The sequence below is a fragment of the Tiliqua scincoides genome, chromosome 4 (assembly GCF_035046505.1).
Source record: "Tiliqua scincoides isolate rTilSci1 chromosome 4, rTilSci1.hap2, whole genome shotgun sequence".
Classification (NCBI taxonomy): Eukaryota; Metazoa; Chordata; class Lepidosauria; order Squamata; family Scincidae; genus Tiliqua; species Tiliqua scincoides.
In genome coordinates, this window is record NC_089824.1 from 72,262,545 (window position 1) to 72,390,106 (window position 127,562).

Consider the following 127,562-nt stretch of genomic DNA (forward strand, 5'->3'; position numbering starts at 1 on the left):
CATAGTAACATAACCAGATAGAGAGAGAAAATCACAACCAAAAGGCAAAAGGGGATTTTCATGTAACACAATGACTCTCAGAAGGGTTAAGATTGGATTTTGCTCTTTTTCTATCATAGGGCTGCCTGTTAAGAGTATATCAGATGTGCCAAAATTATATTTGAGTCTTGGCTTGCTGTTTCTGGTGTTCTGCTCTTAGGTCAACTAATGCTTCTCTTGTGTGATGTATTACTCTTGCAAATATATTTGACATTGAACTGCTCCTATGGTTGTCTTTAGGAGGTCTCTTTTCTGTTTAACCTGTGTCACAGTCTCGAGTAAATCTTTTTAATGATGACATTTTAATTCCTTGCCAGCCAATTATTGTGTTCATTGGCTTTGAGAGTGATTGACTTTTGGTACTGCATAACCTCCCTTGTTTACAACTCTTTCACTATTTATGGCAGCTTCAGCAATTGTTAACACAGACCTGTGTTGATTAGGCAGCTCTTATACCTGCTTAATTATTCTGCTGCCCAGTTCCATGCTCATTGCCTGGAAGATGTGAATTTGAAGCTGAGCTCATGGACAGGTGGTCTTTCATGAACAGCACTCCCTAAAATTTCAGCTGCTGCTACCATATCGCTCATTCTTGCTGTTATGGTGGACTGATCAAATATAGAAAATAATATATGCATTTTATACATAGCTCTAAGAATATTTTATACAGTAGAAAAAAATTTTATGAAATAGTTCAGCATTTCCCAAACTGTGGGTCATGACCTGATGTGCAGTGTGTCATGACCCAATGCTTGCTGTTTGCTCCACAAAGCATAATTGAGCCACTGGAGGCTGCTTCTGGGTAATGCTGGGCCCACAACTGACTCCACTGGCCTTCTTGGACCCCAGAATGCCCTGCAGAAGCAACCCAGAAATTGAGAAGTGAACTGGAAGTTGCTTCCAACCGGTTTCTGCAAGGCATTCTGGGTGCTGGGAAGGCCAATGGAGCATGTCGTGGGTCTGGCGCAACTTGGAAGTGGCCTCCTGTGACTCCCAGTAATGCTTTGTGGCATGACAGTGAGCATTGGGTCATGACCCACTGTAGAGGATGAGGTGGGTTGTGGCAGTACAGAGTTTGGGAACTGCTGAAATAGTTGCATTAATTGCAGCTGTAGGACAGCTTGCTGTCTCTTTTTCTCCCAGCTTTGCACTTAGTGAGAGTTATCCAGCCTGACAGCCACTTCGTCCAGCAAAAGGAAGAAGAGATGTGGTGGTGAGTAAGAAGAGGAAGGTGTGAGTGGGAACCGTACCTAATTCTAGTGCCACTGGGCTTAGTGGGTTGCTCAAAATGAGTTGTTGGTTAGGATGTGGCCCACAAGCCGTGGTTTGGACTCCTGATCCATTATAAGTGTCCTTGTAGCTGAGTGCCTCAAATAGATTTTTTCTCTCTGTAATTTTCAGAACTATTTGTTGTCTATTTTTTCAGTTGGACTGGTTACTGGAACTAAGCCCTGACATGAAAGAAAACCTTAAATGGCTTGGAACCAGGGCCACTGAAGGGCTGCCATCTGTTGTGTGTGATCTTCCTGTGGGCTGAAACCAACGTCTCTCACAGCAGAAGCACTGCCTTCTTACAAAAGAATGGATTCTATTGGATTTAGAGCTCTTTGCTTCCTGTTGGGAGTCTTAACAGGTAAGAGTATACTCCCAATACTTGTGATAAAAAGATAACAAGTCATTATCTCGCTGTCAAGATCAGGTGGGAAAATGAAGATCTCCCAGACCAAGGTTATCCACTTTGCACACAACTTAGAAGACAAATAAAATGACAGCTTTGAAAGATTGATGCTTCTTGACTGACTTGCTCCCAGATGGCTGACAAAATGAAGACAGTGATAGTAATAAGCCACCTCATATCCTAGAATCAACAGGAGAGTCTCTGTGGGTGTGAGCAGTGAACCATCGCTGAAAACATTGCACAGGCATTGCGAGCACCATGTGCTTTCTGAACTGTTATAAAACCTTGTCCAGACAGCTATTTGTTCATTTGTGCAGAATGTGGTTGAATATATTCCCTCACTGAGGATTGTCTTTCAACTCATTATCCCCCCCCCAATTCCATCTTTCCTCACGTTCAAAATTCACATACAGAAAAGACATTCTGCTCTTCCTAAAATAGCTTTATTTTTTAAGTGGCTTGCAAAATTTCATGGAAGAGGGAGGAGGATGGGAGGAGAGAATGCAGATGTATTCATTTTGTATGGAAGCTAAAAAATGAATACAGCTGGACTCTGTGGGCTAATTCTGAATTTTTGATTATTTTGCCATATGGAAGATTTTGGCTATATGGAAGATTTCCATAATCCTAGTGAGGGCTGTCAAGCTTTTGACCATCATTTACTTTATACATCTATTTTATAGATCGGCCTTGCAGAATTGGTTTTCAGTCCCTTGCCAGCAGGGGTACATATGAATGTGACCAGTAGCATCGCTAGGGAGGTGCGGGCCACACCGGGTGATGCGCTGGGGGGGGTGACTTGCTAAAATTGCAGCTTTAGGAGCTACACTGTCATGCCATACACCGTTGGATGCAGAATGTTCAGTGGAATGCAAGGCAAAAAACAGAATTGAAATAGCTCCTTTTCTTCAAAAGTTATGGCCAAAAAACCTGAAAGAAAAAATGAATGGATCCCTATGGAAACTGAAAGTGAGCCGTATTGTGCGTTTACTCGCGAGTAGATGTACTTGCCATAGTCCGTTAGAAAGGGCAGGCTGAGAGGAATCCAACGACACCATAGTGGTCCCAATCCAATGAATGCAGCCCCCAAAAACACCCAAGAAGGAGGTTCCTCCCTCCCAGCTGCAGTCTGTTGAGCCCTATGGAAAGTGAAGCAGCCTCACATCAGGTTTACTTGCAAGTAGGCAGACATGGCCTTGGTTGGTGATTAGGCCAGGCAAAGGGGAATGTGAGGACACCAGAATGGTCCCGATCCAATGGAACTGGAGTGCAACAAATTCTCCAGAAGGCAGCCCCCCCCCCCCCAAAAAAAAAAAAATAAAGGACAAAAAAGAGGCTTGAACTGGTAAGGGGAAAGTTTTCTATTTTGCACCTGTAAAGCCAGGAGGGTCTTTATCTTGATATGCCTGAAATAGAAGAACTTTAAACCGGGCACTGGGGAAGTCTGGAAATCTCCCTGATTCTTTTTGGGGGTTGTTATTGCAGGCAGACTACAGAGTAAGCTCCATTGATCACTATGGGACTTACTTCTGAGTAGATATGCATAGACTTGAGTCCACAGGCTGCAATTCTACCCACACTTTCCTGAGAGTAAGCCCCATTAACCACTATGGGACTTACTTCAGAGAAGACATGCATAGGATTGGGCTCACAGGCTGCAATCCTACCTACACTTTCCTGAGAGTAAGCCCCATTGATCACAATAGGACTTACTTCAGATTCACTTGGTGGAACAGGACTGGCTCCCCCTAATTATTTATTTTATTTTAATTTAATTTATAATTATTTATTAATTTGCTTGATGATGTCACTTCTGGCCATGACATCACTTCCAATGGGTCCTGGACAGATTGTCATTCTAAAAAGTGGGTCTCAGTGCTAAAAGTTTGAGAACTGCTGCAATATGTTGTTAGTAAGTTGACACAGGGTGTGTGTGTGACTCTACAAGTTTTCAAAATCACTAAAATCAGAGTCTGGAGGACTAATACCATCATGTTATATATCAATCAATGTGTAATTTCATGCAGAATGCAATGAAACAAACCACATTGAAATATCTGTGTTCTAACAAAAGGTACAGCCAAAAAACCAGTGGGAGTGGGGCAATGGCACATCACCATGCCCACCACCTGGGGCGTTGCCCCACCCACTGCATGGGGTGACATGCAGGCCTCCTGCACCAGGTGATGCAAATCCTAGTGACGCCACTGATTGTGACCTGAGCTATCCTAGAGGGCTTGATTTTGAGGAAGAAAGCTCTTACACTCACCCCCGACTGTGTAGTTAATTTTTGTGTAGTTTTCCAACCGACATTGGCAGAGATCCAGATGTTCCCTTTTCAGTGGCTCGGTGGGGCATAGTGTCTCATCAGCAAAATTGAGTATTTTATTTGTTCTAGCCAAGAGCTGTGTTGATCTGACTTCTGTTGCAACTGGAAGAATGATATTTTACTTATCGCTTTCCAGCATACGTGAAATGGATGTTGCTTGCAGGGATATTTCCTGTCCCCATACAGGGAAATACAGTCTTCAGACTCTAGTTTGAATGCCAGCTTTTGCTGCCTTTGTCAACAGCTGCATGCTGTCTCTCAAGGCATGATGGTGCTTGTGTAGCTTTCTTGATCAGTCTGCATCTTATATTCCCCAGAGGTGAATGGGACTGTGAAGGAACCAATTAAAAATTTTGTTGGTGAGGAGGAAAGATGTATGAATTGGAGTTTCTCCTGGGGCTGTGTTAACTCTGTGAGCTGCACATTTTTGTATTTTGTGTTGTACAGAGGTTATATTAGATTTATGCCCCTCTGGAGAGAATTGTCTGTGGAAATACTAAATCATAGAACAAATGCATTATCAAAGTATAGCTCTGCTTAATGTGGTAGGAATAGAACATAGGGACATGAGTCCTATCTGGTTCCTTGTGACACAGTTTTCATCTCAAATCAGAAAGGGCAATATCTTGTTCAAAGCAATGGCTCTGTTGGATTTGTTCTAATGGCTCCAAGTCCTTTGTTGGATTTATATGACCATTTTAAGATCATGACCAATGCAGTGAAATGACCATGATCAGTTGTCATATTGTGTTTTTGATGTGTTAGCATCTTGATTGGACAGATTGCACATACATGTCAAGATTGCAGCTTTGCATGTCAAAAAATGTAGCTCCCTTTTTACTCTATCAGAATTATTGTGCACGAATGGGGATTGAAACACAGCTGTCTCAAGTTCAGTATACCACTTTTATAAACTTGAATGCAATTCCATAGACATTCAGATAGAAACCGTTTCTGCTTACACACTGGTCTCAAAAAATAAGTCACGCACACACACAGATTTTTTTCATTGGACCAGTTGTTGTTGCTTACATGGTGTAAGCATGCAAGTTTTCAAATTATTCAGAACTTTTCCCAGGACATAAGGAGGGTGATGTAGACATTCTAGTTCCATGTGAATATATTAACTGAAGGATTGTATGCAGTGACTTGGTAGGACTGGGATGCCTCTTCACCTGTTTGGGCAGGCCAGTGAGGCAGTATTGTCTGAACTGGTCCTATGTTTGTTGTTGAAAGCCATCCTTAATACCGCAAGCCAGTGGCATAGCTAACGATCCTGCTGCTCGGTGCAGAGCTCAAGATGTTGCCCCAGAAGTGATGTCATAGCCGGAAGTGACATCACTTCCGGATTTTGATTTCACACACACTTTTTTAAAAAGTGAAAAATAAAAAAATCTGCCACATCCCCAAAACTGCCTCCCCCCAGCACCAGCTCCCTCCTACTCACCTCCATTTCCTCTGAGGTCTTACACTGGGCTGCTTCTACAGCCCAGTCAGGCTCATGGGGGGGGAGAAGCAGTCACCACCACGCGCCCCACCAGCCAGGCAAATTGGGCCACAGGGGGCAATGGGCTACATTGAGGAGAGCCCTGCTGAGGTGGGGCATGCCCCCCACTGCCTCCATTTTGTTTGGTGGCACAGCTCAGGTCCAGCCACTGTGGGGGGGGGGGGAGAGGAGGCTGTGGAGAAGCTGCTGTTCACATTGATTGTGTGGGAAGGAAAACTCAGGGCAGGCAGGGGCGAGGAAGTTGTACCTGACTGACTGAGGCTCCAATCCTATCTGCGCTTACCTTGGAGTAAGCCCCATTGGGTATAATGGGACTTACCTCTGAGTAGACCTGCCTGGGCTGGGCTCTCAGGCTCCTGTCCCAGCCCCACTTTCCTGGGAGCAAGCCCCATTGACTATAATGGGACTTACTTGTGAGTAGACATGCCTGAGCTGGGCTGGGCTCTTAGGCTCCTATCCCAGCTCCACTTTCCTGGGAGTTCCATTGGCTATAATGGGACTTACTTCTGAGTAGATCAGCACAGGCTTGGGCTCTGAGTTGCAATCCTCTCCACACGTTCCTGAGAGTAAACCCCATTGGCTACACTGGGACTTACCTCTGAGTAGGCATGCCAAGGATTGGCTCTCAGTGGGTGAGTGAAAGGAAGGCTTTCCTGCTGCAGCTGGGACAAGGAGGACCTGGGTCTTGGGGCAGGCGGGAGGAAGTTGTGCCTGACTGAGGCTCCAATCCTGTCCACGCTTTCCTGGGAGTAAGTCCCATTGGACACAATGGGACTTACTTCTAAGTAGACATGCATAGGATTGTGCTCTGAGGCTGTGCAGGAGGAGGCACACCTCATCCTCTCTCCCTCTTGCTGCTGGTTCTGATGGGATAGGGGCAAAGGAAGCCTTCAGCACCTGCAGCTGTAGGCTCTCAGCAGAGGGAGGGAGGAGAAGGAGGCTTGTCATCCTCCTCATCCTCCTCTCTCCGCATTGAAGTGCCCCATGAAAGCCTTCCAAAGTCTCAGGCACAGCAGAGCAGAGCTGCAAACTTTCTCCATTCAGTGCCTGCTGCCGCCACCACCTCAACCCATCCAGGGTCTGCCAGCAACAGACACGCGGCATGTCTCCTCACCTCCTTCTTGCCCAAACACAGAGCGAGGGCACCTGGCGGGGCTGCAGCAGCCCAAGGCAACTCGCATGCGGGTGGAGTCGCCCCGATGTTGCCCCCCCAGCCCCGGATGTTGCCCCTCTCAGCAGCTGTAGCCTGGTGCATTTGCTACCCCCTGCACTTATATAGCAATGCTGCTGCCACAAGCAGGCTTGTTCCTGTTTTAAGAGGGAAAGGTGGGGTAAGAATTGGCCAAATAAGTAAAATGTGGCAGTATCAAAACAGGGTAAGAGCTGAGTTGCACCTTTTATAATGGTGGAAGGAGAAAATGTGCTGGAGGTTGACCTTTCCTGAGAAAGCTAAGCAGGATTTTTTGCTTGGATGGGAGGCCAAAAGGCTGCTGTTATGTGAGCAGGGAGGAGTGGAGTGTGTAGGGTCAGCTGGCAAAAAACCTGGGTAGCATCCTTGAGAAGCTAGTCTGAAGCTTAGTTGCAGCTGTCTGCTTGGAAAGTAGCAGCCAGCATGACATCTGCACTATGGAGGGAAACACTTGGAGAAATGAGATTGTCTCATGGAATGACACTTGTAAAAATCTCCTTGAAAAATGGATTTATGTTCCACCTGCCTATATAAAACACCATGAGTAAATATGAGAATTGATGAGTAAATAATGAGAATAATATGAGCCAATCTTTTGCATGCCCTGATAAGTCAACTTTCACCAGCTTGTATTGGGGAAAAAAAAAAATCTTTCTACCCTGCAGACTTGCTCAAAAAGCCCCAGGTTTCTCCAGACATGAAGCAAGGGGCCAGGACTATGTGTACCTGTTTTGCCAGATTCCCAATCCAAGCTCCACCTGGAGAACTATGCCCACTTTGAGCTAATTAGCTCCCCTTCTTTCCCCAAGAATGACCCTAGTTCTGCCCTGCAGTACTGCTGGACCCCACCACCAGGGTAGCTCACCTGTTCCACCTGCAGAGGTCCTCCTTGCTCCCCTCTCCTGCCAGCAGCTCTTCCCACCACCACAGCATGTTGGTCCTCCACAGTTCTTGGGCATGGCAGCCAAACACCAATCTCAGTGTCTCCAGCAGTCTCCAAAGTTCATTCAGTCCAGCCACAGTTTCATTAGCCATCAGTTCCTCAGTCCATTAATCCAGTCTGTCCTCAAACTTTCCTCCTTCTGCTACTTTCATCAGGTGCTTTTATGCCTGAGGGCCCTATTGCCTTCAAGTGGCTGCAACTGTGCAGCACACTCTTCTGGATGCCCCAGCCTTACCCTTAAAGGGGCCACTGTTGACACCACATCCTACCTCCTCCTCAGATCTTCCACAATTCCAATAGAGTATCTCATTAGTGTGCATGTCTCTTATAAAGTGGAGCCAATTAATGCAATAAGGTATCATCTGAATCAGCCTTTTGTTACACTAAATTAAAATATATATGTATATCAGTAGAGGCAGTTTTCTTTCTTTTTTTTAAATTTTTTGCACTGTGCAATGCTATTGTTATCTTCCTAATATCAATGCCTATTATTTCAGGGTGCTTCTGTGAACAGTGCAGAGAAGGTGCCAAGTACTCCGATGCAATAATATCTCCCAATTTAGAAACAACCAAAATTATGCGGGTTCCCCATGCTGTGTCAATGTCAGACTGTGTGGTGGCCTGCTGCGACCTTTCCGACTGTGATTTGTCCTGGATGTTTGAGCGGCATTGCTTTATTGTCAGTTGTCAGCATAAAGGGAACTGTGAGCCCAAAAAAATGGACAGGGTGAAGTCCTATCTGACTTTTGTGCTGAGACCACTACAGAGACCATCTGCGCTGATTGGGTATGGGCAGATGCCATCAAATGTGATTCGCTCCATGGCGCTGCAGGCTGACACCTCTGAGGAAGTAAACAATCTGGAGGAGCTGTCCTTTCTTAGCAAAGAGCGCAGCCAAGAGGAGGAACCTGACTATCCGGATGGGTATGAGGATATGGAGCAGAAATCTCTTCCACTGAGCATCAAGCATGAAGAGAAGGAGAATGTGAACTATGCTGACTGGGGCTCGATAGGGACCACTGAAAATGGCCTCAATGCTTCAGGGCTCAGTAATGAAGGTAACCATAAAGAGCTGACAGGCAGTGAGGACGAGAAAGGTGATTTGGTAAGCGCTACAAATAAAAAGGAATCGGAGGTAAATTGTGTCACTAAATGTCCTGGAGAGTTGCAAGAGGTTACGCTGAACTCGACGGAGAAGACTACGAGCGAATTTGATTTTCAGCCACCTAAAGAAGTCGATGGCACTTGGCAGGAGGAGGTATGTCTGCTACCAGTATTTTAGAAGCAACATAGTTTTCCTTGGCAGTAACACAAAAACCTGTGTGAATAGTTAATGCATGTGAAAAATGTAAGTGAGCCAGTATTTAAAATGTTTCACTTATAATTTGTGGATTCTAAATCACCGATGTATTGTCTGAGGGTGGAAAGGTGGAGAAAGGGCCTGGGAAGGCTTCTCTCCTCTTGCTACTGCTTTCTAGGAGGGGAATTGTATAAAAGAGGAAGGCTGAAGATGTTTGCTTCAGAACTTTGTGCATGCTGTGTGGATTGCAGTGATGTTTTTAAAAATAGTGTTTTGTTTTGTACAGTAAGAGTAAAACCATGTTGGGCAACTGATGGTTCATGAGCTGTACGTAAGCTCTTCTGCATTCTTGTTGAAGGAGACACCAGTGTTTTTCTTTTTTTTAAAGCAAGTTTTCAGCTTTTATACATAGAGGGAAACATTTGCACATGTGATGGCACAAAAGGGCTGATAATATAGTACTTGGTGCTGAAGATACTGCTATCTGCTATCCTAAAGAAAAGAAGACCCAGTTCTTCAGTGTTGACTGCTCTGGTGAGAAGGGCTTTCTTTGAAAAATCTTAGACCAGGTGGATTAGCTCTGCAATCTGTTGTGCAATCTGCGGGTGCATCACATAAAGACACTCTTATGTCTGCTAGGTATTGCAGGAGACAGTGGTGTCCTTAGGGGGTGACAGTCTATTGCCTAAACTGGTATTTTTGTTATATATCATTTGATGGGTAATTTAATGCAGAATGCAATGAAATAAACAGTGCTGAAATAGCTGTATTCTATCAAAAGTTATAGCCAAATAACCAGAAAAGGAAAACACATGTATATGTAACATAGGGTGCAATCCAAACCTGCGCTGGAACAGGTAGGCCAGGGTGCTTGTGCTGTATCCAGCGCAGGATTGTGGCCAGAAGTGGCTTAGCCAGAGGCAAAGGGGAACTTTTCCCCATACTCCTGGTTAAGGGTTGCTGGCCCCAATGGGTCTCCTCAGACATGCGCCACTTCCTGAAGTGGTCCAAGTACAAGGAGAGCAGAGTGACTTGAAGCTGCTCTGTTCTCCCCGGGGACGGGGGTTATGCTGGATCCTAGCCCTGCCTCCAACTTCCTGCGCGCCCATCCCCGGGGCCACCCATTGGCCTCCATCCCCTGCCCAGGAACGCCTACCGCCCTGCCTCTCCCACGCCTACCTGTCACCCTTGCGTCGGTTGGCACAAGGAGCTGGGAGGAAGCTGGCATGGAGACCTCCCAGCCCCACAGTCTGGCACTTCTGGGAGTGCTGACCTGGTTTCCTCCCGAGGAAGCGCAAATGTGCTTTACGGCACATTTGCGACCCTCCCAGGCCGGCCCAACAAACTCAATGTTTGAATTGCACCCATAAAGTGATTTCTTTAACTCAAAACTGACCAATGAGATTGATTGTTCTGAGAGCCAATGAGGTGTCGTTATGACACAGCAAGGAGCCAGTAAGATATTCGTATGAGTCAGCTCTCATTTCCGTGTATCTGAGCTCTTACACTAGAACGCTTATTCAGTTGTGTGAATGTCCTCAAGTTGGTCACTGGTATTTTGTTGGTTACTGATTTGTTGGGTGACCTGTACTTACTAAAGCTAATGGGGGTTACACCAACCCTAGAGATGCCACTAACCTTGCATTTAGGCTGTATGTATGATATTGTAAATTATTCTATTCCATATATTCTTGTATATGGTCTGGTATGGGAGGGAGTCCATCATGAGGAGACACAATGAACTCTCATACCAGGTAATGCAGACCCTAATGTTTGTCTTGATGCCTTGAGAGGCAAGTGGAGCCTCCATGTTCAGGAGCAGTATACTCTCTTTACCAGATGTTAAGTGGATGACTGTTGCCATAATGCTCTGATTGTGAGCTGCTAGGGTCTAGTGGACCCTGAGGGCGAATCATAGACTGGTTAAATAGTTTTGTCTCCCCATGCAATGCAGAGAGCTACAATTCTGAAGGGGTAGCAGGGGTTTCTAACAGAATTCAGCATCCTCACCAAACAGCAGTTCCCAAATTCTTTTTTGGACACCATGACAGCTAAACTGGAATAAAACTGATAGAAGTTTGTAATGTAGTTCTGCTCAACTGATGAAATTTTGGCCTGGTTTAGCAATGTAATCTCTGCATTCTTGGTAGCTTAATTTATTGTGATGGTTGCCCATGCAACCCGTAACTGATCTCCAAAATCATGTGTGATAATTAGCTATAGTATTTTTTTATCCTTGGTGAAAAGTGGAAACTCTTGATTAGCTCTACATTGAAGGTACTATTGTTTTTTTAAACTTCTGATTTCTACCCAGTCTTTGACAATTCATGAATGAGATTTTGCTGTACTTATAGTGAAGTACTGTAATCTCCTACTGAAGAATGGTAACTTTCTGATGTGAATCAGAGGTACTTTGCAAAACCTATCATATCCCATGTGATTAGTGGTCCCATCATCACAGTGCGTTTACCTAGTGATATAAGCAGCATATATTGCTTTCATGGCTGCAGTCAGAATTCTTTAGTAGCATTTGTACAAAACATGGTGCATGGTTACATATTTCTGTATGATAGCATTTTTGTTTTTCTCTATGGTTCTATCCAGTTCTTGCAACCAGTGCTGGAAAAATTACTGGGTTGCCCGAGTAATTGAATAGTAGTACTTCAGAATCAACCATATTTCCCAATCTCTGGTTGATAATGTCAATAATTCTATAATTTTGCACTTAGTCAGTACATTGCTAATATTGCATATCAGATTGTGAGTTAAAATATTCACAATAATTGTATATTCCTACAATTCATCTTGTAGGTTCTAACACCTTCCCATAATCCTCCTCCTCCAGACAAGCTGGGATTTCTCTCTACTGCCACAGTACAAACATCTGGCCTAGGTAATCTCATCCAGCGTGGAACCACAGCACTTGTCACCAGTACTGGACCTACTAAGCCCTCTGATCAAGTACTGTTTGTCCCTGCTGCTACCAAAGCAGGTAATGTGAATTCCTTGTGGCTCTGGTTTTGTTACTCAATGGGCAACTGTCTATTCTATTCACATTACTAGCACTTAACATAGTGCTAGTGTTAAGCTAGATGCCTAAAGAAACATCAAAGCTAGGAAGCTGTAAGTTTTAAGAATTAGGTCTGTTTTATGTTCCTGCAGATTCTCTCTTGGTGGGGGGGGGGGGTAATCAAAAAGTTAAGGATCTGACACAGCTGTGCAATCAAGAGGGTGTAGAGGGGTGTAGAGTGTAAAGTGTAGAATGTAAAAAATAACATCTTTTAGAAAATCTCACCCCTCATAATAAGTAAGTGTGTGTGTGTTAGTGTGTGTGAGTGTGTAAGTGTAAATAATGCAGGCCTTTTTTAAATGGCTTGTGCAGCAAATTTTGGTGTAGTTTTTTTAAACAAGTGGCCTCCAAGCTTCATATAGTTTAGGGCCTCACCAAGTCTAAATCCAGCATAGCAGGAGATGTAAACTTTACTAGATATGTTGGCAGGTGGTAGCCCTCAAGCATAATGAATAAAAGTTGCTACTGGATTTTAATATTCGTATTATTATTATTTTCTAATTTATATGCAATGAAAGAACTCTTGGTGTCAGCTGGAGATAATCTGCAGTTAACTTTACCAAAAAATGACATTGAGCTGCATGCATCTGTGGTCACACCATTGCTTTCAGGTGAGTTTTCACTGGACAGGAAATAGAGAATCAAGTTTCTAGTTCTCATGGGTGTGAATGAATGTACATTAGAAGGCATATAGGGAGCATTTGCCCAAGTCACCAGCATTCAAGGAGAGTTATTCTGTGCTTTTCATGGCAACAATATCTCTTATGAGCTCCAAACATACTCTTTTACTTACATTCTCCCACTGCCATTATTTGTGTTTCTTCTCCTTCAGTCATTCAGGTGCTTTCACATTGTACATATATTGAATGCAGTGGTGTCATATGGGTTTGTGTCACCTGGGGTGGGAGGCCAGCACATCACCCCTGTGATGGGCCTCCTCCCATGCAGTGAGCAGGGCAACACCCCAGACGGTGGGCGTGGTGCACCATTTCCTTGCCCCACTGGTTTTTTTTTTGCTATAATGTTTGATAGAATAGAGATATTTCAACGCAGTTTATTGCATTGCATTCTGCATGAAATTATGCAGCGATTGATATATAACATAGTCATATTATTAGAAAATACCAAGATTTAAAAAATTTTGGTGAGTAGTGGGGTCACCCCCCATGAGCATCACCTGGTGAAGCCCGCACCCCCCCTTGAGTGACACCACTGATTGAATGTCAAATTATAGCATCCAAAGTCTAGAAGTTTATGCAAAATAGAAAAAATTGCATAAGTGTTGCTGGCTGGCATAACTTATGTTGAGCACAGGGTTTGTTTTTTTGTCACAGAATTTTGAACTATAAAAATACAAATATTAAGACTTCAAATGCAAGCCTGCAGGAATCAAAAGGATTCAGAGGAGACAAACGAGAAAACAGAGATAGAAATTCTTAAGAATTTCAAAACTTCCAACGGATGTGAAAAAAATATAATTTCATAGTTTTCAAGTCAGAAATATAATCAATAATTCATGCAGGCAAGCTGGCATGAGTTGGTTATTTATACAGCAAGCTTATAAAAGCTTCTGCTATGCTTGATGAATTTGGTTAGTGCTATTCTGGAAATAAGCACAGTTCCCAATCCTCCTGGTTTTTTTTTTTTTATTCCTTGCATGATCATGCACATGCCATCATTTTGTATCTGGTTCCCAGTGCAAATGTTCACATGACCTTCATGTAGTGGAGGAGTGATGCATCCTCTGCCCTGTATCACCCACATGATGTAATGCAAGAACTGGATACTCCAAGCTAATATGCAGGGGTCCTGCTCAGATGAATTCACTCCTGGTATATTGAAGATAGAAGAAATTTTGTAGAAGTGCAGATAATGCCTGCTAATGCATCTCATCATTTGCATAGTGATGGTGGGGGAACACCATTCCTTCACTGCAAGAAGGTGAGATAAACATGACTGGGGTCATGTCTCTCATCCACTTAGACCAGGGGTGCCCAAACCCCGGGCCTGGGGTCACTTGCCCTCCAGCACTCTCAATGCGGCCCTCAGGGAGCTCCCAGTCTCCAATGAATCTCTGGCCCTCTGGAGATTTGTTGGAGCCCACACTGGCCAGACGCAACGGCTTTCAGTGTGAGGGCAACTGTTTGACCTCTCGCATGAGCTGTGGGTTGAGGGCTCTCTCTGCTGTTTCACGTCTGTGATGCAGTAGTGGCAGCAAAGGAAAGGCCAACCTTGCTTTGTGCAAGGCCTTTTATAGGTCTTGTGCTATTGCAAGACCTTCTTTCATTCATTTTAATTCATCTTTAATATATTCATTTATGTAAACTTATGTAAATTTATTCAAAATTTAAATGTAAATTTATTCTTTTTTTCCCCTGGCCCCTGACACAGTGTCAGAGAGATGATGTGGCCCTCCTGCCAAAAACTTTGGACACCCCTGACTTAGACAAACATAACCATGCTGGTTCCTTCTTTTCAGAAACAGCCTACAATTATGAGTGGAGCTTGCTCAGTTGTCCTGAGGACTATAATGGTGAAATGGAGGACAGGTATTCACAGACTTTGAAACTTTCTCATGTAAGTGAGCCACTGACTAATTAGACTTGCCTCTTATTCACTGCAGAGCATTTAAAAGTAGTGAGTAATGCACCTTGAATAACTTTAAAGTACTCTTCTGTTAGGTAGTCATGTCTGCTTCAAATGCTGGAGTCAATGTGCTTGGCCCTATCAAAATTCAGGTAATGTCTGCATCAAGGGGGTCTGGTAATGTATGCATCAATGCTGTGGGTTCTCCAGAGTGGACCACGTAACCACTGGTGTAGCTAGAGAGGGGACAGGGTTTTGCAGGGAATTGCAGGGAGCCTCCCTGCAGTGTGCAAGCAGCTTCTCCCCTCCCCTTTGGAGCCATTTGGAGGGGGGCAAAACAGAGACTAATGGCTCCCAAGGGGAGGGGGAGGGGCCGTTTGCATGCTGCAGGTAGGCTCCCTGCAAAACTTAGTGCTCCACCCCCCCCCCACTAGCTACACCAGTGAATGTAACATATGGGCCTCACAATTTGTATCCTGATTGTCTTCTTATGGCTACAATTGCAGTCTAAACCAGTTGCAGAGCTGAACTAATACATTCATCTTTGTCAAGGAAATATGGATATAGAGTTTGAGATGAATATAGAGCTCAAAAAAACAGGCTCAGAAAGAAATACCAATCAGGTCTATAATACAGAATGTATTTCTTTTTGAATACATTCTTATTGAAATACAGGCCTATAATAGTTGTGATGTTGGGAAGAGAAGATGATAATAGCCTATCACAGGGGTGCCCAAACCCCGGCCCTGGGGCCGCATGCGGCCCTCGAGGCCTCTCAATGTGGCCCTCAGGGATACCCCAGTCTCCAATGAGCCTCTGGCCCTCTGGAGATTTGTTGGAGTCCACACTGGCCTGACGCAACTGCTCTCAGTGTGAGGGCGACTGTTTGACCTGTCATGTGAGCTGTGGATGAGGGCTTCCTCCACTGCTTGCTGCTTCACGTCTGTGATGCAGTAGCAGCAGCAAAGGAAAGGCCAGCCTTGCTTTGTGCAAGGCCTTTTATAGGCCTTGAGCTATTGCAAGACCTTCATTCATTCATATAAGTTCATCTTTAATATATTCATTTATGTAAACTTATGTAAATTTATTCAAATTTTAAATGCAAAAAAGATTCTTTTTGTCCCCGGCCCCCGACACAGTGTCAGTGAGATGATGTGGCCCTCCTGCCAAAAACTTTGGACACCCCTGGCCTATCACATTAGATGTTCTTCCAGTTTTACTTCTTGACAAGTTCTACCAGTCTTACTTCCATATTTCTGCCGCATGCATGCTCAGTGCTACCTAAATATGTGACCTCTCTCTCTCTCTCCCCCTCCCAAATAGTCCTTATGAAAGATGCATTTCCCTAAATTACTAATGATGGACAGAATGCTAGGTCATGCGCATACATTTAATTCTGCATTGTGTTGTCTGTAGTGGTATAGTCTTGTGTACCCAAAGACATTCATTTTATGTCCTTGTCAAGTTCTGCATGTAACTGGAGGTATGTATATATAAAATGAAATAAAACTCTGTTCCAGCTACCAGAAGGTACCTATGCCTTCAAAGTGATGGTTTCTACTGATAATGCATATGGAGAAGGTCTTGTAAATGTTACTGTCCAACCAGGTAAATCAATTTTCTGGAGAAACTCATCTCCTTTTCTTCTATATTTGCATGCCTGTTCAACATATACTACTTTATATATCATTGAAATTTATCAGATAGTGAATACCAATAAAGAGTTATAGCTTTTTTGTAACATTCCTTTTCCTTTCATAGAAAAACAGGGTGGTGAATGTTCGAGTGCACCCATCTTTGTGATTTGAGACTCACCTGTACAGGGAAATTTGCCCCAGGTGAGCACCTGAGTTGCAAATTCCATCTGTCACAGGGTTTTTTTATTATCTCACTAGGCATCCAGGCTCCATTGTACTTTGAGGCTAGTGGAGGGAAAGAAAAGCTACCCATGCTGGTGACTTGTTACTGTGGTGTATTTACAGTAGCTTGTCTAGAGACTGTATTAAATATTGGTGTTACTTAACTGTCTGCCTGAGCAGTCTGACTCTCAGAGTAGCTGTGCTGTATTAATGGGTAGAGTGAGAGGGGCAGCAGCACAGGCAAGCAGACTCACAGCCCAATCCTAACTAAATTCCCACGCAGTGGTTCAGTGGCCCCAGCGTGGCTTCTGCTGCATCCCATGAGGGAATTTAGGCTGCAGGAAGTCTCCTTGGGGTAAGGGGACATTTGGTGCAAGTCCAAGTTGATCTGTGCTGGCGAATTAGGCCTGGGAAAGGGGATAGGATTTGATATGGCACATGCTGGAGCCGTGGATCCTGCCCCTCTCAAGCCCAATCCCCTGCTTTCATCACTACCCTCCCCTGCTCCTATGCTGGACTTACCTGCTCTGGAGGGTATCCTTATGGCTGCAGGTGTCAGTGGGAAGGCTCTGGGAGAAGCTCTGTCACAAAGCACTTTCCTGTGCTTTGCCACAATGTGCACTGTTGGAGTGCATGCTCTGCCAGCTCAGAAGATGGTTAGGATTGGGCCATCAGCGATTGCCTTTATATAACTTTAGAAGGTTAGTCCAGAGGGGTGTGCACATCCTTCTCCCTCCCCTACCTCCATGTTGAATTCATTTCTTTTACAGTGAAAGAATACAAGTGTATTTTAATATACTACCTTTATTGTGAGGTACTTTGCATGTTCTGCAAAATGTCTATTTGAAAACCAATTGATTATTCTAACTTCCTTGAGAATTTTAATTTGCAAAGCTGGGTTTTTACTTTTTGGTGATTTTATTTTCCCCTGATCCCTGCATAGTTTTTCTAATTTGGATTATACGAGAAGTGATTTAACAAGAGTAGTTTGCAAGGATCAATTTTTTTCTTCTTTGATTTCACTCAATCTATTTTTTAATCTTTCTGCTTAAGACCTCATTGTTTTATTCAGTGTAGAGAATGACTTTGGTTGCTAATAGGCACAAAGCTATCTTGGTAAGATTGAGCTGCCCCCAGGATGGTTTTATTCAATTAAACATAGTGTTCTGTTTCTCATCTTTACATAGCAATCAAAACAAATCAGCCACCTGTTGCGATTGTGTCTCCCATAGCGCAGGAGATTTTGTTCCCTACCACTTCTGCATTAATTGATGGAAATCGTAAGTACTGTATTGGGCAACTGTTGTTTTGCAGTATAATTAACATTGCTCACAGTTGCTCCTGGCTTCTTAATTTATTATTCCGGCATTTTCCTTAAATGTAGAAAGTATAGATGACACTAAAATAGTGAGTTACCACTGGGAGGAAATTGAAGGTCCCATGAGAGAAGAGAAGGTATCGTCTGATACACCTGTTTTACACCTCTCGAACCTTGTTCCCGGCTATTATACTTTCAGGTGAGTGGAATTACCTCTTTCTTTCTTGCTTTCTGCATTTGCCTCAGCAGGCTACAACCTAAGCTGGGGGTGGCCAATTTCTGCACTCCTAGGGATTGCTCTGTTCTCCAGAGTTTGGATTTCTGACCTCCTCTGGGGCAGTCAGAATCTGTAAAAATGGCACCACCCACCAGGAAGAGCTTCACAGATGCAGAGCACAAATTATATTTACAGCACAACCCTGTGCATGTCTAACCCCCATCAAGTTGAGTGGGACCTTTTCGTTCAGGCTGGCTTTTGATGGCTGGCATGATGGACTGGCATTTTAATCTTAATTGTACAATTTTATGCAATCTGATGGGTGTTTTTGTCTTGCTTTTATTGTTTAAATTGTTTTTTGAAAGATTGGATATAAATTCATTAAAAAACAAAAACAAATAAACAACCCAATTATATTCGGCCACCCCTCTGGTGGAACAGTGTTCCACCCTTGTAAATTGCCTTATGGCAGTTGCAAAACACATTTTGGCAGGGAGGCTGGAGCCTCCTCGCATGTGCCTGTGGACTGGATGCTCACTGGTGCCCCTGCATCCAACACGCTATTGCTGGATAGGATTGGGTCCTTAGTGTTCTTAACCTAATATTGCAGTTGAAGCTGAGAGAGAGTGGCTTGCCTAAGATAACATAATGAATTCATGGTAGAAGCAACATTTGAATTAGGGAAGTCCTGCTCCACTATACTTCACCAGCTCATGCTGCTTGGATGGTGTGAGATGATTAGTAGAAGATGGGAGGGGGGGATTAAGGAATGATTGTTCTTTCGGTAACAACCCCATAAGAAAGAGGCTGACATTTTTTGCTTTTCTAGGATGTGCAGGAGATAGCAATGCAGTTTCCTATGAAATATGTTTGGAGACAGTGTATGTCTTCCCTACAAATGAAACTGTGAGCAAAATATTTTCCCACCCAGCTTGATTCAAATGTGCTAGGGTCCCTAGGATCAGATAAAATTGGTTAATGGGACAGATGTGACCTGCAGGCCGTTCATAACGCATCCCCAGTAAAACATACAATAAATGTGTATTTCTATCCACCTGAGAAGCATGGTTAAGATAAAGAAATCCAGTACAGTTAAGGGTTGAGCGGTTGAATATTGATAAGGCATTCCGCTCATGTCCACATTTGTGAATTCTCCATACGCTTTCCTCTTCTTTAGGCTAACAGTCATTGATTCTGAGGGAGCTGCGAACTCTACAACTGCTTCTTTGAGAGTCAGTAAGCCTGTGGATTACCCACCTGTTGCCTATGCGGGACCCAGCCAGACGATCAACTTGCCTCAAAGCTCCATCATACTGAATGGAAACCAAAGCAATGATGATCATGCGGTTGTCCGCTATGAGTGGTCCTTGAGCCCCCAAAGTCAAAGCAAAGTTGTTGAAATGCAGGTAAGTGGAGGGCACCTTGCTGAATAGAATTTCAAACAATTTATTTTATATATCTCATAGAGACATTTTGGAACAGGAATTTGATGAAGCACATGCTTTGCATGTGGAAGATTTCAGGTTAAATCCCTGGCATCTGCACATAGGGCAAAGAAAAATCAATTCCTAATGCTTGAATTGCCACCACAAGCCTGTGTTGGCAACACTCACCCACATGGACCAGTGATCTTGTTCAGTATAATGCAGTATATTAATTGTGATGATTTACCTGGTAAATTTGTTTTCGTGGCTTAAGAACACTTTGTATTGTTAACATTTTTCTCATCTCCTGACTTTCCTCTCCTCTTACCCTCCCTCTCACATATTACATAGGGAGTAAGAAGTCCATATCTTCAGTTGTCTGCAATGCAAGAAGGAAATTACACATTCCAGCTGACTGTGACTGATTCTGCTGCACAGCAGTCTACAGCTGAGGTCACAGTTATTGTCCAGCCTGGTAGGCAGATTTCAAACATTTTTGACTTTACAGAACATCCATTAGCTGTCTGTTTGTTAAAGATCAGTGTACTCGAGCAAACAAATCTAATTTGGCCTCTTAATACTAGGTGAAAGGGGGAGAGAGCCATCCAACCATGCAGCCAACATGGTTTGGTTGGATGTAAAACATAGGGCTGAATTTGCATATTGAATGCCCCTTCGTAGTGTGCAGCAGTTTGCGATGATCAGAAGATGGAGAGGGAGCTGGATCAGGAGATGGAGGAGAAGCCTCCCTCCTTTCCCTTGTTCTGTGCCAGAGCCAAAATCAGTCAATTCCACTGCCACCACAGAGAGGACATAGCCAGGCAGAAAGAGACAATGCTCGCAAGTCTTCCTCCCACTTAAATGAAGAATTCCCCAATAACTAGACGTGGGAGAAAACGGTGTTATTTGTTCATGGATTTCAGTGTTTTTCAAAAGTTAGAAGTGCAGAAAGCAGTGTTATAAGAACATAAGAACAGCCCCACTGGATCAGGTCATAGGCTCATCTAGTCCAGCTTCCTGTATCTCACAGCGGCCCACCAAATGCCCCAGGGAGCACACCAGATAACAAGAGACCTCATCCTGGTGCCTTCCCGTGCATTTGGCATTCTGACATATGTATTGTATTTGAATTCAAAATTTATGACATAATTATAAAACATAATCGCTTCTAAAGTGTACTAGGTAGATGATACAGGTCATCTACTTAGTACACTTTTAAAGCAATTATATTTTATAATTAAAATGTAAATTTTGAATAAAAACCAAATAAAACAGTTTTCTTTGCAGATTTTTTAAAATAAAAATGAGAAGTGCAAAAAGTGGTGTTTTTATTTCATTATCATTGTTTTCTCCCACCTTCACCAATAACCTATCCAATGGCATGTAGTCAACAGTCCAGGAACAAAACTGAAAGAATTCAAATGACAACAGGCAGGTGAAGAGTTAGAACATTAAGGGCACAATCCTATCTTGTGCTGGAACAGACAAGCCAAGAGGCTTGCGCTGTATCCAGCATGGGATAGGGGGCCAAAGCAGCTCAGCCAGAGGTAAGGGGAAACTTTTCCCCTTATCTCCAGGTAAGGCACATTGGCCCCTATGGGTCTCCTCGGACTTGCGCCACCTCCTGAGCTGGCGCAAGTCCAAGTAAAACAGAGTGGCTTGAAGTGGAGCGGCTTGAACTCCCCGGGAACGGGGGTTGAGATCCAGCATAACGTCTCCTTCCCGCCTCCTTCCTGTCCACCCCAGAGCCTTGACCCAGCTGGGCTGACACAAGGCTTGCTGCCTCCATTGGCACAGAGGCTGAAGTCAGCCTCTGCAGGCCAGTGTGCCTCTTTGTGCCAGCCTTGCCAACTCCCAAGGCGCAAACGTGCCTTATGGCACATTTGCGACCCTCCTGGGCTGGCGCAAGGGACTTGCGCCCTAAAACAATTCATTAAAGCACCAAAAAGGAGAACTGGTGGATAATCCAAGGGAGGAAAGAATAGAACAAGCAGGCTTGGAAAATGACCGGATGTGGATCTTCTCTCTGATCCCGAGTGAGGTGATGGAACTGACTATGCACAGATTCACTTTTAGAGGGCCAGATCATAGCACACACGAGCATCCTTCAGTTGGAATGTAAGTAACCTAGGACCAATGATGTCATAGGTTTATTCCATTGAACAATTTACAACCACCTGGACATCCCTACTTGTCCTCTGATATGGTCAGGTGGGCTTGGATGCCCTGTTGGCTGATGTATGCCATGCATGCTAGCAGTCCACAAACTATTTGTCTGCTTGGCCATGCAGTCTTTCTGCATCGGCACTGATTCAAAGTGTCACCATGAAACAGATGTGGGGGAAGAAGCAGAGAATGAGAAGAGCTCAGGCACCACATCATGTCAGACCAAATAGCTATGTGTGAGAGAGTCCGGCAAACGGGGAGAATCTGACAAAGACATTGTTGCTTGCCTGGCTCCTGCATAACCAGGACTCTATACCAAAGTGGTCATGCAGGACTAACTGGCTTGTATAAGAGAGCCAGAGAAGAGAGCAAAATGGAGGAAGTCTCATGAACCAGCTCAAAACGGTCCCATTTGCTGCTTTCCTCTTTGTGTTCAAAGTAACAAATTGTCCTTTCCAAATAGTTCTTTTGATTGATCAGAGTTTTAAAATTCTGTTTTTCAGGCTTTTTCCTCTCTTCCCCTGTCTTATTTCATTTTATGATTTGTTTTTAAACTATAAGATGTTTAATGGAACTGATGTGATATCCTTTGTAAAAAAAAAAAACTGTCGTAAGTGTGAAGTAACCATAGACTTGCTGGAATCAAGCTCTTAATTATGCACTGATGGCCCATTGATTTTATTGTTGTCTCTTTCTTTAATTATACTACAATTTCCCCATCCTGCACAGGAATTATAGTTTCTCCTGTGCTATAAACACATGTGTGATCGTGACTTGCACTGTGGGGAAAAAAATCAATAGCGGTGCATTGTAGTAAGTTCTAAATCTTATTCTGCTTTGTGATTGATAACTCTCATCAATTCCTGACTAGAAAACATTGAATTTTGAACATTTTTCCCCCAGAAAAGAACAGTTCTTCAGCAGCCGTGGCTGATCCAGACAAAGATATGTTTCCTGTCCAGAGTACTATTCTTCATGGAAGTAAGAACACTGATGACGGTGGAGGCACAGCTTACAATCATTGGGAAAATATCAGGTATTTAGTAGGGGTAAAATAGTTTGCCTAGGAATTCACCAAGTAGCATGTAAACATCCTTGTAGGACTGGATTACTTCTTAGACACAAAGGCACTTGAAAGCTATGGGGAGGGGGGGAAGAGAGTGACTTGTAGAGAATTCAAACAGAGTAAACTGGTGCCACATGATTTTAACAGGAATTATTTCAGCCTAATTAGCTGTTTCTGAATTACCAAACATACTTCAAGTTCATAAGTAACAATACTAATCGTGCCGAACACTGTCCTCTTTGTAAAGCGTTAATAATAGGCAACTGACTGTTCTGCACAGTCGAGAGGAAGGGTGTGATAGTACTCCATGAGTAGTATCCATGTTTCAACTGGGACTGAATGTGCTGTTCTCAAGGATGTCAAAGAATCTCATGGGCAATTTGTTTACTAGGGCTTTGCCCACAAAAGCCACTTGGATTCCAAGTATTGTATGATTCGTGCTAGGAACTGAAGCACTTAAAGCACAGGTAGTAATATCTTCATTGTCTGAGGGCTCAATCCTACCCAACTTTCCAGTGCTGATGTAGCTACAGTGCTAGCCCGAGGTAAGGGAACAAACATCCCGTTACCTTAAGGCCTCCCTGACTGCCCTCCCCACTGCAAGGTCCAGCGCATGCCCCATTGGCACAACTGCATCTCTGCTGGTAAGTTTGATAGGATCGAGCCCTGTGTGTGTGTGTGTGTGTGTGTGTGTGTGTGTGTGTGTGTGTGTGTGTGTTTCTACTGAGCAGGGTTTGAATTAGGTTCTGTGGCCACCTTGGGAGGGGGGGAATGGTGAGGCTTTTGGCTGTTTTTTTTGCAGCAATATGCTGTTAGATCTATTCTTTTTGGAAGATTTGCGAGTATCATTTTAAGGGATTGCTGTTGGGACTACCTGGAGATAAGGGTCAAAAGTGATACTAAAACTGCTGTTGTGCTTCTGCCTTTCATTGTTTTAAAAATATCAGGTACAAGGAGGTCCAATCTCCTTGGAATAAGACAATGGAATGGCAGGGTGGGGATGGGGTTTAATCATTTTCCCTGTGCTGCATTCCTGATGAAATTCATCCCCCCACCAGTTGTGGTTTTGAGGGGAGGTGTCAAGGTGCCATTGGTTCCAATAAGCTAGACTTTTGTTGTTGTTATGAGGCCCTTCCAGTATGAAGCAGCTAAAGAACTTGTGCTGCTGTTCAACTTTAACTGTAAGCATGGAGATGCTTTCGGTGCTCTCATTCCAGCTGAAGCTCTCCTGAAGCTTCAGAAACATCCATAACATCACTATCAGAATGTGTTCTAATAAAACCTTTTGTTTGTGTTGAAATGAACAGCGAGGTTGTATCAGGATTATGGCTTCTTTTGCTTTGTTGTAGCAGGCCAAGCTCTCTGGAGGCAGAAAATGTTGATGGTGCAGTCACCGCCGTAACAGGTCTAGAGTTGGGAATCGATCATTTCAGACCGACAGCGAGAGACAATCAAGAACTAAGCAGCGCTACCATGCTCCCTGTGACTGTTAAAGCGGGTATGCAAGTTGCCCCTTCATGTGAAAGAATTGTGACTAGCAGACTAATCAGATTTGGGGATGAAATACCTAAAATTTACTGTACATCATCTGTTCATGCCCCTGTCCATGTACTGTATTTTGTAGTTCTTTATTTTTCGCTAGTCCATCTTTTCTGTTTATCCACTCATTACTTCCTTGTACATTCTCAAATACTGCGTGTTCCATTTCTATCCAGCTTGCCAGGATGTTGTTTAAACCGTTTTGTTCTCCCATTTACTTGCCTTGATATAATCTGATAACGGCTGCTTAGAGTCCCTTCATGTTCAGGCCTGTTTGGTGGTGGCATCCACTTTTTGGAATTCTGTCTCCTAGGAGGTGTGTCTAATGTGCCTCTTGAGAACTTGCAGGCCCTGGCTAACCTTCCTTGCAGACCTTCCTATTTTGGAAGCCTTTGCTAGATGGTACAGTGGTTTTTGTTAACTATTTAGGGTGCAATCCTATCTTGTGCTGGAACAGGCAAGCCAGGAGGCTTGTGCTGTATCCAGCATGAGATAGGGCACCACAGTGACTCAGGTGAAGGTAAGGGGAAACTCTTCAGCTGAGTCACTGTGGAAAGTCTTCCCCTTGCCCCCAGGTAAACCACTGCAGCTCCTATGGGTCTCCTCAGACTTGCTCCATTTCCTGAGGTGGCGCAAGTCTGAGGAGAGTGGAGTAGCTTAAAGCCGGGTCCCAGCCCCATCTCCCGCTCCTTGTCCATGGGGCCGCCCACCGCCTGCCCTCCCCCTGCCCCAGAACGCCTGCCTCCCGCTTCCTCCCCACCTTGCGTTGGCTGAGCTCGGCTGATGCAAGATTCTGTGTCTCCGTTGGCACGGAGGCTTAAGTCAGCCTCAGCGGGCTGGTGTGCCTCTGCCTAGCCAACTCACAAGGAGGCACAAATGTGCCTAATGGCATGTTTGTGACCCTCCTGGGCCAGTGCCCAGGGACTTGTACTGGCCCAATGGCACCTCAGGATTGCGCCCTTAGTTACTTGTAATGCTGTTTTTGCTATATTGTAGTTTCCAATATTTGTTTAATTGCGTGTTTAAAACTTTGTAAGTGGCTGTGAGAGCCATGCAGTTCAAAATGTCTACATAAATAACATTATTGTACATACCAATTTTCACTGTTGCAATGACACTTTTTGTCATTGTGATGACCAGCACTGTTTCTGTCACATTTGTTTTCCACACATTTGCTTTCAATTCCAAGCATAGTTTTCATTTGGGAAATCATTTAGGGTAAATCTTTAATTTATATCCTGCTTTTTTTGAATGAAACTCTCCCTTTCCAACTGTTTTATTGTTTAGAAAGCAACCATCCACCTCAGGCTAATGCAGGAGGCAAGCACATCCTCGTTCTTCCCAATAACTCTATTGCTTTGGATGGTTCACAATCTTCTGATGACCAAGAGATTGTGTCCTATCTCTGGATTCGGGATGGCCAGAGCCCAGCAGCTGGAGTAAGTAGTTCAGCTAGACTAGATTGACCTTTTCCTGAACATTCCTATCTAGCCCTGGTTAGTAATTCATCTCCACTGGGGCATGAACAGAGTAGCACACATGGGGAGGATCTCTCTATCTTTTCAGCATTTGATCCTGCAGACAAATGCTTGGGAGGTAGGGGCATAGCTGATATGTATGCATCATAAGAAGGTGTGGGGTCAGCAAGTGTTCACGTAAGATGCCTTCATGTGTTTGTCTCTGTGGAGATGGACACCTGACCAGGGCTTCTGTCTACACTTTGTTTGCATTGTTTTCTTGTTGCTGAATTCAATACGATCCACTGGCTAGAGAGCCAGGCTCAGACTTGGGTTGAGTAGCATTGGACAAGTCCATATAAAACTCAGTTCTCCGATCTTAAAATGGGGATGAAAGAAGAAACCAAAGGAGAAGGAATCGGACAAAGAAGGAATTGGTCTGAGAAGGAATTGTACAGCCATCCCCTAAAAATTTATTTGCAAGATTGTTCTAGATCAATTTTGTAAGTGTACTAAGAATTAGCTCAGGTAAACATGAATCTGAAGCAGTGAACTCCAGTGCTGTTTTTTTTTTTTTAAACTTTTGTAGGATGTACTACACGGGTCAGATCACGAAGCAATATTGCAGCTAACTAATCTTGTGGAAGGAATTTATACTTTTCACTTGAAAGTAATTGATGGCAGCGGAGATTCAGACATCAACAGTACTACTGTGGAAGTACGGCCTGGTATGATATTTAAAGGACACCTGTTGCATCTGCTCTGGATTCTTCCCAAATCTTTCCTCCTCTTCTACATGCGGCACACCAGAGATCTTGTCAGACTAAGTCCCAATTATATATACAACCCTGCAGACTTCCCATTGAAGCCAAAGTCATTATGGTTGCACTTCAAAGTTTTGAATCTCCATAGCAGTTCAAGACTGGTGCCTAAAATAGATGTGAAATACTGTCCTAGAAGTCTTGATTCATTTCCTGGATTTTCCAGTCACTAGTGGAATAATGATACTACTTGGAATGCGCTTTGCATGAAGTAGTTTTGTAGGCAGTTTTTAGATCATCCATGCCCTCTAAGTTGCTCCCACTCTTTGGCTGAAACTGTACTGGCTCCTTTCATTGCTGTTGTTTATATACTTTTCAGTGCTTCCTTGGTAGCTGCAGGCACCCTAGTCCTCACCTCACCTGTGTTTTCTTTAATAACTGCATGCATTGCATAAAGGGGTAGTAACAGAAGGAACTATGATGAAAAAAGCATAAAGTGGTACAAATGGGACATTTCTTTCTTTCTTTTTTTGCCCATGTTACATATCTTATAAAAATACCATACAAACATTCTTCATTTGCAAGTGGTACCTTCATCTTTTACCATTTTTATTGTTTGGATGGTATAAACAAGAGAGTCATCTTCTGAGCCACCTACCTACCTGGCGGTTCTGGTGTCTAGAATTAAAACTGCCATTTGTTAGTTGTGTTTAACCAAGGTGCACCATCAGGGTCAGTACTTGGAGTCTTGGGCCTAATGTAAGTAACCCTGCTTGTGGTGGTGATGGGGAAACCCTTAACCGTGTGGGATTGCATGTTATTGGCATGGTCAACATGGCAGTGCAACCCTAGATCCTTGACGTGTCAATGTTGCATGCATGGGAATAGAAAATAAAATTTTAAATGTGATGTGGAACCCTTCAAATGTTCATAGAACTCTTTACATGCAAAATATTTTTGTTTCCTTTTTCTTTTTTTCCATTCTCCATACATAAGTATGGAGTACCCATAAGGTTGCCTACTGGCCTCTTTGACATTTTTCAACCATGTCTGTGCAAGTACACACTGCAGAGCAGAGAATAGATCTTACAGTGCAGGTATAGATTGTACATGGGAATGAGCACAAGACCTTCTAGTGTCCATAGTACAAAAAGTTTTTTTAAAAATGGTTTTGGACAAAAATGTCTACATTTTGGAATAGTCTGGATTTCAGATGTCCGGATAAGGGGTAACCTACCTATCTGTTTTCAAACTAACCTCACTCAGACTTCCAGAAGCAATAAGATGGAGTACATTTCTATTTCTGTGGTCTCTTGTAACATCACAGAATACAGTAGTACTAGAGCACTACACAAAAAGTATACTGATTTGCAGGACTGTTAACCTGCCCCTTGTGTTTTATTATCCACCTCTTATGCTTTCTCTCTTGCTCTGGTTTTGTTTTGTTTCATGTCATATTAAACTATGCTGAATTTTGCCACTACAGGTTAAGACTAATTATTTGCAAGGGTTCTGTTCCAAGCACTCAGAGTGGATGGCAAAAAACACACTATAGCAAATCAATTTAAAAAACTAAGTTTCTTTGCTCCCCTGTTTTAAAAACAGCCTTGCTGACCTTTGTGATGTTAAGATAGAGTCATTAAGATGACAATTTAACAATCAGTCTCTCTCAAAGTGCTTAGAAGGGCTTCACTCCCTTCACCAATGCAAAGTATCTTTCTTTCATGCTCAGGGGGAAGGAAGGGGTCCACTGGAGAAAGAAGGATGAATGGATTGTCAACCAGTTGCCCTCTCTCTCTCTCTCTCTCTCTCTCTCTCTCTCTCTCATTAAGGAGGCTATTGTTAAAGGACTGTTCAGTTTTTTAAACTGATTTTAAAGGGATGCATTTTTCCCCTTCTTCAGGGATCAGCACATTCCTTTTCATTTGCAGGGGCCATTCCTTGTTGAATCAAATTAGTGTATAAAAAATCTGTGTATAACAAGACTGGACCTGTATTAAGCTAATAATTTCCACCGTTCTATATTAATCCATGTGCATTTTCAGTGTGCCGAGGTGGACAAGGAGTCTAGAAAAAAAATTCATAATTTCCTTGGAAAGCCAAGTACTGCATCTGAGAAGAGTATGCTTTCAATATTGAATTTGTGTTTTGAAATATTTATTTTTCTCTCTTAAAAAAAAAAATTGCCAGATATGGGATTTCTAGGAAATAGTAATTTGGGAGCATAACCTCCAAATGTCCTGACATCATTTGGTATGCTTTAAAGAAAAAAAATTTCCTTAAAAAAGTTCTTTAATTTTAATATTCACAGATCCCAAGAAAAATGGCCTGGTGGAATTGATCTTGCAGGTTGGAGTTGGTCATCTGAGTGAACAACAGAAAGATACTCTTGTGCGACAGCTAGCAGTGCTACTGAATGTCTTGGATTCAGACATTAAAGTCCAGAAGATACACGCTTATTCTGATATCAGGTACAGGGAGACACAGGGAGAATAGAAGTGACCCAAATCACTACAAATCAGTATTCTTCATTTTATTTATTTATTTATATCCCACCTTTCCCCTTTCATTTAAAGTGCTCAAGGCAACTGATAACATTAAAACAATACAATCTATTAAAATTACATAAAATACAACGCACAAAATAATTTTGCTAGCAAGTAATGCAGGCCAAGGGACAAGGATTAACACCACCTTTGCCATAATGAATGACATCATTTATAAAGCTCATTAAAAGCTGACTTGGTGAATGAACCACCTTTGACCTGAAGCTTGCTCTCTAACTTATCTTTGTCTGTGGAAAGCCTGGCATGAGCTGCTAAGATAACAAGTTTCCAAGAGCCAACCCACATGTTTGACCTGAAGTCTGTGAATTTGAGATTTCCTAGTAGAGGAAAGACTTGTTAAAGCTGCCAAGTGAAGTGTAGTTTGTTGACCTGTGTGATCAGGATGCCTGATCAATGTAAGAGGATGTCTTCTAACCTCCAGGATGTGTTGTTTTTCACCTGAGTGAAACGTGACAATTTCATCCGCATTGTGAAAGGCATCAGGGCTCAATCCTATCCGACTTTCCAGCACCAGGGCAACCACAATGCAGCCCCAAGGTAATGGAACAAACATTCCCTTACCTTGAGGAAGCCTCCGTGACTGCCTCCCCACCACAGGAAGCAGTGCACGTCCCATTGGCACAGCTGCACCAAAAATTGCACTGGAAAATTGGATAGGATCGGGCCCTTAGGATGATTAATGTGTAATTATGAGCAGCTAAAATCTAAAGCTAATCTCTGCATTTCTCAATGAGAAATGTCTTGCACATTCATGAAGATTTAGATCAAAATTACTTCCCATCCCCCTTTGCAGTAGGACATTTCCAGGTAATTCCCTAGGTTTCTGGAGCTTTGAGTTCTGTGGTTTCTACTCTGCTGTTGGTGGAGCTGGAACTTAGAGGCTAGGGGCTCAATCCTGAACAGTGCGTGCCAGCTTACTGCAGGTGCACACTGTCGCAAACATGCTGTGAGGCATGTTTGTGGGCCCTGGTGCTGGGCGAGCACTGGTAGTAGCCCAGCACTATGGCTGAAGCTCTGCTGCTTGGCAGTCATGCAGACTACCAAGCGGCGGAGAGGTAAGTGGAGGTGTGGGGGGAGATGTTCTGGGTAGGGCGAAAGCGGGTGTAGGGTGGAGAGGAGGCGTTCTGGGGGAGGGAGCGGGAAGGGAGGGAGGCGGAACGATCCAGAGCCTCCGTGTCAGGCTCACTGCCTGACACGGAGGTTCTTGATTCACCACTGACCTTTGGGTTGGTGGTGACTCAAGTAGCCCCATTGCGGGACTACTTGCTTTACCTGGGGGAAGGGAAAGAAAGCCCCCTTCTCCCAAGGAGTTACTGGCGGCTGCCTGGAGCGTGCAGGATGTGGCGGTAGGCATTTTCAGTGCCGCTGCAGTTCCGCAGCCCAGGAAGCTCAGGTTTGGGCTGCCTGTCAGCAGCAACCCATAGCATTAGAATGATGCTAGCTATGGTGATTCAGTATCGTTTCAAGAAGAAATATCTTTGATATGGGACAGGCGAATGAAAAGCCTGTGTCAGACATTCTAACTGCAAGAACTTTCTTACAGTGAAACTGAAATGCTGATACATATTTGAATGTGTTGAATGTAATATATACATGTTTTTCTTAATCTGTGGCTCTTTTCAGCACAGCTGTTGTGTTCTATGTACAGAGCGGGCATCCCTTCACCGTTTTAAAAGCTTCAGATGTTGCGCAGGTGCTACGTTCGCAGCTTTTGAAAGAGAAGCCTGATTTCTTGCTTTTTAAAGTGCTTCGTGTTGACACAGCTGGTATGTGTTCATGTTACTTCCAGATACCTACTGAGTTTTATGAGAGACACTAGTCATAATAATACAGCAAGTATATTTCTGATATTTTCTTTGTTGTAGTGCATGGCTTGTTGGGATGACATACCCAGCTTTTACCGTTTAATGGGATGGATTCATTTAATTGAATGATTTTGGGTAATATAAGAAAGGAATATAGAGTAAAATATTCATTAAGTTCTAGAGATAAAGAATTGCTTATGGTAGGCCATTGCTGGTAGACTGTTAACTGTATGTTCTATCTTATGCATGTAGTTTATACAATTTCTGGTACACCTGTAGTTCTAAAAGGTGCAGATTGTGAATGATCAAAAACAAGTCTAGTTTATTCAGAATACAAAATAGTTCTGCAATTCAGGAAAATGTTGCTAAGGGATTGACTGTTCAGAGTCGGAAATTGTTTACCTCTGCTATATTTTTTATCTATATAAAATAAGAAAAATGTTAGAGATATGTTGTTAAATTGGAAGAGGATGGTAGCTCAGTTGGGAGATCACATGTCAATCCCTGGCATTTCCAATTGAAGGGATCCCAGGAAGCAGGAAAGATCTCTGCTTGAGAGCCTGAAGAACCACTGCCAATATGATGATTGCATTATGAAGAGAAACATCTGGAGAAATGGAGGGTTCTATGGGGTTTCCGTCACAGAATAACACTTGTAAAAACCCCATTTAAAAAAAAATGAAGTTCATGGTCAGCCTGCTTATGTCTTGAAGAACAGGGCAGGGGTGGGTGGAACGGGGCAGCTATGGGGGTGGGGAGGAGGGTGGATTGGACTGGGAAGGGGGCAGGTTCTGCCAAATCAAAACCCCCTTCTCGGGCTGAATTTGCATTCATGGGTCCATGTGGACTTGCATCAGTGATATTGCTGGCACAGGTCTGAGTTGACCCACTGGGCCAGCAGGGGCTTACTCAGGGGCAATGGAACAAATGCTCCAAGGAAGCCTCCGGAGGCTGAAACTCTTCTCCTCCTGGGATGCAGCAGACACCACATTGGCACTGCTGCATCACTGTGCAGGGAGATACAGTGGATTGGGCTGCTGGTCATTTTGTACTTCAGTCTAGCATTATTTATTTATTTGAAAAGCAGGCTACCAGGGTTTTATGGATCCGGCAATGTGGATGCCACTGCCCTGCCCTCCCAGGAAACAATGCAGAGGGAGAGCAGCCCTAAATACACAGCACAAATGCAAGGCTTGTAGCCTTTGCCTCATATGGACAAATTTGCTGGTTTACTGTACAAGTACGGTAGTTGGTGCTTGTTGCTCTGGTGCTGTCTCTCTAATGGAGCATGTGGTCAAAAGAGGCACCTTCTTTCCACTTCTGCTGTACATACCTTTAAGTAGAGCCTGGGGGACCGTCCACACAGGTGTGCATGCAGCCCCTTCTTATCCGATCTAGCTGTTGCTTCTGTCCCATGCTTCTCCCATTTGTGCTGTTTGCCAGTATCCTTGGTGGCCCAGGTGCCACTGTGCCTGTGTGAAAGCACCACCCAAGCATGTTCATAACTTGGATGTCTGTAACTCAGACATCTCTAAGACTCAGATGTCCATAACCTGGATGTCTGTAAGTCTGGAAGCTAGTGTACTTAGAATACATATTCAATATCTGACTTTCTACCAAGGGTTCATTGTAGTATCTCAAACATATTGCTGAGCAGGTATTTACTTGTAAACCTTTGACTTGAGTTTCCCAGTGATAAAGCAAAACACCAATACCTGCAATATTAATAATGGCCGCTGTTTTACAATTACAGCTTGCCTGTTAACATGCTCTGGACATGGACACTGTGACCCCATCACAAAGCGTTGTATTTGCTATCAACTGTGGATGGAAAATTTGATACAGCAGTACCTAACTGATGGAGAGAGTAATTGTGGTGAGTTGGGAGGAATGGAATGAAGTGTTTCAAGAATGGATCCTGAACAGGAGCAGATCTCTTCAGTTATTGTCTGGCATGTATACAGATGAATGGATTATCTTAACATTTTACATTCTCTGACTTCTTCTAGATTGGAGTGTATTCTATGTCATTGTGTCTGCTTTCATTTTGGTTGTGCTGATGGTGGGCTTAGCCTGGCTCTGCATCGGCTGCTGCAAAAGGTAAGTTCTGGTTTTAATACAGTGTGATGCTAACACCCCTTGGTTTTGTAGTCTCTAATGAAGATCAGAAGCCCATTTCACCCATAAATGTGTGTAAACAGAGTTGAGAATAGCCTCCCTTTAACTATCTCACCAAACTTGCAGTCAGGATGGTTAAAGGGTGTGCCACCATCTGCATTTGTAGCTGCTCAGAATACTAGTGTGGGTGGAACTTTATTTGATAAACTTTTTGCGTGAGTGGTCACCCACATGGTTTGAGAAGCATTTTACCATGTCAGTACACCACCTTCTTTTTGGCTGCACATAAGAACATAAGAACAGCCCCACTGAATCAGGCCATAGGCCCATCTAGTCCAGCTTCCTGTATCTCACAGCGGCCCACCAAATGCTCCAGGGAGCACACCAGATAACAAGAGACCTCATTCTGGCGCTCTCCTTTGCATCTGGCATTCTGACAGCCCATTTCTAAAATCAGGAAGTTGCACATACGCATCATGGCTTGTAACCCATAATGGATTTTTCCTCCAGAAACTTATCCAATCCCCTTTTAAAGGCATCCAGGCCAGATGCCATCACCACATCCTGCAGCAAGGAGTTCCACAGACCAACCACACGCTGAGTAAATTAATATTTTCTTTTGTCTGTCCTAACTCTCCCAACACTCCATTTTAGTGGATGTCCCCTGGTTCTGGTGTTATGTGAGAGTGTAAAGAGCATCTCTCTATCCACTCTGTCCATCCCCTGCATAATTTTAGATGTCTCAATCATGTCCCCCCTCAGGTACCTCTTTTCTAGGCTGAAGAGGCCCAAACACCGTAGCTTTTCCTCATAAGGAAGGTGCCCTAGCCCAGTAATCATCTTCGTCGCTCTCTTTTGCACCTTTTCCATTTCCACTATGTCTTTTTTGAGATGCGGCGACCAGAACTGGACACAATACTCCAGGTGTGGCCTTACCATCAATTTGTACAACGGCATTATAATATTAGCCGTTTTGTTCTCAATACCTTTTCTAATGATCCCAAGCATAGAATTGGCATTCTTTATTGCCGCTGCATATTGAGTCGACACTTTCATCGACCCGTCCACCAGCACCCCAACATCTCTCTCCTGATCAGTCACAGACAGCTCAGAACCCATCAGCCTATATCTAAAGTTTTGATTTTTTGCCCTAATGTGCATGACCTTACACTTACTGACATTGAAGCGCATCTGCCATTTTGTTGCCCATTCTGCCAGTCTGGAGAGATCCTTCTGGAGCTCCTCACAATCACTTCTGGTCTTCACCACTTGGAAAAGTTTGGTGTCGTCTGCAAACTTAGCCACCTCACTGCTCAACCCTGACTCCAGGTCATTTATAAAGCAGTTGAAAAGCACCGGTCCCAGGACAGATCCTTGGGGCACACCGCTTTTCACCTCTCTCCATTGTGAAAATTGCCCATTGACACCCACTCTCTGTTTCCTGGCCTTCAACCAGTTCTCAATCCATGAGAAGACCTGTCCTCTAATTCCCTGACTGTGGAGTTTTTTAGTAGCCTTTGGTGAGGGAACGTATCGAACGCCTTCTGAAAGTCCAGATATATAACGTCTGCGGGTTCTCCCGCATCCACATGCCTGTTGACCTTTTCAAAGAATTCTATAAAGTTTGTGAGGCAAGACTTACCCTTACAGAAGCCATGCTGATTCTCCCTCAGCAAGGTCTGTTCGTCTATGTGTTTTGAGATTCTATCTTTGATGAGGCATTCCACCATCTTACCTGTATAGATGTTAGGCTGACCGGCCTATAGTTTCCCGGGTCCCCCCTCTTACCCTTTTTAAAGATAGGCGTGACATTTGCTATCCTCTAATCTTCTGGCACCGTGGCCATTTTGAGGAATAAGTTGCATATCTTAGTCAAGAGATCTGCAACTTCATTCTTCAATTCCTTAATAACTCTTGTGTCTAACACACACAGAGTTCCATGTGCTATATATTATGAATGGCATGGAGCTGTTCATAATGCACATTATCAGGGGCATGGAGCTGGATGCGTGGCTGCAGTTTTGAAACGTACTTGAGAGTGATTACATGAATGATGTTCCAGCAAGAAGATATATACAGTGTCTGCTGTTGTTTGCATTGTTCCTAAAGACCTTCATCTGAGAACAAAATTGAGTTCTTGCTTTGTCAGCTGCATGTGAAAGTCTGTTCAACCTTGGCTATTCTATTTTTTAGCAGAAAGAGGACAAAAACAAGAAAGAAAACAAAATACACAATTTTGGATAACATAGATGATCAGGAGAGAATGGAGCTCAGGCCCAAATATGGTAAGGGTTCCCCCCCTTTTTGGTATCTTCCAACCTTTGCTATTATTAGTAGGAGACTCCCTAATTTATTTGACTGTGGTTCATCCCCATAAAGATTCAGTCAGGTTCCAGCTTTGAGGGCCCCCACAGCAGAATGCTCTCCAATGGGCACCTAAAACTGAAGAAAGAGGTCAAGATGCCTATCCAAACATCTGCAAGGAAGGTATTTTCCTCTTTAAAGAGTTGTAGAGCTCTGTGTGCACATTGGAGGCCCATGATACTCTGCATCTAGATTACTGCTTACAGTGGAGTAAGGACCAAAGTACATGTTTCGTTAAACATGTAGTTTAGCTTTGTGTGTTTGTTTTTTAAATTGCAGATTGCACCTGTGTGTGTGTGTGTGTGTGTGTGTGTGTGTGTGTGTGTGATTAGGATCACAGAGGGGGGAAAACTTCCCTTTGTATCACAGTTTCAATCAAATTGGGCTCGCAATTTATGCATCCAGCTATTGGTACCAAGAGGAGCTTCCTTCCTGAGGCAGCTTCAGGTGGGGGCAGTGGGAAACTTTTATTAGAACCTCAGTGTGAAGGAAAAGAGTTGAACTCCCTTGCACATGCTATTTACACTTTAAAAAATGAACAAGTAGTATCAAACTGCATATTTAATGTAACATATAATTGGGTCCTAAAACATACTGCTTTCTGAATTTGAGATTGCAAATGCAAAGATGTTAAAACAGTAAAGGGATAATTCCCCCATGAGGGTTGATATGTAGGGTAATAATATTTTTAATAAGTTGATATAAATACTAACTACTGTACTATTAAATACTATTTTTAATAATCAAAATCTTTTGCTGCTTATCTCCATTCCCCTCTCAAGGTATAAAACATAGAAGTACAGAACATAACTCCAGCCTGATGGTTTCAGAGTCTGAATTTGACAGTGATCAGGACACCATCTTCAGTAGAGAGAAGAGTGAGAGAGAGAACTCAAGGAATGCCAGGAATGGTTCCATTAAAAATGGCATCTCCTTCAGCTATAGCTCTACGGACAGATAAATGAATAAATATACCATGCAAGGACAGGCTGACCTGACAAACTAAGAATATGCTGATCTTTCCTTTTTATTTTCCTAAAACAAACCAAAATGATTCCGGTGGCAGATGGGATGATAAACTTCCAACATCATAGAAGGAGAAATGGATCTAATGGACTTGTGTATTTTTTTGAAGGAAAAAAGAGGGAAGCATCTTGTAACTCTCCTCTTGAAATACATGCATGGGTTTTTAAGCCTAAATTAGTGGCTTTCCTGTAATATCTACTGGATAGTTAAAGGTTACTGCACAACTCTGACCCAAGACTGTTAACTTACAAGGGTTACATGTAAAGGCTATGGTACTTAAACTGTCCTCTCTCACAGAAAGCTGTGGCTGTGCCTCTGTCTGAAATTACTTAAGTCAGTATGCACATTTACCTTAATTAATAAACAAAGTGTGTGGCTACAGCCTCATGTATTTACATGTATTCTTCATGTATCACTTCTACAGTGTAGTGGCATCTAATTCAGTGACTGTCACCTCTCTACACAACTTTACCAAGACATATAAAATCCTGCTCAATTTGATAGGGGAGGGTGTGCATGCAGTGTTTTTTGTTTTTTTTAAGGCCAATGTGGTGCTTTATTTTTTTGCTCCACATGCCTGAAAAGCAACTATTTATAAAAGAAAGTAAAGGGGTGTTGCTAGAGCCACAAACCAGCTTTCTGGTGATCTAGTCTGATTTTTACAATGCATTGAATGAAGTCCTAAATGAGAAGTTTAGGTACTTCACTGTATTGGCCTACCATTGCTGTTAAAATGAAATATGCAGTATGTTTGTTAAACAGTTTTAACATGTTCTTTTTACTGAAGAAAGGCATGCCAATCCATTACCAATCTTCAAAAACTACAGTTTAATAACAAGCACAATATGTATAACTATTCTTCCTTTGAATCATGACAGTAAATCAGATAACCTTTACTGATTGTGGTATTTTTCCATATCACTCTAAGAATGTGAAAATCTGAAAGGATCAAACTACATGTGACATGGAAAGCCATGTTTATGTATAAAAGCAGGAGAGCTGAACTCTCTTCCTGTTTCCCAACACTCCATGCCCCAAGCACTTTTCTCGAACTGCTGCTAATGAGTCAAGTCAGTGGTTTCCAAAATGTGAGCCATGCCTCCTGAGGAGCTGTGGACACCAGCCAGGAGAGCTGCAGAATCCTTATGAAAAACCCACCACCATGTACAATGTAGGATTGTAGTCCTAATGGGGAGCCACAGTCAATGGCCCAGTAGGTCAAGGGAGCCACCAGCTGAAAAAGTTTGGGAACTGCTGAGCTAAGTGAACATGTGGGCATGGGGGGGAGGGGAGAAGGTTCAGTCACTCTGGTCTGCACACCCTTTTTGTGAATGTGAACAATAAGTGGGTCTGCCCATTTAGGGTTTAGACCTAAAAAGATGGCTTGTTCTAGATGAGGAGCCTAACCCAGTAAGAAAATATACAAGATGTAATAGCTAAATTTTTGCACTATTCAGAGTTAATAATAATAATGATATAATTCTCTAATTTTGCTCCCTGCCCTATGGCTGAAAGATGTAAACAAACATTTTTCTACTACCAGCTGAAGCTTGGAAAAATGGCTGAATTGCAGAAGCTTTGGAATATCTTTGGTGTTCTAAAATGTGGTCAATAAACATGAATGATATCAAACTGTCTATCAAATATAGGTGCTGCCCCCCCCTCACTGTATCTGGTATCTGCAGTGTTTATCTGCAGAACTGGGGGAATGCATTCCAGGCCCCCCCTAAGATACAGAAACTGCAGATACGAGGGAACCCTATCTGCACCCATTTTGTTTTTAGTCTTACTGCTAGTCTGCAAGTTTGAGGGGACAACTCAGAGAACATTAATGGGAAGCAGGAAGCTGCCTGCCTGCCTATAAGCTTCATGTTTATAGTAACCAGTAAAAAGCAAGACATGTTCAGCCAGGCTGCTAGTGGTAAGACTAGAAACAATTTAATGGGCACGGGGGATGAGACGGTACATGGAGATAGGGTTCCTTCATATCCAAGGTTTCTGTATCAGGTCCCTGGAACACATTGCCATAGATATGGGGGGGGGGGGGGAGAACACCTGTATGTCCATCTAAGATATTTGTTATTGCATTTACAAGTTTGTGAGCATAATATGCTTCAACAAAATGCCAAGGAATTAACCTGAATGCCTTGTAGAATATAAAATAGGCAGTAGGTTAAATAGAAGTCTTAAGATCTCTACCTCCTTATTCTTCAATGTGTCATGTCTAAATTAAAAAGACAATTTGTGACTAGACTACTCTGTGTGAAGTCACCAAATTTTTCTCAGAATATAGTTCGACACTGGCTATCTTTGCTTTAGGCCTGCTGAAAACTTCTGTTTAATGTGAAAACTTACGCTGTTGCAAAATGGTTGACATGCAAAGCAGCACTCCCAGTCAATCATCAGAGCTGTCTATGCTTGTCAGAGCAAGTAATGCAGAAGCAGGGGTGGGGTGGAGAGGTAAAATGAGGAGGCTGCAGAACGGAGTGGATCCGGCAGCAGTGTGCTTGATCCTGTCCCTATAGCAGTCTCTCTGCCTCCTTTCTCTCCTCAGCAATTTTGCTGGAGCAGGTTTAGGAAGACCCTTTGCAGTCCCAGAGGCTTACAGAGGTGTAACAGAATTTAACTCCTTTCACCTCTGACTCTGCTCCCCCACTAGACACCGCACATCTGTTTTTGGTGTGGTTACACCAGCGTGGGGGTGGAAAGGGTAGGATTGGGCTCTAAGAAATGTTTGTGCAAATCTAATGGCTTGCAGACCAATCGATTCGAAAGACAGTGTGAATATCCATCAGATTCAGATTTAGACATTTATTACATGAACAGTTTTTTTTATACACATGTGTGCTAGGAGGAAAAACCCAAAAGTAACATATAAAACTGTATTCCCTCCTTTTCATAAGTCACTGTATACAACACTGAAATAATGCATTTTCTATCTTTAAGGTATACATACATACAAATACACAGATTAAAGTCAACTTGACCCTGCCACAGACAAGATTAACAGCTAGTAGTATCTTTTTACATGCTTTCGATATTGTGCTTTTTGGCTGTTATGTTTTACTAAAACAGTTAATATGTTAACAAATATTAACTGTATTCTACCCACAAGGTTTGTTTTGTCTTTCAGAAGTGGCAAGACTTTATATTCATCTATATACACACACACCAAACCATGCCTTGGGGAAAATATAATCTGAGAATGGATTCATTCAACCATATTTTTTCCACGTAAAAATCTAAATTATTCACTTCAAAACCTTTATTTGAATCTAGGCTACAACACATGTCCACTGTAGCCCTATGAATAGCCTAATATCTAGCCATCTGAATCTACTTTCCTTATGTATTTTGGGATAAAATGGCAAGCAGTATTTATAGGTTTCCTCTATAGGGGCCTGGAATGCAAGTAGCTGAACAAAAGATACAACTGATATTTATCAACTGCCTGCCCTCATGAGAAAGAGATTGTGCTACAATTGTTTGTTGCTCTTATGTACCAATTCTTCCAACTCCCCAAGGAGTTAAGAACTGTTTTGTATTGTGCTATGCAACAGCATCAAGAGCCCCTGTGATTTATGCAATGGTTTATGAACATAGTACCTGGAAAAAGAAAAAAGCTAGTGTGGGGGGGGGGGGAAGCTTCCTGCTATGTGGCAAGGTAGGTTCTCACAGCACTTGACCCATGCAGACCAAAGCAAAAAATTGTGCAGCAACAAAGGCAGCACACTTTTGGACTATGAAGAATAAATTTTCCTCAGTTCCATTTAGGTTAATTAATATATTCACAAACCACTCACAGTTTACTGGTATGATCGACCAAGTTCCAGGTACATCTTTGCTTTTTTGAGAGTAGCAATTTTGTGCTACAATACGTCCTTTTTAAAAGATTCTGTAATGCGACAATCCTATCTATAGCAGAAGCAGGATCTGTGAATAGTGCAAGTTCACCCTATCCCCAGTGTCAACCTGCCACTGCCAGGGCATCTGGAATTGCTGCTGTTGCACAGCCATTTCCAGTGGCAGCCCATTTGTGTGAGACAGACGGTGTGTCATGTTTTGAGATGTTGGAAACGCCATTGCACTGCTGGAATTGGAGTTCTGATGGCGCAGTAGCCTGTTAGGATTCACATCTCTTAAAAAAGCATGAGTGCTATGGCTGGACACAATGGCCTTCAATAAAGGAAATATTACTTGGCAATGAATAACGTCTGGCTACTCAAGGGCAGCGAGCCAGTAATATATTGTTCTGCAATAGGAAGGAGGCATGGTTAAGGAAATGTGGCTTTTGAATTAAATATTGATTCCTTTTGTGTCTACCGACTCAGTAAAGTGCGAAAAACACTAGTGTATGTGTGTATTCTGTGCTCAGCTGCATCACTATTGCAGCTTGGAATCTCAACATATTGTCTTACTGTGCAAATGGGGACTTCTTACAAGATCCTAGAGTAAAGTACAGGGTTCGCCACTGGAGAGATACAAAATCAAATAAACTTTGACATCAGTGCTCTACAAAATGGCTGAGCCACATATATTTTTGTGCTGTTGCATAAATAATCTAATATTTGGTCACCCGGCTCAGCCAGAGGCACAGATGATGAGTCTCTTCTTAAAGACGTTCTTCTCTGGATCATGCAATATGAAAAGAACAGGAAGGTGTTCTGTTAGAATTAGACATATGCCTTCAAGGACACTTGGCTCCAGCCAACAGCTGAAGAAAAATACTGATAAGATTTCTTCTCTTGTGAACTTCAAATTCTTCTAGAAGCCATAAGATGGGCAAATACAAAAAAAATCCCTTAGCATTAAAAAAGATTAAATGTAACACTTGGCACAATTTTTTATGATAATGCTATCTTCCTAATTGCTTCACACGAGGAACACGAAGAAATGTTTGCTCCTTTGTCATCTCCAGACACAGGTACCTTAATTAGTAAAAATTACTAAATTCTTCTAAATTAAGATCAGTAACTAAAACATGATTCTTCTCTGCATCATACTTACTGCATCTTCAGTAAGTAAGTTGATGTATATTCTTACAAATCTGCAGACACAAATGTTAATACCAGAATTTGTGTTTTACATATAATGTCACAATTCTATAATGACATGGCTACTTCCATTTAAAAGGGAGCAGGAGGGGAACAATGATCTTGAAAGAAGTTTATGAATGATGCAGAATATCATTTGTTTCATTTGTAAGGAACCTTTGTTGGTCACATACTCATAACAAATGGTTGTTATAAACCTCCAAAACAAACATACTTGATTTCTAAGTATTCATCAATACCGTATTTTGAACCTTCTCTTCCTAGCCCAGATTGTTTTATGCCGCCAAAAGGGGACTCCACAGCAGACAAAATTCCTTCATTAACACCAACCATTCCAACTTCCAGTCGCTCTGCAACTCTCCAAATTTGTGCTGGATCCTGAGAGTAGAAATAACCTGCAAATTGGGTGATGTAACACAGAGTAAGAAGACATTTTGCAACAAACATTTTGGAGAGAATAGTTGTTCCTTTAAGCTTGAAATAATTAGAGCAGCGATTTTCAACCACTGTGCTGTGGCACACTGGTGTGCCGTAGGAGCTTGGGGGAGGGTCATTTATTCGTAGGGCAGCTGGGGGATTTGAGCTCCCTACCAGCAGGATGGTGTGCCTTATCAATGGTCAAAACACTGAGGGTGTGCCCTTGACAATTTTAGCGTCTTGTCAGTGTGCAGTGAGATGAAAAAGATTGAAAATTGCTGAAATAGAGATTAAGATGCTGATTTGTTCAAGCTTTTCTGATAATGCAAGCATTTAAGATGTGTCAAGTGTCATTTAAGCATTGTGTCATGTCTTGACTTTTGAACAGCATGCCTATTAAGGAAGCACATACCTGCTAAGCCCACATTGGCTGAATTTGCTATGGCAAGAGCCTCTTCCTCTGTATCAAACCTGCAAATATAGACAATAGTGTCAACAACAGAAGAAAATGATTGAATACTGAAAAGCTGCGCTTTACTGCAAGTGGGACACAGTGAGTGGAGTCTTCCAGAGAACGTGCCTAGTGATGGTTTTATGCTACCATATAAAAGAAAGGTCCACAATCCTAGGCCTATAAAATACTGGGCAAGTGCTGGATTCACCTAGGGAGGGGAGCAACCATGTGAAAGAGATAGGAGTGCCCTCTTTCCTAGTTTAACTAAAAATGAGAGATTAGAGAGCATGGTTACTCCCAGGAAAGTTTGCATAGGATTGCAGCCACAGTGACTGACATTTTGCAGAAGTTATCTTATTGGGGTAGGTCCTACAGGGGACTCCAAATGCTTGCGGGTTGGATCTGTACACCCGATCATGACCAGGTGCGACGCAGTGGTGATGGAGCCTTTCCATTCTGGCATTATGTGACCTGTTTTCATGCTGTGACTATGCAGAATTTTGTGCAGGACAGGCGCTTCGGTTGAGAAATTGGATCATGGAGCCTTCTAGGGCAATTGGCAGCAGAAGTGACTGCCTGGTGCAAAGCTCTGCACAGTCATAAGGCAAGAATAGGTCACATCAAACAGGAAGGCTCTGGCACTACTGTGCTGCACCTAGATGCGATCACTGGGCACATCATGGGCCATGGTTTGGCCACCACTGGGGTAGGGGACAGCACCCTTCTAACTGGTTTAAAATGCAAACCAGATGCTCTTCTCTGCACAGAGTTGAGGGACTTTCCAAGACTGTAATGCCTCCAAAAATCAGTGCCACAACTGCAGAAACCACAAAGTTTATCTGTGTAATAACAGTTCGCTGCCAATTTGAAAATTGTATTTCATCCCATGACCCTTAAACCAGGAACTGACATGAGGGATGATGTGCTGGGGTTGGGGGATGTGCTGTGCTCATTCCACAGAGGAACGGTTAACAAATTGCGATTATTCCATGGAAAATGATAACATGCAACTTGCAAAGTAGACCACCTTACTTAATGACTGGGGCCAAAGGACCAAACGTCTCCTCTTGTGTACACAACATGCCTGTTGTGACATTGCAGAGTAGAGTTGGCTCAAAGAAATTCTTTCCATAACTGTGCCTTTTTCCTCCAGTAACGATGGCTGCGCCTTGGGAAACTGCATCATGAATGTGTGTCTCAACCTAAGAGTGAACAACAATGGTATTTAACGCTGAATCCACTACAAAGAAGTTGTTCTCTAAGTTCTCTTAATACTATTTCATACTATTAAATACTAATTCATAGTATTAAGTAGGCAGAAAATAAAATCTTGCAAAGTAGAGAAGACCAGATATAATTTATACCAATACTTCATTAAATTTACCTTTTCTACAGCTTTTTCATTAATTAGTGGTCCTTGAGTAGTCCCTTCGTCAAACCCATTGCCTACATGTAGCTCTTTCTTAATGGCTTGTGCAAACTTGTTCACAAATGCATCATGGATCCCTTTTTGCACTAGGAAGCGATTTGTACATACACAGGTCTGAAAATAAAAATAAAATGTTTGCTTTCCGTTAGTCATCCACTAGTGGATTGTAATTCAAAGAACAATAACTGGTGTTATTACCACTACTATAATATTGTCCATTTGACTTTTGTTTGTTTGCTGTATTCTTTGGCTGTGTAGTTTTTTTTTTCCATCTCAAGCATATGCCCAGCCACCCTGGATTTGAACATAATTAACTATGACTTACAAAGAGCAAGGTACATTTTCTTGAGTGAATCTTTGTGCTATAGCCCTTTCCTGCTTCTTCATTTGCCTGTGTGCAATGGGAGCCATGTCAATATATCTTACCATCCTAACTCCTCCTATCTAGAATTTAGAAGAGGAAAGGTACATTTTTACTGATTTTCCCCTTCCGTTTCTAGCCTCCCTGCTCTCAACCAAGATCTGCACCAGGGGTTGAGTGACTAACAAAGTGCACATTTTTGGGGAGAGATTCAGGGGGCTGGAGACGGGAGGGAGAACTGGTGAGGTCTGAATACAACCCACAGGTTGTATTTAAAATACTTAAAACATTTCCACTTTTGCCTTCATCAGCAACACAGCTGATTGTCAAACCAGGCCCTGGGAACCAAGGACACAATTCCAAGAACTCTGAAGACACAGAGATGGACAGTAGAAATCTCCATACTAATTGGCATACTAGAAGACTACTATCATTATGAGGAGTCAATCAGGTTTCCTGGTTGTCTGTCTGCCTGCTCATTTAACAAGGCCTGGGTGTTGCAGACCCACAGCTGTTGTTTTCTATAAGCGCTGTTCCTTGTGTGACTTGTCACCATATAGCTTAGATTAGGACCAGATTGATGAGAGCCACCTAAGTGAAAAAAAAACATTATCAGTTTGTTTTTTTTAAGTTAGAGGCTAAGCTTCTAGTAACTTCCCTGACAGTAGGCATATGGCTCAGAAATGTCCCACTCTTTGGATTTCACCAGTGGAGGCGGGCTGCGCAGTCACATTCCAGAACCTGCTCCTTTGGGATGTCAGGAATCCAGGGTCAGTGGAAGGGTGTTGTAACCCTTTTTTTTTTTTTGCCTCATGCATGCTCTTTATACCAATAAATCTTATTGTTTTGAACATATATTGTGGTCTCTCCTTGGCCCCTGGCTACCCTTCAAACCTAGATAAAGCAGGGTCTGGCTAGACCAGCTTCCAATTTAAGACTGTTTCTTAGGACCCAATCCTATCCAACTTTCCAGCGCTGATGCAGCTGGAATTCTGTCCCGAGGTAAGGCAGCAAATGTCCCCTTACCTTGAAGAGGCCTCAGTGACTACCCCCTATGGCAGATGCAGTGCATGTCCTGTTGGCGCGGCTGCATCGGTGCTGGAAAGTTGGATAGGATTGGGCCTTCAGTTTATTTTCCCAAGCACATGACACAATGAAAATGATTAAAACATTGTTGAAACTATCAAAAAGTAGGGAGAAAAAACAAATATGATTCATAAGAGTAAACCAAGTAGGATGAGAAATTTCACCTGGCCTGAATTTCTGTACTTAGAAGCTAAAGCTCCTGCAACCGCTTTGTCTACATTGGCACTATCAAACACTATGAATGGAGCATGTCCTCCAAGCTCCATGGAGACTCTCTTCACAGTGCCAGCAGCATGGCGCAGCAGTATCTGCAAGTATACAGGAAACACAGAAATCTGTACACTTAGAAAGATAAATATGCAAAAACCTAAATTTTCTATTGCCTAATTCTGACACAGGGAGACATTACATGTGTATTACAAAGCCACCCAATGATCTGCATAGGTAACAAAAATTCACTCTGAAAGACTTCAAGACACTTTCAACTCTTCTGGTTTTCATTTCTAACTTCCTTATATTTCGAATGCTTTGCTTGCCCTGACACTGAATGTTTGATTAAACATTTAAAGCAGTAGCCAGGAGTACTCGAAACAGCCCCTGCATGGACAGCCCACCTGCTCACCTCTTACTTCCATCTTAAGCATCGCGTCTGGTGCTCGAAACCCAGAAGTCACTGGCAGTGATTCCATCGCCACTTACTTCCAGGTGCCATCGCCACTTACTTCCAAGTGCCGAGCTCTATGCCTGCAGCATGGAGGGCGATGTGATAGAGGTAAGTTTGGGGACTACCGAATTATAAGATCTAATGTCAAGAGGAAGACTGATTTCAATGGAATTTGCACTGAACCTCATTAAAACATAAGAAGAGCCCTGCTGAATCTAATGAAAGATTCATGTAATCCAGCATCCTGTTTCAAGGTCAGAAAATTAAGTCCAGTCCCCAAGTGGGTTCAGAAAACCTTTCAATATCTTTCCCCATATTATTTCCCATATACATTGCAAGCCACAAGCCATTTGCTCCAGGTATTCCCAATAAAGTGTGACCAGCACAGAGTAACTAGGTGCAGTATCCACTAGAAGTAGTAAACACAAATTAGGTCACGATCTAATCCCACTAACACTCCCCACAAATCACTAGATTTCTTTAAACAGGGATTTCTGATTCATAACTTTAATCAAAAAAGTTATTGACACAAACATTTTTCATAATCCCAAAGAGTAGTCTTTTTTTATGAAAAATTTGTTTACATGCTGTGATGGACCAAAAATGGCTTCCAGTAAAATGGATGGGAAAGAAGAATTCTAGAAAGACAGACTGGTGGGGGTGGGCAGGAGGAAGCCCTCCTTAATTGAAAGGCATTATTCAGTAGACTGTAGTGGAGACAAGAAATTAATAGCTTTCTACTCTGGTAGTTCCAAAACTTACAAAGAAACCGGAACCATGCAAAATATTACAGTCCATACCAAAATGACTCTTAGAAATAGTTTAGATATAACTTTAAAACCTTAGCGAGTGCTAAAGCAGATAAAGGTGTATCTTCTGTAAAGATCTTAGAATCAAGAGCGAACTCTTACAACACATGAAGCATACCTTTCCTGTAGCTGTTGAGCCAGTAAATGAGATTTTGGCTACCAAAGGATCAGTACAGAACACTTCCCCTACTGCTGCAGCCTGTTGTCTGGAACAAGGAACAACATTATACACTCCAGCAGGAATTCCAGCCTGATCTGCGAGCTGTAGAGAGACATGACAACAATGCAACACAAACTGGAAGCTTGTCCAACACAAAGGATGGACCACATAGTATAGTATTTTAATAGTAAAATGAAAATGAATATAGCCATTTTGAATGTCTATTAGGGAGATAAAGTGGAATGAGTATGTATGTATGTATGCATGTATGCATGTAAGCATGTATGAAGAAAGAAAAAAAGAAAGAAAGAAAGAAAGAAAGAAAGGTTGCTTTTGGCTTAACAACTATATATCATAAACAGGTGAAACAAAATATTTTAAATACTTAGAGGAAAGAAGTATCCCCCAGTACGGTACTGACCTAACAGTGACCAGAAGACACATTACAAATATTTTCTGTTTAGCTTTCTAAATAACAATATATTTAATGTCTGTTTTAGAATAAGTGGGCACAAAGAGATTTATATGAAAGTTGCCTGAATGCCTAACTTCAAGAATCTTGTTCTAAAACTTGCTGCACTGCTAATCAGTATAAAATCTTACCTCAGCAAGTGCTAACGCAGATAAAGGTGTATCTTCTGCTGGTTTTACCACCACTGTACAGCCAGCTGCTAATGCAGCACCCACTTTCCGTGTAATCATAGCACTTGGAAAATTCCACTACATTGAAAGAAAGACAGATGCATTTAAAGCCAGTAGAACTTTCACCACATTACAATAGCTGGCAAGTTCTGAAGTTTCTGGTGAATGGAACACACAAAATAGTTGGCTTTAATGGCATTAGCAGTGGCTTGATCCACGCATTCCTGCGGCCTTTGGGGACTAACAGCCCAATCCTATGCATGTGTACTCAGAAGTAAGTCCCATTAGAGTCAAGGGGGCTTACTCCCAGGAAAGTGTAAAGAGGATTGGGCTGTTAAGTATCTTAGTATCAAACCAGTTATAAAAGCCATGCTTTCCAGGAATAAAATGGCACCTCTACTCCAGCTACCTGCAGTTATCTATATTTGCAACAGGGCTAATACAGTATTTGCTAAAAACTCAGACAAAAAAAGAGGCCTGGATGGAAAAAAATCAAATTATTTTTCTTTGCAAAACTTGCAATGCACATAATTTTATCTAAGCATAGAGCACAGCTAAATCAAGCTATTTGGGATATTAAGTAGAAATGACCAATTTAAACAATCATGGGAACTCACAGGAGTAATGATGGCAGCAACTCCCACAGGCTGCTTCAGTACAAGCATTCTTCTGTCTTTTGCAGGAGGTGAAATGATGTCACCATAAATACGCCTAGCTTCTTCAGCAAACCATTCCAAGAAGGAAGCAGAATACAGAATTTCACCATGTGCTTCCTTCAGTGGCTTTCCCTACACCAGGGTCAGAATGGAGAAACTCACAATATGAACTATAACACTTTAAAAATAGTTTTCAAAAAATCCAAATGTGTAATTAATAAGTTCTAGAGCTTAAAAGCTTACTATCTTGCTGTTTTCCAGCTGCTGGTGTTTATTTTTTTTTAACGTTCAAAGCCCATCTAGGTCTGGTAACCACAAAGCTTAAACACAGCTTCTTTCTGGGTTCCAGATCACCATGGGAATCAACACACAGCTGATGAGAGATGTACTTATCCCCTTCTGTGTCTACAAATTTTCTCAGCAATCCCACCCCCATCCCAATCATTTTTTACTAAGCAAGATTCACTTGCAATTATGGAGCCAAGCTAGGGGAGAAAATGTTAAAATTGCCATGGGTTAACAGCAGGCAAGCGAAGGATTATGCAACTCCAACTGCAGCAAGATCTCCTCTGCAGATACCCTCTCAGTCCTCACATTAGCCTTATGTGGGAAATACAGGACTGAGAACACTGTGTTCATGTAACATCTAGTTATCTATTTTATCCATAAGCCCTCACAGTCTGCATTCAGCAGATCAGGCTCTCTTCTCAAAAAGTCTTCTCTATACTGGTTTAACATATAGGCACATATACTAGCCTTCATTGTGATTGCCCCAAATCTATTAAATGCCCTCCCAGTTGATACTCAGAGTTGCTCCTTTCTCTCCACTATCTGCAAAGGATATAAAAACTATGTATTTCAAAAGGTGCATGTTTGCTAATGTCAATCTGGTTTACTTTTAAAACCGTGCGCAGGGGGTGGAGGGCCTACTGAAATGGCAGACCTCTCAATGCACTGGTTTACCAAAGAATTGGGCCATTACTCATCCTTTTAAGTGAGATTCTTGTAAACCCCAACCTTAATTTCACCCCCACAGTCACAGAAGTAAATATTTTTCTTCTGTATATACTTACATTTTCGGCTGTAATGATTTTTGCAAGGTCATCTTTATGCTCTATCATCAAATTATACCATTTTCGAAGCAGAGTACTTCTTTCCTGAATAAGAAAGAACATTTCAACAAGATTTTGCTGTTAAATAGATTCTCAACAAATAACTACCCTCTATTCTGTCTTACTATTACAGTACTTGTAAAACCACTTTGGAAGTCACAAAGTGCTTTGTATTTCACACTGCTTGTTCTTCCAGCAACCTGTAATGTAGATCTCTATAATCCCCAACTTACACACAGAATACTGAGGTTGAGACAAACTTGCACAACCTTGCGTTTTTAAATCTATTACTGGTCTCTGTATTTCCAAATCCAATGCTGTTCACAGGCCTGCAAATGGCTCTCAATACAGCAGGCTCACAACCAAAAACTGTGGGACAGTAGGACCTAAGAGTACGCTAATTGGGGGGGAGGGCGCATCATAAGTTAACAGCAAACACACAATGATAAAATATTAAAATGAAAACAATACGTGCTACTTATTTGTTAAATTGTTGACAGCTTTCCTGTCATTTCCAGAACACTCAAAGATGAGTTAGCTTTCTTATTCAGCAGTTGGGCAGAATACCACAAGCACACTTTTTCCTCATACATCTTTAAATAAAAGGTTGAGAACTGTATCTATTTTAAAGATAGAGTGGGTGAACTGGAGCAAAGGTGGGAGAACTGGAATGTCTGGTGACAAGGGAAAATATTGACATAGTGGGCATAACGGAAACCTGGTGGAATGCGGAGAATCAGTGGGATACCGCAATCCCGGGCTATAAACTCTACAGGAGGGACAGGCAGGGGCGTGTTGGAGGTGGGGTGGCCGTTTATGTTAAGGAAGGGATAGAATCCAGCAAAGTAGAGATTGAAGGTGGGTCCGACTCCACCGTAGAATCTCTGTGGGTTAAATTACCAGGCTTGTGCAGCGATGTAATACTGGGGGCGTGCTATCGTCCTCCAGACCAGAAATCGGATGGGGACCTTGAAATGAGGAAACAGATCAGGGAGGTGACAAGGAGGGACAGGGTTGTAATCATGGGGGACTTCAATTATCCTCATATTGACTGGGTCAATTTGGTCACGATAAGGAAACCGGATTTCTTGACGTGCTAAATGACTGTGGCTTAGATCAGCTAGTCACGGAGCCCACCAGAGGACAGGTGACTCTGGATTTAATATTGTGCGGTACGCAGGACCTAGTTAGAGATGTAAACGTTACTGAGCCATTGGGGAACAGTGATCATGCTGCGATCCGTTTTGACGTGCACGTTGGGGGAAGAATACCAGGCAAATCTCTAACAAAAACCCTTGACTTCCGACGGGCGGACTTCCCTCAAATGAGGAGGCTGGTTAGAAGGAGGTTGAAAGGGAGAGTAAAAAGAGTCCAATCTCTCCAGAGTGCATGGAGGCTGCTTAAAACAACAGTAATAGAGGCCCAGCAGAGGTATACCGCAAAGAAAGAAGGGTTCCACTAAATCCAGGAGGGTGCCCTCATGGCTAACCAGCCAAGTTAGAGAGGCTGTGATGGGCAAGGAAGCTTCCTTCCGTAAATGGAAGTCTTGCCCTAATGAGGAGAATAAAAAGTTTATTTTGCCCTTATAAACTGTGGCAAAAGAAATGTAAGAAGGTGATACTGGAGGCCAAGCGAGACTATGAGGAACGCATGGCCAGCAACATTAAGGGGAATAATAAAAGCTTCTTCAAATATGTTAGAAGCAGGAAACCCGCCAGAGAAGCGGTTGGCCCTCTGGATGGTGAGGGAGGGAAAGGGGAGATAAAAGGAGACTTAGAGATGGCAGAGAAATTAAATGAGTTCTTTGCATCTGTCTTCACGGCAGAAGACCTCGGGCAGATACCGCTGCCCGAACGGCCCCTCCTGACCGAGGAGTTAAGTCAGATAAGAGGTTAAAAGAGAAGATGTTTCAGACCTCATTGATAAATTAAAGATCAATTAAGTCACCGGGCCCTGATGGCATCCACCCAAGAGTTATTAAGGAATTGAAGAATGAAGTTGCAGATCTCTTGACTAAGGTATGCAACTTGTCTCTCAAAACGGCCATGGTGCCAGAAGATTGGAGGATAGCAAAAGTCACGCCAATTTTTAAAAAGGGAAAGAGGGGGGACCCGGGAAACTATAGGCCGGTCAGCCTAACATCCATACCGGGTAAGATGGTGGAATGCCTCATCAAAGATAGGATCTCAAAACACATAGACGAACAGGCCTTGCTGAGGGAGAGTCAGCATGGCTTTTGTAAGGGTAAGTCTTGCCTCACGAACCTTATAGAATTCTTTGAAAAGGTCAACAGGCATGTGGATGTGGGAGAACCCGTGGACATTATATATCTGGACTTTCAGAAGGCGTTTGACACGGTCCCTCACCAAAGGCTACTGAAAAAACTCCACAGTCAGGGAATTAGAGGACAGGTCCTCTCGTGGATTGAGAACTGGTTGGAGGCCAGGAAGCAGAGAGTGGGTGTCAATGGGCAATTTTCACAATGGAGAGAGGTGAAAAGTGGTGTGCCCCAAGGATCTGTCCTGGGACCGGTGCTTTTCAACCTCTTCATAAATGACCTGGAGACAGGGTTGAGCAGTGAAGTGGCAAAGTTTGCAGACGACACCAAACTTTTCCGAGTGGTGAAGACCAGAAGTGATTGTGAGGAGCTCCAGAAGGATCTCTCCAGACTGGCAGAATGGGCAGCAAAATGGCAGATGCGCTTCAATGTCAGTAAGTGTAAAGTCATGCACATTGGGGCAAAAAATCAAAACTTTAGATATAGGCTGATGGGTTCTGAGCTGTCTGTGACAGATCAGGAGAGAGATCTTGGGGTGGTGGTGGACAGGTCGATGAAAGTGTCGACCCAATGTGCGGCGGCAGTGAAGAAGGCCAATTCTATGCTTGGGATCATTAGGAAGGGTATTGAGAACAAAATGGCTAGTATTATAATGCCGTTGTACAAATCTATGGTAAGGCCACACCTGAAGTATTGTGTCCAGTTCTGGTCGCCGCAACTCAAAAAAGACATAGTGGAAATGGAAAAGGTGCAAAAGAGAGTGACTAAGATGATTACGGGGCTGGGGCACCTTCCTTATGAGGAAAGGCTACGGCATTTGGGCCTCTTCAGCCTAGAAAAGAGACGCTTGAGGGGGGACATGATTGAGACATACAAAATTATATAGGGAATGGACAGAGTGGATAGGGAGATGCTCTTTACACTCTCACATAATACCAGAACCAGGGGACATCCACTCAAATTGAGTGTTGGGCGGGTTAGGACAGACAAAAGAAAATATTTCTTTACTCAGCGTGTGGTCGGTCTGTGGAACTCCTTGCCACAGGATGTGGTGCTGGCGTCTAGCCTAGATGCCTTTAAAAGGGGATTGGACAAGTTTCTGGAGGAAAAATCCATTATGGGGTACAAGCCATGATGTGTATGCGCAACCTCCTGATTTTAGAAATGGGTTATGTCAGAATGCCAGATGCAGGGGAGGGCACCAGGATGAGGTCTCTTGTTATCTGGTGTGCTCCCTGGGGGCATTTGGTGGGCCGCTGTGAGATACAGGAAGCTGGACTAGATGGGCCTATGGCCTGATCCAGTGGGGCTGTTCTTATGTTCTTATGTAATGTCCTGATGGCACCAACTCCTTGCTGCCCTCCTCCACCCCCCTTTTCTGCAGCATGCAAATATTTTAAGCATATAAGAATTTACACTCTTTTCACAGTAAAATCCTGGGTAAATCCTGTAAGGGCCCTATATTTTTTGCAATTTCATTAAAGAGGAAATAAGCATTGCCAACAAAGTAGTTTCCTTTAATTTCAAGGTGTGAGTTAAATTTAAAATCAACTACTGTACTTGGAAGTGGAGCATTAACATATATCTTCGTTACCTAATGCTTCAGTGTCTTAATTTTTTGCCAGTTACTAATATCTCAAAATTGATGTGCAAACTGCCTCAAAAACAGGCACTCTGAGGTTGAAAATGACTAAACCAGCATTTCTCAATGTTTATCCCTCACTGTACCACTTTGCATGGTCCACTGTACCACTTTGCATGGAAGTACCACTGGAAGTTACTGGCAATGATGTCATTGCCAATTACTTCCAGATTGGGAGGCCAGAAGCAATGCAGCAAACACCAGTAAGAGGCGCAGGGCAGAAATGAGGACTTTTTGAGTGCAAGATGCACATGCTGGAGCTCTGCCTGCTGAGCCATGCCTCCTACTGCTGTGTGTCACATTGCTTGCTGGTCTCACTGTTAGGTGGTGGGGGTCGGGGGGGGGGTCTTGCAAGTATCACTGAATACCACCTCAAGTACCACCAGTGGTATGAGCACCACTGGTTGAGAAACACTGCTCTAATTCCTAGATATTTAACAGCTGCCTGTGGTGAGCTACTACTTAGAGGGAGAAACTCTGTTCATGCTCAGACACATGGTTTTTTCTTGACACACTCCGGAGTAGAGTCATGGGCTAAAAATGCATTTTAAAGCTCAGCCTAGACCCTGCTTTCTCCCCATCACTGGGGACTGGGGAAAAGTCCCATAACTGCTAATTCCCTGCTAACTGGGCAAGTGACACTTTTCAGGTGGTGTTCAAAGAGGCACTTTTTCAAGTGGGTGCTCCTCTTTTGTTTAGCAAGGGGAGAGTAACTGGTCCTCCTCACCCCAGCAGTGTCTTCTCTAGTGGTTGTCTGCTGGTGTTCTGCATCTTTTAGATTGTGAGCCCTTTTGGGACAAGGAGACATTAGTTATTTGATTTTTTATCTGCTTTGTGAACTTTTTGTTGAAAAGTGCTATATATATAATTATAATAATGATAATTTAACAGGGGGAGAGAAACTGTCCCTCTTCACCCCAGCACAGTGTCTTTTCTCGTGGTTGTTTGCTGGGGTTCTTCTGCATCTTTTTAGACTATGAACCCTTGTGGGACAGGGAGCCACTTGGTTGTTTGACTTGTCGGTAAACCACTTTGTGAACTTTTTGTTGAAAAGCAGTATTAATAATAATAAGAGCAACGATTGAGAAGACCCCCTCTTCCTCCACAACTGGCAGGAGATTCCTGGCTGAAGTGCCCTATTACCCTATAAGATAGGAGAGGTGTGTGCTCTTCCCTTATATACATATGGGCCCACTATCTGTTCCCCAGAGGCAGATCCAAGGGGGAACCAGGGGTGTGTGCTCCCCTAAACTGATGCCTGAGAGGAAGGGCACCTACCAAGAGGGGAAGCAGCCTAAGCACAGCTGGGAACCCTGGTCTACACACCTGGAAGAGGCAGACTGAGAGCTCAAGTCTACCCTGCAGGTGGGTTTGGGTTTCCAGTCCAGATGGGAGCCCATATCTACCTGCCACAGAGGCCAGTTCAGCCAGGAACCCAGGTCTACCCACTTAGCAGACTGGCCAAGCACCAATGAGGAGCCCAGGTCTACCTGCCCAGCAAACTGGCCATGGAGACCAGTTCATCCAGGAACCTTTGTCTGGTTGGGAGCCCAGGTCTACCCGCCCAGCAAACCTTGGCCAAGTAGGTAATGGGGAGCCCAGGTCTACCTGCCTGGCTGACCGAGCCTCTGGAGTGGAGGCGGTGCTCATGACCCCCCAACACACCTGCTGCCCCCCGCAGCAGAAACACCTGCCCCCGGAGAGACAGTGGAGCGACTGCTCTCGTGCGCCCGCCGCTGCCACCGGGCTTCGCCCCTCACCTTAGCAGGGAGCGCGCTCCAGGCTGAGCCGGCCTCGTAGGCGGTTCGCACCGCGGCCCTCGCCTCCGCCACCCCGCAGTCCGCCACCTGGCTCAGCTCCGCGCCGCTGGCCGGGTCGCGCACCGGGAAGGCGGCCGCCGCCTGCACCCAGCGGCCTCCCACGAAGCCTCCGCAGCGCACCAGGGGGCCGCGGCACGCCGCGCGCGCCGGGCCCAGGCCGCCGCTGCTGCTGAGGCGCACCGCGGCGGGGCCGGCCAAGGCCTGCGGCGGACACCGGCGGCGGCTGAGCGGCGCACGGAAACGTCGACATGCCAAGCGAGTCGCCATGGCCGCGCCGGGGACGGAGGGTGGAGCGCGCGGCGGGCGAGTGCAAAGGGCGCCGGAGCGCCTCCGCTGCTTCCCGGGCACCGCACTAAGGGGCAAGTCTGTACGCACTTTCCTGGGAGTAGCCCCATTGAACACAATGGGACTTGCTTCTGAGTAGGCACGCACAGGGTGGTGCCCTTGGGCTGCACTCCTAGCCACGCTTTCCTGGGAGTAGCCCCATTGAACTCAATGGGACTTGCTTCTGAGTAGGCACGCATAGGGTGGTGCCCTTGGGCTGCACTCCTAGCCACGCTTTCCTGGGAGTAGCCCCATTGAACTCAATGGGACTTGCTTCCGAGTAGGCATGCATAGGGTGGTGCCCTTGGGCTGCACTCCTAGCCACGCTTTCCTGGGAGTAGCCCCACTGAACTCAATGGGACTTGCTTCTGAGTAGGCATGCATAGGGTGGTGCCCTTGGGCTGCACTCCTAGCCACACTTTCCTGGGAGTAAGCCCTGTTGAACATAATGGGACTTGCTTCTGAGTAGATGGGCATAGGATTGGGCTCTAAGGCTGCAATCCTAGCCTCACTTACCTGGGAGTAAGTCCCATTGACTATTATGGGACCTACTTCTGGGCCTTATGCATATACACCTGGCATCGCACAAATGGTGGCATCAGTCAGGCAATTGCATGCAGCCACACGAACGCACCTGGCAATCAAGCAGATGATCTGTGATAGGGCCATTGTGGTTTGCTGTGGAATGTGCTCTCCCAGTATCCTTACATGGCACTAACCCTGGTGGTCCTACACACTTGTTTTACTGGCTAAATACCCCCAGCAAGTCAGAAATGCATGTGCTTAAGTTTTTGTGTATCCTACCCTCTCAAGGGTCTTAACACTCCATGAGAGAGCAGGGCACAGTTCCAATGAAGTAATATAAGTCTTTTTGCTACCATGAGGGCACAGAAAGTCCATTTCAATTGTCCAGGTGTGAGTCTCCAGATAACAGGTAGATAATTAAGAATTACATACATATCTGTAAAAATTAAAGGTTGCTGCAGCACTGTCTTTATAATAATTATTTCATCCCAAAAGCTTACAATAATAGGACATGACCACAACATATGTGTACGTGTAGCATTCAAACTCTAGCATCTCCAACATCTAGATTCGTTGCTAAGTCCTTTAAGGAATAGCCTCTGTGGTGTCCAATATATTCTAAAGAGTATTTCTTGCTGTATTAGGAGTAATTTAAGATCTCTTGGGGTTGCAGCAACTTGCAGAAATGAAAACTGTTGGACCACTGGATTAGAGTACCACCAGGTAAAGTGGGAGGTACCAGGAAATAGTGTCCCAGTCCTGCTCAGGTTCTTAGCAATTGTGCTGAAACAGCTTTAACTAGTGCCAGGATTCATGGTAACTTTTTCTGCTCTCTCTAATAAAAATATTTGGTTATAATGAACAGTACTGGGAAGGATAACAGGCATGGGGAATGGGGGGTGACAGGGGAAGGAATGGGCAGGTAGGCTCCTAGGAGAAAGGCCCGTCTCATACTTTATTTATATATTAGGGTCATGGCATGAAGAAGGTTGGACCATTGCCACAGCAGATCCAAACAGCCATCCATGATGGAATATCAAAGAGCAGCCCTTCTGACTACAGGGTTTTTAATAGTTTCAACTTAGTTCTTAGTCAACCAGAGATTTGGATCTGTTGAAGCTTCTGGAAAATGTTTTCATCAGGTCACTCACTCTGACCCCCCCCCTAGAGAATCACAGCTTCAAGCAATTCCCAATTAGCTAGACTTTGAACAGCCACCCAGTTATCAGACCTCTCACCCCACTGAAGTGAGGTTCAAGATAAGGAGCTTTTTTTCCAGTCCACTAACCAGTTCTGTTCCCACAGTTGCTCCAAAATGACTGGAGGCTTTCAAGATGGATTCAGTCCTAAGTCAGTGATTTTAACCTGTTCTTCACACAGGTACAGTCATTCACTTGAAAACTTGCATGTGCATGCAATGTAATAGGAATAATCCTAATACTGTATTTTTTTCTCTACCACTTTCTATCTTGTGTAAAAAGGGCACTATTTAAGTGAAAGTGATGATCCTAATCTACATTAAGTGAGTGTGATGTCCAAGCTGCACATTCCAAGGAGATGTGTGTGTTACTAATCTGAATCTCCCTAGTTAGTATTTCCCTGCTTCAGACTCTGCTTTATTTGTTATGATATCTCAAATATGGGAGCAATCCATGGGTCAATGGTAAAACCACTATTGATTTCAATGGCTCAAGATTATACCCTTTAATGGATGTATTTTGCAAGGATTTGCAGTTTGGTTGTGCATAGCAGTGTTTCCTTTTGCCCAGTGAAGTCAAGACAATTCCCATCCTCTATATTAATTTATGAGTCAAGCCTCATTTAGGCTTGCAAGCCCCTCATGTCTATGCAGAACATTTTTTACAGTCAGGAATCCCTATTTGGATTAATAAAGTGAAGTATAAAACAAAATATTTGAAGTTCAGTTTTTTTTTAAATGGAACAAATACTGATGCATACTTTTTACTAATAAGACTGTGGCAGCAGAGAAGGGTTTAGGGGCCAATCCTAAACAGTGCGTACTGGCTTACCGCCAGTGTGCACTGCTGCAAACGTGCCGTAAGGCACATCTGCGGGCCCTAGCACTGGGCGAGCACGGGTGGTAGCCCAGCGCTGGCTGGCACTGGGCTACTGCCAGGCGGCCACCAGAGCTCTGCGGCTCAGTGGTCGTGTGGTCCGCCGAGCAGCAGAGAGTTAAGTGGGGGAATGGGGAGAGGAGGGGAGGAGGCAGGCGGAAGGCAGGGAGAGGGTGGGGAGGCGGTCTTCTGGAGAGGTGGGGAGAGGGGGGGAGGAGGTGTTCCAAGAGAGGGAAGGAGGCTTACTGTCCAACATGGAGGCTCTTGATTCACTGCCGATCATTCGGTTGATGGTGGATCGAGTAGGGGCGAAAGTCCCCTTCTCCTGAGGAGCTGCCATCGGCTGCCCAGAGTGTGCAGGATGCAGTGGCAGCCATTTTTGATGCTGCTGCAGCCCCACACTCCAGGCAGCTGAGGATTGGGCTGTTAGTTACTAGACCATGGCATGCTGAGAGAGGAAGGAATGGTCAAATGACATACAATAACATAGTTTCTCTGTTCTAGGCATTTTTGCACAGATGTCTATGGAAAACAAGAATCATATTAATTTTTAGTCATGTTGCTTCTATAAAAGAAGAAAACTATCAACGATGGAAAAAAAACTGATAAATAACTGGCAGATAAGTAACTGATAAGAAACTGGCAACCTGACATTTCAAATAACAGGGCTTTAGCCCCTGTTGTCAGTGTCATATTTGATTAAGAAATGCACTGTAGCCTATATTTCAAAGGTCACAGTTATCCTATCGAAAGTTGTTTCAAAATCATAGTTTATAGGCCAGAAGATCAGTAACATGAAAGTTTGCAAGATCTGGTCTCTGCTGGCTTTACTTTGCACTTTTTGCCAGAAAGCTACATCATGCGGCCTATCAACACATATTGAAATAGGTAAGATATTATGGTAATAAGATAAAATATGATAACAGAGTTCTTTAATTGGTGGCAGTGACAGTTGCTAGGTGTTTATCTGTCCAAATACAATATGCAGCACCTTTTAAAATAAAATCTTGCACTATGAACTGCCTTCAAAGCTAGTACTGAGGTGGGTAAAATAAATACTGTACAGTATTAATAATATCAACATAATGCGAAGGTAACACTACAAACAGCCAGTAGAGGTATATATGTGCTATATTCTCAATCATTTATGTTAAGATATACAATACTGTGATATCTCAGCCCGCAGGACTTTGTGTGTTGATCCATGAAATACTGAATGTCTTCTGAAGTTTCAAGTGTGTTGTAAACATCTTGCCCACCACTTGAAACAGATCTTTTTTTTTTTTTTTAAATTCCAAACCTTATGGGGTGAAGGGGAGGGGGAAATAGAAAACTGGGCATTTATTTTGTTGGACATAGCACTGGTTGTGAAATAGCGAATGTTTTGATTGTAATTACTTTTATAATGGAACCTCAGCTATACTTTTTATTGCTAGGAGGCAATACATGTGTGTCTGTGAATTTATTTTAATCATAATGTTCTAGTAATTTGCATAAGTCTGCATATAATAATTCGTGGTGAATTAAATGAGATTTAGCAGGGTGAGCAAATGTAAATATTTCCTGAGTTGGATTTCAGCAGTAAAAATGAATAAAATGGCTTCTCAATAACTTAATACTACTTTTATAATAAGATAATTACAGTTCCACCCTGTACGTGCATCTTTAGAAGTAAGTTCCACTGAGTTCAGTGGTTTACTCTCAGCTTAGCATGCAAAGCAGTGCTTCTCTAACTGGGGCGCAGTGACACCCCAGTCAGAGAACCTTGGCCTCTGTCCCCTTAAGGGGTGGGGAGTGGGGGAAGCAGTGACATAATTGCCAGGATTGCATTGCTTTGGAGGGGTGCAGGGGCTTGGTTGGACTCACCACAGCCTACAGCAGCCTTCCAGGGGTGCAGGGAGCCTTGCATCAGCCTCTGCAGAACTCCCCAACATGCAGAGACTGTGAAAATAACGATCGCAATCGCAAACCAGAAGTGGGTTGCGATTGTTAGTTTTACATTCTCTGCTTGTTGGGGAGCCTTGTGGAGGCTGGCGTGGGGCTCCCTGCACCCCTGGAAGGCTGCTGTAGGCTGTGGTGAGTCCAACGAAGCTCCAGTGCCCCTCCAAAGTGATACGATCTTGGCGATTGCATTTCTGCTTTCCCCCCCACTCCTTAAGGGGGCAGAAGCCAGGGTTCTCTGGCTGGGGCATTGCGATGCCCAGTTTAGAACCACTGATGTATAGGATTGCAGCCTATGTTTGTTTGTTGTAGAAATCTGTGTTTATCAGACATATATGCAGCATCTTACCTGATTTCATTTTTGCATCATTAAACTTATGTAACTAGAGTCACCTATTGTACTGTGTTGTTACTTTTCCAGCTCATAGAGCTCTGGAATTTTTTGGTCAACAAGAGGGAAATGTTGACTACAGAAAGGTAGGTTCCTGTTAATAGCTTTATATGATATTCTAATGTCCAAATGTTCTTTTTTATACTACCTTTTGGCTGTTGGATTTGAGCTGCTTGGATTGATTTATGCTAACTTTATTCAGTTAATATTCAGTTAATATTCAAAAAAACATATTTATAAATCTTTCAAAACTATTTTGAGTCCAGTTATAGTTATATTAAATATTGTTTGGATGAATTGAAGAAAATATATTAATACAGATAGTTATTAATACAGATATAGTCAAACTACACAAAGAACATGGGCTAATTCTGTATAACAGGGTTATAATGCAGAACAGTTGTAACAAATTCTTGCCTGCAGTTGTGTATGCTAAAGAAATAAGTAAATATGCAGCGCTAATATTCTTTCCCCCCCCTCTCCCTTTGGTTCTTGTTACTCATCTTCTTGTCCAGCTGTTACTAAACCACCAAGATGCATATCAGGCTGGAAGCCTTTATCCTGATGCTTTCTACTCTGTTATCTGCAAGAATGGTAAAAATAAAATAAATGTTATTTTTCTGAATAATGCAGTGACAAGCAGTCTGATTCTAAATGCATTCATACTGGCTGGCTAAAGCTGTACTTGTAATAGTGCCAGTTGAGAGTCTGAACAGAACTTACTATTCTGCAGGAAGTGCCTGCTCAAGAAAACAGTATAGAGAATAATCAGCAGGGCTGGTGACAAGCATGCAGATGACTAGAACTAGATGTTTCCTTTGTAAAAAGGAAGAAACCAGTGCACAAACTTGTTGTGTTGATGTACTTGAAGGCAAACTGCTTTGTATCTGTCAAAGTCTGTAGAATAAGTAACCTGATCCCACTTAGTAGAATTGTGTCTAGTTTAGCTTCACTTATTTCAGTGCAATAAAGCCAGTTTGAATTGAAGTAATTTAATTTATCTGGATTATAAATCATCATATTATCTATCTAAGTACTTTGGTAGCACTTAATAGTACTTTCATGTATTGTATCTTTTAAAGATAGCTGCAAAATATTGTACATGCCCTGCAAAATGATAATGTTCTCAGAAAGAACAATATTCTTTCTGAGAACATTACCATTTTGCAGCTATCTGTTTCGATAGCTATCTCTCTTTACTATTAGTGTATAGAACTATTAGAGCAATAGTTTTGTATACTAATAGTAAAGAGAGGGCTTATGAAAAAATAAATCTTGAGTCATAAACTCTTCAAGATCATCTAAGTCAATAGGATTACTCTAGACATAAATATTGCATCTGTTGCCTTGAAAATGTCAGGTTTATGTTGTTCATTGGAAACAAATGTCCATGTCATAAAACATTAAGGATGTTTATACTAAATGACACCTATAGCTGTGTATGCTAATGTTTTCACTTCATCTGCCTTGTTGAGGAGAAGGGGCATTAATAAGAATCCAAGATATGACTTAGCCCTAATCCCAGTTTCCTCAACAGATCAATTTTCTTTTCCTGCCCCCTCCCCATTCTGCTCTTTTCTAACTTGACACCTCAATGTTCCTTGACTCCTGGTGCCCACTAGAAATAATTTATAAGTTGTGCCACATCAGGTTATTTTGATTTTTTTAAAAATTTACAAATTTAACTCACTCTGCATACTTAGGGATTCCCCTGAGTATACAGAAACCACAACCTTGTTTGTGGGTGGCCCAATTTCACATATAAACTGATAGTGGATATTAGATGATAGCTTATAGCAGTGGTTCTCAAACTGGGGCATTGTTCTCCCAGCCAGAGAGCTCTGGCCTCTGCCTCTTTAAGGGGCGGGGGAAAGGCAGCGACCTGATTCACTGGATCATGCAGCTTTGTAGGGGCTTGCTGCCACTTATTAGAGCCTGCAGCAGCCTCCCGGGATTGCAGGAAGGCGCCGTGCCAGCGTCCACAGGGCTCCCCAACATGTGGAGACCCTCAAAATCGCAATCACAACCACTTCCGGTTTCACAAATGCATACTCATTGCAATCTACGGCCTTGGTGTTAACCCCACGTTTGCCTGCCAGAGCAAGGGGCCACTGTTGATACCACACCCTATCTTCTTGTGGCATCTTGCACATTTTTATTACATATGCGTCTCAGTGCTGTGGCTCTTACACATCCCTGCTTGTCAGTACCATTTTGCTTAAGCACACGCAGAATGAACAGACTTTCATTTGAGGTTTCATTTCAAATGAAACCTGCATAGTATGTTCAGATTGCCCCTCCTTATCCATAGGTACGGGGCCCAGGATTTGACTTACAGTGGGTTCCAACTCACATATGGAGGGCCTCACCAAACCTCCTGGAAGTGACCAAAAGTGTCTTCTGGTCATGCCTGGGAGGTGTTCTGAGGCATGGGGAAGCTGCGCACGATCTCCCTGCATCTCATAGAGGCTTCTGAGAAGGACTTCTAGTTTTTTGTCAAAGCAGAAGTGCTTCTCAGAAGGCACTTCTGGTCACTTCTAACACTGTAAAACGTGCCAAAAATATTTTCTTTGAGTCTTTTCCTGCAAAAACTGTTGCAACATGTTACATTCTTTAAATATTCTATTGTTTAAAAATGAATTTACAAAATCAGATCTTCTATAATGAAATGTTATCTTCTGGCACTTCAGGGATATTCCATCAAGTGTCTGAAGACACTCATTGGGCACCTTTTCTCAATGTCAGTATCCACTACATCAGGAAGAACTATCCACAGCCCTGGGAAGAGGTAATGCATTCCCTAAAAATTGCTCAAGTTGTCGGCCCTGATACCATTATTTCCATAAATCTTGTCACTCTTTCTGTCATTCATTCATATGTACAGAAAGGAATTGAGATGAATTGTGATGTTTCTTAATGATAAGCTGTAAACTAAAACAGAATTTGAGAATTGTTGTACAGGCTGAGTCTCGTTATTCGCGAGGGTTCTGTTCCCAGAGCTCATGGATTTCAAAAATCGCATTAAAGTAAATTCATTTAAAAAACAATGTCCCTTTGCTAAATGATTTAAAAATAGCCTTGCTGACCTTTGTGCTGTAAGATAGTCATTAGGCAGACAATTTATCAATCAGTCTCTCTCCAGACACTTAGAAAGGCTTCACTCTGAGCCAGCGAACCCTCTCTTCCCCCTGAGCAAAGTGATTGTCTTTCTTTCATGTACTCAGGGGGAAGGGAGTGGTCACTTGCCTTAGAGTGAAGCTGTTCTAAGTGCCTGGAGAGAGAATGAATCATGGATTGTTAGCCAGCTGCCCTCTCTTGCATTAACGAGCCTATTGTTAAATGACTTTTTTCCTTTAATTGAAAGGGCCCTTCTCATCGCATTGAGATAAAACCACAGGTAAAAAATTCATGGATAATTAGGTTATCCCTGTAGTGTAGTAGCTATGAGACAGAACTGCAACTCAGGACTTCCTTTGTTTGAATCTGAGGGCCCAATCCTAACTGAATGCTATGCTGGAACATATTTTCTGCCGGCATAGTGCACTTTGCAGCTGTTTTGAATAATAATAATAATAATAATAAAACTTTATTTTTATCCCGCCCTTCTCCCTAACGGAACCCAGGGCGGCTAACAACATATTAAAAAACAATAGAATTTAAAAACATTAATACAAACAGATAAAAACATTTAAAAACACACTACAGGGCCATAAAAACAGTAGTCAGATTAAAAGAGTAAAAGAGCAGATCACCGAGGAATCAAGCCTGTAAAACTAAAAGATGTATAAAAAGTTAAGAAGGCCAGAAATCAGAAGGCTTGTTTAAACAACAGTGTTTTCAGGCCTCGCCGAAAGCTCTCAAGAGAGGGAGCCATTCTCAAGTCAAGGGGAAGGGAGTTCCATAATGTTGGTGCCACTACCGAGAAGGCCCTATTTCTTGCAGCCACCCCCCGGACCTCCTTGGGTGGCGGCACTTGCAAAAAGGCCTTCTCTGATGACCTGAGATGGCGAGCCGGATTGTACGGGAGTAGGTGGTCTCTAAGATATCCCGGCCCAGAGCAGTATAGGGCTTTAAAGGTCAAAACCAGCACCTTGAATTGGGCCCGGAAACGAATGGGCCCAGCAGAATACAATTCTGCTGCAGAGCATGGGCAGAAGCAGTAAACAGTTGGGTCGTTGTGGTGATAGACGCCCCCCCCCCCCCACTGTCTCTGGTAAGACTGCACAGGGGTCAGGAGGGAGGAAGCAGATAATTCCTTGATTCCCTTCAGATCAGGCAAATACAGTCTCTTCATTGTATTTATGAATAGTTTATGAAGGAAGTCCTTTAGAATAAAAAGATCCATATTCTGCATGATTCCACCTCTCTCTCCTTCATAGTAAATAATATGTGCACTGCCCTTCAACAAGTGTATTCAGGATGGTTCACATTGAAAGCATACAAAAATAAGCAAATTTTTCAAAACTTTGACTTTGTAGCTTTCAGAAACCCTTTAGTCCTCTTTCAGCAAAATCCTATGCATGTCTGCTGAAAAACAAATGCCTCGCTGACTTCAGTGTGGTTTATTCCTAAGTAAGTGTCCATAGGATTGCAGTCTTGGTCTACTAAAACAGCCTAATTAAATGAAACTGATTTGATAAAAGTATTCTTCCTTGTTTCTTTCTGCCTTCTCTCCCTTGATTTTGTCCTCTGTGAGGCATTTTAGATTAGAAGTGTGTTGAATCTACAAACTGCCCTTTTTCCTTGTAGTGCTCTAAAGTGCTCCTGAGCTTCCATTCCTGTGTGGGTGAAAGCATTAGGCAAGCTTTCATTGTATGTCAGTATTTCTGTATCTGTTTTATGTCTCTGAATAGAGTTTTATTTAAGTCAAAACTCCTCTAGAATCATGCGCTTTTAATTGCTTTCATATAGGGTACAGAGAAACTGGTGGCTTTCCTCTTTGGAATTGCTTCTCATATGGTGGCAGATGTCAGTTGGCATAGCTTGGGGGTTGAGCAAGGATTTCTACATGCCATGGCAGCGGTAAGCAGACATTTTGATATTAATTAGGCATAGAGTTTGTCACACTTCGTCGCAACTTACCCTAACTATATTTACCTTTTTTGTTTCACATTTTCTCTTAAGCAACAATTGTATATATGAAAAAACAACCTAAGGGTGGGGTAAGAATCTTGCTGCTATTTTGCCCTCTTTTAAAAAATTAACTGTTTGGATCTGTTCCCTAGCTAGCGCAGAAGAGTGCTCAGTTTTCAAAGACATTGGAAAGTGAGCTCAACAGTCTGGTCTAGGAGCTCCACAATGGGGGGGGGGGGGAAAGCAGATAGGAAAGCAACAGTTAATGGCAGGCCATGCCTCTTGTCCACACCAAAACAGGCAATAAATAGCAAATAGCAACTATGGAAGATGGATCAAATTCTCTAAAAGACTCCCTGCTACAGTCACAATCCAGATCCAGTAATTTTATTTGCATTTTAAAACAAAAAAATAGGTCCATCATGCAATAGGCGTTTAGTCCTTCTTTGGCTAATTTTACCTCGACTCATCTAGGCTGGCTATCTAAAGCAAGGTAAAACCGATAGCTGAACAGTTGGTGGAGGTCTGCAACTTGCTTGGGCAGTACATGCAGGTATGAGAGGAGTGGTTCAGGGACACAGTGTGACTGTGTTCCACCACTTTTGATCTAATACAGTAGCTTTGATGGGGGAGGGTGCAGGTTGGGAAAGGCAGGAAATTTTTTCTTGATACTTCAACTAGTCGTTGCCCAAAGTGTCCTTGCAAGGTTTCCTTCCCACCTTCTCCTGGCATTCCAAACAGCAGGACTAAAAGTCCAATCCTGAGTTTTTACTGCCGGTCATCTGCCGGCACTGAGTGTCTCAAACATGCCATAAGACAAGTCTGCAACCCTCAGCGCCAGTCCAGCACCGGTGCTATCTCAGTGTTGGTGGATTGCTGCTTCTCTGTCACACTGCAGCTGCCCAAACCACCAGATGGCAGAGAGGTAGGTGGGGTGAGGGTGGGGAGAGGGCAGGGAGGAGGTGTGCCAAGGGGAAGGAGCGGGGCAGGAAGGAAGCAGGACTGGAGGAGCTCTGCTCTTCCACATCTAGAGCCTCCATGTTGGGCTGTGGGTCCAATACGGAGGCTCTTGATTCTACAGCGGCCCAAGGGTTGCTGCAGAATTGAGTAGCCCCATTGTAGGAGCCGGCAGCGGCTGCCCTGTTGTGCTCAGGATGCCACAGCAGCTGTTTCGGTGCCGCAGCAGTCCCAGTGCAATGGGCAGCTCAGGATTGGGCTGCTCATCCCTGCACAAACTTCAGTTCATCCCTGGTGACAGCAAGAGCAGCAGCACTTGCCTGAACAATCCCTTCCATTGTTGGAGAGCAAGGTCTCAGCAGTGGTGTGGCAGTCCTACTCCTTTGTGAGCTTTTGAAACAAATGTAAAGCTCATTAATTTTCACAGGCATTTAGTAGCTGAATGGAGGGAGATAAAGTTCCTTGACCTTACTGTTGTCAGGGTTCAATTGTTTTTGTATGGGGCTTCTGCCTTTTCTTTAGGTGCATTTCTTGTTTTTCGGATTTTGCTTTTGTTACTGTTTTCTTTGACTGTATGAAATCTTGAACAGCTGGAGTGGCAGATTATAAATATTGGAAAGAAAATAATGTTACAGTCGACCAACTTTGGAAATGTAAATGGAATTCTTTCAAAATGTTCGTATAGTTTGCTAGCTGAAGGTGTTTGCGGAATGGCCTTTGAAGGCTGGTGGCTGCTAGCTACAAAGCCTACTTCCCTTTGGGATTGAAGAAAATGATTTTGTAGCTTTGAAAATCATCAGAGAAAGAAGTCAGTGTATTTTGAAACTCATTGCCAAGAATATCCTGACACTGTAGTGAGATCCTGCAAGTGGAGCAGCATGTGTAAGAAGGAGAGGAAAGGAAGCTAGGAGGAACTGGATAATTCTCTGTATGTATTTTATATCAGACAAGAAGGGGGGAAATGGACAAATTTGAACAAATATTGGACAAACAATTGAATTTTAAATTAAATTGTTTCTGTTTTCCCCAGATGGATTTTCATGGTTCATATTCAGAAGCTCACACTGCTGGTGATTTTGGTAATGGATATGTTTATGAATCTAAATTTGCAGTGTAGCAGCTTGTGTATTCAGCCACAAATGTATGTCTGATGGTGGTACAATAGTGCTGTTCCCAAGTGGCCCTCAGCCCATAGTGTTTCTGCCTGCTCATTCCATCAGCAAAGGACCCTCCTCCCTGTCAAGCTCTGCTCTTAAGTACCAACTATTCAGGGCAGTTAGAACAACATTGCATGTGAATCTGGAAATGCACTCATAATATATGATTTTTCCCATTGTCTGAGATGTTGGATACTTGGATAAATGAAGCAATTCAAATAACTTAACTTGTTTTCAGTTTATGCTGTCTTCATCAGAAGATATTAACCCTTTTAAAAAACTTAATTCTTAACAGTCATAGGGCGCAATCCTAACCCCTTATGTCAGTGCCTTCCAGCACTGACATAAGGGCAATGCAGCTCTGAGGTAAGGGAACAAACATTCCCTTACTTTGAGGGGGCCTCTGTGAGTGACACCCAACTGCAGGATGCAGCACATGTCCCATTGGCACCAGTGCTGGAAAATACTGACATAAGGGGTTAGGATTGCGCCCATATCTTAGTTTCTTCCTTTGGGATTTTGTACTTTGTTTTAAATGCCTTATGATGTCCACTCACTCTTTTGGCTAGAACAGTGGTTCCCAACTTTTTTTCACTTGCATACCCATTGGCAGCCCATTTCCATAAATTGTTCTCCTCGTATTTGCCAGCAGGACATTCTCATACAGACCTGCCTTTTCCGCCATTATTAAATTCTTTTCAAATACCCCCTAAAAGTCCTGGCAAGTACCCCGGGGGTACACATACCCCAGGTTGGGAACCACTGTCCTAGAACATTCTTATATACTGGATGTTATGCAGGCATAAGGCTTTGCATGCCATAAACTGACGTCTTGTGGTGTTTTTCCTCTTCTTTTAGGAGGAGATGTGCTGAGCCAATTTGAACTTGATTTTAATTATTTGGAAACAAGCTGGTAAGAGTTGCTAAAACAGCTGTTGGATATTCAGTTTGCATACATAAAAGTGTATATTAAAGTAAGCAGTGCATTTACAAACATTGATGTGTTCCTATGATGCTGGAGCAAAAGGGACAAAAAGCAAATGGATGATGGATCCAGGGCAGGGAAGCATTAATTTGAGATAGACCTTACCAGGGCTGAACTCTGTCACTGTATTTCCATACTAGGTTTCAAACTTGGGACATGTGCAGTAATAAGTAAGATAATACCTTGAGCGTATTCAGAAGCTGTTTTGTCTTTATTGAGCAAGCTCCTCTGCACATCTGAAAATCAAATTACAGTATTAATAAAAAAGAAAATGAATGCATTTTTAATGTATTTATATACCATAGTTTCAACTGTTACCAAATTTAAAAAGTGCAAAACTGCTTTGAGGATTGGGGAGAAGGTTTCTTCATGATCTAACAGCACCAGCCAAACAGTGCCATTCACTACTTGTTTCTCCTGCACATTTGGACAATTTTTCTTCCAATCCAATCTTTCTTCAGAGCTTGAGTTTTTGAGATTTTCCAAATTAGCTGCTGAGTTGTAAAATGTTCATCATGTATTGCACAAGCACACCTTTTAGGTTTATGTTGGTGTAAGGAACTGTAAAAATTAAGAGGAAGAGGAGCAGGTTTTGTTTTGCTTCTCTTATAGCCCAATCCTAGGCAAGTCTACTCAGAAGTAAGTCCCACTGTGTTCAGTGGGGCCTACTCCCAGGAAAATCTGCACAGGATTGTAGCATCAGTTCACTGTACTGAAGTGATGCAAGTAGAGGGAAGAAGGGAGGGAAAGAGATGGTGTGGAGTTGTGTGTGTGTGTGTGTGTGTGTGTGTATGTTTGTGTTTTCTCAGAAGTACGTCCAACTGTGTACAATGGTGCTTACTCCCGGGTAAGTGCCCGTAGGATTGCATCTTAAACATTCATGATTCTCCTTTTTCTACTTGTCCATGATGTTCATTGGATGACCTTGGGCCTGTTCCTGTATCTCAGAATTTTTATGTGAATAAAATGGGGAAGTCTTGCATATGTCACCCTGCGATCCATCGAGGAAGGATGAAATAAAATTATACCTATGCCATTTTATTGCCATCTGGGAGGTATTTTAGGATACCCCTCGTTACTTTGCTGTCTAGCAGCACAAGCCTGTTCATATCTACTCAGAAGTAAAGCCTGTTGTATTCAATGGGGTTTATTCCCATGACAGTGTGAATAGAATTACTGCCTATATCATTCTTCTGATGAAGAAGCATTTTGTCTCCTAAAGCTCATGCACACTAGCAGTAATCCTGTGCATGGTTTCTTGGGTATAATTCCCATTGAGATCATGGGATTTATTTCCTAGTGAACATGTATAAGATTGCAACCAAAGTGTATTACATTTTTTAAGGTACCACAGGTACCTCTAACAACACAACAAAACTGCTTTTGGAATCTGTCTTATGCCTTACTTCCTGCCTTACTTACTTACTTTTAGCAAGCCAACCATGTAATATGTTATGTTATGTTATATGTTATGTTTTTATGTTCATCAGGGAATATGGAGGGAAGGGATTTCTACAAATGTTTTCATGATGGTTTGAATCAGAGGCTCTTGTGTAAATGTCTTACAATGCCTTACAATGATTTTAGGTATGTGCCTGTCAAAGATTTAATGTCAATCTATGAGGAATATTATGGTAAGGAAGTCATAACAGAAGGCACTATTGTTGACTGCACATATCTGCTGCTTCTTCAATTGTAAGTCATACTGACGTTTTGTATTTTCATTTCATAAAACAAATTAAGATTATCATAGACAGTTGCATATTTGTTGATTTTGTATAATAATTTCTAAGTGAGGTGTATTTATTTAAAAGATTTCTGTACTGCTTTTCCTATGCTCAAGGCAGTGTACAACAATAAGAATTGAAAGATAAATTACAATTAATAAAGAAATTAAATAAAACAATTAAAATGATACAGGAGCAGATAAAATATATAATAACAGCAATAACATAAAAGCAGCAACAAAAGGCCTAAAAAGGGGTCTCTAGGAAGTTCATCCTTCCTCAAATGCTAAGCAAAATAAAATGTTTTTAAACCCTGCCAGAAACTAAATAAAGAGGGGGCTGTCTTCAGATTTTTTGGTAGTTGCTTTCACAACACTAAAGGCTTTGCACCTTGCCTCTGTCCCCTCGGCTTCAAATGGTGGCAGTATCCTAGGCAGTGCCCTATCTGATGATCATAGGGGACATGTGGGATTATTTGGGGGGGGGTCCTTGAGGTATCCAGGTCCTATGCTGTATAGGGTTTTAAGGGTCATCACCGTTTGAATTGGGTTTGGAATGTAGTGGGCAGCTAATGTAGCAGCCAAAGTGACAGTAAGGTAGCTCAACCCCCTCAGCCCTAGTGACCAGCTGGGCTGCCACATTCTGCACTACCTGCAGCTTCTGGACCATCTTTGGGGGTAGCTCCAGTTATAATGCATTACTATAGTCTAGGTGAGATGTTGCTAGGGCTTGGACCACTGTAGCCAGATCTGACTGAAGGTTGTAGACTTGGCAGTGGTAACAAAATAAATTATTTCAATTAATTACCTTCGTGACCTTTGGATTGTCATTTCATTTTAGGATTAAAATGTAGAAATAAACTTCTAAAATGCCGGTTTACAGAGAACATCACTGTAATATAGAAAAACTGAATATAGTTTTCTATATTAGTTTTCTAACATATAGAAAACCATATTATATTTTTATATATTAGAAAACTACATTATAGTTTTACTATATTATAGTTTTCTAATAGTTATAGTTATTAAAACTATATAGTTATTAAAACTATATTAGTTTTCTAATATAGAAAAACTGAAAGAATATGTAAATCTACTTTAGGAAGTGCTTTGTGTGTTGGAAAATTCTTTGTAGATGGTAAACTATAAACTCTTCTTTTCCAGATGTGGTGAAATGATCACCGTTAGCAAGGTAGTACATTTTTCTCTAAAGTAGTTTTGTTGAATGCTACTTGAGATTTACATCTCACTGATTAAATTGTATTTTGGTTTTTTGTAGCTTTATTCCTTCTATGCCAAAAAGTCCCCATTTTTGGTGGACAAGTTCCATGAGTATTTTTTGGGTGGCGTGGATGACATGGCATTCTCATCAAATAACATTTTTCAGCTAACAAGTCAAATGCTAAATTATGGGAGCAGGTAAGGACCTTGTTTAACATCTGTGAAACAGGGTATATGGCACTAAAACAAAAACTGAAAAAGACACATTTTTATGTCTAAAAATTTGGTTCAAATTTGGTTCAAATAGTTGTGAACTGAGCTGCTTAGCAGGCAGATGTTGACACAATAATGTTGCATTTTCTAGCTTCTACAAGAACTCATTCTTAAATAGACTGGTAAGTATAACAGTTGGGGGGGACCTTTAAAGAAGACCACTGAAGTCCAGAGGTTTTGACTGAAAAAAATCTCCACTGTAGCTAATTGGAAACAATCCACAGCACCACCATTTCCTTGCTGGTTTAGAAGGATCCAGCATATTTCATTAACAGCGAAACCAGTCATGTCAAGCTGCAAAGAGTGGGAATTTCGGGCATTTACTGGGGCCCCAAAATGATCAAAGGCAATCAAAGATCAAAGCTACCATTCTTCCCCAACAAGTAGCACCTAAAAAGTTTAGAGACAACATGAGAAAATCCTCAGTTTGCATACCCTACGCCTTTCAGGTTAAGGGAGCCTATTGAGCATGGCTTACTTAATGGTGTACAGAATCCTGTAACTGGCACCAGCTACTCCTTTTCTCTGAACAGAACTATTCTTAAGTAGATATACAACAGGAGGGATATCAGTACATGTTCTCTTCATTGCTTCTGCATCATAGCTCTCACTTAGCTGCTCTGGTCAGTCACACGTCTCACCTGTTTCACCAGTAGTTATGTCTACAGGGCTAAACGTGAGGTTTCATTTGTGTGGAAAATTATTCTCCAGTGCTTTGTAGCTAACATGAAATACCAAGGCTTCAGCCACTACTTCCTCCCAAGTAAATTATTGAAGTTAAAATTTTGTAGCAAAAATCTTTATTGGCCATAATGATGCAACAGTGATTCTCAGTGCTGGGGTTTAATGCTGTGCTGGGGCATAATTGATCCACTATAACACAAAATATTTCCTTTCTGTGAAGAGGTTTTAAGAGTGAATCATCCAAAAAAGGATTTGATAATCGAACTCACTGAGGTCAGTATAAGGAGTTGTGCCTGTATCCGTGGGTGCAAAGTACAGCAGACGTTTCCTATGCGTGTCTCATTGAAAATCATCATTGTTATATGAAAAGCATAGATGAACTTGCTCCAGCCCAACTCATTGCAGTCAGGCTTGGACATGAGAGGTATTTGATAGATATACCCAATATGATCTAAATCAGATTCTTGCAGATGGATCATTCATGTGCCCTGTTATTCCCATATGCACTTTCTCCTCAGAATTATCTTCAATTCAGGAATAGTGCTGTTGTAAAGAATTGGAGGAAAGTGTTGGATGTCACACAGAAACAGTCTTCTAGCCACATAACCAAGCCAAATGCTACATACTTTCTGAAAACTCCATATGCTAGACTTGGATGGTATGTGATTATTTGTCCTTCTTGTGTTTTGCTTTTGTTTGCTAGATCAATTTGTGTGAATTTGATATTACTTCTAGGACACCGAGAAACAGAATTTTGTCACTGGTTCAAATGTGATTTCACTAATATCACCAAAAAGGGAGAGGGGAACTGGGTCATGCTATACATTTCATGTATAGTTTACATCCTAAGGGCGCAATCCTGAGGCGCCCATGGCCTGGCGCAAGTCCCTTGTGCCGGCCCAGGAGGGTTGCAAACATGGCTTACAGCACCTTTGGGAGGTAGTGAGGCCGGCACTCAGAGGTGCTGACACAAGTCTCTGCGCTGGCTTCCTCGTCTTGGCTTGCGTTGGTCCAGCTGGGCCGACTCAAGCCTCGGGTGGGCACGGAGGAGGCGGGTGAGAGGCGTTCCTGGATGGGGGGAGGGTAGGTGGTGGGCAGCCCCAGGGGCAGGTGGGGGAGCAGGAGGAGGGGCTGGGATCCAGCATTTATGCTGGATCCCAACCCTTGTTCCCGGGGAGTTTGGAGCGGCGTGAAGCCACTCCGCTCTCTTCGGACTTGTGCCACCTCAGGAGGTACTGCAAGTCTGAGAAGACCCATTAGGGCAAAGGCGCCTTACCCAGAGGTAAGGGGAAAAGTTTCCCCTTGCCTCTGGCTGAGCCGCCTTGGGCCCCTATCCTGTGCTGGATACAGAGCAAGCCTCTTGGCTTGCCTGTTCCAGCGCAAGGTAGGATTGCGCCCTAAGTGTATTTTCATGGCTTAAGCACTTTTGTTTCTCAGGTATGCTTGACCTTCTGAATTACTGATAATAGCAGTAACTGGATACTCTTTACTGACCGTCCATTGACCTATGGAATCATTATTGTCTGTGATAACACCCTATGGTTAGGCAGCTTGAGAACATGCTGGTAAACCTTGCCTCATGCCCCTGCGCTCCTGGAGCCCCACCCTCTATACATACATACAGAATTTGTTACTGCAGACAAATGCAGTAACCCAGGAAGAGGTTTTTCCCATCATCTGGAATGCTGTTTGTAACCATATGTCGTCAGTCATGCAGACCATAATGTCTGCATAAGGGTACAGTATTTCCCTTGTATATTAATGTCGGTTGAAACACCAATCCTTTATTTTATTTTTTAGAATGTTCTGCTTCATTCAGTAAGGGTTTGAATAAAAAGGTAGAAGGCCTTGTACATGTTCTCACATGTAATACAACAAACAAACCCTGAACATAATCCAAACAAACAATATTGATGCAAACAAATATTTATGAAATTTATAGCCAGAGCAAGGCTGTGGGAATGAATACCTTGGCTCATGTTTCCCACCACTGTTACAGCCTAATCCTGTCTAGGATTGGGCTGTTGTGCACAACTATTTATGACAGAGGAATAGAGTTCCAGTGTCATAAAACGACTGGTGATGGAACACACAGTGCTTCGTTGGTGACCATTTTGGGAGTGCTGCTGCAAGAGGCATCAGCGCTCCCCATACTTTGGTGGACCTCCCTGGACCCGCCAGGGCAGGTAAAGCTATGGCTGAGGCAGGGAAGGGGTGAAACCAGGCAGGGAGGGCAGGGAGAGGTGAAACTGGGTGGGGAGGGGGAGGCATTGGGAAGGCTGTTGGAGGGGATGGATCCGGTAGTGATGGAGTACGCTAGATCCTGTCCACTCTTTTTTTAGCCTCCCTGCCCTGTCTCCTCTTTTCTCCTTGGACTTCAAGCAGCTAAAGAGCTGGTACAGGTTCAAGAAGACCCATTGTGGAGCAGGAAGCTTACAGAGAAGTAAGGGGATTTAAATCTTCTGATTTCCATCCCCCCAACTGGATCCAGCATGCTCATTTTACAGAATAGGAAAGGGTAGGATTGGGTCATTAATTTATTAAAATTGCAATCTTAAACACACTTACTTAGGAGTAAGCCCCATTGATTTGAATAGGGTTTATTTTGTATGGACATGCATAGTATAGTACTGTAAGTGTAAGAAAGGAAAACATGGATGTTGCAACAAATATGAACCAAACTGTAACTGGAATTTTTTTTCATTTGGTATGCAGGGCCATGGCTTCTGCTGACTTAAACAAGGATGGTTATGATGACCTAGTGGCTGGAGCTCCTGGATATAGCCAACCTATACCAGGACATGTTCAAAGAGGACGTGTGTATGTTGTTTATGGTAATCAATCAGGCTTGCCTCATGCAAACTTGGACTTAGACCAGGAAGCAGATGAAATACTGGAGGGTCATAAGGTAGGATACCAAATCAGACGTTTGTCAAAAACTGTTTGTTTGTGTTTTATGCTTTAGACCAGCGGTCTCCAAACATTTTGGCCAGAGGGCCACATCAAATATCTGGCGTGGTGTGGAGAGCAGGGAAAAAATTTAAATATAAAATTTAAATAAATTAGAGATGAAACTTAGATGAGTGAACAAATAAATGAATGGGCTCATTCACTTAGCCTCTCTGGCCCTCAGAACACCCTCCAGACACAATCGGAGCACAGTTCCGGTCATGTTCAGCTGAGTGGGCCAGAGGCTTTCAGGGGACAAGAGGTTTGCCAAAGGCCGGAAAGGGGCTTGCTGCGGGCTGCATTTGGCCCCCGGACCGGGGTTTGGAGACCCCTGCTTTAGACTGATTTGAAAACTGTAAGCTATTCTGGAAGTCTTCAAATTAATAGAATAGGATATAAATAATTGTAATATATTTATAAGGGCAGTAAAGAGGAAGTAAGTTTTTTAGTAAGGAGAAAGTAAGTCAGTAAGCTTTTGAGGAGGAAGAAGAAACAGTGGTGGTGAGGCTACGAAAGGCATCTGTTGGAGTGGATGTGACACAGAAGTTGTTTGTTTACAAGGACATTTTGATGTGCAGCTCTTAAGCTTGGTAACTTGGATTACCCCAAACATTGTTGGACTGGGACCCAATTGGTGGCAGTACAGGGAAGAATCTTCTCTGCGGTAGTGCCACAGAAGTGGTTCCTCTTTCCTGAACTGATTGGCCCTCTCTCTGTAGGTCTTCCAGTAATGTCTAAAGACCCACTTTTTCACCTTTTATGATTTTATTCAGATGAGTGGTTGCTGGTTCAGTTTGATGTTTGTTTTTATGTATATTGTATTTTAATTTTATGGTTAGCTTTCTTTATTATTATCATGCAACCTTGTATGCCTCTTTTTAGAAGGGACGGGCAGGGTATAAATATTTCAAATATATACATTGTTCATACTTTGATCTAGATTTGTTGAGACAGCAACGTAGCTGGAGTTTTAGTATAGTGTTATCAGTGTTCCAATCACTATGTAAGCATTAGTTTTAATATAAGTGCATTGAAATCTAGGAAGGAGGTGAGGGGAGGAGCAATTTTAAGACTACTGCAATTGCTTATCTTCTGTGACCCAAATCCTGTGAACTGGTTTACTCTGCAAAGTTGTCCCTGATATGCTGGAACACTTTGAAAAATGTGGTGGAAGATGTTTTCTCCTTGTAGATGTTGATTAGGGTTGCTAGTGGCCTGAACTTTTGAAATGGGGCTAGCAAGAAGAGTTTGATAGTCCTTGAACTAAACAATAAAACTTGATCTGAAGAAGTAACTTTCAACAGCTATGTTGATTTCCAAACACCATCAGTAGGCTCATTTTAGCTCTTCCTTATCCAAGTTTCATGAAGAGCAGTCTGTTGTCTTGCTTTTTGAAATAAGTAAAGATTTGCATTGTAAAAGCAAATATGTCAAATTATTTTATCAAGCATTATCTTAACCTGTATTGTGTAAAATGCACTTTTAGAATGACTATCACAAGAATTTTTTTTTTTTTTAGCCTTCGGGAAGGTTTGGTTCTGCCATAGCAGTTCTGGACTTCAATGATGATGGTGTGCTGGATCTTGCAGTGGGAGCACCTTCTGTAGGGTCACAGGAACTCAACTATAGGGTAAAAATCAGTAAACTCTATGTTTATAAGTTCAGATTAGTTTACTGCATGAGGGTGTGCCATATAAAGTCATTGACCAGAGTGAAGAAAATCAAGATGAGCAGGAGCACCAGCTGTCTCACAAGTTATGTTTGGTTTATGGCAACATCTATAATTCCTAGATTCATTAGAACCTTTACTGGTTATTCTCACTATTGCTTGGCTCCAAAACTTCCCCCCAATACTAGAGCTCTTATGTGACAGCCTAAAACTTAGTTAAATTTATAAATAGGCACTTCTAGTCTGCATAAGTGCTATGTTTTTTTTATTTGTATCCTGTGGGGGACATGAGGAAGGGCACACATGAAATTTAACTTCCTTCTCCACCCCCAGCCTGATAGCCCTCTACATCACACACACACACACAAAAACCCTTTCTAGAGGGTTGAGGGATTCCCCCAAGCAGGACTTTGTGGTGCATGGAGGGCTCTGAGGTTATAGAGATATTGGTGATTATTGCACAAGTGATAGTGCTTTTCATTCATGTAAGAAAAGGCTAGGATAGAGGCCTCTGAAACAGGACCTAAGAGAGGGTGGTAAAGGGGGTAATTTGTACCCAGGCCCAAGGTCAAAAAGGGGGCCCAGAGCCAAAGGAGGGGGCCCAGAGCCAAAGGAGGGGGCCCAGAAATTTCCTGGGAAATACATTTTCCTATCTACTCAGACTTGTTGCCCACAGGGCATGCTGGGGACACTACCATGAGTGTACAGTTGCACCTACTACAGCTACTGGCAAGCTGTATCTGCTGGGCTGAGGAATGCATACATGACACTCCTTAACACAGTGTCAGATCTGGGAGGAAACTAACCTGCTACAGTAGCTCTTTGGCTTGTGGATCTGCTTACCATGAAGGAGTACATAGATGCTAATGGACACAGCTGCAGGGCTACAGCTGCTGCAGAAGCAAGTTTTGGTACACACAGGATACTTTCCATTCTAGTGTGAGCCTAAATATGATAATACTAATTTTCTGCATAATTTTCTACATTTGAAAATTTTAGAGAGACTTAGGAGTGTGTTTGGTTTTCCACATTACTGTATCTAGCTGCCAGTGCCACACGGGTGGGTAAACCTGGGCTCCAAAAACTTTTCCACCCTCCTCTCCACCCTCCCCTCCAAAGGCTGTTTCCACCCTCCCCTCCGCCCTGTTTCGTCCCTCCCTGCTCCTATTCTGCTCGCTGGTCACAAGTCTTCCTGTTCTGTTTCACCCCTCCCCCTTTGCAAAGGGGCCCAAAAGAAACTTCGTACCCGCGGATAAAATTCCTCTCAGGGGCCCTGATCTGAAACATTAATCAGTTGTACTTATGTAGATGTTTAAAATGCAAAACTTTGACAGTGGCTATCAGACAACTATCAAGGCCCAGAAGGGTCAGGGGCAATAGTGAGGTCCAAGGCAGGTCAGTGATTAGGTTCTAGAATACGTAGTTAGGGGACAAGTCAGTTTGTATAGCTAACAACAACTTTCTCAGACTGAGGAACCAAACTTGAGCAATTATTATATAAAACCAACCAGGCCCCTCAGCTCACCAGAGCTGAAAAGCAGCAATACCATTCTTGGCCATTGTATTGCACTGCACTGCACTGCAGGCTGCTAACTTCCTCTGCCTGGAGAAATCTTGGTGGCATAGGAATAAGGAATCTGAGCCCTGCTGCCAAAGTTCCTGCTTTAAGAGCCCTGCATATTAAGGATTACCACAATAGCTCCATGCTTCTTTGGCTTGCCTCCTTCCCCTAGGCAACTGTACTTGGGAAAAATGTTTTCACTTGTCATAAACATTGCAGGTATAGTTCTCAAAAAAACCCAAAATAGGTAAGAGAGCAATCTTATAAAAGAATTTAACCTTTTAGAATTAGAGAGTCATTTTCTCTTTAAACTTTGTTAAAGATTTATTTTATGTTGTTTAGGGCTCTGTGTACGTATTTTTTGGAACTCAAGGAGAAGGTTTCCACAGCCTACCAAACATTACTATCATTTGTCAAGTAAGTTTGCTAATAAGAAGACAATCGAAGTAAATTAGAACAAAGCCAGGTTTCTTTGTATTTTCCCATAAGAAACATGCCAATGTGTTGTTTTTCCCCTGATAGGTTTATTCTTGCTCTTGCATAAAAAACTGGTGTGGTGCTTGGAGAACAAGGGTGATGTGCTCTGTGTACATAAACACATCACTGATTCTTCTCACTGTGTAGTTTTTATCATTCCACTTCCAGAATGAATGTAGCCAAAATGCCTTCCTTTGTAACATGTAGCTTGGCTCATTTGTTTTAGTCATCTGGAGCTGCTTGTTTTACTGGCACCACTGTGATGTGCATGTCCTCTGAGATATCACAAACTGGATTGTGTGAGCTGATTTTTGTGGTTGGTGTGTCGAAGATGTAGGTGGAATTTCAGTGCATTTCAACTCTATAATTCCATAAATAATAGAAAGATACAGAAAACAGAGTATAAATTATTTGGGGGTGTGGAATAACCTGCTGGTTGGGGGGGATTATGTGATGGCTGTCAAATCTTTCTATCTGATTCTTTCAGACACTTGGGAAAACTGACTGCACAGCTAAACCCAACGTTGCCACACCTTCGCACAGGGTCAGCATGACCTGGAACACCCACCTAAAACCCCCTTACAGTGACATTTGCATGCTGCGGTGAAACCTGGAAGCATCGGACTTCTGTTTCCATTTACGTCCTGTACATCCAGGTTTTACTGCTGCATGATAAGCAGTAACTTATCATGCAAGATAACTTATCATGATAAGCATGATAAGTACCTGTTTTGTACTTGAGTGAACGTGAAGTGTATTCGTGTAGCAGTAGGTTAGAGGGAGAATCGGCAACAGATGCAGGGTGGAAGGCACCTTGAATCCGCAATCCCCTTGGATCCCTCACAATCTGCTGCTGATGCAACCTGGTGCATTTGACGGCATGGATGGGCCATTGCTGCCTCCACAGATCCAGAGGTCAGGAATTGCAATAGGGAATGGATTGCAGTAGAAATATAATTTATCTTTCTTGTAATGAATCTATGGGAATGTTTGAACGCAGAATTAGAGAACATCGCTTCTTCAGTTACTACATGTTACTCAAGACACATGTAATTTGAGCTAAAAACCATTCAAATATGCTTTACTTAGCCCACATTCTTGTATGTCTGTCTTGCAAAGGCACACAGAAAATCATCCAGGAATAATAACAAAAGGAGACTTAAGGCATTCTTTCTTAACATTGGAAAAGTTTAGGACAAAGACAAGAAGGAATACTGGTAATGGTGTGATTTTCATAAAAAGGTGGGGATAACCTAACACTTAACAAAAGGAGAAGGATGGAGTGAACTGGACAAAGGACTATTCTTTGGAAAATGCTACACAAATAATAAAAATTGGAGTCTGGGAAAGAAGCCCAGTCATATACCTTGCCACCAGCACCGATGCAGCCGTGCCAAAAAGGCAGTGTGTGCTGCATCCTATGGTGGGGAGTGATCCAAGGCAAATGGAAGGTCAATAAAAATATGTTTTACTTATCTCTGCATCAGTCCTGGAGCCACCTGTCTCTTTGGACATAGGCCACCTATTTCCCAGGAGGGAAAAGGGGCGGGGATAAGGGGGGGTAAGATCCAGGGTGCATTACTGCTGTCAGATCCACCCCATCTTAGCATGTTAGTAGGGAGAAGGAGTATCCTGACGTGCTAGTTTTCTGCACAGAGCTGTTTTTTCTTGGGGAAAATTCAAACATGAAATCCTTACACTTGTGGCCTAAAATGGTACAGCTCAAGAAAGATTTCTTTGACTTCTGTTGAACGGGTGAACATCAGCATAGTCAGAGGCTACAGATGATTCTCCACATGGTTACAGGCACTATGCTTTAAATTTTTAAGTGAACGTTTTGTGGTGTTTTTTTTTAAAAAACCCGTAACCTTTCTTTAAGATCAGGATGCTTTTCTGAATGTGCCATTAGGCTGATTGTGGTCATTGGTCTGAATTTTTTTTTTTTTTTGTGGGAAAGGGGATATGTAAAATAGTATTTGCTGATCTGTAAATTGCTCCCCCTTCCATGGAGCCATTTCATTTCATTGAGGAACGTGTATTTCCACAGCAGTGTGGTTTGTTCTTTCATCTGGAAACCAATCTATTCCCTCTCCCAGGTAAGGTACTGTAACCTTGGCTGGTCGCTGCTGGCTGCTGATGTTGATGGGGATGGAAATAGCGATCTGGTGGTTGGCTCTCCTTATGCACCTGGCAGAGGAAAGCAAAGAGGATTTGTGGCTTCGTTTTATTCGTTTTTCAACAGGAGTAGCCAAGGTGACATTTGCTGAGGGAATTTATTTCTGAAATTACATATAGCTTATTTTTTATGCCTGTGGCTTTTGAGCTCCTTTTCAAATCTTCCATTAAAAGAAACCAGAATAATAATCTTAATCCTTCTCCATATTTATGTCTACTACTGTCAAAAATAACCACAGATGATACGTTTAACGCAGATGAACATGAGATCCTACCTGAATTAATGCAAAAAATTGGTATACAGTATACCTGTCAGAGTGATCTCCAGCCTTATATATAGAAGAGACAAAGCGAACAGTTCTTTGTGGGAGCTTGTGAAGTTCCTTGTCTGCAAGGGTTTCCACATTCACTTCAGCAAAGGGCCTGTTCTAGGTGCACAAAAGGATGAGTGCATAGAGCTGTCCCTTTCTGTCACACACACAAGATTTTCATTTGTGTATCATGTGCTGTACAAAGACCATTCTGTAAGATTGTATTATTTGATGTTGAATCAGACTCATTGTGAGTTCAGCAGTTGAATCCGAGAATGAATTCAAAGCAAGATATTACGGTTTATCCTTCCAAGAATGTTGACTGCTTTCATTATATTTATTTATTAAATTAAAGCATGAAAGACATATTGTGCTGGTACAATAATAAAACATTAACCCATTCTCACAGGGCTAACAGAACTTCTTGGGTGTAGAATAAGGAAGGACAGGCAGACCAATCCTATCCTCAGCAGCTCCACCGGGTGCAGCAGCGCCAAAATGGCTACCGTTGCATCCAGTGGTACCACTGGGGCTGCAGGAAGTCTCCTTGGGGGAAGGGGACTTTTGTCCCCTTCCTCTGAGAAAAGACCCAGATGCCACAATGGGGCTTCTTCAGTCTGTGCCAGCTATTTTGCCACCGCAGACTTGAGAGCCTCCGTGTTGGACTTTGCAGCCCAACATGGAGGATAGGATGTGACAGAGCAGGGCTCTGCCAGTCTTTCCCCCTCCTGCCCCAGTTCGTCCCTCTGCCCTGCACTCCTCCCACTCTGGAATGCCTTCCCCCACCCCCAAGGCTCTCATTGCCACCTGGTGCTCTTACTGTATTCCAGGCAACATCTGTCTGGTACTGGGCTCAGCACCAACTGGCACTGGGCCTGGGCCGGCACTCCTCACTGGGTATTGTGGACTTGCCTTATGGCACGTTTGCGATGTCCAGCACCAGTGCTGAAGCTCAGCACTGGCGCTGGAACGTAAGAAGATTAGGCCCTAAGGCTGTTGTTGTTTACAATATATTGAATAGAAGAAGATGGTGTTGTTCTACAGAGACTTCCATATAAAAGAAGGGACTTGAGTTTCTGTTTCATATGGTGCATTGAAAAGAAAGTGAATAGTGGAAATGACATTGCACATTTTAGTAGCTGGAATAGGGAGGGATGAAAGGAAGAGGAGAGCAAGGAAGAGTGAATACTAGGATATAAGTAGCAGAGATTTTGAAAGGTCTGGTTCTGGCATTTAAAGATCTGGAAAGGCTTTGACAAGACAATAGATTGTAAATCTCATAGGGAAAACTACTACTACTACTACTACTACTAATTAATAATAATGATAATAATGATAATAATAATAATAGTATTTATATACCGCTTTTCAACCTAAAAGTTCACAAAGCAGTTTACAGAGAAAAATCAAATAATCTATGGCTCCCTGTCCCAAAAGAGCTCACAATCTAAAAAGATGCAAAAGAAAACCAGCAGACAGCCACTAGAAAAGACACTTCTGGGGTGAGGTGGGTGAGTTACTCTCTGCCTGCTAAAAAGAGGAGCACCCACTTGAAAAAGTGCCTCTTACCCAGTTAGCAGGAAAACTACCAAGTCCCTTTTCAGGGGAATAAAGCGGATCAAATTCCAACTACCATTTATTGAAGTCTCTTACAGTACATAATTTTATGCTCAGTTGTAGAAGTCATATAACCATTTAGATTTAATATTCTGGGCTTTCTCTGCAGGAGACCTGGGGCCAAAATGGGTCTAAATTTTCACCCTTGTATGGCTCCCTATCTAATGTTTTAAAAAATCACAATACAGTAAGGTGATATCAGCTGGCACCACTGCAAATTTCCTGACCATTTGAGAGTGCCTTATTGACTGCTGTAAAATCCCAAATATCTGCTTTATTGTGCATGTAGCACAGCTGAGTGTTTACATATATGCAGGGAATTTACATCTATTGGCACATTAATATACTAGAAAAATAATTGGCTTATTGCTAGAATTACCTAACTTGAATTCAAAATGGAGGAGAAAAAAGTATATAGTATTGGTAAAAAGCTCTCTATTTTGGGTTTTCGGCCTTGTTGGGGTCTGAACCAACTGCTGTCTTGCAAGATCACAGGAGCCAGGTGCAAAGGTAGATGGAAGGACACAGGCTAACCACCGACTTCCCTGCCTGCCTCATCCTTACCTGGGTGTAAACTGGGACAGTAGTTTTTGCTGCTAGCACCAAAGGTGAATAAGATCTAGACAGAAGAAGCTGGCCTTAGGGAAATCTCCCTCTCCAAATCTGGGGGACAGCCCTCGAAATCCCTGGGAGTCTCTTTAAAAGCCTGACTGTAGCAAAGGTGGATGGTCTAGGGAGACGGGACAACTAGAACAGAGAACAGGCACATGAACCTGTAAAATAAAATAGTTTATCAGAAGAGTAATATGTGTTTGAGAATCAGTACCATATGTTATCCTAATCTTAATGTTTCTGGTTTAATCTGTCAGGCCTCTTGTTTGTATCAGATGCTAACTGGATGGTGGAAGGAGAAAGAGATTATGCCTGGTTTGGATCATCACTCAGCAGTATCCAGTTTCAGAATATGACCTTGTTGCTTATCGGCAGTCCTTCCTGGAAAAGCTGTGCAGGGTATATGGCACTTTAATAGCCTGTATGTGATCATATTGATGGGCATTCACAATTTGCACTATTTCTCTGTAATTAACCTATGTAATATACTAATGTTATTTCTCAAAACTTGTGCATTAATATCCATGCTGCTTACTAACAGGCAGGTGAAGTTCTTGCTGTCCAAATATCACTTTCTTTCCTGCATGCATCCATATTGTATAGATGATGATTTAAAACAAGTTTAAGCGGCACAAGGCCTGTAAGCAGTGTCCTGTCCTCAGGTTTTTTCCCCCCAGCCTGCATAGCTGGCATATGATGGCTTGTCTACAATGTGGACATTCTGTGAAGAAAACTTGGGAACTGGATGCCTCCTAGTGCCTGCCTAGTTTAAAGCAACCTTCCTCTCCGCGCATTCTGCAATATCTCTTCTAAAAAGAAGATACCCCTCCAGTTTGGGGCCAAGGTATATAAAGGTCCTCCTTATCAGCTGCCCTATCCCCTAAAGGTCATTGGGGAGGGCCCTCCTGGGTGTTCTATCCCTGGTTCAGGCTAGGTTTGCGGCCACAAGAGGTAAGGCCTTCTCTGTGCCAGAACTACAACTTTAGAACTCCTTCTGTTTTGAATTACTTCTGTCGTCCTCTCTGTTAGACTTGCGACAGGGGCTTAAGACTTTTCTCTTTCATTTGGCTGACCCACCGTAGGTGTTTCTTTTGCTTTGGTGGTTGTTTAGTTTTTCTCTAAGTTGTTTTCTGCTGGTAAGGATGATACAGTGCTCTGCTGGTGTTCTTATTGTTTTTGTTGCATTTATTGTTTTTCCGGCTGTGTGTTTTTTGCTGCCTGCTTTTATTGATTACATCTGTATTTTTTTTAATGCTTGAGATTTAATTGTATTGTTGTGAGCCACCCTGTGCATCTCATTGCTGGGAGGAAAAGTGAGATAAAAATGTTTTGAAATAAATAAGGTGTACAGATAAGGCCAAACATCAACAAGTATATACTATAGCTGTTCAAGATTGCAGTAGCTAGAGTACCAAGACCACGTTTGCATTTGATTTAGAAGTACCATTCATTTAATTTTCTTGAATTTGCCCTGAATACAAGGTGGCAACAATATTTTCTTTCACCCTTATCTTCAACCCTGAAAAATTCGTTAGTGTTGTTCTGTTTTCATTTTACACATGGAAATCTGGGCTTGGAAGGCAGCAACTGATTCAGGAAAGCATTCACCTTTTGAATTAATGAGTAAGCACTCTTGCAATTGTGTGCCAAAAATGGAGGTTCTGAATCAATAGAATTGGTTTGATAACATTTTATTTTGATGTGCTATCCCTTGCAAGGGCCTCTCTTGTGCTGTTGCTCTCTCATCAATGTGCTTCTTCTAATGTTTTAATGATCACCATCATGTGCTCCAGCAGAGGCTGCTATTTCTCACAAGATACCCAGCAGAGTGTTGGAAAGGTATATGGCTATTTCCCACCAAGCACACAAAGCTGGTTTGCTTTAACTGGACACCAGGTAGGTCTTTCTGGCATGTTTAAAACAGCAAATATAAAATATGTGAGGAATATTCAACTTTATGGGGCTTACCTTTTTTTTTGTTTTTTTGTTTAAATAACGCATAGGATATGGGGAGACTTGGTTCCTCTCTGGCAACTGGTTTCCTTTCTGTAAAAGGAACCCCTAGGCAAGTGTTGGTAGTTGGGGCACCAACAGAAGGTATGTGATGCCGATTCTGTAATGTTTCTGTGCAGTGGTCTTGGCCTTATCTTGGCAGTATGCCTTTTATATGAACTGGAATCCTCCTAGGCGAAGGGTCTACAGCTAAGCCTCTGGACATTTTGCTGGGGGTTATTCCCATTGAACCTAATGTGTCTTACACTGAGCAGACATGCATAAGATTGCACTGTTAATCATAACTAGTAGTATGTTTATTTTATAAAGTACTTTTGCTGTACTTTGCTGAAGCAGAAGATCTTGGTGCCACTTTCATAAATCAGTTTGGAGGATTCATGTCCCTTGTACTTGGGTCTCCTTACAGCATTTATAGAGGAAGTCATGCAGACACACTTTCCTCTGTCCTATTAATCGCACACTGCTGTTTTTGACATTCCTAGTATTTTAAATTCATCACAACTAGAAATTTTCACCACAGATGCCTTGTCTTGTGAAGAGAATAATCCTATATTCTGAACGGTGGAGAACTGTAAAGGATCCCAGCACAAAGCCAGCGTTTGGAAAAGCCAAACCTTCATCCAGGGGTCCTGTAGCATATAGGATTATCCTGTTGTGTTCCCCCACTCTTTCCCCAACAGCACTCTCCTGCATGTAGAGCGCTACGGTTGTGGGAGGGCTGTACATCCCAAGTGTGAAAGATTGGATCAGGCCCACATTTTGTATATTGCAAACTTCTTTACAGAGTCACAACATTGGTCCACTTAACCTAATGCTCTCCACTTGTGACTGATCAATTTCCCAAGTCTTTCCCAGCCCTACTCCCTGAGATCCTTCAGTGCCAGAGATCTTATATATGCCGAGGGTGAACTGTACTCCACTGCTGAGCTATGGTCCCTCCATTCAAATCTGGTGTTACCTCTAGATAAGGAAATACCACTTCACTGAAATGCCCACTTGTTGATATCAATTAACCATCTCCCCAGAATGGTGCTATGACTCTGTCACTTTGCTTGGTTTCCTCTAGACAGCACATCTAGGGTTGCATTTTTATCCTCCATGCTGCACCAAGCAGGAAGTACTTCGATCTATGGTTTGACAGACAGCGCCAAGCCTTTTCTCCTCAGCACATTTCGCGGGGACAGAAAATACTCGCGCTTTGGAGGAGATGTGCACTTACGTGATCTGAACAATGATGGACTCGGTAAAAACACAATTCTATCATGTTTTATTATGGCTGCTTCTAAAATTACTAGGTGCAATATTCTAAATTTTAAAAGACAGAAATGCTTGCCCACAGCTTTACAATCTAACACTAACATGATAGGGTAAGGGAAGGTGCCAAGAAGTGCTAAGGGATACAATTCTGGACCAAAAATTTTAACACTTAAAACTTTGTAGAAAAAAAATGCTTAGGAAAATGTAGAAAAATGCAGCTTAGGAAAGTTTGTTTTTAACAAGTTGTTAAAAAAGCAGTGAAATGACATATCAAGAGACAGAGGGCGCAATCCTTACCCATTATGTCAGTGCTTTCCAGAACTGACATAAGGGCAATGCAGCTCTGAGGTCAGGGAACAAACATTCCCTTACTTTGAGGAGGCCTCGGTGCGTGACACCCAACTGCAGGATGCAGCACATGTCCCATTGGCACTGCTACGCCAGTGCTGGAAAGCACTGACATAAGAGGTTAGGATTGCACCCAAAGACGTCCAACACACAGAGAGAGGCAAAAATAAAAATGTGCTCCTAATCTAGTACCCAAATATATTACCTAAATGTTTGCATTGTCGTAAGGTGTATTTTAGTTGTGACCTTGGCTTTTGTAAAAAGCTTTGTAGTGTTGAGGAAAACTCAAAAGGAGATGTGACTCCAATTTACTGAAAAACTCTTGTGAGATTTTTGTTTCTAAATAATGTTATGCAGGGTGACCTGCTACCAGTCAAGAGAGGTGGTCAGCAGAGACAAAGAAAAACAGGAAGCTATATAGCATTTTATATGGCTTTTCATCTGCTAAATGTCCAATAAAGCATACAGGAAAACATGATAAATTTTTTATTAATAGGATTGTATTTATTAATAAATTTATTAATAAACAATTAATTGTTTATTAATAGAATTAATAAAAAATTAATAAGGAGTGTATTAGCCTCATTAGCACTTTTCTATTAGTATATCAGTATCTGTAAAATGTTGTTACAGTACTGTTGCAACTCACTACTGGCAGAAAGCCTCATCTTACTGCTGTATGAGGCTTTCTGCCAGTAGTGGGTTGCAATACAACATAATGAGGTTTTCTTACATAGCTCTTTTCCAAAAATTCCCCGCCATTCACTTTTCTAGCCCTTTAATGGTTATTGAGATGGGGAAATCTCAAAGACTATGGTCCCCTTCCCTTTTTTGTTGTTTCTTTTTCCTGTATTTAGCAAAAACAAAGCTAAAACTATTTTGTTAATAGAAAAAGCCTCTTGCTTTTAGGTTTCTAGGCCCACAGTTAGAAAATTGTCTTAACCCTTGTTTTTCTCTCACACTACTAAAGAATAAATCATTACAAGACAGAAGAAAATCACCTTTTCTCAATGAGGAGAATTACTAATACTGCAAATATTTTAGTTCATCTTAGGTGAAATGAAAGACTGATTGAGGAACTATAATTTCATGCCATCCATGATCTTCAACACTCCATAGATACCTACTGTCCACCACACCACATTTTATTAAGCCTGAAATTCTGTATGCTCTAAATCACCTGGGAGTAAGTTATGTTAAACACGGTAGGGCTTACTTCTAAATAGACATGTATAGGATTATTCTGTGTTTGAAGAGACAAACTATTTTGTGATAAATATGCAGATCCCAACACCTTGGTTCCTATTCAGTTATATTTCTGCACAATAACTAATGAGCTGAAATGAGGTTCAAAAGTTCCATCCAGATAGTTCAATGTGGTCCCAAATTAGCATCTTAGATCCGGACACAGTGTGAGCAAAAATCTGCTTCTGGATGAGGATCTGTTTTGCTAGATTGTGGGGTACTTTTGTGAATTCTTGGAGAGTGACTTCTGCATTTGACATTTAAGGATTGCGTTGCTAGGCCCTGTGTATCTCAAATGACTAGAAATATTTGCATGAGTAAGTAATTCTACTTTCAGTATAATTTAATTATTTTCTGCCTGATTTAGAGTCCTCTAACTCAAGAATCCTGCAGTCCAGTAAGTGACATTTGGTCATTTTGTATCTGCCTATGTTCAAATAGTCTTTAATAGCCATGGGTTTTTCCATACATAGTGTAACACAACTGGTATCATGTATATCCTATCCTATCCAATCCAAAATAATTTTCTGTACATCGCATAATGCACATGTCTTCCTTTGTTATGAATGGTTGCAGATGAGATCATTATGACATCGCCTCTTCAAACTGAAGGCATAATGGCTGGGATGTCTGGAGAACAGGTTGCACGTGTTTATATATATAGTGGAAACCAGACTGTGTCGGGTAATGTGACAGACCAGTGCAAGTCATGGACTTCTCCTTGTCCTGAAGACTGGGTAAGAAAACAATACAGCAACAACAGAAGATACCATTTTGAGTTGGGGTGTAGATTTTTAAAAGTTATGCTCAAATAATTTTTATATAAAGGGTGAACCAAAAGTAGGTGGACAGTAGGTGGAATAGGGTTATCATTTACTGTCCACCTACTTTTGGTTCACCCTATATATTGAGAACTGTGTTTTACTGTTCCCATTTAGCAGTTTCTGCGCTTTGGCATCATAGATGCTGGCTGTTAAGTTATTTTATAACTTTATAAACTTCCTTTTATATAATCACCAGTGCAAGGACCAGCTGCGTTTTTATCAATTTATACACCTTTTTAAAAAAGTTGTAAAAACATTAGTCTTAGCTACAGCAACCTCTTCTTTTTCTCTCCTTTTCAGGCACAATATGTTATAATTTCTCCTGAGGTGAGCAACCAAAACCTGTAGGAATATCATGGTATTTAAAGAAAATGCGGGTAAAACCAATAGCAAAAAAGGGGTCCCTCTAAATTTAAATTGTAAGAATTTTTAACACATTGTGTTAAAATTGTGACGATCTAGAAAAGCTGACATGGGATCTCTTAGAATAACAAGCATCTGTGGGTTCAAAACACAATTTAAAAGATTTATATACCGCTTTCCCAAAGCTCAAAGCAGTGTACAATGAAACAATAAAATTAAAAACATAAATATACAATAGAATAAGAACAATTAAAAACAATACTGGAGTGGGTAAAAACGGTCTAAGAATAGCAATGCAACCATTAAATCAGCACGAAGTAAACCTATACATGTTGATTTTAAAAAAGGGATCTCTACGGTCCCTCTCCCTTAGAGATGAATTTACTGTCCTCAGCCAGTCAGCCAACTCATCACCACCAGAGGCCAATTGTACTGGGCAAGGACCAAGAAAACGAGCAGTATTCCTGAGAAAATCCTGTCCACATCCTTCCCCAATCATGATAACCCACAGCACAACTTCCAATACAATCTCATATCTAGGACAGCTCTTACTTGTCCAATCACATAACATAAGGGCTCCAACCTTCTCCCAGACTTCTGCTCTCACAAGGGCTGTAGGAAACAGGATGCACCTTCAACCAGCTTTCCAGATTTGTCCCTGAGGAAATGTTCCCTTGTCAGATGTAATTCAATGGGGAATCCATTGGCTCAATGGTTTTCAAACTCTCCGGGAGTTTGAAAACCGCTCTAAGTTTCTGCAGGGGGGGGGGAGGCAGCGGGGGTGGTGGAGCGATCCCCAGGATTACACAGCTCAGGGGCCTATAGGGGCTTGGATGCACTTACCCGAGCCTCCTGCAACCCCCCGGGGGTGTGGGGAGCCCTGCGCGACCTTCTGCGCTCCACTTTCACTTCTGAAGCTGTAGGGAGCCCTGCAGAAGGTCATACAGGGCTCCCCACACCCCCGGGAGGTTGCAGGAGGCTCGGGTAAGTGCACCCAAGCCCCTGCAGTCCCCTGAGCCTCCTCCCTGCCCCCGCCTCTTAAGGGGGCAGAGGCCAGGGCCCATAGGCTGGGGCATTGTAATGCCCCAGTCTGAAAAGCCTTGCATTAGATCAACAGGATCCAGTTGCACTGATTTATGAAGGGTATCTTGTGATTTCAGCTCTAGTGTCTGTTAAGACCTGTGGAGAAAACAAAGGGTGTCGCTTCCTCTGAAGATCAAATGGGACAATAGAAAGGGTGACTCGGAGATACCAACCAAAATTTCATTTTGGGAAAATTATGATCAGTTTCTAAGCACATTTATTATACTGAACTCGGTGAAATTCGTGACTAAGTAAACATGTCAAGAACCAGTCTAGAACTGTTCAAAGAACTGGTAGTTTCCCCAAAGGCCAAACTAACTAAAAACCTAAACTGTTTTCTTTGTTTATGGCATGTATTTATTTAACATGGCCTTTTATTTAACATAGCCTGGGACGGTTTTGTCAGCAAGCATCTTTTGGTGGTGCTCTTGCCTATTGCCCACTGTCACTAGGATTGCACTGGCCAATCAACCACAGAGAAGGGGGGATGGGACACAATGGCCTTACCTTTAGGTCTAAAGTTGGACTAGATATCTTTGGTCTGTTACACCAGTGTAAATATCTATGGGGGGGGAAAAAAAACAAGCATTTCTTCATTTCTTTAAAAGGATTTCTGTATTAATGATTGAAAATTCATGATGCTTAATAGGCTTTTATTACTATTACAGGAAAGAGCAAGATTTGGGAGTGCGGTGACTACAGTAAAATCGGGATCAAAGGTAACAAGTATTGCTTGTTTTTGCTTGTTAAAAAACAAGCTTGGTTGCTAGCTATCTGTTTCCCTATTTATGAGATATTAAAGAAAAAACTCAGTGGCCACCTAGAGGACTTACATGGCCTCAGCAAAATAATTTAAAAGAGTTATTCCTGCCCTGTCTTTATCATTTTTAAAAGCATATTTGCCCTTCTGTCTGAAATTGGAGCTCAGGTTTTACCCGTCCCTGATGTTTGCCAGAACTGTACTTTTGAATTTCCTGGTTTTAGTTCCTTAAATTCTGCTTCCAGGGAACCTTGGAGGAAATAGCTGAAAACCATAATCTCATCACATCTTTTCTTAGACCACCCCAGTCAGTTTCTGCATTTGTCACAGTGAAAGCAGATTTGTTTCCTTCATGGTAGGAAGAATGGGGCATCATCATAATCACTTGTTAACTGATGCCACAGTCCCAATCCAAGCTTCTCCCTCCCCCACTCCCATAGGATACCTGCATATCATGCTGATTTTTAAAAAGGCCACATTGCTGAAGACAGACTTATTATGCCTTGGAAAGAAAATGATCCAGTTAAGTCTTAGGATGACAATGCACTTCCTTATAAATGAAGTGGAATTCTCATGCTGACAGGAAGCTGCTTTCTCTCTTGCAGAATGAAGTTGTTATTGCTGCTGAGAGAAGTTCAGCAGAAGCCCGGCTTAGTGGAAAGCTTTTTATCTACACCTTTTAATTACCGCACTGTTCACTGTTGAATGACCTATGCTTCATACGTAACTTCTGTGAAATTGTACCCCTTGAAGAAATGCATCATATACACAATCTGTTACTGACCTATGAACAGTGCTATTGTTTATAATGAAAGTAAAAATGCTTTGGAGCTCAATTCTATGCATGTCTACTCAGAAGTACCATTAAAGTCATTGGGACTTCCTCCCAGATAAATGTGGATAGGACTGCAGCCTCAGATTAGTATTGCTCTATGTGTGTCTGTAAGGAGTGGAAATTCTTCTGAAAACACTCTTGTTGCTTTCAGGTGTTGCATGACACTTCACACCACATTCATGGATTCATAATTTATTTATTGCAGTTTACAGTACACTTTAGTACACTAGTATTTTTGTGCCAGGAAAGGCAATAAGCCTTGATGGAGTGAAATTAGAGAAGTGTTCTCCATTGCAGACTCAACAATTGAACAGCCAGTAGATACTGCCTCCCAGCTTATAAGAATTCAAGGATCCAATCCTATCCAACTTTCCAGTGCTGATGCAGCCATGCCAATGGGGCATGCACTGCATTCTGAAGCTGGGAGGCAGTCATGGAGATCTCTTCAAGGTAAGGAATCGTTTGCTTCCCTTCCTCAGAGATGCATTTTGGCTGCATCGGTGATGGGAAATTGGATAGGATTGAACCCTAAATCACGAAAAGACAGACAACTGTATTTTCAGTTCTAAGTCATCATCCACTACCAAGGAAAATAAACTGCAAATCATGGGAAGGATCTACATTTGTTTTGCATTTCAGAATTCAACAGTGCAAACTACAAAACAGATATTTAATAAACTCACCATGATTTGGAAATTGGCTCATACGTCTGTTCAGATTTTGAGTGCCTAAATTTTATTCCCATAAAATACAAACTTTTTTCCTGCAAGTCAGACAGTCTTTCACACTGTATTAAGTGGTGTATTAAGTTAATGAGTTAATCTACCTAACTTTAAATCCCAAACCAATACCTGAGATTTTACTGCCTTGTCTCGTATGTAATAAAGTAGTAACAGTTACCCTTTTTGAGTAGCATTTTCTTTTACAGTCATTAAATATCACTGCTTTAGCTGTGTTCGGTAGGTTACAAGCTAGCCACCTATGACATATGGACATTTCTCCCAGGTCCTAATTACTTTGCCATTAAGAGAAGTCTGAAGTGACACCTGAATCACCTGTCACTTCATTCCTAAGGAACATGAAGACTAGCAACATGAGCTAAAATCCTGTCAATCAACTGTTTGGCAAAGGAGAGGGAATCAATTCCAGGCTTCCTGACAGAATGAATTTTAACTTCTAAGGAGCCTCATATGCAAAATGTTAGCTGTTGACTTGAAGTGAGGAACAGTCTACTGGGCAGATGGTTTTCCCCCAGCCCGCTGGGTATATGTGCCTAAAAGCCTGCTTTTGCATCTGTTATCAGGGTGCCTGAATCTACTCAGCAGTGGCTCTGCTCTCAGGTGTTTTGGGGTTGGGATGATTGAAATAAAGTGTTCTCTCCAGGGCAGTGGCCTTCAACCTTTTTTGAAACAGGAATCCAAAAACTAAAGTATAGGTCTGGGGACCCAAACAGCAACTCGGGAGTTTTGTGGCAACATGGCATCATTACATCACAACCAAATGACAAGTCCTGCCTGGAGCCTTTACTCTGTGATCTTTGCCTGCCCCAGTGTCACCACCAGTTGTTTTGCCCTTCCCCCAACTGACCACACTGGCTGCAGCAACCACCTCTTTCCCCACTGTGTTCACCCCCACAAAGCATATCCTGCTTCCACTGTTGCTGCTAGGGTGAAGCTCACTCTGCTCCCAGGAACTGCTGCTGCTAGTTCTGCTGGTGATGGGAGGTTTTTCATCCCAGATAACAGTGCCATGGAAGAAGCAGCCACCTGGAATCTAGCACAGCACAAGAGAAAGGAGTGGAAGCAGGTGCTTTGTGCCTCACTGCCAACAGCTGCTGCTTCTTCCCCACCTTTACCATCCAACCAGGGTCCCCTCCTCCCCTCAATCACTCCACCCCATGGGGTTGTTTGGTGTTTCTCCCCCTTGGTTCACCTTTTCTTCTCCCCCCTGGCCAAAGCATCCCTGTGCCCGGACAATACCACTGCTGCCTGACAACAGTGGGGCAGAGGAAAACCAATCTGAAGGTCACCCTTGCAAACCTGTAACTCAGTGGTTCTCAAACTTTTAGCTTTGGGACCCACTTTTTAGATTGAGAATCTATCAGGACTCACCAGAAGTGATGTCATGACTAGAAGTGACAACACCAAGCAGGAAAATTTTTAACAATCCTAGGCCGGAATACTACCCAGAAGTAAGTCCCATTGACTATCACTGTTAAAAGCATATACATCAGGGGTGCTCAATAGGTGGATCACAATCTACCAGTAGATCACGAGGCAAAATGAGTAGATCGTGAAGTGCCGACCCCCCCTCCAGGTGCCTCTGGGAGGAAACACCTGGAGTAAGGCCCATTGTACTCAATGAGGCTAACTCCCAGGTAAGTGTGGCTAGGATTGCAGCCTCACAGCCTAATCCTAGGCATGTCTACTCAGGAGTAAGTCCTGTTATACTCAGTGGGGCTCAAGGTACACCAACATACATTGTACACATAAATGTTATATGTTATGATGGCGCGAACATTGTAAAAAAAACTCTGGTAGATCTCTGGGCCTTGCTGGGTTTCAAAGTAGCTCTCGAGCCAAAAAAGTGTGAGCACCCCTGATATACATAGTAGCCTGTTAAAAGTACAGATGTGTCACATTTCCCCAAATACAGACACATACAAGTCTAATATTTTAAAAATAAAATATTGAAATGAATGGAGACCTACCTGAAATTGGCTCACAACCCACAGTCTGGGAAGCTGCTATAACTCCTCTGCCTTGACTACCCATCCAATTCCCACCAACCACATGACGGCTGTGGAAGCTGCTTTTGCCCCACAGGAAAACTTGCCAGATTTTATATTTCCTTACTGTGTGTGTGAGTGTGAGTGTGTGTGAGAGAGAGAGCAAGACACTATCCTGAGCTGAAAGTTTGTAACAGCTGCTCCTGCTTCTTCCTGAGGGAGAAACACAATCCCAGAGGCATGGAGGGGACAAGGGGAGTGGGTACCTGATAGCCCTCAAGTATGTCTTGTCAGAAGGTCATGCGCCCTTTCTCCTCCCCATAGCCGCTTCCTTTCCCCCCACCAAATTAGAAACCATCCCTAGGCCCTGAGAGCACCACAGCTCGTTTAACACAATGAGGGTGGGAGGGAGAAGACAACTCTCATAACCCCAGGAGCCCCCATAACTTGACAGATAAAGTGCCATGACCCCATTGGAGTCATGACCCCAAGGATGAAGAACACTGACTTAGAGCATCATTGTAATTGGAAGTTAACCTACAAGGACCACTTGCTTACATATACAGATCATAGAGCTCCATCAAATGGGTAAATCACAGCGCTCAACTAAATGGGCCAGCAGCCAAGAACTTTCAACACTGAATACTCATCATCAAGAAGTGCCCCTTCTAATCTTCAATCTCTGCAATAAATTCCTAAATATTTCATCTGTGATATACTACCTTCAAAAGTGAAAGCAGTTATAAACATGTTAAAATTTACAACATGGCTAAACAATACTAACGTTCCAGTATCAATTTTCTGCTGAGGATGATGATGCCACCTAGTTCTGTTAAAGCTAAGCATACTGCCTAGAGACAGTGTAATGGCATATTTATCCTGTACAGAACAATGAAGCAACACAAGTGAAACCCATTTCAAAACATAAGTAATTTTTCTGGGCTGGATTATGCAATCCAACATAATATGGAGGGAGAATGAATCGTTTGTCTTTTTAAGTGACTAAAGGTTAGACCAAAGCAGAAGTTGCACAGATACCATCAAATGGAAGACACTTAACAGTTGTGTAGTTCACACTTGCTTGCTTTTTCTACTATGGGGCACAACATTCTGCTGGACTTTTTTCTCCATTTCAGTTGCACATCTGATTTCAGTTGCACATCTTTGGCATATCTTCAAAGTCACAGGTTAAAGACTACTATAATTCACTACAGTAACACCCAGGAAGATGGTCTAAAGTTCAGTTACGTGGGAGTAATAACAAATCAGATCATTCATTGGTTAGTGTGCTTCTGTTTGACCCAAGAGGTTCTGTTTTGAAATCAGATTTAAATTCAACTTTCCCACTGGCTGGTTGAGTTCTTTTCAGCAGAGCTGGCATCTAGAAAAAGAAAACATATTACATTTGGGAGTTGGAAAACAAATGAATAGTCAGCACACAAGATCTCAAATCCACTACATGACTAACTGCACATATCCTGACCAGGAGAGTCACAGTGCCTCTCTGCACACAATGTTGAATTAATTGCATATTTTAAAAGAATTGTGGGTTGAATGGGCTGTTTAATTATTTGTATCGGGTATATATGGAGCAAAAATTGCAGCGGCAGCACAGTCACTGGAGATGCAGTTATGTGGCATCTATTCCACAAGACAAGTTATTGACATGAACTGGCTTATCAAGCAGCTCCATTGTTGTTTAAAGCAGTCTCCTGCTCCAAAGATTGTGGTAAGGGATCATCTTGAAATAATGTCACACATCCATTTAGGATCAGAAGCAACAACTGCCAAAAAGGTAGGATGGGGCTGGTTAAAACTCAGACTGGTGTGTGATTGAGAGCCAAACCAACTTTTCAGCACTGGCATAGCTGTCCCAAAGGGACATGTGCTGCAGGCTGCAGTTGGGTGGCACTCAAGGAAGCCTCCTCAAAATAAGGAAATGTTTGTTACCTTGGAGCTGCGTGGCCCTTACGTCAGTGTTGGAAAATGGGTTAGGATTGTGCCTTAAATAATCTTAACCCCAGGGATGAATATCTCAAATGCCTTCCTTCTCCAAAGCTTCTCACTGGTTCAGGGACTTGCAAAATGACAGCTGCAATCTCTCACCAAGTTGTGTCTCATTTCCTGATGCTAGCCATTCTGAAAAACGGGTGGGTGGAGAGGGATATCAGCCAATTGGAAGGCTTTTCTGAGCCTTTGAGAGGCTCAGATTGGCTGTTTTGGCCAAAAACATGTGACTTCCAGTTTCCCGGTAACCAGAAGCTGTGTCTTTTTACCTGAAACAGGCATTCTGAGAGACAGCTCATGGATGCGCGCTGCCTCTCCGATGCTCAGAAAAGCCTTAGGAGGTGAGGGGAGAGCTGCTCCCCTCACATTTCAGAGGTTTTGTGTCAAGCTTCACTTGGCAACAGGGGTGCCGGTTCGCATCCGTCGCTAAGCGACGCAGGACTGTCAGACTCACAAAACTACAATAAAGCTACTCACAAAACAAAGCCTATCAACAGGTTGCCATAAACAGCAGCAATGAATTGGCCACTCTTGTCTGCTTCATAAACAGGCCTTTCAGAACACTGTTATTTCAGAACATTGTTGCATTGTTCTACTAGCAGTTCTGAGAAACTGGGGTGTTGGGGATAAAAATCAGGCGGTGACTGAATGCAACTTTTAATCGCCTTGTACTCACAGGTGGTGGTAATGAAGTTTCTAAATGTCGCCCAAGGAACGACAGCAGACGCCGCCAAATCAGGCCACTGCCCAGGAACATAATCCCTGTCACGAGCCAGAAAATCCTGCGGTCCTGGCACGATACAAAGCCACAGGATTAATGGCAAATGACTTGGCTTCAAAAAAAGTCTCAACTCCAGCAACATCTCTCTCTTTTTCACCTCTTTCAGAAGCATTTCTCAAGAAGACTATTCTTCAGCTGAGCACAATGGGGAAGAGACCTCAAAGCAGAGGGTAAGCAACTATACTGATTAGCAAAACCATCATCAGGAGGTTAAATTGGCTCCTCCCCCAGGTTATCATACAACCACTTATCCTCCCACCAGCACATTGGGGGCCCTACCAAAAAAGGAGTTTGCTTTGAGGACCCCTCGTCGCTCTCTTCACTGCCTGGGGCTAAAGCTACCAGGCTAGCCAGAAGTTTGTTCTAAACCAGGGTGTCCAAAGTTTTTGGTAGGAGGGCCACATTGTCTTTCTGACACTGTGTTGGGGGCCAGGGGAAAAAAAGAATTAATTTATATTTAAAATTTGAATAAATTTACATAAATGAATATATTAAAGATGAACTTATACGAACGAATGAAGGTCTTGCAATAGCTCAAGGCTTATAAAAGGCCTTGCACAAAGCAAGGCTGGCCTTTCCTTTGCTGCCACTACTGCATCACAGACGTGAAACAACAAGCAGTGGAGGGAGCCTGCATCTTACAGCTCACGCAAGATGTCAAACAGTCACCCTCACACTGAGAGCATTTGCGTCGGGCCAGTGTGGGCTCCAACAAATCTCCAGAGGGCCAGAGGCTGATTGGAGTTTTGGGGCTCCCTGAGGGCCACATTGAGAGGCCTCGAGGGCCGCAAGTGGCCCCATGGCCAGGGTTTGGGCACCCGTTCTAGACCAAAATAGGCTGCTATTGATCATGTTGGACTTAGGTGTGCAGATCTCAGATAACTCTTGAGCTTAGTAAGGCCTTTGACCAGGGCCATTCATCTGTGAAGCTGAAATACCAGTATTTGCTGAAACAATGCACAAAGCAAGGATTGTAAAGAGCTGCACTGCACACCGATGAAACACCATGTAAAATGATATCATTTGTAAGTCTGATTAAAGACAAGATCTTATCCTAAAAATGTAGTACTGCATTTATATTGACAACATGACATGCTAGAGCCACAAGCAGCGTGCCTAGCTCTTTTCCTATTTTACACAGGTGTACACAGGGAGTCATACTGGAGTGAATGGAATTGCATCAGGTGTACATACATAAGCAACATCAGGAACTGCATTTGCTTTCATTAGTTACAATGAAGACTTCTGCAAAGCTGCACCTCACCTCTTCAAATGAGGATTCCAAATTCATGCCAAAAGCTACTCCTATCAAGCCAAAGAGTGAAAGAGAGAAAGTACCCATGGTCAGCTGCAAGTTCAGCCTCATCATCACGTTACGGTGGCTAAAGAAGAGAAATATTTAACCATGTCAATGTGAAAGGTTACTTGTCAGTTAATATTTGCCTCACAGATGGGAATGCCTCTGAAGAGCACCTACTCTTTCCCCTCCTTGCAATTTATAGCTGTGACTAGTACTCCATATTAGAGCATGAAATAGGGCGCAATCCTAACCCCTTATGTCAGTGCTTTCCAGCACTGGCATAGCGGTGCCAATGGGACGTGTGCTGCATCCTGCAGTTGGGTGTCACTCATGGAGGCCTCCTCAAAGTAAGGGAATGTTTGTTCCCTGACCTCAGAGCTGCATTGCCCTTATCTCAGTGTTGGAAAGCACTGACATAAAGGGTTAGGATTGTGCCCTTGGTGATCTCCATTGTAACCTTGATCCTCTAGTCACCATTATTAGGAGACAATGTAATGTACTCAAGTTCATACAACCCAAGGCAGGTTAACCTTAACCCGAGATTAACCATCATGGTACATTTTACTGATTCCAAATGCATGTAAACCATGTAAACAGTCAGCATAGCAATACAGAAATGGGATGTACGAGAAAAAGAGCAATGAATTGGACCAAAGAAGAAACTTTGTTGTTGTTTGTTACTTTTACAGAGCAGAAGCTACGGGGTGCATAACCTAACTTGAAAACAATCTCTCTGCCGCATCGGATTCCTTTGGCAAGTACTGACAGAGTAACAGTAAAAGTTTATGGATTTAATGAAGGATTTGCTTTTCACATTAATTTCTAAAACATAGATATGGCAAACTCATTTACTGTTACCTTGCATCAATACTTACAAAAGGAGTAGCGAATCAATAAGAGATCTGGAATGTGAGGCAGGAGCATTACACTACTTTTGGTTTTCAACGCTTCATTTAAGACTGTTTTCCTGATACAGCATTCATTCTGAAATAACCCCTATGGAGGAGGAAAAAGAGAGACTTAACATACACTACCATTTGTATACTGTTACTATGGCTTGCACTTAATTGGAACCCAAAATTACTTTGGTTTCATTAATGACAACATGTCATGACTCCAGGATAAGGCCTAGAACAAACATGCAAAAACTCACATGGAAATCAGCATTTCCCATGGATGGAGCACATGATTGGACGCAAAACCCTTTTGTATCTGATTGCAACCCAAGTTGCAAGAGCAGCAGGGTGCAAATGAGAGCAAGGTTGTGATGGAGAATGCTGGCAGCTAATCCAGCACCCTGTAATGTCAATTTTATCTTTTTTTGCATAATCTTTTTCAATTGAGATCTTTGTCTGCCTTTCCAGTTGTGGTTGTAGTTGTGAGCTTGCTCCCGAATGAGCAGGGGAGCTCTCTGTACACATTGGCATAGTAAACACACACAGTAAACAAAATGCACATGAATCCAAGTGTCACTTGCAAGACCAGACATTAACTGCCCTCAGAAGGGCAAACCTTCAGGGGAAAACTCTCACCCCTTTTGGCTGGCAACTGCTGCTGGGATACATGCAGATACCAAAGGATGACCCCACACAGGAAGAGGGCCCAGAGCAACTTTTTCACTGAATAAACACCCGCATTGAACATAGTAGTTGGCAACCTTTAGTCTCAAGAGACTATGGTATCATGCTCTGAATGGTGGTTCTGGTGCAGCATCTAGTGTGGCTGAAAAGGCCAAATCGGCAGCGACAATCCCTTCCACACTGGGAGCAAGTGCAGTCTGTCCCTGGTCTGTCTCCCTGGCTATGGGCCTTCCTTCTTTGCCTCTTTGCCTCAGACTGTTGGCCAAGTGTCTCTTCAAACTGGGAAAGGCCATGCTGCACAGCCTGCCTGCAAGTGGGCCGCTCAGAGGCCAGGGTTTCCCACCTGTTGAGGTCCACTCCTAAGGCCTTCAAATCCCTCTTGCAGATGTCCTTGTATCACAGCTGTGGTCTACCTGTAGGGCGCTTTCCCTGCACGAGTTCTCCATAGAGGAGATCCTTTGGGATCCGGCCATCATCCATTGTCACGACATGACCAAGCCAACGCAGGCGTCTCTGTTTCAGCAGTGCATACATGCTAGGGATTCCAGCTTGTTCCAGGACTGTGTTGTTTGGAACATTGTCCTGCCAGGTGATGCCGAGGATGCGTCAGAGGCAGCGCATGTGGAAAGTGTTCAGTTTCCTCTCCTGTTGTGAGCGAAGAGTCCATGATTCGCTGCAGTACAGAAGTGTACTCAGGACACAAGCTCTGTAGACCTGGATCTTGGTATGTTCCGTCAGCTTCTTGTTGGACCAAACTCTCTTTGTGAGTCTGGAAAATGTGGTAGCTGCTTTACCGATGCGTTTACCGATACCTTTACCGACTACAGGGCACTGTAGTCTTTGATGGCTCCACATCAGACCCCTTTGACATCCAAAGCGGAGTGAAGCAGGGCTGTGTTCTTGTGCCGAACTTGTTTGGGATCTTCTTCGCTGCCCTGCTGAAGCATGCCTTTGGAACTGCAACAGAAGGCATCTATCTTTGGACCAGATCAGATGGAAAGTTCCTCAACCTCTCCAGACTGAGAGCAAAGTCTGCATGACTTCCTCTTTGCCGACAATGCAGCTGTCACTACCCACTCTGCCAAAGATCTCCAGCAGCTCATGATTCATTTTAGCAAGGTCTGCCAAGATTTTGGACTGACAATCAGCCTTAAGAAAACACAGGTCATGGTTCAGGATGTGGACTCACCTCCCTGCATTACAATCTCTGCGCATGAACTGGAGGTTGTACACGACTTTGTGTACCTTGGCTCAACGATCTCCGGATTGAACATCTGCTTGCAAATCCCATAAAGGTTGAAACTCACAGATATATTTTGTGAACTAATTTGAACTAAGTGGTTTGTGTGTTATTTGAATAGATTTTTGCTCGAATGATGGAATCCTGGATAATGGAAGAACAGTTATTTAAAAAATACTCTCCATGTTTTTACAGGAATAAAATTAAATTCACTGATTACTACTGAATGGAATGCAAGTAGCATAAGCAGAAATGGCAACGCTTAGTTTAAGTTTTAATTAATAGTATGTTCTATGTAGCTAACCTATCTAAGTTTATGAAGATGATACTTTCAGAATCATCGATCAGAACTCGGAGTTCACGAGCTTCGTTAATCAGATCTTCTGCCTGCCTGTAGTAATTCTCTAGTAGCAGTTCCATCTCCTCTGCATGGTCAATTCCAGAAAGACTCTCCTCACTGTAAAAAACAACAATTTTTTTAAAACTAAAAATGCTAACTGAGAATTTGCGCTATTCAAGTGAAAGCCCAAATCAACTTTAATTCCTACCTTTTGGCACCTGCACAGTGTACAGAACACTATACAGAACAATGCTAGATAGTAACCTGTTGGATTATTACATAGGTAACTTATACGTGTTTAGGTATATACACATATAAATTACCTATGAAATAATCTGACAGGTTACTATCTATCATTGTTCCATTTTTAAAGCAAATTTTCAGCCAGTCACATGTACTAATATAAACTTGTTTGAACTGGTCAGGTTTCATTTCTAGAAGGTAGGTTCATCTTCCTCTGAAAAGCAAGAGAGGTAAATTCGTTCAAATATACAATCCAATGCATTTTAACAAAAAAAAATGTCTTTCTGGAGCAGAAGTTACAAGTTCTAAAATTTCAGAAGGTGGGTCCTTGGTGTTCTGGTTGACATATGAGACATATCCTGGGATTTCCATCCTAAAGTGAGGCATTTTGTCAAAATCGGCAGTATATTTGAACTAATTCCTCAGACCCTAGTTCTACAGAACAATCCACAGTGTACTGCAATCGAATGCTTAATGCCAGTTTCCTTTTGGGTGCCATTCACCAATGGAAAATAATCCACCTCCCACTGAAATCTGCAATGAAGAGAGTATGCAGCAATTAGAAAAAAAACCATTGGGCTCACTGTGTTAAGCCTGTTCTTTTGAAATTATGAATGGATGGAATCCTCAGAAGGAGCACATGGGAGGAATAAACCAATAGGCAGGGCTTATTTAAATAAGCATTAGAATCTTATCACCTGACAATTGGAGAAGTAACTGCTGCCTTCCAGTTTGGGGCCATATTGCAGCAACTTGGTAAAAAGGAAAACAAAACCAGACAGATAGTTCTAGAGCCCTCAGGAACAAAAACTTAACCCATCTTTGCCTGGCCCACAGGTACATTTGGCCCCTGTTGCATGTATGCAAGCTTGGGCAGAAATTGCTTAACAGTGAGGAAATTTAATCACAATCCCTTCACCTGCCCCATAGGGAGATAGAGAAGGAAGGACAAGACATGGGTGAAATTTCCACAAACCAAGTCTGTTCAGAATTTGGGAGTCTGGCAATCATCAACTGCATTTTTCAATAAATTGCTTCCAACCTTAGGCATAACTGCCCTTGAAACCAATGCTATAACTGGGAATCTAGTAAGCAAACATTCAATAACCACTGCACCCTTTTGGAAAACAGAACTTCTTTATATTATCCCCAGAGGACAAGAAGCCATAGGATTCTTCTAATACCCTTACACTGCATCCTCATAAATTTGCAGGAAAGGAACAGTAGCAGCAGGGGTCCTGGCTTTAGGAAAACGTTCCTTAGTTGCAGTAAGGAATCCTTTTGTTCTGAATCCTGCTCAATCCTGATCTAGTTCCAAAACACTGAGAGCTTAACCCTGAAGAGTTTCAACAGTTCTCTTCAATGTCACATGCGTCCCTTCACTAATTCACAGGCAGAAAAGACAGTCCATAACTACGTAGTTTTGATGGAGCTTGAACAACCTCCAACTGCCTTGGAGCCAAGCAAGACCAGAACTGGAAGAGAACAATTGCTTCTCCAACTGTTAAGATAAAAATTCTAAAGATAATTTGCATAAGCCCTGCCCATTGGAACAAGGAGGAGGAGTAATCCATCCAAGTAGATTCATCTTCTACAGAAGGAGAAAGAGCTCTCTTCTCACATATACACAAGATCACCACTGTCAAGCATTCTGCCTACCCAAAGACTAAATTCACTACCTAGGATTGGTTTCCAGTTATGGCAGGAAAGAGAAATGCCAGTACAAAGAGTAGAATGGTGCACTTGCACTTTCTGGCTACAGGAAGGCCATGTCACCTGAGGGTGATCGTAGCAGATCACGGTTTAACTTGCTCATTCAATGGAACTTGCTAAGTGCGCATGTTTGTAAATCTGAGGCAGAGTCAAAGGAAAACTAACAATACGTTTTGGCAAACTAAATAGCACATAGAATTTACATAAATTTAGACAATGTTGCCTTCCTGCCACAAGTCAGGAAAATTTGGACAATCAGACACAATGTTCCTTAAACACAAAGCTTGGATCCAAACGTATACTTACAATACCCGTGGGTCTGTCCATTTGGTCAGGCACAGCTCTTCCATCACCTCTTCCTCATCTAGGATTTCCAGTATTGTTTCTTTAAAAACTTTAAGATCAGTTTCCAGTTCTGACAAACTAAAGGAAAAGTATCCAAGAATAATTTTTTAAAAACTCATAGACATTAACGATGTCAATTTGTGTTTCATTATTAAGTCTTTTGGTTGTATAAACCAGCTTGCTTTGGTCAAATCACAGAGAGAAGGAAGAGATGGATAATCAAGGGTGTGTCATGCTTGATGCTGCTCCCTAGTGAGCAACAAGATGGACCTCCAGTGCTCAAAAAGAATGTGTAATATCCATGAAACTTTATAGGTCTTCACTTATTCTAGTACCAAATAAAAGGCTATCATTTATACAGCTATACAATGTGTAATTGTGATGTTCGTTCCTATGTTCATAAGGAATGGAAATGCACACCCATCTTATGTTTAGAGGCAGTGTATACCCCTCCCTGCAATCCACAACACACAACATAATTTCAGCTTAAAATTTGAGTTGGGAACTGAGCTAGATGCATGCTTCCAAGAAACTCTTACCTCAACCTGATATACATTAAATCAAATCCTCTTTGTAATAGTTTCATTGTAATAAAGGAAGCCTATTTTTAAAAGAACAGAATCTAGTATATCTATGTGTATATTCGGTCTCTGACAACCATGAAGTTCAAGTAGCAATTCACCCCATTTAATTCAATTAAGGAGTTTGATATCATGGTACTTGAGACTTAAAGGCCCCATACCATTCCCCCAATAATCAAAGTATTGCTTTAAAATCCTATTTAACTTGGGACCCAGATATCTGAATTATCACCTTTTTACCACTTTTACAAAATATGCCTGATTTTCTGGGAACACCTCTGGTATTCTCAGAGGTGAACCTGGTGGCAACCAAGGAGAAGGCCTTCTCAGTGGTGGCACTCTGCTGACGCAATACCCTCCCTCAAACAAGTAAGGGAGTCATTTATACTAGCATCATTCAAGTGCAATATAAAAACCATTCTCTTCATTAAGACTTTAATAGGCATTGCCTGTTCTGCTGCAAATATTAATTTTTCAGTTCTATGAACCAACCTGTTTTTACTTTGTTGCCATTTCCCTTCTTTTATATATTATGATTATGATCATCAATTTTTAAAGAACTTTTTGATTTGCTTTTTTATGAATACTGATATGAGATATATGCAGATTACAAGGATGCCATATAAACATTACAAGGATGGCCTATAAGCATAAATAAATAAAATGAAAATTATGAAAGCTTATAACATGTCTATTATACCACTTTTATAGCTAGATGTGTCACACATGTTAATATCTAAAATATGGATAGATAGTATTTCATTTTATACGTATTTTTTCTCTTCACCACCATCATGTGAAGGCATTGCCCAAGATTCCCCAGCAGGCCCATTACGCATTTGGGACAAGAACTCAGAGTGCCTATTTCTCAGTTCAATATTTTATATACTATGACTAATGTACAGGTCAACTTTGTCATGCATTCTAAAAATGTATGACTGGGCAGGTCAAAAGGGAAGCAATCATGCCTTACCTCTTCCCATTTTGCAACAGGACATGGACTTTGCTCCTATCCACGGACAGAAGCTTAGGGTCCACTAAAGCATCCAGGGTCTCAAGAATCTGAGGTTGCAGATGGTTAAGCCTCCCATGTAGATAGCTGATCTAGATAACAATATGATCCTTCATAAGAATTAAAACAATCTTTTTAGAATGCCTTGGATCACTGAACCCTCTTGCCGAACAAAGCAGGAAAAAGTCAGATACTTCTGAAACGCCCAAGTATTCTCAAGCAAAGTCACAAAAACAGTTATGCACACATTGTCTGTGCACACCAGCATGTCCAAAGGAGTAGGATTAAGTCAGTTTGAAATCATACATCTAGTTTCATAATATGAATAGCTTCAAACTTTGACTGGGAAACCCGTTGAAAGTACATTTGTGTGTAATCATTCATTCAATGTGAATTAGTAGTTTACAATCTTGATGTTGCCCCAAAGGTCAAAACCTCCAACAGGAGATGTCAGAGCATCTCCTCATGATGACAATAGGCTAGGGCAGCTAGAAACTTTTCTTTTAGGTCTGCCAGAGTTTTGAAGCAGCCAGGTACTCAGGTCTTCTTCTAAACAAATATGTATAACATTTGACAAGGCAAGGGGGTGGTAGGGGAGCTACTATTCAGATATGGTCCCAATTTGGACAGACAGACAGACACACACACACACACACACAGTGCTATCTCCATCAGAAAAAAACAAGCATAGCAGGGCTAGCAACATGATTAAAGGCACATCTCGTTTGGTTCTAAGACACATCTAATTTTGGGGAAGACCACGCTCAGGATTCTCAAGGATGGCCTGCTAAGGCTACTTCTTCTTCTAAACTATCATTTAGGGCAGTGTTTCTCAAACTATGGGTTGGGACCCACTAAGTGAGTCATGAGCCAATTTCAGGAGGGTCCCCATTCATTTCAATATTTTATTTTTAAAATATTAGACATGATGCTACCATGGTACGTGACTGCATTTGGGGAAATGTTACAGACCTGTACTTTTAACAAGCTACTATGTATATTCTTTTAACAATGATAGTCAATGGGACTTACTCCTGGGTAAGTGCAGGTAGGATTGCAGCGTAGGATTGTTAAAAATTTTCCTGCTTGATTATGTCACTTCCGGTCATGACATCACTTCTGGTGGGTCCTGACAGATTCTCATTTTTAAAAGTGGGTCCTTATGCTTAATGTGTGAGAACCACTGATTTAGGGAAATGGGAAGAACTGGGACAGGAAACTACCAATTACTTCAAAACTGTAGGCAGTCATGTTAATCCACCAGATAAAAATCTTAGTAATACTTTTACAGTACATTTTATTGACCAACCAAAATGACACAAAATCTTCTGCTGCAAGCTTTCAAGTTCTCCAAAACGCTTCATCAGGCTGGATGAAGCAAAGTAAAGCAATAAGGGGTGAGTGGGGGACAGAGAACTAGACATGGTGTAACAGACCCCAGAACTTGCAGTCCAGAAGGAGCTATGCAAAGATACTTGCGTTCCTGGAATGGTTATTTCTAAGGGACAACTATGCCATTCAACTGAGTACAACTACCTTAAACAATAAAGTTGCTACCTTTTATGTAGCCCCAATTCTTGTCTCTCTAACTCCTGTCTTTGGCAGGGAAATCTCATGTGACTGCTATTATCAGTCCAAGAGCATGCTCACCCAGTACTGTAGTATTGCTTCAATAGCTCTGAATTCAAATGGTAAAGAATATGTGACTAGTTGACCTTCTCCAGCCAACTGAGGGGCCAGTTCTTGGAACAGCCATTTTTCCATATTTAAGTTGCGGTAGTCTAGGATCAGAAGATACTCTGGTGTTACCACAGCTTTCAAAAACTGAAAGAGGCAGAGAGCAAAATTAGTCAAAGGGCTTCATACTACAAATGCTATAGCCTTACAGATGTTTAATACATTTCAAGTTGCAACTTTAAAACAAAGTTACAAGTTGCTGCTGCATTGCAACAAACACATCACTTTAAAAAAAAAATGGCTAGAAGAGCTAGAGTATCTTACTTAACCAATTTATATCCAGAACTGGTCAGATGTAGAAGAGGATTCAGTATTTCTAGCTATTCTTTATTATTACAGTTTTATTCCATCTTTTTTCCAATGGACTCAGGCCACTACACACGGTTACTGGCATGTGTGCATCCTGCCCCCAAGTCTGTGAGGTTAGGCTGAGATTATGGGCCCAGGGACTGCTAAGAATAAAAGTATTCAAACAATACAAGCAAAGTTCCTAGACCAGTAAACACAGTTCTCATCTGACAGATTTTTGCAACCAAAACATCCCTAATTTCCAGAATACTCTGTCTTCTTCAGAATAATGTGAAGCATTGCTTAACAACAAAATATACAACAATTTTCCTATAGGATATCACTTTTGTGTAGGGAAAGCAATGTGTAGTGTTAGAGGTAACACACACACAAGTAAAAACAGAAACTCCCTCACTTACCTCCATTCTCATGATTATCCTATTATTCCTGGGGAATATGCTTACTTGATGCTGAAAGCGTAAATCTCGTGCTTGAAGACCTAGTTCCTGATATAATTCTGTTTTCTTTCTTTCTGCCAAAGAGAAGTTTTAAAGTAAACACACATCTCAGACAAGCAAACTGATTATCAAAGTTCTTAATACAACAAACACATCAAACAAAAAATGAATGGAACTTGATCTCTGCAGATTTACATCCAACAAATAAACTATAACCAATGATGCTGGTGATCAGCCATCAATGATGATGATTGTACACTATTAGCACAAGGTCTCACATTCACATAACCAAGAAGTTGAGATTCTCCCTACCGTACGAGCTTAGATTGCCTTCTTTATCAAATTTTACCTAAAACGACAAAAAGAAAACACAGAAGTTTTTAAAATAAAAATTTAAATACTATGGTTTTTAATATATATTTTCTAAAAAGACTTGTGTGCAATTGCATTTATGATTCTGCATTTTGAATCCAGATAATGAGAAAATGCAATAAGAGATGGTTATATCATTTAAATATTTTGACACCCACAATCCCAATTTCATATTCAGATAATAACGTCTTTAAGCGTGCTCAGATGATCTGACCATAAAGAAACAATATACACTGCATTTCTCAGGAAAATACAATTGACAGAGTGCATCTCGGAGATGGACTCACTGCAGACACCAGCCTATAAGTCGATCTCATAGATATGTCGAGGGCAGTTTTGAGGCAAGAATCATAGAATTTTCTATGATGCTCGGATAAGTTGGGGTCATAAGCTTGGGGGGGGGTGTCTGATTATAGTTTTGTCGGATTTTACCCTAGGCCAGATCCTGAAAAATAATCTACCAGTAATTGTTACCTAAGAACTGACACTCTCTAATTTATTAAAAATATAGTAAAAGATCATAAGATTCATTTTTATTCATAAACTTTTAAATTCTGGTCTTCACCATCTTTTTGTAAACACTATCAAAGAGTAACTGCACTGTAAACAACATATTAACAGAACAGTGGTTCCCAACCGGGGATTCATGTACCCCCAGGGGCACTCAACAGGACCGTTAGGGGTACTTGAAAGAGAATGGAATAATGGCAGTGCTCCAGAATGCCTTGCAGGCAAATTCAAGTTTACATCATTACAAAGAAAGCATGAGATATGAACACAGTTTAATTGTGCTTCCTATCCTCACTTTATTCCATCACATTCTTCCACAGCACAATTCTATGAGTGCTTACTCATCAAAACTCACTTAGTTCAATGGAGCTGACTCCCAGTTATGCGTGCATACCAGTTCCCCAAGTCACAATGGCTGCACTGGCACTTCTATACAGGTGCAATAGTGCTGGGCCAGCAAGAGTCAGATGCTGTTAGCTACGTATGTTCCAACCCCTGAAATCAGTGTTTGCCCTTACTTTTCGTGCTACTATGTGGAGCCCTTCCATAGCTGTGTGATGCTTGGTTTCAGGGTACTCAGCTTAGGGGGAACCCTGCCTGAAACTTAACTGGTATATATGTAAGGGATTTAGCATATAGGACTGCAGCTTTTATCAGCTGGGTTGCTTTGTGTTCAACTTTTCCTCTTCCATCTAATGTCTTGTCTGTGGGTTTCTCTTTCTCTGCATCTTTTTTGATCAACCTCTTTTTCCCCTTTACCAGTCACCAACCAACTTCCTTCTCTTGTTCTTTTCCAACATCCAATGTTCATCCCTTCATTCACTCTGCCTTCCGCAATATCACTGAAGTAGACAATACACTTACCACTGAAAACACTGGGGCTACACTAGCTAAAGTGGCTTGAGATACCTCTGCATTCAGATGTCGAGAAAGATCACCTAAGGAGGGAAAACAGGAAGCTGTAGTTGTGACAGTACTCATACTGTACTTTGAGAGAGAAGACAAATATAATGCAAAGCATGAACACCATGCACAGATGGCACTATAATTGCTACCACACCTCGTGTTCAGATGAAAAGTTTCAGTCTGGATTTGAACATATGTTCACTTGCAACAGTCTCACCAAAAACATATGAAGAGTATCTTGGTTTGAGATATTTTAGCCTCAGTTAACAATCTGAATAATATTTGCAAGTCAACAATATAACCCTATGCATGTCTACTCAAAGGTAAGGTCCATTAAATTCAATTGGGCTTACAGCCTTACTTTAATGGGACTTAATCCCGGGGAAAAGGAAGAAACACTGGATCAGCCCAGGTCCACGAATGCCTCAGATCACTTGATTTTCAACACCATTGGCAACCCATCCTATGATTTGTTGAACCAGGATCTGAGAAACTAATGACTAACACAGTAGTTCTTGAACTTTTTAGCATCAGAAACCACTTTTTATAACAATCTGTCAAGACCCACCAGAAATGATGTCATTAACCTGGAAGTGACATCACTGATTTAGGCTTCAAACCTAAGCCGTGATCAGCCCAAGGTGACATTACACAGCACACTCGTGCTCTTATAGCAGGGGTGTCCAAAGTTTTTGGCAGGAGGGCCACATCATCTCTCTGACACTGTGTCGGGGGCCGGGGAAAAAAAGAATTAATTTACATTTAAAATTTGAATAAATTTACATACGTTTACATAAATTAATATACTAGAGGTGGAACTTATATGAATGAATGAAGGTCTTGCAATAGCTCAAGGCCTATAAAAGGCCTTGCACAAAGCAAGGCTGGCCTTTCCTTTGCTGCTGCTACTGCATCACAGACGTGAAACAGCAAGTAGTGGAGGAAGCCCTCATCCCACAGCTCATGCAAGAGGTCAAACAGTCGCCCTCACGCTGAGAGCAGCTGTGTCGGGCCAGTGTGGGTTCCAACAAATCTGCAGAGGGCCAGAGGCTCATTGGAGACTGGGGGCTCCCTGACGGTCGCATTGAGAGGCCTTGAGGGCTGCATGTGGCCCCAGGGCCAGGGTTTGGGGACCCCTGTCTTATAGCTTGGAATTCAGAAATTCCAGCTTATAAGTCAAAGTAGAACACAGACTTGGTTCCTTCTCCACCCCCACAGTCCTCCCCCCTTTCCAGTGGCCCATCTTCCCACCTATTCAGGACAAAGCACCAATACCCTCTCCCAGCAAGAACCCATCCTGCCCAGCAGCTCTGTACCCTGTATTTTCAGTTCTGCATTTTCAACTGTGGATGAGCTAGGCGTTACACGACCCACCTGAAATTGGCTCACAACCCACCCAGTAAGTCCTGATTCAGCTTGAGAAATGCTGTACCGACACCAATGCAACAGTCACACAATCCTTCACATGAAAGCTCTGAGTGGAGAAGGGGCAGTGGGATTTTATTCCAAATACGCAGGCAGATAAGTTGGTGAAGTGCCTGTCCCAAAAATGTCAGCTTGTGACTAAACTGAACATGTACTGTTGGTACACTGGTATAGCACCTGGAGCACTATACCAAAAGAGATGGAAAGCAGTAGTAAGAACTAGGGTAACCCTGCTACCAGGTAGCAAAGACAGGAAGTCAGCAGTTTGAATTCCACCTTAAGCCATTTCAGCGCAACGCCTGCATAAACACATCAGGAATCAAATGTGTAACCCTGTGGGCTGGGCAGAAATGGGTTTAACACAAAGCCACCAGTGGTCACCACAGCCTTTCCATGCGTTCTATGACAAGGGCCTTCGAGCCCAAGCCTCTGCATGTCTACTCAGAAGTGAGTCCCATTACAATCAATGGGGCTTACTCCCAGGAAAGTGGGGATCGGATTGCTGCCCCAGAGATGGGCTCACGCGTGGGCTACCACCACTCCAGTGCCACGCCCCTCGCTACACGCGTGTGCAGAACTCCTTTCGCACGCCCGGGAAACCTGCAACTCACTTGCGCAGAGCGCGCCGTGCCCTCGCAGCCTTTGCAGCCGGCACTTTGGAGCGCGCGCCCCAGCGGCTGCGGCCAGGCGGCGGCTGGGGCGCCCTCCCTGGAACAGGCAGCGGGGCTGGTGAGCGCCGAACACGCGCAGCGCACAGACTGGCAGCCGCCGGCTCAGCAGCCACGCCGCGCACTCCATGGGGCCGGCCGCGCTCTTCCGGGGAGGTTCAGGCCACCTCCCCGGGCCGGCCGAGGGCGCACGCGCGCAGCTTCCCACAGCCGCACACGTGGGGCTGGGAGGCGTTTGGCGTCAGGCAGCCGAGAGAGGCGGAGGCGCCGCAGCTTGTGGGCAGCCGCGTCACTGCATCCCGACGTGCTGCTGCGCAAACAGGCTTCTTGCAGCAGCGGGGGCGGCAGTCCGGCCGTGCTTTGCTTGGGTCGCACGCAGCCCACACCGACGACCTACTTGCAGGCTTTCTAGGGGAACCTCTGGACGTCACACTGTATAGGCAGCAATTAAATGTACAGAAATCGTGACTCGCACCCAAAAAGTGAACTTCTGGCCATGGCATCTGTTCCAGGGGTGACCACATTTGCTGGACAGAAGAGCCACAGACCACAAGCTCCGGGTGCTCAAGAGCCACAAGGTGTGAATGCATGTCACACCCACGTTTTTATTGTTGCATCGCGTTTTTGCTACACACGTTGTATAAAAAGATTAAGAAATAAGTGTATGTGTCTAGATTAGTTGCAATGCCAACATATTTCCACAAGCCACACATTTTGACATTGAAGAGCCACATGTGGCTCCCGGGCCACCCCTGGTATATTCTCAACTCGATTCAAGCCAGAGCTTAAATTTCTGCCCAACGTTGCATATACGCAACAGGGACCAAATGTGTACACCTGCAGGCTGGGCAAAAATGGGTTAATTGAATCTGCTCCCCAAAGTGTTTGAAATGCCAGTTGCAACCAGCCTACATCATCTGGAGTAGGCTCTGCTGTATGCAGGTTGTTGTTGGTCTATGCTTAGGTTTTTTTTTTGAACCCTAAGGGATATTTGCAAGAATTATTGCAGGGATATTTGCCTTGGTTTTTTGTTTCATGCAGGTGTGTGATAGTCTTGCTCCTAGCGGGTTTCAGGATATCCAGGTATCAGCTTAGGGCCCAATCCTATCCAATTTTCCAGCACCAGTGCAGCCACAATGCAGCCCCAAGATAAGGGAACAAATGTTCCCATACCTTAAGGAGGCCTCTGCAACTGCCTCCCCAGCACAAGATGCAGTGCATGCCCCATTGACACAGCTGCACTGGCATTGGAAAATTGGATAGGATTTGGACACTTAGTTGTATTTTTCTTTACCTTGATCAGTGGTTCCCAATATTTTTTCAATTGCATACCCCCTGGCAGCCCATTTCCATAAATTATACCCCTCATATAAGCAAAATGTTTGTAATTAATATAACTATTATTTCAAAATTATATGTTTTCAACTTCTGATTCATACCTAAATGAATACCATACAAATTGATGACCAGACACTAGCAGTTGCTGGGGCTTTCTCAGCCAGCTAGTTGCCTTCCTCCCTGCCTTGCCATCCCTGCAAGTCATTCTAATACAGACCTGCCTTTTCCCACCATTATTAAGTTCTTTTTCAAGTACCCCCAAAGGTTCTGGCAAGTACCCCTGGAGGTATATGCACCTCAGGTTGGTACCACTTCCCTTGATAATGCCCTACAGCAGTGATTCTCACTCCTTTAGCACTGGGAGCCACTTTTTAGAATGAGCATCTGTCAGACCCACCGGAAGTGATGTCATGACCAGAACTGACATCATCAAACAGGAAAATTTTTACAATCATAGGCTGCAATCCTACCCACACTTACCCAGAAGTAAGTCCCATTTACTATCATTGTTAAAAGCATCTTCATAGTAGCCTGTTAAAAGTACAGATCTGTGACATTTCTCCAAATACAATCACATACCTTGGTAGCATTAAGTCTAATATATTAAAAATAAAATACTGAAATGAACGGCAACCCACTTGAAATTGGCTTGCAACCGACCTAGTGGGTCCCAACCCACAGTTTGAGAAACACTGCTCTACAGAGTTTAGGGCGAAATATCTAGACATGGTGAACGTGGCCTTGAAACCCAGAAAATAAATTTCCCATTTGGTGATAGCTCCTGTCACAGAAGCCTTAGTTCCTTTTTAAAAATTGTTCTTATTTTGGTTTATCTGTGTATATGCTGTTTGAAATGTTTGAATTTTAAATTTTGTTAGCTTTAAGCTCCCTTGAGTTGGACTAGTGGAATAGAAGTGAAGTTATTGATTTCTAGCTTAAAGTAGCAACATCAAAATAGAAAGCATTAAACCATACTGAGATTTGAGACATAATGCATATAATAATATGTTTTAAATATTTAAATAATTTTGTTTTAGTGTGTTTCAAAATTCCCATCTGGTCAATGGGCTTTTGTTGACATAGTTTTGTGTACTTGCAGCAGGTGGCAGTATATGAAATACTGTAATGAAACAATGTTTGAAACTTTTGGATGTCAAGGATACAGCCTAAAACAAAGAGCAGTAACAGGGGGCATGGAAAATAAAGGAGCATTTGTTGCCACTGCTTCCAGGTCCTGATCATGTAGTCTGGTGTCTACAAAGGCCCTGGTGCCTGTTATTCTTGAGCATACAGTTAGTTGTAATCAAGATAATTATGCACAGATTAAGTGTTTGTTTTTTAATTTTTGTGCATGGTCATGTATTGTATGAAAGTCAACCTAAAAAATAACAGCCTATTAAAAGAGGCAGTATATGAAGTTGCATGTAAAGGTGTTTTTTGTTTTTTTTAAATAACATGTTTTTTAAAACCAGCAAGAACTGGTATTTGAACAGTACTGGAGACAGGAGGGTTCTCTGGCCTGCAACTGTTTTCTAGTCGTGCTCAGGTGTTGCAAGAATGGGGTGGAATGTTGGAAATCATGTTGCCTAACATGTTACTATATGTGTGTAGATGGTGCTGGATGAGTACCAGGAGAGTATGACTCAGGACCAGGTTTGGGCTGATGATGAGAGAGCATTAGGCTCCATAGTTGGCAACCTTCAGTCTCGAAAGACTCTGGTATCGCGCTCTGAAAGGTGGTTCTGGAACAGCGTCTAGTGTGGCTGAAAAGGCCGATTCGGGAGTGACAATCCCTTCCACACTGGCTTTGGGTAAAAAGTTAAACTTTGGTTGTGTGGAGCAAGCTTTCCCTCCCCTTGCTGTCTTGTAAGAAGGCCTTGCTTTGGAAAATTCCATGACAAACCACACCTTGCTTGCTTACCCTATTCAGACCTCTACCTGTATTCTTGTCTTTTTCATCCTTCTAAGTCAATCCATTTCAGTTGTGTCACAAGCCATTGCACCTAGATCCCTGCACACATAAGTCAGTTTCCCTTGTGGGCACATGTTACATGTGTCTGAAAGCATGCCCAATAACATTTACATGTGTCTGAAAACATGTGTCTGAAAACATGCCCGAAAACATCAGGCTTTGCTGATAGGTAGTTAGATAATAAAGATATGAGTGACACTGTTTCAGTTTTTTTTTTTTTCATAAATGGCAAGACTGTGTATATGATTTCATCTTGAATTAAACCATTTCTGCCCAATGTTGCATATACGCAACAGGAATTAAATGTGTACTCCTGTGGGCCAGGCAAAAATGAGTTTTAACTTGCATGTTTGCTCATGGCCACAGGCCACATTGACTTCAAGTGTTATTGAATTGAGAAAAGGGGCAAGAGTGGGGGTGGTTAGCAAGACACAAATGCACAGCCTAGGTACCAGGTTTTCCCCCAAGCACTCTTGGGTTCCTCACAGGGAGACTTGAGACAGAAGAGGCACTGTGCCATAGCATGCTCCTAGGGAGTAGTTAACGGCCACTAGGGAGTGGAAAGAGAGAATAGAGGACTCCCGCATCTTTCCTTCCACCCGGGATGATCCCAAACAGCTATGGATCCCACAGCAAGGAAACAGGTTGCTCAAGAAGAGAATAGGGTGCCAGCTGAACAAGCTTTCCCTGCTCCTTTGCACATCCACAACACCTTGTAGTATTAGCCACATGTGAGCTGCCTGAGACCAAGGAGGCACTAGTTCTTGTCTAAATGAGGCAGACAGATACATTCTTAAAAAAGAAATATGATTTATTAAGAAAGAAAATAAAGTCATAGGCATGGGATAAAATAGGCAAATATCAGGTGCTAGAAATGAGAGAGAAAATGAAAAAGAATCTTAATACAAGGATGAATTACTGACCCATCCTAGAAAAACACTCTGGTTGCAACGCCATTATCTGCCTCCCGGTCTGGAGGCAGTGACAGCAACATGCAGCACTGCTAGAAGAAAAAAGTGCACTGTCTCAAGCCAGAGGTCCCTTTTATGAGGGTGCAGGGATCAAGATGGTACTTTTTCCACTGGCTTGTACACTGGTAGGAAATGCTAGCTTAGCCCTGGACTCCTCCTCAGCCATGGCCAAGTACACAGACTTGACCAACTAACAGGTGGGAGTAAAACAGTGGAGAGACAGGCATTAGCCACACTAGTGCTGCCAATACGGACTCCAGGTTAAACCTTTCTAGGAGACATGTGGGTTGCAGAGGTTAGAATAGGAGAGCTGCAAATCCTGCCAGAGCCAACCTTAGGAGATGCGGGGCCCAACTGGAAAAACTTTTGCGGGCCCCCTCTAATTTTGCAAGGCCTCCTCTACTAATTTTTTTAGCGCTTAGCTTGAATGAAGCCAGACCAAGAAAAACAGAAACATGTCTTACTTCTGTGCAGGTGGATAGGACTCCTGTACCTTTAGTGGTACAGTGCACGCCCAGCCCACAGCACTCCCCGACTCTCGCCCATCACTGCCCCATCCGTAGCAGCCTGCTTTGGAATGAGACGGGGGAGAGGATGGCACTGGGAGATGTGAGGACAGGGAAAGAACAAGGCTGACATGCTGCCACCTGCATGGCACCAATTTTGGCCAACTGGAAGCAGTGGTGGGCAAGAGCTACTTCCCAAGTGACACAATTTCAGGCCAATTGGAAGCAGCAGTGGGTGGAAGGGCAGCAGGGGGTCCCTGCCATGCGCTGGGCCCAATTGGGCGAAATTGCCCCAGTTGCCTAAAAGCCAGCCCTGTATCCTATCCAAGCTAGACCAGTCTCTTACTAAAAGAAACAAAGCTTTCTGGTTGGATATAGGTCTATGTTTGCCACGGGGTGTAATTTCTCCTCTCAAGTTAATTTGTTTCTGTGCGCAAAGGCTGTTGCTTTTCACAGAGCTTTCCCCATGCATCTTTTGCTTGAATATACCAAAGGAGATGTCACTTAAAAATAAAACAACCTTTGCTAATGAACACAGTATAGGGGTCTGGTTGGATGGTAGCATTTGCTTGAGTTGTTTTTTTTTTAATGTAATAACAGAAAAAAATATGGTGTGTCTTTACCATTTTATTTACCTTGTAATTTAATATTTGGATGGGAATTTTATGAGCTCCTTAAATATATGTGATTCTCGTCGGAATATGCACTAACACCATCAGTATTTCATTTGTTCCAATTAGTGGTAGAGAACCAAACCTGCCAGTAATGAGTAATTCAAACTGTAGATGAAGACAGCCCAATTATTCCAGAATTATTGCAGGGAATAAACCAAATGCTATTGTTTTGTTTGTTCTTAGATGCACAACTTTGATTGCTGCATTCTAAACCATGATTGTGGATGTTCTGTTTCCCAGAAAGTAACTAAATGCCCTTCTGTTGGAATCTTTTAATTAACACATTTTATCAGTCATGTTTCTTTAATTACATTATTATGGCTGATATCAGATTTGGCATAAATGGAGAATGATCTATTAAGTTCATTCATATTCAGTTAAATGTGACTGTGTCGCCAAAGTATGCTTTAAAACTGAATTTGGCTCATCTTCATTCCAGCTGTCTCCAGTAAAGCGTTAGGATAACATCCTGAATAATCTACTTCCACAGTCATGTGAAGAACTCTCACGGCAGTATTTTGGCTTAGACATTACTACAGTCTTAGGCTGACCACTGAGAAGCAGAGCACTGCTGACTGCAGTGCATTAGAGGTAGTAATGTTTAAATGTATCTTACTCTGTCTCACCAAATTCTGTGCCTGCAGGCGCTGGCCTCTTGCAAGCATACCAAAGTGCTGCCTAAAATGGCTGTGTGCACATCAGCTTGCTGAAGGCCCTTGGGCAAAGTTCTGCACTAGTCCCCCACTGTGTCCCTGCCTACTCTCTAATGGCTCATTGGATTGCCACTACCACTGGTACTGAGATGTTGGGGTTGGCTCATCCAACTAGGTCCTCTGATGCCTATTGGCCAGCATCCAACATGTGCAGTCTTGGCTGTCTATAAGAGACCAAAGTAGTACTTTTTTCTCTCTCTTTAGATGCCTTCAGCAAGAATAACTGTAGTGTTACAGCCCAATCCTATGCAAGTCTATTCAGAAGTAAGTCCTATTAGTGTCAATAGGGCTTACTCCCAGGAAAGTGTGGATAGGATTGGGCTGTTAGATGTCAAACTTGTTTCAAGGTTTGTGAACCATAGGCTGAATAGCTTTCATGGCTCTTGCTGAAGGCCAGAAGTGACATCATTAAGCAGGAAATGATGTAATTAAGCAGATGATGGCCAGAAAGAAGCACTTAGTATGTGAGGACAGAAGAAATGTCTTGAGTCTTTTCGAGTTGTCAAAATGCTCTGGCAACTCAGAAAGTCCCCCCGTTAGGACTTGTTTTCGAGTCGAATCACTGGGAGAAGACTCATGACTTGACTCGAGTCAAGCTGTGCTCAATTTGCCCATCCCTGGGGTATAGTAACACAAACTATTAAGTTAGAAATGGTTTAATTATGTTGAATGATACATTTAGAATTAATAAAACACTGGCACAAGGAATTTGTAGATTGCAATATATATGTTAAAAAATCATACCCAAGGATAGCAAATGCTGCACTTTTACATTTATTAATTAGGACAAAATTGAGAAACACAACTGTTAACCAGTAACAGTAGTGCATCTAACGCTGCTTCCCTTGAAATTACTTTTTTAGTAATGGTTAACCACCTTCTTTGTAGTTCACAGCAGGGGGGGATTTTTTCGCTTCCCGAAAGCTGAGATAAAAAGAAAAGAAAAATTCCTATCTGCTTTTATCATCACGTATGTTGAAATCAGGGGTTTTTTTTTTTCCTCAACAGGTGGATAAACAACATAACAATTTGGACTTTGCAATCTACTGGGCAGTGTAAGCCAACAAATGAAATTGTATTAATTGTGATACATGTTATTGTTGTGTTAGATGTCACCACTCTTGCATCCTAGAATATGAGGAAGATTCACTTGGGTCAAAGTCTTAACCTGGCTAGGAAATCGCTAAAGAGAAACTCAAAGCTAAAGGATGATGATCTATTCTTTTTAGACCAGTGGTTCTCAAAGTGGTGCATCGTGACCCACCATTGGAACCAAAACGGGTCACTTTCCCCTTAAGGGGAGTGACCCATAAATGAGTGTCCCAATGGCGCCACAGCAATTGCAGCATCATGGGCACCCAGGCACATTTAAACATGCCTGGGGGAACTGTACAGCTCCCCAGAGGGTCCTGGAGGCCCACAGACCTTTCAGCAAGCCTCCCCTCCGCTGCAGTGGGCTCCAATTTGCAGTTGGACCCCACTTCTGGTTGTGGAAACTCCACACTCTGGATTTCTGACTGAAAATTGGAAGTAGGCTCCAACTACAAATCGGAGCCTAATGCAGCGGAGGGGAGGCTCGTGGAGGGGGTTGCGAGCCTCCAGCTAGGGGGCTACAGAGTCCCCCCAGGTATGTGTAAATGTGCCTGAGTGTCTGCAGCACCGTGATCACTGCGACGCCATTGAGACATCCCCCTCCCAGTTTCCACCCCCACAAGCACTTACCCCAGGTTCTCAGACTCCCGGAGAGTTTGAGAACAACTGCTCAAGACCATCAGGAACTTTGGTGATTCATGAAGAATTTCACTTTCAATCATTTTTTACTAATGTGGTGGTGATATTGTTATCCATCATATTTAAAAACATAATATGTGGGCATGTGAAATATAAAAGGTATAATCTTAACTAAAACTGCAAAAAAACTGAGAAATGTAATTTTGCTTGGTTTTTTTTGGAATTTCTTCATACATATCTGAAACCCTTCCCTGAAGAATCGTCCTCACAGTAACAATATCTGACTTTTCCTGAGGTAAAATTTAACTAGCAAATCTAATGAGGCTCACTACTCACCCTCCATAGATAACATTCCACAGCACTGCCTTATACTCAACTGGAGTCCTTTTGTTTTTTGCACAGCATTGCCAGTGAGAAGATTTCAGAGACTATCATAATCTTTTCATTATCATTCAGCCTTGAGCGTGTGTGTATGTGTGAGAAAGTGAGAGAGAGAGAGCGCGCGCATGTATTTCACCATTTTAGTGGGAAAACACATTTATCTTCCTTCCAGTTACAATTGTGTACCTATCAGCATGTGTATGTATGGGTGATATGAGTTTGCATTTTCCAAAGAATGGAAAAAATGTCTTGGTAAGGGAAGGAAGCAAGATTACACTTCTATAAAACAGTTTTACCCAATCCAGAACATTTCGTGTGCTCTACCATGCATTGATCGTTTGTACGTAATGCACTGTAGCCTTAGGGTGCAATCCTAACCCCGTATGTCAGTGCTTTCTAGCACTGTCATAGCTGTGCCAATGGGACATGCGCTGCATCCTGCAGTTGGGTGTCACTTATGGAGGCCTCCTCAAAGTCAGGGAATGTTTGTTCTCTTAACTCGGAGCTGCATTGCCCTTGTGTCAGTGCTGGAAAGCACTAACATAAGGGGTTAGGATTGTGCCCTTATTCTTTTCAGAGGAGGCAACATATCTAGGTGTGTTTTTTCTGTATTTGTTCATCTACTGCCTCTGTTCAGGAACATGGAGATTTCTTACAACTATATGAAGGTACTAAGTTGATGTGAAAATGTTTTTCAATTATCAGTTCCTTTTTAGATGGATTATTGCACAATTCATGTGAAGAAAAACCATCATTTTTTAAAACTAAGGTAACACAAAAATAAACATTTTTGCTTCATTTAAACCACACAAAACAGACAGACAAAAGCCAACAACAAACAGGCAGTCCGATCCTACATGGAGCAGCACCGGTGGCCCACATGCCTCCCTGGCAACATGTCATTGCAAATGTCGCAACATACTGTAAGGAGAAACCAGTACCAGTCGATGCTGGGCTTCTGCACCGGTGGGAAGACCTACTGGAGCGCGTGTTGGTAAGTTCCCCACTAGGAGTGAGGGGGCAAAACTGGGCAGGGGAGGGTGGCCTCAGCAGCTGGTTCTGGCCCAGGAGGGGGTGGGGACAGCATCAGAGGTTACCATCAAATCCTATCCCCACTCCTGGGGCTCAGAGTCTGACAAGGATCTCCTCAGTTCTGCTCCAGCTCGGTAGCTGGCGGAACTCTAAGCAGATCCATCAGGGCTGCTGGGGCTCTTAATGGAGTAAAAAGCAGTGTTTCTCAAACTGTGGGACCTACCCACTAGGTAAGTCATGAGCCATTTTTGGGTAGATCGCCATTCATTTCAATATATTATTTTTAATATATTAGTCTTGATGCTACCATGATATGTGACTGCATTTGGGAAAATGTTACAGATCTGTACTTTTAATAGCCTACTATGTATATGGTTTTAACAATGATAGTCCATGGGACTCCTGGATATGTGTGGGTAGGATTGCACCCTAGGATTGTAAAAATTGCCCTGCTTGATGATGTCACTTCCAATCATGACATCACTTCCAGTAGGTCTTGACAGATTCTCATTCTAAAAGGTGGATCCTGGTGCTAAAAGTTTGAGAACCACTGGGGTAAGGGAACTGAAGTTCCCTTATCCTGAGGACACTTCTGGCTGCAACAGCTGTACGTACTGCAGTAGGACAGCTGGGGATAGGATTGGGCTCTTAATGATTTTGGTCTGCTCTGTGGTCTTCATTTATGTGTTTGCTGTGGTTTGGCCCTATTGCTGTACTATCTTATGAAATGTGTCAAAATGAATCTGACTTTAAAAGGAGGACTGGTAAGGTTGCCAAGTACAAATTAAAAGGGTGGTTTTGAGGTTTCTTTTATGATCTCCTCTATAAAGATTTCTAAGTCTTAAACACACTTAAACCAAAGTAAATTCTTTTGATGGCAATTGGATTAATTTCTAAGTGAACAGGTTTATGATCAAGGTTTTCGTGACATCTTGATCTCTGAACTGAAGCAAATTTGTGGCAGTCATAATCGAAGTCTAATATGTAGCTTTAACAGATATACTATTTTGAGACACAATTGAAATCATGAGGGCTTTCAAAGGAAGTACGACCAGCAGCTTTGAGAAAACTAGGCCTGCGTTTAAAAGACTGCAAGACTGAAATGAGTACAAACCTCAACTAAACAATGGCGCAAAGAGGGATTGTTACTGTTGTAATTATATTAGTATTTAAAACAAAACATAGTTTATAGCCCAGTTCTATCCATTGCTAGTGCAGCTGGGCTGTTGGGCCCATGCTGTATCCAATGTTGGGCCTGAGCAGGTGGGAGGTCTCCTGTGGTAAGGGAACATTTGTTCCCTTATCACCTGTAGAGTCCCAGCCTGCTCAGTGGGTCTGCTTGGATCTGCGCTAGCTATTTAGCTGGTGCAGAACCAAGTAGTCCCATATAGGGCTTTCAGGCCTGGGAAAGGGGGGCATTCCATGTCAAATCATCACACTGTTTCCAAATTTTATGAAATTTGGTGTGCCTATTTGTCCTGTTTGTCCTATGGTGTAAAGAAAAATATCAATTTTTAGTTGCCTACGTTCACTATGTGAAATTTTACAGCTATGTAAATTTTTAAAATTTTATCAAAAAATGATGTGCTAATGATACTTTACTGTAACTTGGACACCATTTGGGATATAGAACTGGGGGTAGCTTTGTTTTAAAGCTCCTTTAATGAACTTTCATGTGATATGAAAATGGGTTAATATTTAATAATATTAAATATTATTAATAACATTTAATTAATAATATGGGTTAATAATATTTAATGGGTTAATATTTTTAAAAAATTCAATTTAAAATTTTAAAATCAGTTTCTCAAAAATGGGCATTTTTAAAATGTTGAAAAAAAATCACAAAATTAGTTCATACCAGTCTGTAACTATCCACCAGATTGACGGGGGGGGGGGAGGGGGAGAGAGAATGATGACCCCAATTCACTATGTATTGGCATGAAAACATCATTCCAAAGAGCCTGGCCAGGCACATTATCACCAGTCAGTCTTGTCACAGCAGAGCAAAATTTTGCTAAGGGATCTCCATATTTTCTTGTAATTGGGATGCTCAAGAGAAAAATGTGCCTTTGTCACAATCTCATTCCTGCATTTTGGTGATTGTACTATGAGGAAGCCATCTGTTGATATAGTAGTTTTGTGTGGGGAACTTTAGAAACTGCAGCTGATTTTGCAAACTCCAGTCATTTGTTTTATGCTGGGAACAGCTTTTAATCTTTGTTATTTATTCTGAAAGGTGAATTTAGGACGGTTACTACTTCTCAACCATAGTTCTCTATCTATAAAACACAACGACAAATGATCTATCTTACAGGACTTTTGCAAGGATGAATTAAAAATAAAAAAGATTGCCAAGATTTTTTTGGCTTGTTTTTTCATTATCTGGCCAAGTCAGTATGTCGCTCACCTTTCAGAGTTATATAGTTCAATCTCATTCATATTTACTGTTCCTCCTGTGTTCAGTGGGATTTACTCCCAGGTAAGTGCATAGGGTTGCAGCTCTAGGGAGGGCAAACACAATGGAGACAATTGAGGGCCCAATCCTCTCCAGTTTTTCAGTGCCAGTGCAGCCATGCCAATGGGGCATGCACTGCGTCCTGAGATGGGGAGGTAGTCCCAGAGGCCTCCTTAAAGTATGGGAACATTTATTCCCTTACCTTGGGGCTGCAGTGCGACTACACTGGAGCTGGAAAATTGGATAGGACTGGGCCGGAAGTTCTGTACAAATTAAGCAAACTTAAAATTGTAGTTACAGTAGTACTGTAGCACATCCAGTACCAGTGCCTGCTGAAGCATTGGTGCCAAAATGGCTACTGCTGCATCTAGCTGGTGCCAGGAAGCAGCTGGAGGTCTCCTCAGGGGAAGGGGACTTTCATCTCCTTTCCCTGGGGAAAGCTCCAAGCCTTGCAATGCGGCTTCTCAAGTCTGTGCCAGCTATTTTGCTGGTGCAGAGTTGAGAGGTCCTGTGTTGAGCCGGAAGGCCCAATGCAGGGTTCTGGATCCGGCAGAGATCCGCTGGTCTCACCCCACTCCCTCCTCCCGCCCCAGAATGCCTCCCTGCTCTGCCCTACCCCACCCCATTAAATTTTTCTGATTCCTGGAGCTTGTCTCTTGCTCCGGGTGGAGTAGGTTGGCTTGCAACTGGTGCTGGGCTCAGCACAGACTAGTGCTGGACCAGCAACAGCACTGACCCAGTGCTGAGTGTTGTGGGCGTGCCTTATGGTACGTCTGCAACACTCAGCGCTGGTGTTAGGTCGGTGCAAATGAGCTCAGGGTTTGGCTCTTAGAGCACAATCCTAAAGATGTGCTTGGCTGGTGCAAGTCCTTTGCACTGACCTGGGAGGATCGCACGTTTGCGCCTCCTTCAGAGTAAGCTGCACTGATGCATGGAGGTGCACTGGCCCATGGAGGCCAGATCCAGTCTCTGTGGCAGCAGCAGCAGCTGAGTCTGTGCTGCCTGAGCTTGGCAGAGGTTGGGGGGCATGGGGAAGATGGGGAGGAGGTGTTTCAGGATGGGGGGAGGGCAGGCGGTAGGCAGAACTGTGGGCTGGTGGGCAGGGAGCGGGAGGCGGGGCCAGGACCCAGCAGTTATGCTGGATCCTAGCCCTGTTCCTGGGCAGCGCAGAGTGGCTCCAGGCTATTCCGTTCTGCTCAGATCTGCACCACCTTGTCAGGTGGCACAGTTCCGAGTAGACCCATTGGGGCCACTGTGGGTCTCCCTGGGATAAGGAGAATTTCTTCCCCTTGCCTCAGGTCGAGCCTTAGCCTGCCCCAAACGTTCGCTGGATACAGTGCAGGCCCACTGGCCTGCCTGTTCCAGAAGAAGTTAGAATTGCGCTTCCTGTTATTCTTGTGGTCTGCTCCTGTTTTTAGGAGAGGCATGCAACCGTTTTTGCAACTGTTCTTGTTCTTAAATGTCAAAGTCCTTACAACTTTTTAAATTTCCTTTTTATTGCTTTATGATATTTTTCATTCAACCCTTTCTCTAATGAGCTCAGGGCACTTTACATGGACACCCACTCCTCAATTTTTATCTTGCGGGACTGGCAAGTGACTAGCTCAGTCCCCCAAAGTCACTAAGGGCGCAATCCTAACCAACTTTCCAGAACCTAGGTAAGGGCAATGCAACTCTGAGGTAAGTGAACAAACATTCCTTTACTTTGAGGAGGCCTCTGTGACTTCCCCCCAACTGCAGGATGCAGTACATGCCCCACTGGCACAACTATGCCAGTGCTGGAAAGTTGGTTAGGATTGTGCCCTAAGCTTCACAGCTGTCTGGGGAATGGTACCTGGTTCTCCTTGGTCCTAGTCTGACACTTTAAACACTAGACAACACAACCTTTTCCTTTTTAAAATGGCACAGCTGCGGGGCTGTGTGTGTGTGTGTGGGGGGGGTGACACCAAAGTCTATTCTAGGGTAGCCTCTGGTTTGCACAAGTGATCTGAGGTGCCACAAGAGGGCTGGTTCTTCTCAGCAAGATGGATGACAGTTAAGAACAGTTAGGAACCCAAACTGCTTTTGGAACTCCAGAGGAGTGGCAGGAGACCTCAACTACCATTTTTGCCTTCAGAAATCACCCTAGCATTTTAACAAGCTCAGACAAAATCGCCAGGTATTGTTTAGGGAATAGCACTGCCTACTAAGCTCTTAGCTACTGAGTTTGGGATGTTCTTCCTACATCCATGGCAGGATAGCTGCTCCACTTGCTTATTCCTTTTCCTCCTCCTGGAGTTATTCTTGCTTCCCCCCTTCCCTTTTCATTAAGCCTGTCATGGGTTTCCCCGATAAAACCCTGATACTTCAAAGAGGGTTCTATTTCTCACTTGGGTTTCCCTGGAGGCTAAAGGGGTCTGGAGTATCTGGTTTTATTTTCTTGCATGCTCCCCCTGCTCTTGAGCTATGTATGTTGCTATGGAAACAGGGGGATGGGGAAAAAAAATAATAGCATTCTCCTCCTCTCCTGGGAGCAGAAGTTCCCTGAGCTACTAGCAGCAGAAAACCAGCTGCCGGTAGCCTGCAACTTACCTGTCCTCTCTCCCACCCCTGGGAGACCTGGTGTGGAGAATGAAACAGATATTCTGTGGCAACGGCATTGACAGCAGCAGCAATCGCCAACTCATAGCCCTGTGGTGGAGCTCATGGTACTCAAAGCTGAGCCGGTGCTAGGTGGAGAGAGAAACTGTCATATTTGGAGTGAGAAGACGGATTTGGACTTTGCTGCACTCAGGTGCTGTTCTCTTTTCTCCTCTTCTGTTGCTCCATTCCCTGATCAGATTTGTCCTCTGGTTTCTGTAGTGTCTGCTTTTCCTGCTTTGTGTCTTTCAGGGCATTTTCACACGTGACACTGAAAGCCCTCTTTGTACTTCCTGCCTCTGCAATGTGAATGTAAAATGGACGTTTGCTAGAATGTTACAGTGGATTTCATAAGAGCTCTTTATCCCACATTGATTGATAACAATCCCTTAGGCTGCTGCACACAAACAGCATGGAGAGAGGCTTTTAGTGGCAGGTGGGAAAACTCTCATTCATTGGGATCACTGCAGTGACAAAACTCTGTATGGCCATGACTTCCACCAGGTGTGGTGCTAAAATGTAAAGAACCTCTGGGCGAGATGTATGAGCAAGTTAAGGGGGGAAACTGAACCTGCCTGGAGCCGTTTGAG

General features: G+C 42.7%; 4 protein-coding genes across 6 annotated transcripts; 2 read left to right on the forward strand and 2 right to left on the reverse strand.

Moving 5' to 3' along the window:
• Nucleotides 1-8,181: 8,181 nt before the first annotated feature.
• Nucleotides 8,182-36,263, forward strand: KIAA0319 (KIAA0319 ortholog). The gene is made up of 19 exons (XM_066624784.1): nucleotides 8,182-8,943; nucleotides 11,797-11,977; nucleotides 12,568-12,666; nucleotides 14,535-14,632; nucleotides 16,162-16,249; nucleotides 17,688-17,780; nucleotides 17,885-18,017; nucleotides 19,213-19,441; nucleotides 19,811-19,934; nucleotides 22,529-22,661; nucleotides 24,041-24,189; nucleotides 25,518-25,669; nucleotides 26,277-26,415; nucleotides 28,760-28,919; nucleotides 30,639-30,781; nucleotides 32,574-32,696; nucleotides 32,830-32,920; nucleotides 35,132-35,223; nucleotides 36,085-36,263. Exons 1-19 carry the CDS (start codon nucleotides 8,263-8,265, stop codon nucleotides 36,261-36,263), a joined length of 3,087 nt encoding a protein of 1,028 aa, XP_066480881.1. The 5' UTR covers nucleotides 8,182-8,262.
• Nucleotides 36,264-39,119: 2,856 nt separating this feature from the next.
• ALDH5A1 (aldehyde dehydrogenase 5 family member A1) lies at nucleotides 39,120-55,179 on the reverse strand. Its single transcript, XM_066624451.1, has 10 exons — nucleotides 54,853-55,179; nucleotides 49,134-49,217; nucleotides 48,022-48,192; nucleotides 47,366-47,482; nucleotides 46,721-46,864; nucleotides 45,294-45,437; nucleotides 43,638-43,796; nucleotides 43,286-43,455; nucleotides 42,212-42,270; nucleotides 39,120-41,777 (listed from the first exon to the last, which is right to left on the reverse strand). The coding sequence occupies exons 1-10, from the start codon at nucleotides 55,177-55,179 to the stop codon at nucleotides 41,572-41,574; spliced, it is 1,581 nt and encodes a 526-aa protein (XP_066480548.1). The 3' UTR covers nucleotides 39,120-41,571.
• Nucleotides 55,074-93,231, forward strand: GPLD1 (glycosylphosphatidylinositol specific phospholipase D1). Its single transcript, XM_066624452.1, has 26 exons — nucleotides 55,074-55,271; nucleotides 57,067-57,141; nucleotides 58,341-58,724; nucleotides 60,199-60,254; nucleotides 60,684-60,762; nucleotides 62,859-62,956; nucleotides 65,080-65,190; nucleotides 67,229-67,277; nucleotides 68,214-68,268; nucleotides 69,928-70,035; nucleotides 71,231-71,258; nucleotides 71,346-71,485; nucleotides 71,652-71,682; nucleotides 72,763-72,902; nucleotides 74,960-75,152; nucleotides 76,713-76,823; nucleotides 78,766-78,840; nucleotides 80,997-81,153; nucleotides 83,873-84,014; nucleotides 85,412-85,511; nucleotides 85,619-85,712; nucleotides 86,695-86,871; nucleotides 89,055-89,215; nucleotides 89,603-89,629; nucleotides 91,417-91,467; nucleotides 92,114-93,231. The coding sequence occupies exons 3-26, from the start codon at nucleotides 58,631-58,633 to the stop codon at nucleotides 92,189-92,191; spliced, it is 2,355 nt and encodes a 784-aa protein (XP_066480549.1). The 5' UTR covers nucleotides 55,074-55,271; nucleotides 57,067-57,141; nucleotides 58,341-58,630; the 3' UTR covers nucleotides 92,192-93,231.
• On the reverse strand, nucleotides 92,493-112,722 carry MRS2 (magnesium transporter MRS2). Of its 3 annotated transcripts, XM_066625767.1 has the most exons (11): nucleotides 112,521-112,722; nucleotides 110,443-110,516; nucleotides 109,009-109,045; nucleotides 108,658-108,770; nucleotides 107,864-108,037; nucleotides 106,175-106,305; nucleotides 104,582-104,698; nucleotides 102,284-102,436; nucleotides 99,124-99,241; nucleotides 97,755-97,868; nucleotides 92,493-96,452 (listed from the first exon to the last, which is right to left on the reverse strand). In XM_066625767.1, the coding sequence occupies exons 1-11, from the start codon at nucleotides 112,705-112,707 to the stop codon at nucleotides 96,342-96,344; spliced, it is 1,329 nt and encodes a 442-aa protein (XP_066481864.1). In that variant the 5' UTR covers nucleotides 112,708-112,722; the 3' UTR covers nucleotides 92,493-96,341. The 3 variants fall into 3 exon arrangements, with proteins under 3 accessions (XP_066481864.1, XP_066481866.1, XP_066481865.1); XM_066625769.1 differs by lacking the exon at nucleotides 102,284-102,436; XM_066625768.1 differs by lacking the exon at nucleotides 97,755-97,868.
• Nucleotides 112,723-127,562: the final 14,840 nt, after the last annotated feature.

Excerpts from the sequence above, each read along its gene's own strand:
- KIAA0319 (XM_066624784.1), top strand. The coding sequence starts at position 8,263 with ATGCGGGTTCCCCATGCTGTGTCAATGTCAGACTGTGTGGTGGCCTGC. Across the intron at positions 19,935-22,528 it reads CACAGTTATTGTCCAGCCTG|AAAAGAACAGTTCTTCAGCA; the intron begins GTAGGCAGATTT and ends TTTTTCCCCCAG. Across the intron at positions 30,782-32,573 it reads GCTTCGTGTTGACACAGCTG|CTTGCCTGTTAACATGCTCT; the intron begins GTATGTGTTCAT and ends TTACAATTACAG.
- GPLD1 (XM_066624452.1), top strand. The coding sequence starts at position 58,631 with ATGAAAGTTTGCAAGATCTGGTCTCTGCTGGCTTTACTTTGCACTTTT. Across the intron at positions 71,259-71,345 it reads AAATGATCACCGTTAGCAAG|CTTTATTCCTTCTATGCCAA; the intron begins GTAGTACATTTT and ends GGTTTTTTGTAG. Across the intron at positions 85,713-86,694 it reads AGTTGGGGCACCAACAGAAG|ACAGCACATCTAGGGTTGCA; the intron begins GTATGTGATGCC and ends GGTTTCCTCTAG.
- ALDH5A1 (XM_066624451.1), bottom strand. The coding sequence starts at position 55,179 with ATGGCGACTCGCTTGGCATGTCGACGTTTCCGTGCGCCGCTCAGCCGC. Across the intron at positions 49,218-54,852 it reads GGAGCGCGCTCCCTGCTAAG|GAAAGAAGTACTCTGCTTCG; the intron begins GTGAGGGGCGAA and ends TTTCTTATTCAG. Across the intron at positions 47,483-48,021 it reads TTGCTGCCATCATTACTCCT|TGGAATTTTCCAAGTGCTAT; the intron begins GTGAGTTCCCAT and ends CTTTCAATGTAG.
- MRS2 (XM_066625767.1), bottom strand. The coding sequence starts at position 112,707 with ATGGAGTGCGCGGCGTGGCTGCTGAGCCGGCGGCTGCCAGTCTGTGCG. Across the intron at positions 106,306-107,863 it reads AAGCAATACTACAGTACTGG|ATCAGCTATCTACATGGGAG; the intron begins GTGAGCATGCTC and ends ATTGTTATCTAG. Across the intron at positions 99,242-102,283 it reads ATCTTCATAAACTTAGATAG|CCACCGTAACGTGATGATGA; the intron begins GTTAGCTACATA and ends TCTCTTCTTTAG.